This window comes from Asterias rubens, chromosome 22, assembly GCF_902459465.1.
Source record: "Asterias rubens chromosome 22, eAstRub1.3, whole genome shotgun sequence".
Classification (NCBI taxonomy): domain Eukaryota; kingdom Metazoa; phylum Echinodermata; class Asteroidea; order Forcipulatida; family Asteriidae; genus Asterias; species Asterias rubens.
The window spans coordinates 59971-180256 of NC_047083.1; the positions used below are offsets into that span (position 1 = coordinate 59971).

Here is a 120286-nt window from a genome sequence, read left to right on the forward strand (position 1 = left end):
GTCTAGACTTCTCATCTTTAGTCAAACCCATTTTCTGAATTCCAACTCTGTTACTCCCTGAATTCTCCCTTGATTATTTCCTTCTCAATATAACTCTTTCTATTATCCTCAATCCTCGTCTTATTAAGTTTCTTCAAATCTTCTCCCACCCTGACCTAATCTTTCTCTCCACCCCATCTTGGTTTTCAAAGCACGTAACTTGACCCGTGACATGTCCTATGGATGTTTCTAAGCGATCACTGTGCACTAATCACAAGAGTCCAAGACGTCCAGAAGGATCACCGATGAACCACCAGTATCTCCCGGGCGTTTCGTTCTTTTCAACCCCCTCGTCTCTACGCCTCGCACACGGTCTACATCATTTACCTCAGGGCTGTAAAACAAGCCACTGCCTCAGCCTCTCACGATGCACCCTGGCTGAATCAATCAAAACACGGCAGTAATATCCTAGATAACACGCTACTCGTTTCTCGGACTGCTCTTACCACGTCACCTGTTCATATCTTAATAACATCAGGTATCCTCTTGCAAGGCACACAATTGCCTCTTAGTAGCCCAGTCGGTACAGGTGTTCCTATGATTGCTTCAATTGCCCCGGTTTCTTGTCACTAAAGTCACTGATCGGACAAAAGCAGTCGCAGCTCGAGGATATGGTACAGGTTTGAATTTCGACTATTAACTGCCGATATTAAAAGTCGAAAGAATAACAAAAGTACGATCGATATTTCGGTCTAAGTCTAGAAATGAAGTTATTGTATTCTTACTCTGAAAGTGGGTAAATAATTAAAAAAACAAATTCAGAAAACAAGAGATTAAAATTGAGTTTATTATACAAAACAGAAAACCTTAAAGATCTACATCGTGAAGATGAAGACGATGTGAGACTTAACTTTTGAAATTGAATCTTGCACTAGGATTATCCACTCGTTTATACACCACAGACAGTGCGCCATCTTTAGTCTAGTTCCCTGAAGGCATGGCATACAGGTCAACCACCTTAAAGGTGACAATCTATTAAATTACCCATTCTGTGAATATCAACTTCTCCGCTTAAAACCACCACTTGACCTCATTGTCTCAACCTCAATGGGGATATTAAGTTCAGTTTTCAAAACTTTGATTATTTAATTTGACAAGACAATAGTGACATTATCAAATTATTCTGATTTAAAATAAAATGGTCCTGCGATTGTCACATCAACTGGTTTTCACTTTGACCACCAATGATCATTCATAGTATAGCAGTCTAATTGACAAGAGGAGTGTGCTGCTTACGTCTTAGCAGATTATTTAAGTTTTACCCCCACCCCCTCCTCTCCCCAAGACATTTCAGATATTACATTTTATTCTCTGGCAGACAATTCGACTCCCTCTGGAACTGAACAGTTTCATCTTCATCGGGAAAAGCTACCGATACGTTGAAGACGTAAGAAGTACCTGAGCCGAAGAAGTCAATTACTGCGTCATTAAATTAAACAAACCCTTTAACCACTACTTGTCAGGCAAACCCAAACCCTACATTTTCTTGACCAATAGACCACAGGATTTAAAGAGCACAAAATCAATTTATTCCCCTAGTTCTTGCTGAGAGTTCATTGTCGTACCTTAAAGCTACGTCCTCAATCTTAATATTAAACACAGACATGTGCGGTTCTCTCTGTGAGTACTAATTATAGTGAAATAATATGGGAGGTGTTAATCTAGTTAATGTGTACTTCGGAGTGCGTTGGTGATATGGGAGTGCTTGAGAGTAAAGAACGTGTTTGATTATGTGGTTTGTAGTGGCTTGTTAGCTCATTGCAGACATACGTCAAAGAAACTAGCCGGAGATACGCTGGAAACTCCTGCACGCTCTTACAGTTTGAAAGCTCAGAGTGGGTTACGGTTATGGTTAGGGTTAGGAAACTAGCCGGAAACACGGCGGGCAACCCGTCTAGAGTTTGAAAGCTTGGAGCGTGGTCTGTAATTCTCATTTCCGATGATCAACTACAAACCTTGTTTTGTGTACTACATGACTTCACTAATTAAAATTAAAATAAATTAGATGAAGAATAATTAGCAGAAAGCTAGTTCAAGTATAGAAACAAAGTAAGGTACCGTTAGGACAACTTCACTCCACCCCTTCTTCTCTAAAGTCTTTCTCGTACTGCATTGTAGTTAAACCCTCCTCCCTCCTACCATATTATATCACCATCTTTAGTTTCCTCTTCGAGGCCTTATATGTTGTGCAATTTTCACAGGTCGTTTTTTTTTTCCGATAGTTGTAACCAATTCGTAATGAAAGGTAAAAAGGAAACCATAAGGAAGACTACGCGGTGGAAAAAATAAGGCAAATAAAATAACAAAAAATGGAGAAAGAGGTTATAGTTGAAAAGCCTACTTTGAGAAAAGGGAAGGGAGAAAAGGAACACAATTGTTTTTAATTTACAACATTGGGAATTGTGAGGGGAAGGTACTCGCATTCGTTTTAACAAGATTCTCTCAATGGTACAAAAGGAACACAAATAGATGGAAAAGTTCGAAATTAGGTGAATCACAAGGAAGAAATCTCAAAATAAAAAGACACAAAGCATCAATATAGCAAACTGAGTCAAAGCGATTGGGTTACAAAAGTAAAATAGTGCATCTTTAATCATTTCTACAAATCATTCTTTTTTGACAATTAATTTCTGAATATTCGACCTTTTTACCGTGTGAAAAGTGTCCTTTCGAGACACAAGAAGACAATCTGTTACCATGAGATGACAAAACCTGAGGAGTCTGTGACCAGACATACACCCAATACTTTACACAGGACCATTCAACTGGGTTCCAGGAGCAGCTTTTGACAACGGCCCAGTGGCCGGGGGTACGTTACTACCCCTGACATCTCGCTGGAGTGACAACAAACTTCTCACAGTCGAAGCTTTTGATTCCAACTTGTCTAACTCAGGGTTCGTGTCATCCTGTATTCACCGGCTGTCAACATAAGGCTAGCAAGACGTCAACATCTGATTATAACAACTTCACGTCCCTTGATAATGCGGGGTTGACCAACACATGTTAGAATTCTCAGCCAACTACAAACATCCAACTTAAATGCAACGTGGGTTACATAGACAACCTCGCTCTCATGGGAATCATAGGGTCAATATAGACACGTCAATAACCTCGTAGTTCATTTAATGGGCTCGATTGGATGATAGTAATCTTCAATGACCCCTGGCTGTATGAACACCTTTAAACATCACAACTATAAGCTTCCCACCTTCAAACTTCCCATCTCTAAACTTCCCATCTCTAGACTTCCCACCTCTAAACTTCTCACCTCTAAACTTCCCATCTCTAAACTTTCCACCTATAAACTTCCCATCTCTAAACTTCCCACCTCTAATCTTCCCACCTCTACAATATCCCACCTCTAAACTTCCCATCTCTAAACTTTCCACCTCTAAACTTTCCATCTCTAAACTTCCATCTCTAAACTTCCAACCTCTAAACTTCCAATTTTTAAACTTCCTACCTATAAACTTCCCATCTCTAAACTTCCCACCTATAAACTTCCCACCTCTAAACTTCCCATCTCTAATTTTCCCATCTCTAAACTTCCCACCTCTAAACCTATTACCTCTAAACTTTCCACCTCTAAACTTCCCACCTCTAAACTTCCTACCTCTAAACTTCCCATCTCTAAACTTCCCATCTCTAAACTTCCAACCTCTAAACTTCCCATTTCTAAACTTCCTACCTATAAACTTCCCATCTCTAAACTTCCCACCTATAAACTTCCCACCTCTAAACTTCCCATCTCTAATTTTCCCATCTCTAAACTTCCCACCTCTAAACTTCCCATCTCTAAACTTCCCACCTTTAAACTTCCTACCTCTAAACTTTCCACCTCTAAACTTCCCACCTCTAAACTTCCCATCTCTAAACTTCCCACCTCTAAACTTCCCACCTCTAAACTTCCTACCTCTAAACTTCCCACCTCTAAACTTCCCACCTCTAAACTTCCCACCTCTAAACTTCCCATCTCTAAACTTCCAACCTCTAAACTTCCCATCTCTAGCCTTCCCACCTCTAAACTTCCCACCTCTAAACTTCCTACCTCTAAACTTCCCATCTCTAAACTTCCCAACTCTAAACTTCCCACCTCTAAACTTCCCATCTCTAAACTTCCAACCTCTAAACTTCCCATCTCTAGCCTTCCCACCTCTAGACTTCCCATCTCTTAACTTCCTACCTCTAAACTTCCCACCTCTAAACTTCCCAACTCTAAACTTCCCACCTCTAAACTTCCCATCTCTAAACTTCCAACCTCTAAACTTCCCATCTCTAGCCTTCCCACCTCTAGACTTCCCATCTCTTAACTTCCTACCTCTAAACTTCCTACCTCTAAACTTCCCACCTCTAAACTTCCCACCTCTAAACTTTCCACCTCTAAACTTCCCATCTCAAATTTCCCATCTCTAAACTTCCCACCTCTAAACTTCCCACATCTAAACTTCCCATCTCTTAACTTCCCACCTCTTAACTTCCCATCTCTTAACTTCCTACCTATAAACTTACAACAACAAAATGAGGGAGTAACATCAAGTTTATTTGACATCACTGCGTTACTATAGTTTAAAAAAAAGTGAGACTCAAAACAGTTTCAACCAATAAACAAGAAGTATTAGCCAAGATTCTGCGTCAAATTACGAAAAACTCCAAATTGACTAAACAACTTTCTCTCTCGAAATAAGTGTAATTCCACCATTTTTTTTTAGAAAGTCCGAAATTGTTTAATTTGTTATAAATGAAATTGAAAACTATCCAGCGTACTCAATTAAAATCCTTGTACGCTAAAATAATATCTGATAGTAATTGACACGAAACTATTCTTCTACTGATGTTGAATTGGTGCATTTAAGTTGATTTCCGTGAACATTGTTGGCAATTTGACGTAACGAAGACTGTACATAGGAGCCTTAACAGTGACATGTGGCCATTCCAATCCAACAACTTGTTTCCAAGACTAACAATGAAAGCTATGTCCATTCCCCATTGCCCTTAAAAGCCTTGCAATTATCTTTGATTATCTCCCCCACAAGTTTGATCGTCACTTTTAGAGGCGAGATAGTCAGCCATCTGACGTATTGAATATCATATCAACTCAATGAAATACAATAGTTATGAAATGAAGACCAACAACTAAAGTCGTCTGACTCACATCTACACCAATGACTTAGCGTGCCGTTCTGATAGCAGCAGATTGGTGGTGTATAACCCCATACAGTCCACGCTTATATCAAGAGAATTGAACTTGAAGCCAATGTACAGTGATTACATGATCTCTTTACTCTCTTACCCGTCGGTTGGCTCAGCAACCCCCCACCTGTCATCTTGATGGTGTTGGGCCTAGGAGTTGGGCGTGCTTTACCCCCAGCAACCTGCTACTAGTCCAAACTGCTCACTATAACCCAACCAGACTGCAGACTTTCCCGTCAAATTACAAATCAAGGCTATCAATTTTCAAAGAAGAAACGGTCGTTCGAACACTGGTGCAAAAAGCTTTGTGATTGTTGTTCAACTTGACTTGTTTTTAGTGATAAATCATAGAGCACTATTAGTGGGTGGTGACGTGGAAAACAAGTTGCCAGATTTAAACAGACATGAAATATTCTTTTGACTTAAATTTCAGTTAATAATTACGAGAATATAACTTTGAAATAAACCTCAATCAACCTCTTCCATCAATCGAAGGAGAAAAGTCCCCGTTTCGGAGGAGCCCAAAATCGCTAGTTATTTGAAAATAAGTGGCAGGAGTTGTTTACAATCCTGTTTGTAATATTTACCTTTATATTTTGTGTATAATGATATTATGGGGAAGCTTTGTATATCCGTAACGCACATTTTTAAATCATACCTAATCAAGTTTTCCAATTAACGATTTGTTGTATAAAAAGGGCATGTACTCCAAGTATTACAATACGAGTCACTAAACCGTCTTATTTCGTCTAAGTACGCTATCTACATTGTGCACCATTCCAGTCACGAGATTTACTCTCAAAGTAATTTCGCCGAATTTGGTTCATTATCAGCCAAACTCCTCTTTGTGACCATTAAATGAACACTTTTAAGCAGTTTGTTTTAACAAGAGCTCATGACACAAATTCGGAGTGACAATTTATATAAATATACGTAAATTGAGCGTGTTTTAAAACTTATTCAAACAAGTCAGCGTTATCTGTGCATTATAAATAATGCTAGCACAGATTAAAAGAAAAGTTATGCTCGACTTCTTTTTGCATTCCTGCATTTTGTACTCCTTTGGATTCAAAAAGCTGCAATTCAAAGTCGATCTGTTTTTATTCCGTGTGGGGTCTTCATCAATACTTGTTTCTTTGTTATTTATTGAACTTTGACCTTTGACCTCAGAATGACCTTTAACAGCTATGTTAAGCTATGTTCAACATATCGATGTCACTTCCTTTACGATATTAGAAACAAATCGATGAGATAAAATCCAAGAATCGAATTGTTGCCCTGGCTCGTTACTTATTTTGCGTTTTTTTATTCTCCGTCATTTGGGAAGAAAAATGCATCATTTGGGTAAACAATTGTGTAGTGACGTCATTTGTTCGTCAATTGTTCCTCATATGGCAAGGAGACGACTATTTAATGCCGTTATAAAAAAAAGCCGCGCATCGACTCTTAACAACGTAAAAACGAGAGGAAAAGACAAGTTGCTAAATCAAATGAGATTTCTTTTGCAAATTGCGCTGATAGGACATTGTGCCGGCATTGTGCCGAAAACAACCTATGTTCAGGCGAGGAGAAAGTGGGTCTTCTCATTTGCATATGACCTTTGACCTCATCATATACCATCATCAGAGTGTGGATGTGGTGCACTAATTACGCGTCGCTCATTGTGACTCATTTTATTGCTTATTTTCCCCAAAAGCCAACAATATTCATGAATTTCTTGAAATGCCTCATTGTGCCGGCATTGTGCCGACCATTTTGAGGTGATTTTGACATCGTCAGGAAATATCACGTGACCTCTTGACCTGGGACATTGAGAGGTCATTTAAAAGGCAACATTCAAGAGTACTGGGACTGCTCTTTGTAAAACGTTATTAAGGGATACTCTAAAAGCGAAATATCTTTCAAATTTCTGTCGTTTTTCGTCGCTCACTCGTGCCGGCTTTGTGACGAAAACTCCTAGAAATGGTCGGTGGGGTCATTTGCTTCGTCATTTGACCTCTGACCTTTTGTGAAGGGTCAACAAATTAGCATACGTCGAGGCAGGGGTGTGTAAAGTATGATACAACTGTGTGCTCTCGATCTGGTCATCATTTCGGTGATAAAATGCAAAAGTAAACAGTTTGAAAGAAATTTGTCCGAAAACACAAGTTGCAAGATTTTGATTCATAATGTACAATATTGGGAGCAATCAATAAACCGTGTACCCCCTACCCATAGGATTCAATTGTCCTTCTCTGCACGTGGCTGTCTTGATCACTGGCGATTTTAGATGGACACACCAACTGAACAAGTTCTTGGTCTTTCCTTACCCCCTGGCGTCTTCTTTTAGACTGGTGACTGTCGGCTCCTTAGCCAACCGTCTCCAAGACACTGCAGGGAAGCGTCTTAAGGGGCAGTAGCCGGGTGCCGTGTGGGACAAACGAGGGTAAGGACAAAGGGAGGCAACCGGGAGCCGTCGCCCGTCCAGGCGAGAGAGACCAGTTAGAGAAAAAACTTGGCGTGGGACGGGCAAAGAAAGCAAGCAATCTGCCCGGCGTTTGCTCGCTTCTCCGTGATCGAGTGCGGTTCCTCTCCAATCACTCCCCCGAAAACTACATTAGGCGACGGTAGACAATCGATGCACCTGCCACGTTCTCCAGTAATTGTCACCCGTACTGAATGGCCCCACTTCTTGCGCTCCCCCCTCCGACTATTTGCATATTCCACAAAGGGAAATCCGTTAGCATTACAATTTCCCGGGCAAAATGTAATTAAACGCAATTTAATGGATTGGCAGCGGTATAACTCGGAGGGTTGATCGCCAATCAGGGCCTGAATATCGGCAGACGGGATGACATTCATATTTAGATCGCTTGGCTAGGTTCTTGGGAGCGCGCGGGGCTACCTCGAGGTCTCTCAGCATTGTCGGCCCCCATCAGCTTTATTATTTATATGTTTTTAAATGCTCCCCATTTAGTGATGGCAGCTGTTTATGCTCATTTAGTAGGGGGAGACAAAGCGTGCATGGAAGCTCTGCTCAGTTAAAGCAGCACCGATCTCCAATCTCTGATGTTTGTCCGCCGATGATCAGTCGCCGTGTTTCTACCCCCGCCGCCAGCTGCAGTTCTGACCTATCGCGCTCGCTCTGGAAACCCTGCCAAAATAAAGCCTACTCGCCTGTAATATACCACTTTGTCTTTCTCATTGTGAAGATGAAAAGGTAAGGGCACGTGCGGTAAAGGAAGGCGTACGCTAGCTTGCTCTACTCGCTTCTGTGTGCACGTCCAATCCCAAGCCGAGTGCAGCGGCTCTTCTCTATTGCTTTCCAGTTTTCCCCTTAATAGCGAAGCACCGTCGGCCAGACAGCGTGTGCACGGTTTGAACCAGCCTGCCACTTTATTTCAAACGTATCACTCCTTGCATCACACAGCGCGCACCTTCTGTGTAACTTCAGCTCAACGCCAAACAAGAAAAACGCGCTCAAACTTCTCGCAACTTTTTCAGAAACTTCTAAAACCCATAGTAAACCCGGAAGAGACCTTTATAGATCTAAATAGAGTCATGTATGTCACATTTGGTATGACGCCTACCTAAAAGGACCTACCCTAGTATATATCCACAGGTTTTTACTCGTGACAGCTGGCCGGTTTTGTATTTCTTGTGCGATAAAGCGCGCCTGAACTCCTGTTCGCCAAAAGTTTGGCCACTTCAATTTTAGCGCCTCGCGAGTTCTGCGTTTGCGCAGTGGAAGCCACTTGTGTTTACAATGAATAATTAGGTTGTGCTGTTCTTTTGTTGGGCGTCGGTTGAGCGTATCCCAGCTATGTGTGCTTGTTACAGCACTGATTTCACACTGCCTCGTGAGGGACTCTTGGCTCAAAAACAACTCGTATTTTGTCTCACTTCTCTTGACTTGTGATGACAATTTTGGTATTTTTTGGTGTATTTTAAGGGCAGTATGAAGCAGTTTTTGTTGTGTTATGTGATTGCGGTCTACATTGCATATTATAGTTCTTTGTTTGATTCTGTAGTCCGCTTGACTCGTATACAACGCTCCTCGCCAAGCCGGCCCGAACGTGTCCAATCGTCACTTTCATGCACAACTCTTTCTAAAAAAGACCTTGAAATTATTTTTTTAAAGTAACTAATTTTATTTATAATGAGTCTTTATTATTATTTCTGTGTTTATTTATATGTTGCCATCAATCTGTGACCATTATGGGCTGTCTGTGAGGTTTAAAGTGACGGAATGAGACTAGTATCACGTCATGTTTCGACACGGCACAATGACTATTAGTTTTACCCTGTCAGCATTCGTCACTATTCACTCAGTTAAATTAACAACTGTTACAATTTATTATTTGTACTTAATTCCCGCTTCTTGGAAAACAAGTTCAACATAAGAATAATAATCAATCTTATTGCTGTGTTAATAAAAGGTGTTAGAGTAATTTCGTTCATTTCCGTATTGCTTGTAAATCGATAATATTTGCAATGGATAGGGTTCGCTTCGTTAAGTTGGAGCAGTGAATGCTATACACGCACGGCCACGTGGTAATGCATTTAACACAAAATATTAAAATATACAATGTAAAGTGGAACTGGCCGATCATAAGATTTCCTGAATCCAGGGGCAGGAAACTCCTTGAGTTTATTTCTCAAGAGGCATCTGAGAATGAGGTTTTAGATTTCACTCTATCGCCTTACCCTAACCAAGTGTCTGTTCTGTGTAATGAGTTTAGGTTTTGAAATTATTATTTTGTTTACTCTGTTTTGGAAATTATTTTTGTTTGTAAACTTGCATGCCTTTATTATATATGTTTTATCATCTATAAAATAATTAAAGAATAAGGAAGTTGTGTCATACTATTCAACACGTTGCACGTATAATACATGATGGTGTTCTTCCTATTCAAACTGACGGGCTCATAATTCCCAACACCGTCCTAAATCCTTTACCAATTTAACGAATGCTCATCTGTGTCTCTGTCAACCTTCACTGAACATCATTCTTGTCTCGTGTTAACAAGAATCATCGACCTGACATAAATAATCCAAAGATCCATAACTACACCTAATTATTTCATTGGGAACAATTAGTGATAAAAGTCAGGAATCTGTCATCTTAGATTTATGATTTATATTCACGCGTGAATCCTCACTATAATAAAACTGTGTGTATTGTTAATAGTTGTGTGGTAAGCCACGCCCAGTGTTAAACACTCGACTCACTGACCGGCTTGTAAACCGAACACGTTCATAGCGCTGCATTAACAAACACGGCTTATTTGAATACTTGGTTGTGAATCAAATGAACCTTCCATACAGTGAAGGCGAGAAGTGAGAAATGGTACTCGTGTGCTCACGTTGGTTAGGGTTTCTAAACCGACATGAGCATTATGGAGGAGTATCTACAGTGTTTGCTGGGGGTCAATTTGAAGAAAGTTGTCATTTCAGTCTGTGTAGCTCAAGGGTTAACAAAGATTTATCCAAGTTCGGGACTGAGCATATACTGGTTTAGCAATCTACGCGGAGTTCTGCCTCACTGATTAGAACATCTTCACAACTTCAGTTGTTGGGACAATAAAATGGATTAATACATGAAGTGATATAATACAAGTGCAAATTCCACACCCACTTGATTCTTGTTCATTCAAATTGGTTAGAGTTTTTAAATAGTAACATTTTCGATCCGTCTCTCCTTTCAATATCAAATGGGATCTAATTGTAAGACCATAAAAAAGTCAAGTTCTAAAACTCCACATATTGTTATCGGTCCAATAATATTCTAAACTTAGCTGAGAAGTCCATAATAAATCTGAGAGTGGAGCTAATGACTAATCAAAACAACAACAACTATGGTCGTCTGGGACCCAAGCTTTACATCTGCGTCAATCAATGCTACCCGACCCAAGTGGATTAACGGACACGTGCAGACTATCACAATAAGCTCTCCTCCACACACTAGCGAAATGTTCACAAGATGCAATCAACAGAAGTGGCAATAGAAGTGTTTTTATTAAGGATATTATGTTGAGTTATTAAGTTTCATTATTGGTTCCATAAGAGCATTAAGGATCCCATGTTCAATCTTTCTTTTGTTTAATTTATGTAAGTATTTTTACAATATTTTACTTTAACGAAATGCTGATCTAACCTAATATTGTAGTAGCTTGTGTCTTGTTTTTGTTTTGTTTTTATATTTTATAAAAACCACACAACTCGTTTTGGACTAGGTATTCCGTTATTTGAGAGCAAAATTGCATGAAGGCCTACTAACTGGACCCCTAGCGATTCATTAAACAGTCGTATGTTATCGGCTCGACCTGTGCTCATATTCACCAACAGAGGGCGCTTTAAAAGTTTTTGACCTTCCTTTCATGCCGTGAGTATTACTGATACACGTGAACGCCTTTCTATTGTTGTGTGGTAATATTTGCCTTGCCTGCAAGAAAGCACTTGGAAACTTTGCAGTACCTGAACATCTCTGGTAATTATGAAAGCCGGGCGTTTTGGGACTCTTTATTTCTTGTCTCGCTTTGTATATCGTATACGGTTTTAACCATAACTGAACTGGTACAAAACCAGTAGGCCCAAAAACGTATGAGATAAAAATCTATGAGCTATACTTAGAGTCGATTCACCCAAAAAGGGTGTTTCATGTACTTACAGGCTTTATGAAATTGGGGAATGTCCTGTCCTGTTGTGTTGCATTCTCTGTGTATTAATTTGTTACGGAACAATGACCTTCCATTAAGGTCAGCCGATGGATCATTGATGGATTGTCAAGTTATTCAATCACATGATCGATAAGTTGCTACTGCGCACTAAGTCAACCATGACGTGTCAATGATGTCATCTATTGGTACCTACTTCATCATTTCACTATAGACCAATGACCAGATATTATTCCACTGACTTGTGTACACAGATATTGTGTTTCAAAATAGATGAATCCAACTGCAAGACATAAAATATAAAGCTTCTTCATTTTTACTCGGTTAAAGTTACCTGTATCCATTGTTTGTAAGAAGCTTAAATATTTCCTTGAATTTATTTACTTTTTATCTTTAGTAAAACCATCTTAAGGAAATACTTATAATTCAACGTTTAATATTGAGCATATAAGGAGGACAAATAGTTTGTATTAACACATCAATTCTATCGCCAAACGAGTTTTGAAACGATTTCAGATGACGCTTTTAGGCTGTCAAAAAGGAAGCACTTGCAACGTATTAATTCATCTTATTTTCATGGTGAATTGGTCCGTGTCTACAGCAGGTCTTCACCAGGCGAGAGCACCACTACCTGCCGTAGAAACTATAATATTCTCCCGCGGGCATCTTGCAGCTGTCCCGCTAGCACTCGCCAAATTCTCGGTCGTCGTCAATAGTTAAATTTCATTATAACTTGGTTCATTCAGCAATTAGACTGATGGAGCGGCTGAACAAGAATCTGATGGCCACTCCATCAAAAATCTGAAAATTAATGGAACGAAAATCAAATTTCTTGTTCAAGACGCGATTCCTTAAATAACTGGAGGGTACATGAAGTACCAATTCTTTATCCATGTGGTTTTCACCACGGCACGTTAAAACCACATCTGAGCAAATTGGCCTCGGGTTATGTATTCTATACAAGACGATTGTTTTACTTTAAGAAGAAGTAAATCACCATTTGATTTGCTCAATTAGTTAATTTGACGTGATCAAATAAAGACAAAATGACCATTAACCAAACAGACCAAATCCCATTTGTCGTAACAAGAAATGCCCAGGGCTGCCTGGTTACAACAAAGGGTGTTCAAGATTATGACCAAAATTGGAATTCAATTTGTTTTCTAGAATTAACACAGCTTCCTACATAAATCCAGATGGACATACATGTACCCACATTGATAACAAAAGGCACTTCAATATTGGAATGGCACAAAGGTATTTTTGATAATTTTTCTCACTGAAATAATTCCCAAACTCATTGTCAATGTCATCCAGCTATTAATAGCTTAACTTTGAGTAATTATTGACTGGCTTGTTATTACACTCTGTATTATTGTTACGTTAAAATTACTATTGATTTCACAATTTTGCTTTGCGATTGCATTTTGTTGTGCTCTATACCACTGACACGATCCCACAGAAACCAACCAAACTCTAGCTGTTAATTGTTATGAATGTAAACAAGTCTTGAAGATGCCGAATTCTACCGACTGAATTTGTTTCGTTTCCATCCTGAAGGATAAGAATAGGGAGCCCCCATGTTGCCGTGGGCCCGGTCATTCTGGTATCGCAGCGGCCACTCAGTGAGTTAACAACAATTCGTGCCCAAGGCCAGTGGTTTATCCTAGCAGACCGTTAGAGAGGGTGGCCGTACACACGTCGCGTGCAACACACCCGTCAGCCACCCGCCCTGTCCTCATCGCACACCCTTTGTTCAACACCGTTGAGTAAATTACGTAGCGCCCTCTTGTGATAAGTTTGAGCCAAGCGAAAGTTTCTACGATGCCCTTGGTACTGTTATATCTTGTAGAAGTTTTACACCATGACTCGTCTCGGCAGCTGTACGAAGTTTTAAAATTACACTTTTGGCGTCACTGTGGATTGCCTTTTACTCAGAATTATAGCTCAGTGTTCAAATTGTTGACAGTCGTTTTGAGTCAGAAGAAAGTTTCAGATTTCTGTATTATTGTTTTTTGTTATCAAGACTTCGAGAGTATTATTCCTAGTATTGCACATAGTGGTGGCGTTTCTCTAGGTCGGGACGTAGAAGCATCACTGACTAAGCAAATTGTTTCCAATGTACCACCACGTCATTCAAACATTGTTTGGTTTAACTCCTTTATCTCTTGTGATCCTCTTTAATTCAAAAACAACTCCTTCGTTTATCGTTATACACAAACAACAATAATCAAGTATTGAGCTGTAAACCCTGAATCTGACAACGTAGTTATACAATAGCAACTTCCGATTGGTAAGAATGGTACATTGTGATGTCAGTGATTCCATGTAGATTGACAGTCTCAAGATGAGCTTCTGACTTGAAAGAGCAGTGGGGGTTGGCGCCGAGGTACACCCGCTATAAACACAGTCCATCTTCGTTCCATCTTCACCACCTGGCCTGCAATTACACGGAGTCCAAAATTGGCTTTTGTTGCATGGTCTTGGCCTTGGTTTCCCTCCACAAGTTTCCCATATACTTTAACATCCGATGGAAGTACAATTTGCCAAATGAAAGTGAAACTCCTGGCAAGCAGCACGATGTCAACGCGAAGTTTCCAATCAAAGAATGTGCAAAAGTTTAACAAAATGTACTCCTGTAAATGTGTTTTCTATTTGGTTGATAATGTGACATTATTGGTTGAATTGCTTATACCTATCCGTGGCTATTCATAAACAACTGGTTTGTTGGATTGACCAGAAATATTAAGAGGCAAAACTTTCTGTCGAAATATTATTTGTAACCAATTAGAATTGGTATAAATGAGATGGAATAGATAAGACTTCTCTTCTTCCTCCCAAAGCAGAGAATTACGTAATAGCTGCGTATTTTATTTATATTATGTTGTTGCACCGGGTGACCCCAACAGTTTAAACTGGATTGCATTTCGGGCCCTAACTACGTATATCACATGTACATCTTATCATTATTGCATTTACATGGTTGTATCAGCCAGAATTACTAGAAATTAATAACTTATTGAAAGAAACGTTTAATTTGTAAACGTGATTATGCTCGTTTGTTTTGTTTGATTTTTGTTATGAAATTCTCTGCATAATTGTACATAAGTATTTTTCTGTAGTTATTCTATCATTTTTCCACCATCTTGGTGCTGAGGAGTCTCTCGTCAAAAAGACTTTCTTTCATTTCCTTTAAAGACAGATCTTTAATCCATATTATATTCATCGTCTTCGTTTATCATACATCATTGTATGTTCAATCAACACGTCCCATCTATAACAAGTCAAGATCCCTGGCCACTGTACCCTATAGTGGTAAACAATAGCCAGGCGTCAACCTACTACTATTTCACCTGTCTATCTTAATTGATTGGCAGGTTGATTACATTGACCCTAGCTGAGGTGTTGTATACAACCCAACCCCCTTCCCGAGCTATCTATTCATAATTTAGTTTAATTGTATCTGTTGGGAGGAGGATCCAGCTTGGTTGTTAAACCTCAGGAACAATGCCCTATTGATCACGGGAACTAATCAGAATAATTTCAGATGTGGGAGATGTATGCTGAGGGGGGGGGGGGGGATAAAACAGATGTGAAATGCTAGCAAATTGTTTTCAAATAAACCATCCCAAAAGTTTTACCACAAAATTGCTAATATGAACGATAAAAACTTGGTGAGTTCATGTTGCTGTGGAAATTAGTTGGGGTGGCTTTTAAGAATTGGACACTAAATAACGATGTGTTTAAAGGGAATGTTTAACAATTTTATGTCGGCATATTTAAAGTCATAATTAGTGACTCCATCGACTTAAACACAATTTGTCAAATTAATTTTGGAGACTTTTTAAGATTTCATTCATATAGAGTCGTGAACTAATGGAGAACACTATAGCATTAAAATGGTTTGCTAGCCAATTAAAAACATCACAGGAAGTATCAGGTATTATCCTCACATCTTAAAACTATGACCTACTGGGTTATAGTTCGGTAAAAACGTTCATATTACGGCCCATTTTATATTTGCTCATGAAATCATTGTAAAACAAGGTATAGAGGTTTTCGTTTGTTTCCCTACTAAATATTTCTTAGATAATTCGAGCGTGGTCAGTTCTTCTTCTATGGTTTCACCAGCGTCTCCCTGGTGGCTATTCAAATTCCGGATGTTCTTAAGTCCCTCGTAGTAGGTGTCCACTTTTCTGACTGACCATAACACTTGACCAACATCTTTCCATCCTAGTAGGTGTCCTCTTCTGTTACTGACCACAACGGACAACCAACATCTACCACAACAATTATAGCAATCATCGTATGCTAAGATACTAAACAAAGATACAACCACCCATGACATTGCACGAAACATCAATTAGAACATCTTAAAGAAACAAGACAAGATAATGAGGTAGGAAGAGGGAGGAGTTGTTGTTTAGGAATTGAGAAGGTTTTAATCTGTCTGTTTCCTGTCGATTTATAGTTATTAGGCAAACTGTCATTTTTGGCAAATCGTCTAGCAACCAGAATACGGCAACAAAAAATCGAGGAAGACTATGCAAAGGTCGAATTTAAACGTCAAATGTTTTTTTAATTTATACCATAGGTCCTTTTGGTTGGTAAGCAGTTTGAAACAGCTTACTTTATTTTATCGTAATATTTGTTTAATAGTTATATTTTTTGTAATCCAAGATAAAATTGGGTAATCTCAAATTCGTGCAAGCCAGTTTTTCAAACTACAATGTGACGTATTATGAAATGAGACAGCACAACAAATGTAAATGGATTCTCATTCGAATGAGTAAAATATTTTTTAAATCGGTACATGCATGCAGTAAGGTATATTTTGCTCCCGATTTAAACTTTGACAGTTTTTGCAAGTAAAAGTCTGAGATTTTAATTAAATGCTGCACACCTAGAGCTGTAAATACTTCCGTTTTATCCCACCACTTTTCCATTCATTATGAAATAAAATAGTATCTAACTTACTCAAAATAACGAGAAATTCCTTTTGGTAAAAACTAGTTGAAAAGTGGAGGCAACTTACGGACATTATTTTTCGCCCAAAGCTGATAGAATTATTGTGACACAACTGACATGATCATTAACAACCTTGATTGACAGCTCACAATCAACCGCAAGACCATCTCCTAATGACCTGTTGACAGCACCCCATCTTCCTATTGTCATCTAACAATGGCTTTATTTAGCTGACTTGACCCTCGTCAATACCCATCAATAGACATTCAGTCATCCAACGCAAAGAATAATGATGTGGGTTGGACACCAACAAAATCTGAATCAACTGGCATTCTCAGAAATCGCCCATAATAGACTGTTGTTTCGATACACTCTACCGTGTAGCCACAACTTCTTAACTACTCCCCCATCCACTTAAGACATCATTAACATCTTGAAGGTCTAAACGACAACATCAGCAAATATGACGCTCTTCACCATCGAGAAAATTACCGAGAAGGCTCCCCATCGACCGGCCACTACGGCTTATCACCCCCAGCGATTCCAGCCATATCACCCGTACCCTACTCTCAGTAGTGATGCTAAGTTTCCTAGTTTTCACGGTGATTTAGCTCATCACCAAGTTCCTGGATTGATGGATGGGAGAGATGGCTTGAATTCAACGGGTGGAAGTCCATCTAGCCCTGATGGACTCAGCAATGTTAGTAGTTCACCTGAACCAGAACCAACGTCATCCCTCAAGTCTGAAGAGAAACAGAAAGCAAAATCAGGTAAATGTTTTGAAAGTATTCATTCTCAAATTACTTCAAATAATATCCCACCGCCACCTTTTCTTGTACTTTTTTATTGGTCTTATGTTACAAAAAAGTGAACAAGAAACTAGCAAATTCTAGTGCTAGAAACTAGTGCTTTTTCCCTGAAAGTAACCTTTTAAAATTGGCAATAATTCCCTAAGGTGGACATTTATCCTGCCATATGAATTTCATAAGAAGGGTCTGTGAGTTTGGTTATGACTCTGAATTAATGAAAAAATGACTTTGTAAAAAAATATTGCAGCTTTGCTTTTTGTAATGCATTTTAAAGAAACTTTTCAATTCCAATCTTTTTTAAAGCATTACTGGCAGTAAGCATTTCTGGCAACTCTGAATTGAGTATTCCAATTGCAGGTTATTCTTCTTATCTCAAAACGTAGTACACAGTTTTGAAATTAAATAAAAAATCAATATAAGATTGAAATGTTGATTGGGGCACACAAATAATTGTAACCCAAAAAAATAATGTCAAATGCTACAAAGGAATTGATAATTCGACGGCTTTTAGAATGCCTAGAAACGAATCTAAACAAGAACGATTTATTTTCAGGTTCTGTTTTCTCTCTAAAAGACTTACGGGTGTGCTCGTATTTGATTTTCTTATTTACTTGTCTACAAATCCCATAATAACTGTTGTCTTCTTATGTTTTTTTTTTTCAGATAAGGACAGTAAGCCTGCTCATTCCTACATCGCTTTGATTGCCATGGCAATCCTTGCATCCAAAGAGAAACGTCTTCTTCTTTGTGATATCTACCAATTCATCCAAGAGAACTTCCCCTACTACCGAAACAACGACCGCAGCTGGAGAAACAGCATCAGACATAACCTCTCTCTGAACGAGTGTTTCATCAAGTACGGACGCAGCGGTGACGGCAGAGGGAACTTCTGGGCGATTCACCCCGCAAATGTTGATGATTTCTCCCGTGGTGATTTTCATCGAAGACGCGCTCGTCGTCGAGTTCGTGCTAGTGACATTATGGCACATGGCTACTCTATGTATCATCCATACAGTACACCATCTTATCCTGTTGCTCCTCTTGGGTTTGTACCAATGACTGTAACCACACTACCATCCTACACACACCCAGGTGCACCCAGTATGTACCCAGCGAGTTCCTCATTATATCCATCTGTAGCACCAATGAGTTACCCAGTCTCGGCTCAACCGACACCCAGTAGTACACCAAGCAGAGCATCTACAAGCCCATTATCAGTTCACATTGACCGACCGTCTCCTCCTCAGCTCAGTGTCCTACCTCCTCGTGACCTTTCACCCACCTATGATGCAGTAAGACTCAGCCCACCCTCTTACCATCTATCATTACCTGGGTACCCATTCTCTCCGGTCCAGTATGGTCCTCCCACCTCTTCAGTAACCACGCCCCTATCTGGGTTTCCTCCAACTACCCTAGGACTCACTTACCCAGCAGGTTATTGTTATCCTACTATGACGTCAGCGGCTACAACATCGTTTGGTAGTTACCATAGTAACACATCTTCAATGAGATAACATTCCAACTAAACAAAGACACTGTCATCAATTAAACTTGCGTTTAGTATTGGTTTAACTAAGCATGGAACAAATTAATGAACAAAGAGTACTTTTACAAAACTTTCACTAAAGGTTATTTTCATTTTGTATATAATTTTCTATTTCAAAAATACTTGATGTGAGTTTTGTTAAACTAATAATTGTTGTATTTAATATGCTTTAAGAAAGCTACTCTTATACTGTTTCAACCAACACAAATTATTCGCGGACGGGTTTGACCTGATTCACATTATTAATACTCTATTTTTGCATTATGCACATAACAATTTTCTATTTCAAAAATACAGGATGTGTTTGCTTTCAAAATAATAGTATTGTTGTGTTTATTTTGCTTTAAGAAAGCTGGTCTTACTTTAAGAATTGTTCCGTTCATGGATGTTTTGCACAATATTAAAAGTAAATCACATTATTAATAAACTCTATTCGAAATTTGAAATAATATTGTTACAAAGTGGTGATTTTCAGAATTTGTGAATAAAATAATTATTACAAAGTACTATCGTTTTCTGTGAAATTTCTGTTCTGATTAATTGTTAATAATATTTGCAATATTTTGGGTTAGTACAGTGTGTTAAATAAGCACAAATCAGGCAACATGTCGTTTTAAGTCAAACTAGTAAGATTAGTTTGTCTAGACCATTTTAGCAATTTTTCACAGGATTTTTCATAGGTCTACTCTTAGAGCAAACGTTCGATTCGAAAGATAAAAATGTTGATTGTCAGTCGATCCACATCCACTTTAACTGTAGGTAGAAGACATTGTCTACTAATAAAAATGTTGATTGTCAGTCGATCCACATCCACTTTAACTGTAGGTAGAAGACATTGTCTACTAATAAAAATGTTGATTGTCAGTCGATCCACATCCACTTTAACTGTAGGTAGAAGACATTGTCTACTAATAAAAATGTTGATTGTCAGTCGATCCACATCCACTTTAACTGTAGGTAGAAGACATTGTCTACTAATAAAAATGTTGATTGTCAGTCGATCCACATCCACTTTAACTGTAGGTAGAAGACATTGTCTACTAATAAAAATGTTGATTGTCAGTCGATCCACATCCACTTTAACTGTAGGTAGAAGACATTGTCTACTAATAAAAATGTTGATTGTCAGTCGATCCACATCCACTTTAACTGTAGGTAGAAGACATTGTCTACTAATAAAAATGTTGATTGTCAGTCGATCCACATCCACTTTAACTGTAGGTAGAAGACATTGTCTACTAATAAAAATGTTGATTGTCAGTCGATCCACATCCACTTTAACTGTAGGTAGAAGACATTGTCTACTAATAAAAATGTTGATTGTCAGTCGATCCACATCCACTTTAACTGTAGGTAGAAGACATTGTCTACTAATAAAAATGTTGATTGTCAGTCGATCCACATCCACTTTAACTGTAGGTAGAAGACATGGTCTACTACTAAATTAATTTTAGTTTGTTACACTGTCACGAGAGGGCGACATTTTAACATATCGGTGATCACTTATTATTCTGAAGGCGGCGGGGGGGTTGGTCGACTATTTATTGACAAACGTGTTGCATCTAACATGATTGTCCATGGCATGCGAAATATTGTGATGATCTCAGTGTAATCTTTAACCATTCCTTCAGTAAAAAAGTTATAAAAACTGATCAAAATAATTTCCTTTCGTCGAAAATGAAGCCATACAACAACTGAAACTTCTCTATGAATGATAAACTAAAATTAGGTTTGATAAATTTCTTCCAACCCCAAGTTCCAACTTGACTTGATAATTGAATTCCCATTTTATGCAAATATTCAATAAAAAAATAATAGGCCTAGGCCCTGCCTGTAAGCTGTAGTATGGGAAATGTACGTGTGTGTGTGAATTCATGGAGGAATAAAAGTAAATTAATAATACTCTAGTTTTCGTGTTATCTTTTCATGAAGTTCAACTTATTGACTCATTCTTTTCTACAATAATCCGATCTCTAGATTATTTATTTAAACATTTCTTCTGTAATTAAATTAACCTCAGAGAGTGTCCCAAAATACTGTACTTTGAACCCACAAAACCAACCCATTATCTGAACGCCCAATTGGGCTTGTTATTATTCCCCATTCATGTACAGTTTGATGAGATCCTCCCGCGCCCAATACTCCATTGACCTAACAATGAACAAAATACAAACTGGGCTCTAATGTGTGGAGGTAAACTCCATAAAGCGCACACTGGGTACGCCATAGCGCGTACGTTTTACATTCAAACAGAGGGTGTACGCGAATGTACACAACATGGCCGAAAGACTTCGTCGAGATCCCCTTCCTCCTCAGTGGTCATTTGGGGTCAAATCTGATGGCAGAATCTTCTTTATTAAGTAAGTGCAAAGATAAACCCTTCAACGTTATGTATACCGAATATCACCACTTGTCTGTAAAGAAAAAGGGATATTTAACGGTTTTTATTTTGTGTGTTTTGCAGTGAAGAGACACGGACCACAACTTGGCTACACCCATTGACAGGTAAAGCAATGGCCACAGGACATAGCGATAGAGATGGTAAGCCAATTTACTGTTCAACAAGTGATGTCCAACAACTTCCGTCTCGGAAGTTATCATTTATTTCCATTAATATTATAGAGGGATTGTAAAACGTTGGTATGCTGATGTACAAATCTACGATAAAGATAACATTCAATCTATGAAAGTAAATGCCTGAACATGCTGAAAGATTTTACAAATGATTTAGAAACGAATCTGGGGACGGGTTGGTCAGTTGGTTGACTGTGTCACTCAGTGTGTAAACAAAATAGATAGGTCTGCCAGATAGTTTGTTTAACAAAAGAAGCGACCATGCATACTGTTGTTGTATTACTAAACAAATAACCTGGGCACCATTATTCAGATGACCCTGGGGTGACAGATATGAACTCTGTGTCAGGACGCTTTATACTCTAAACCATGAAACTAAAGTGACTGGGATACGCTCCCTAAAAAAACCATTGAACTGCCCACCGCCGCCGTGAAGAAGTTGGGCAAGGGGTCCATCAATACCAACTGATAGGCGAACACTTTTTTTTCCCTTATTATTTTACTCGCACCAATCAAAAATGCATCTGTATAAACAAATAACAATTAGTAATAATTTAATACTAATAGAAAACGCAAAATTAAAGCATAATGTATACATTGGTGTCCACTGTTGGAAGCAGTACCACACTGTTCCCTCATCTATAGATGCTGAATAGGCTTGAGAACTCCAGTAGATTTATCATGATTGTACATGGTCAGTGTAATTTGAAAACCAAAACATTTTGCTATTTAATTTAATTTAGTTTCAATATAAACCCCCTCTCATTGGGTTCGGGACACACAGATCAGGCAGGGCATCGAGGAATGTTATCATTATTTTATTTTAGAAAGGTGTAAAAGGTGATTTTTATTGTTTATTTTTTTCAATGAAACAATACAAAAAGTACAAGGCAAATCTAATAACTAGAAAACCAAAACATTGTTATAATATCATTGTATAGGATTTGAAACTTTGCATGGTGGAAGTATAATTTGTTGAGGTTTACTCTTAAGGGCATAAAAGGGTAGAAACAAGTTCTTAAACTGCTGTTTAAACCGGCAGGGTCTTGGTTGTGCGATAAAGGCCAAAGGTAAGGGCCGTTATTGCATGGCCACGACCCTGTCATAGTAGGCATGTAAATGTATCAGAAAACAACCGTTTATAAACAGCTCCAGCTGGTCATTATCAACCGCTTAATCACCCCCACGTGACGCACTCTCCACCAATAGGAATAGCGAAACTGTCTGAGGTATTTATGAATAATACAATAAAGCATACAGAGAAATCTCCTCAATACACCAATATCTTAAATGTTTTGTTGTGTTTTATTTTTTCAATGATGCAATGAACATTGCAGTCTTTTCCATTTTAAAATTCAAATATTTTGTAACTCGCATTACATGTAAAAGAAATGTGTACCGAATGCTTGATGAGCTGTCGAAGCAGGTTTGAAAAACAAATAACAAACTGCGATCTAAAAATAAGTGTGTCCCATCTTGCAGTGCACCCAAGGGCTTTTCAACACGTACACCTGTTTCCCATAATGTTAAGCATATATGGTCTCTAAGAGACTCTAAGGTCATGGGATTTGTTTGAAGCAACGAACCATAGAGCTCTAGAATTATCAAGAAGACTGTAGTAGAAGATCGCAAGTCACATAATGCCATGGGGTCAAATGCATTAAAGATGTCATTTGTCAGAAAAAAACAAAATATAATCATCTTTAATTGTCTTTCATTCTAGACGAGAAGGGGAATTTTTCTACTTTGTTTATTTACTGCAAATAATGAAAAAATTGTAATTTTTGCAACTTATTTGCTCCTTTGTAAAAGATTCATGTTCAAGAATTGAAATTAAGTGGTTCCTAAGTAAACAAAGTTTCTTCTCTGATAGGTGCTCAATTAAAAACGAAAGAAAATACATGTTGTACTTTCCAAACATTGCTCTATGACCAAACTAACTCAGTTTATCATTGTTTAAATAAATGATAAGGCAAAGTCCCTTTAATCATTTGACCCAAGCGCTCATCTACAAGTAACCCTTGACCTCAAAGCATCAGGAAATCACTCAAAACTGTTTCCAGCAGTCACAATAACGTCTACCAGTTAGACTCCACAGAATCACTCAAAACTGTTTCCAGCAGTCACAATAACGTCTACCAGTTAGACTCCACAGAATCAGGTGGCTCCAAGCGGAATAGATGTGGGGGTGTAGTTTCAGTCCAAAATAAAGTAAGAACTTGCTGCACAATCCGTACTGTGAGATTTCCTGTCTTCAAAACTGTGAGAGATTTAAAGGAACATCTTTGTATATTTTTGTTGTTTTCAGATCTGCCGCCAGGATGGCAGGAGGGAATAACGAGAGAAGGAGCAACCTACTACATGAAGTAAGTCACTCTTTGTATCAAGTTATTTTTTAAAGTGGATTGTGAATGTTTTAAAAACGATCATCAGTCGGAACAAAACTTTGTCTGTGTTTTTGAGGATTTTACAGATTTATTTGCATTGTTTAAAATACAGGCAACTGTTGGAAATTAGATTTAAGATAACTTGCTGAGAGGTTGTTGATAAATTGTAATGAATGTTTTGATAGTTATCACCTACATGATGTAACCCTGAAGCCCAACCCTGCTCAGACTAACCATATTGTGTTGCATTGTTTTCATAATACACCTGTACATAGTACAGGCATAGTCAATCAATGTGTCATTCTCCATGTTAGGACCTCAATCAATGTGTCATTCTCCATGTTAGGACCTTGTCACACCGTAAACCTTGCTCTATGGACACACAAGGCAACTTGAAGGCAACCTACTGCAGTGCATATTACCGGAGTTATATTTCAAACATTTTCTTACGTTCCAACAAAAATTGTGAATGGATTATCTTCATCGATTGTTGTAAACAAGTTGCCTATAAATTATCTTGTGTGACACAGCCTTAACAGCCTGCATCATGGTAGAATGTGTAACAACACAATCATCAGGTTCTTTAGGAAGTACTGAGAGTATTTCCCAGTAGTCCAATCAGTGTACAGATTTTCAGAGCTACACCCAATTGAAATGTGATGAATAATAATATACAGTATGGTCATCGTAAACAATAGTTATTTTATTATTTATTGATTGTTTATTGTATTATTTATTGATTGAATCTTCCTGGTATTGTGATCAGAGAGTCTGACTATCTGTCCTTGAAACCTATTTTATATGTTTGTATGTTGCCTTAAAGTTGGAAATGATGTCAGATTTTAAGTGTTCAACCATCCCCTGAGGAGACTGAGTATCTCAATTCCTTAAATCTATTAATAATCTGAGAAGCACAAACAAGAGAAAACAGGATTGCATGTTGTTTGATGTTAACACAATGAATTTCTGAATTGGTTGATTTTCTTTCCCGGATTGGTATTTACTTTTTCCTTGTATCAGAAAAAAATAGTCTCAGCAAGTTAAAGAAAACAAGTGAATAAAATTAATTAAGCATACTAAGTGGTTTGCCCTTGTACATGTACATGTACCCCCACGTTTTTAAAATAAACAATGTACGAACATAGTGTTTTCAACTCTAAGACAGCAATGGCCTTAGGCCTACTGTAAGGCCTTAATCCAAAGTAGCAGCTACATGGCTACGGCTCTGACTGTTGATAAGGGCTACTACTGTATACTTCAATGCATACGCTGCATGTAGCCGTAGTCATAGCTGGTGATTCAGGCATGGTGTAAGAGTGATCAGGCCTGGAATTTCATTTTTTTTGAGAGGGCAAGGCCATTTTCATTTTGCAAAGAACACTACCATTGGAAAGTCTGAAAGTCTATAGGAACTTGGCCTCTGTGTAACTACAGTCTTGAGTAATAACATGCTAGTCTTGACACAAGTCTCTGTTCCACCATGGTTCTACGAGATGTTCAAAGAGGACACGGCCTTCACATAATTCCAGGCTTGAGTAATAACCATGCTAGTCTTGACACAAGTCTCTGTTCCACCATGGTTCTACGAGATGTTCAAAGAGGACACGGCCTTCACATAATTCCAGGCTTGAGTAATAACCATGCTAGTCTTGACACAAGTCTTCGTTCCACCATGGTTCTACGAGATGTTCAAAGAGGACACAGCCTTCACATAAATCCAGGCTTGAGTAATAACCATGATAGTCTTGACACAATTTTTCATTCTAGGAGATGTTCAAGCTGGAGTAATGATGCATTTCTTTCCTTCAGTTTCTCCGCTCCATCATGTAAATAATGTTGGTCTGATCCCTTTTTAAACCTGATTAGTTTAGATTAACATATCCAAGGATTGTTATACCATGAAGGAAGAAAATAGAAGTTATTATACAGTACAGATTTATCCAATTCAACTTAATCCAAATCTCTCTAGTCTCTACATGGACTGTTATTGATTTCAAGAAGGTCCTTGCTCTACATACACGTTGCAGTGCGGACAAATTATTACTTACACTTTACTGGCTTTGATTCAATGTATTGTCCATTTACAATCAGGATTATGAATCTTGGCCAACTTCTGTGTTGGGAAGATTAACTCTGAAGCCTTTCTGTAATGTAGGGGCCTACAGCCGGGGGCGTGGGTTAATAGCAGCATTTACAGAATACAGCATGACACTTTAAGGAGCAATACATTAAACACATACGTGACAGTTCGTTAACCGTTATAGAGCAAGGCCAGAATGACCTACATGTAGTGCTTCAAGTTAGGAATGAGCTTTTCTGGAAAGTGTTGATAAATCATTGTTACACGAAACCTAGGAAAGTAGTTTTTTCATTCAACAATTTGGTGTAATTCTACATAGAAACACGCCCAATCCAATCATTTGGAACATGCAAACCCTGACAAATCTAACACAGCGTTTGAAAAGTTACTAAGTTCCTACTCCAGTTATAAATCTACATGTACCTTGTCATAACTTGACTCAGGAGACTGTAGGAATGTATAGAGTGGTTTGTCCCTGAACCTAACGCCTCTCGGCACTACATGCACATGTAGTAACCCTGGTCTGTATAGTTTCCCATACCTACTCAATCACACCACAACACTATTGTTATTGTATGCCATGTATTACTAGTTGGTTTGATTCCAATGTAATACCCTATTGTTATGTTTGCTAGCAGGAGGGACATGCAACTCAATCTGACAAACTGTTTAGAAATGAGTATGTCATAGTCATGCTAAGACTACATGTAGTGGTTTATTGAGTTTATTGAGTTATTGGAAGTAGTGCATTTCACTCCAGTTGAATCATGAATATGGACGGTTTTATCCAAACACATTATTCAGCAATGAGTATGATATGAGTTGGTCTATGAGAGTGGGTTATTATAGTCATGGAGGTTGTCCATTGTCATTTGTGATTTATTGATTTATTGGAAGGGTAGCCTAATGAATAGGATATACATGTATTGCAACTTGTCATGGTGGAAGTAATTAGGTGAGGGTGGCAGTAGCACCACTTGAAAATCTCTTTCTCCTGAAGCTGATCATAGCATACTGATCGAAATGTTGAGTTTAAACCATCCACCGATTCTTTTAAGAACCAACAGAGATGTTCACATGGTGTTACTACAAACCTCACCTATGTAATTAAAACGTAAAGCAAATAAGATAGGTGTGAAAGTAAAGAAGTTTTGGTCTGATAAGAATCAGAACTGAGAACGAGTCTCTAGCCTTCTCAGAATCAACACTTCTTGACGAGAGAGGGAGAGTTTGCTACTTGGTTGTCAGCTTGCACAATTATTTAAATTCTTCATGATACTTACTTGTACACCATGCAAACCTTCAAATCTTACTTACTATCCAGTTAAATCATAAATGAGGCAGTCAATTCAAATGAACTTGGGATGCTTTTCAACACTGAGTGTTTTGAATGACATTTGTGTTTCAACTGGCATTTAGCCTAGTGTGGACTACTGTTCAGAGGAAATGCTGTTTTTAAACAAGATTTTGATTTTATTCCAAATCCTGCATGAGCACTCTAGAAACAGCATTCTAGGTCTACTGTGTAGGATTTGAAATTTTGTACGGTAGTGATATTTGTTATATTTTTTTTTGTAATGTCATGAAATATATCTCACTATTGTTTCTGAAGTACTCTTGGCTCGTAGAAACAATGAAGTAAAAATGGACTTGAATCACCTGATGAGAAATTGAAATCCATATAAATCTTGTCATTGTAGAAAAGAGTAAAATATTGCCGCTGCCCGATGTCCATGGCTTGGTTGAAGTACATGGCTATTATATTCCCAAGGGCATTCAAGCTTTGTTGTTTTTATTACGCATACAAATTTACATTATTTGTACAGTGGTCATGTAATATCATTTATACTGCATATTAGCTACAGAGGTTTGTTGTATTATTATACAAAATATCAAAATTTAAAGCTGCGTTTAGGTAGAGCCTACCACCTACATACACGTACCTTGGGATGTCTAGCTGAGTGTTAATGCCTCAATGGTTTGGTCTTTCAGTTTTCTTTATTTTAAGACTGTCTGAGATGCTTGATGCAATTTGATACAATCCATAGATCATCAGATTGATGTTTTAGAAAATGTGTTGTTTATAGCATCTTTCAAGTCTCCTCGTTATTCTAGTAAGAAACTGCTACGATTGAAGCTAATTTGTTGACATTAACCTAAGCGGGATTTCAAACAGCTGGTTTATTGAGCTCTTATTTCTGAATGTTCAATACTTATTGGACGTTGCAAACCTCGCCTAACAATCGTACCTCAACACTTTCTCTATGGCTCACTCAACCAACATGACCAGACATACGGTCTGCTATCCAAATAAAATATGGATTCTTAACTAAATAAATTGAAGCGCATTGAGTAGATTGCCAGTCCCAAAGTATTTTTCTCTATCATCTTCTTAAATAAATCAGCACCTTACAATGTTGCTCCGTCTAGATGTTGATTATTGACTTAAGACGTACGCAATTATCCTTTTACATACTTGTACAGTTTACAATAATGAGGAATTTAAAAGAGAAGATCAAATGTGTGGAAAGTAGCATTCAGGGCTCTCAGAGCGAGACTAAAATCCTTGTTTTTGAAGTTATTTCTGCAGGCCTCCAATGTAACCCACGACACCCAAATTGGTTACCGTGGGTGCTTTTTCTGTGATGCCCTTTGCAAGGTTCCAATACAAATTTAGATGTTCCTCTTGAAATGCCCCTCAGAGGAAAATTGCTGCCCTTTCAAGAATGAAATTCAATTCTCTTAACGATACTGGTTTTTTTAACTCAATATTTTCCCTGCATACTCCAGACATTAGAGAATGTCTGGACGGAGAGCTCTTCAGGCTTACGTATGGTTTACGAGGTTGTTTAGATCCTATCCCCTAGAGTTCCCATTATCATTTCCTATCTTGTGTTTATTTAGTAATACCCAAACCTCTCAATCCATCCACTGACACACACGAACACATCCAAAGTCACACGTCGTCATGTTGATCTTTATACAGACTATTATTCCTCCGTTGACCTCTAAGGTGCTTGGTTACCGGTGTCGATGCAAGTTACCAGGCAACACTTGAATTTTGTACTGACTTTAAACGTGTGCTTTTCATGTAAGTGTGGAACATGCTGGATGCTGGATCTATTAGATCACATTCATTGAAGTCAACTTAAGTCAATTCTACAAAGATCAAGTACTTGCTTCTCCTGGGTTTGGCATTTTGTATAATGACAATTTTGTCATGACAACTGATCCAAGTTTAAAAAGGGTTTTCTGGACCCTGGACACAGTAATTTTAAAGTTTGTTTTTATGCCCCGCGGTTTGAGAAGCCATTGAAGGGGAATACTGTTTGCGACATGTCCTTCTGAGTGTGTGTTTTCTATAAATCAAATCTAGGCAACTATGTATTTTTTTTTTTTAAACGTGCCCTAAATACAAAGTGCGGGTCAAAGGTGTTGTGTTTGCACCATTACATTCAGGCTGAAATGCCCCTAAAATTTCCATATAAAGCAAACCTTTTTAAAAATAGATGTAAAGCTTGCATCAGGAGAAAGAGTATTATTAAGTTTTACCCTTACACTGGGGAGCAATGTATAAGCCTGGTATACTCAAGATTTTCCCAAGATCTGTTAAAAAAAAAAAAAAAGCAACTCGACTCCAACCTTTATGAGACAGAAATTAACTTGAATATTGATCATAAACGTGCTGGTATTCACAATAATACCATTCACTACCTCAGATCTTTGAAGAGTGGCCTAAAGCATGGCTAGACTAAAGTGCTGCATTATTTATTCCAACAAAATAATTAATCTTAAAGATTCTTTATCCAATATTGTTTGAAAACTTGACACATGATTGACATTCCTTAGCAACCAATATGACCTGACACAATAGGTAGACTAATGGGATCAATGAACACTGCACTTTTAACGAGTTACGCTTGAGTTTCAACTTAGAGTGCCCTTTTTGATAACAGGTTGATACCATTTTGTTGTTATTACCTGGATACATCAAGTTCATTCATTTGTTTGTTTGTGAGTGCATATCGTATGAAAATAGACTGCAATCTAAATTTTAACAAAAGTTCATTCATGAATGATGATTGATGTTGTTTTGAACCATGATGTTAGCAAGATGGGTGTCTGTGTGTCTTTTCCACACACCCTGTCTGTTTTATCTGTCATTTACCGTATGTAAATAGCAAAAGAACAGTTTAGACATCCCGGTTTTTAAAATTTCCTGCAATTTTTGACACCCTTTTCCCAAATCCTGACTAAAACAGACATTGTGACTGTTGTCTTCTGACACTGCTCCCACAAGATGGTCACCATGTAACCTCTCAAATTATACCAGTAAGATAAGCAGATTGACTGCAAGTTAGTCAGTTTTTCCTGTATTGGTTAATTTTGTATGGTTGCATCGGAAATAAAATGTAATAACCCTTCATCCAGTTGATATTAAGAATAAAGACCCATGGCCTCACGATGAACTGAACATCCAATTATCTGACCCCAAGCGGCATTAAACTCTCTTTCATCTCTCCTGTCAAATTAAACAGAACACCATCACTAGATTGGCTTCTGAGATTGGTGAAGGGATTTATTGAAAAAGTCAAGACCTGATACTTCACGGAGGCAATGAAGGCATTTGCCTCAACGCCCCCTGGTCAAGGGATTTATTGAGAAAGTCAAGACCTGATACATTACTTCATGGAGGCAATGAAGGCGATTGCCTCAACGCCCCCTGGTCATTGCATTGGCGCCCTTGGAATGCTCAGACGAGGTGCCCTTAGGGAGAAAATGCCTTGGTGCCCTAATTGCCCTAACAAAATGAAGCAAACAGAACTGAAAGTCTCATGGTCACATCATGTCTTGAGAGAATGAAACCATACCCAGTGATGCCCAGTATTTTCCAAGTGTCTAGATGCTGAGCAGTCCACTCAATGTCAATGTGAAATGTCCTGAAGCAGATTCTTGTATTCCCCTGATACCATTAACTGCTTGAACATGTTTATCTTGAAGGGTGCTTTTACAAGCAGTCTGTATGACCATAGATCTAGTGGAAATCTTCCCATATGACTTACTGTTCTGCTCCTCATTATGATAAGACTTTGAACCACATGACCAACATTACCTGCTGACATTTTGAAACTCAAGATTGAGCCTCTTAGCAGGTGTTCTTAACTCCTTTTGAATTTCTGGCTCAGCTCGATGCACTTTGCACAAAATAACATTGACCAACTGTCATTCACAATGGCCAATCACTGTTTCCATTAAAGATCACACGATCAAGCCAAACCTCTTAAAGTATGAAGTTGCGGATTGTAAGCATATAATCTAAATTTGATTTATTTGAATGACATAATGTACCAGCACAATGTAGGCCCAACATAATAAACCTGCATTTCAAATAGTCAAATGCCACTTTTTAATTCTATGTGCTGTAGTCAAATAGTTACAAAAACAACTGCAATTGGTAAAAGGACTAAAAGGCTATTTTAGTTTGTCTTTGCTCTATGGTTTATATTATATCCATAGAGGAAATAATGGGGTACTCAAATGTAGGGCCTATCTAGCCAGTTGCCCACCTACTTTCAATCCAATCTAAAATGACTCAGTCCTTTAACTGGAGCCTGTCTGCCTCATGAAGGTAGAATGGTCTGCCTTAGGCTTTACATGAAGGTTTACACCCACACAATAACTTTAATACTTTCAGTATGTATCAAACCACAGACATCAAGAAATCTCAGCCACATTCTAAGTTATGAAAAGCTTTGTCAATAGTCTGGAATGTTTGCATTCTAACAAAACACAGATTATGATCTTTAATTAGTCACACTGGTAGCCAGTCATTCTTTCATGCTGATAATGCACTTGAGTTTCACTGGTAAACAAAGGTTCCTTTAGAATAAAACACAGATTATGATCTTTAATTAGTCTCACTGGTAGCCAGTCATTCTTTCATGCTGACTATGCACTTGAGTTTCACTGGTAACCAGTGATTCCTTTAGAATAAAAAGAACTGTTTATCTGACAAGCCACTCCCGTTATTCCTTTGTGCCTCGATTTGTTATCTTTTAATTGTTGATTTGTAGAAAAAATTCACGAAAATTTGGACTTCTGAAGAATGTCATTTACCAACCTTGCTATTAACTCTGTTTTAAAAGCAATTTGAGATTGCTATGGTTTCTATTTGGTTTCAAAAAACAATATTTAAGGACTTACAATCCCCATAGTTATATTATGAAAATTTCTCCGTTTTTTTTGGTGTTTTTGTGAGAAGAAGAAAAAAATTCCCCAGGGCCTTGTTAATTTGAAATTGATTTTTCATCCCTGAAGCAAATCATAAAGTTGCACACAACACATTTTGTTGCTAGACTAGTAAGTCTTGAAAACACCTGTTCTGAACAAATTGTGGACCTTTGCGCAGGTATACAAACATAAGAGTTCTGTAAGCAGTAATTAAGCTCTGTATAGCAGAAGGTTGGCTTCCTGAATAATTGTATTATGAGGAACAGAAACGTGCATACAATCAGTCAATAACGTCCAAGTGAAAATACAACATGTGAAGAAATGTAAGTTTGCAAACCAATCCAGCTTGTTGACTGCAACTGGAAATTGTCCATCTCTCTGCCATTCCAAGGCAATTCGGCTTGATTTATGATGTTTATTTCTGCTTTAATGAGGTCATAGTAAGTGCAGTTATTTGATGTTTTATACAGGTATGTTGTAACTGTGAATAATGATAACAAGGTTTATATCACCATGCCATCTACAGTGTAGATCATGGCACTAAGCAGCAATATATTAGTAAATAATGACATTTGTTGAAGGACTTAAAATTGTTTTTCAATCCTTTTGGTATGACTGAGTTGCATTTTGAATAGTGCTCCTAGATTCAAACCAGGAATTAAGTTAGCTATTGGCCAAAAAGTTTTGTAGAACAACATGGAGGGCCCAATTTCATAAAGCTGATTCAGAAGCAGAAAATTCTACTCAGCAAATTTCTTAACTAAGCAAGAAAATATTATAAATAGGATACCAGTCACAGCAATAGTAATTGTATAGTATCCTATTTTTGCTGAGCAAGATTTGTTTGTGCTTAGCAAGTTGTTTGTGCTGATTGTTTCTATGAAACTGATCCCAGATAGTCCAGGTGTAGAGAAAGACAATGTATTCATCTCATATTGTTGTTTTCCTTGGAGGACTGTTCATGGAGGGCACATCGCTAAACTTCACCCCGTACCCAAACTTTCCGAAACTAAAGTCCCAGGTTTACCTTGACCTGAACCTACATGATGTTGTGGAGATAATTTTCATCTGGGTTGAATTCCCACAATGACTCTTTAATAAAAACATGACATACCATAAACTACCAGCTGGCATTCAATGCATGGACACCCTACCATGCATGCCAGGATATTTCTATAGTAAAATAATAGATCGTCAAGAAAGAGGGCATGAGTGTTGGACAGCACATACTTGAACACTATTCTGTTTGTACCATATATACATCCATCGTTTAAACATCCGAGGTTGTTGTGGATGCTCACAACAACCATATCATGGTTAGGACTCTATGATGATTCTAGGATGACTCTAGGATTATAAGAGTGCAGTTTGGATCTTATCGTCTTGAGTATGTCTTGGTTCTGCAAATCAGGAGAGGTTAGTTCTTGGAATGTTCAAATCATGAAACTCCTGTTTTATGAAAGCTTTTCTAGAAATTAGTTTTGGGAAATTGTCTACTGTGGTTAAATAACTTAAATCCTGGAAGTTTCATAAGATTCCTTTTAGTTAACTTACTCCTGGTCTTACGAGACTCGGGGGAAAACACTGGTTTTACACACATTGCTGTATTGGTAAAAGCATGCTAGTATGGTTTTTGTTATTAGATTCAACTGCATTGCATTCATTGTTCGTACAAGTAAATACATAATTTTGTGTATGAATCCTTCCAATAAGTAAACATGCACTTGAGCAAAATGTTTGCTGAGTTTTTATGTACGTAAGTTTGTTGACATTGTAATACAAAACTAGTATTATGATTCAGTCCTTGCTAAATGGTTCAGGTTACAACTTTGTCCACAATATCTACATGTTGTAAGCTTGTCATTGTATATTGCAAATACTTTTAAATGATGAATAAATTATCTGTACTAGAGTTCAGCTAAAGTTGACAAGCTCAGAGAAAGGACCATCTCTATGCTACATACGTGTACACACACACAGATCTTGAACAGATTGGAATACCTGTGTTATGATTACATATCGTAAATAGTCACTGTGAGTGCAGTTTGCTTCATTCAATTACTTCAATTTAACCCATCCCTACAAGAATAGCTGAAGAAATAATTACAGTGTGTGCATCGCTGGCCTTGCATGTAACATGCACTCATATAATTTATGCATAAATCTTGAACTGTACCTTTTTACATATTACCCCTATAAAGAACAGTTTCATCCAGCAATTTTGCGTAGTGCTGGCTCAACAAAATAAAGACAACTTATTTTTGTGCACACTGAATGCTAATTTTGAGTAGCAAATGGTGATTTTTGAATAGCAACTGATTGTGTATCATTTTGCTCTGCTATACAAGGAAAATTGCTCGCTGGCCATAGCAGTAGACTTACACAGTCCCAGCTTTAATCTCTCGCAATCTAAAAAAACGATAATACACAGTACAAGTAGTATGCAAAGATTGAATTTCTAGTCATTAGCCTTTGTTCATTGAAAATGCACTATAAAGTTGCAGCCGTGTTTGTATGGAGACCTTTCAAAGGTATCAACTACGTGGTGGAAAGAAGCAAAAGAAGACATATGATAGGGTTGACAGATTGCAAACAGAGTCTCAATGGCATGTGTTTTGTAAAGCAAGAATGCGCAGTTGATGTCACATTCTGTGGTACGCTTGTTAAATTTTTAAATATATATAAAGCATATTTTTCCAATGCTCCGAGAACATTTCTTCCTAAGAGGAATATGATAAAGAGCTTGAATCTTTTAGATGAATGTACCTACTGATTGTATTTGGGTCTTTAAAAGGGAAGCACTCCTAAAAATGAATGCCAATACAAACTTACTTGGGTAGAAGTACAACATCTTTTGTTATATAACACCCAAGCAGATCCTTGCCATTTGATTGGAGGATTGTCCGTCACGTGATAGCAAATAAAAGTACCATTGCACGCTGAGTCACTCACCGTGCTTTTTCGTTCCATCCGAAAAGTACCATTGCATGCTGGCAGCGTGCAATGGTACTTTTCGGATGGAACGAAAAAGCTGAGTAAAAACATCACTGCGTGCGCGTGTCTTTGGTAACGCAGCAGGTGTTACTGCAAGAAGGCATAGTAAAATTACTAGCATTCGGCTTCTACAGTTGAAATTGTTTGTTTTGAAAGTTGTATCTTTCAATCAAAATGACAAAGATCTACTTGGATGTTATATAAAACAAATAATGAATGTTTTTCATTCGTGCAATGGTGCGAATATGTTCATTCGTTGAAAGCTGGAATGTTCCATTCAACTCGGCTCCGCCTCGTTGAATAGAACATTCCATCTTTCAACTCATGAACATATTCGCACCATTGCACTCATAAACATTCATTATGTGTATAATAGTATAAAGCATTTTGAAAATCATGTCACTATGAAGTAATGTAATGTAAAAAGATATAAGTTTTATCTCCCAAAATATGAATCTGAGGAGCATTTCTTTCTGGCTGAACAAAGTTGCTCCGGATTGTTGGCAATGTCTCAAATGACCACCTTTTGAAATGAAACTTTCACTGGCTATTTTTATTGTTATTGAAATAAACATCAGATTTTAAAAACAATCAAATGATTTCAAAAATTCAAGGTATACTTTCCCTTTAAATTACTTTCTTTAGATATAAAGGATAATGTTTAGTGGAAGGGACCGGTTCAATCTGTTACAAATCCGATATCTGGAAATTTGGGCCCACAACAAATGACTCACCTTTACCTGTGTGACCTGTAATGAGACTTTATGTCTTATGTGGTCATAGGCAATTTATTAAAGGATATCATGTATCAAGTTTGTGAGAGGTTTGCAGTAGTACCACGTGTAAATCTCTCCCCTTGATTCTAAAAACCACTAGTGGTTTGACAAATTCTCCAATGAATTGATCTTCAATTCAGAGTGATCATAATTTCAAGAATCATGAGTTATTGCAAAGTAATTTTCTACTTTAAACTGTCTAACATTTCAGTTTCCTTCAGCCCATGTGCATTTTACAACACATTAGAGAATACTCTACTCCATAGTAACCAATGAACCTTGTAACATTATTGTGACATTAATTTCTTAAGTTACCGCAACAGCATGAATCATTCTTAGATTTTGGAGTTTGATTTCAATTTCCTTCATCATCAAATATCATGTTACATTTGCAATAAAATAAAAACCTTTTAAGGGTAAACTTTCAAACTTGTACACAATCAGTTTGAATGATGCAATTAAGTTGGTGTGGGATAAGTTATAATGGTTTTAAAAAAGTAAGCAAAAGGCAAAAAGTGGCTTCTAAATCACTCATCAGTGACGCTCAAGGTGTTTCAACATTCAGTATTGTTCTGCAAGGTGTTTTTGAGCTACGCGACCGATTTGCACCACAAGGTGCTGTGGTGCAAAGCAGCCAATCAGACCAGGAACACCAGGGCAAACCCCTTCTCTTTATGATAAGTGCACTGGGTTCTTTGACGTGCATTGCACAGCACAATGGGCCTATTGTTATTACGTTCCATCCCAAGGATGCAGCCTTACATGTTATGGTTAAAGTGTCTATCTTGAGGACACTTGAAAGTGTCATGACCGGGACTCGAACCCACACTTAACAGAAACACCAAAGCTTGAGTTTAGTGCCAACCTGTTGTCAGGATTTATCTGAATACATATTTTTGTTTATTTGACAGTCATCATACTGGGGATACCTCATTCCATCATCCCATCACTCACTATGCTGAAGCTGAAGAAGATTTTACACTCATTGAGAGGTATGTTAGTTCCATCAATTTATCATAAAGTTTTTTTAAGAGTTTGTTTTTAAAAGTGTGTTACTTGATTATTATTATTTATTCAATTTATTATGGCACCCAGAACAAAGATATTGACAAACTAGGGAGACTGCCAGTATTATCGGGCTAACTCAGTTGGTACATGTAGACAGTAGAGCGCCGGCATATTAATCCGGAGATCATTGGTTCAAATCCTGCTCTAGTAAATGTTGTCTTTGTTCAAAGCCAAACTAGTTATTTATAATTGACATCAAGTTCACAGTACAAAACAGCGAGTGTTTTTTTTTAGTGTTTTTAGTGAATATTTTGATACATGTGATTTTTTTATATTTCCCATCCAGGGCTCCGAATACACCCCCTTACCAACGCAGTCAACTAGCTCCCTTAGTGATGTCTGAACCTACTGGGAACTCCTCCTATGATGATCGTTCTTCCTACCCAACCTCTCCTTCCTCACCTAACACTCCAACAACACCCTCCTCATCAGAACGTCCTAGCTTCAGAAAGAAAGTTGTTTCTAAAGGATCCACTCCCTCCTTGAAACGACGGCGTGATGCTGCTATAACAATGGAAGGATGGTTGTATAAACAAGATAGTGGTGCCTTAAAGGTGTGGAGGAAAAGATGGTGTGTTCTTGCTGACTTTGGTCTTTTCTTCTACAAAGGTAAACGTCTTAATCATAATTAGCATCACACCTTTCCCTTCCTCTTGTTCCAGATTGTCAACAAATCTAATCATACACAACCCTTGAAATAACCAATGGCACACACATCAATTGCCGTGGTGCTGATGGTGCCCTCTGCAAGGTTCCGATACAAGCTTACACTTTCTGAATAGAAGTGCCCCTTACCAGAGGAATATTGCTGTGCCCCTTGAAGAACGAAGTTTGAGGCCTGCGTACAGTAATATTATTGCCATGTAGTTTTAAGCTTTTAGGATGATTGTTCGTTTTGATTAATACACATACATGATGTCAACATACCATCAGGTCAAGAGATAAACAAATCAAAGCAAACAGACTTGTTTTTCATTTTTAGTATTTTGGCTTATTTTCTGAAACTTGACTATGCATTGCCTCAAAATCAATTCAGAAGGTGAAGTATTTCTGGAGTTATATTTAAATGAAACATTTGTTGAACATCATGACTAGATGGCCACATTAATTGTCTAGACTCCAGACTCTAAAGAATTCCAGCCTTGACTCAGCTGTTAAGTTCATACTGATTAAAATGTCAAGTATATATTCAGATCACTAACAGACACGTGCCTGGGATGTACTATCATTACCTCACCTGAAGTCAATGCACCATCAAATCAAAAGATAAATAAATCTAAACAAACCAACTTTGTACTTGTAATTTATTCACATACAGCATTGTACAATCTGCAGGCATGATATTATTCCTTACTTCCTTCAGTAACGCTTCTCAGATTCAACTTTGTGGGCATAAAAACTGATATATTTTGTACATATCCACATGATTCCAAAGTGAAATGTTTCTCAAAGTGCTTTATTTTATCGAAAGCTACTGTAGGCTTGCCATTAACTGTAGGTATTGCAATTAACTTTAAGAGTGATTACCAAACAAGTACCTTCACTTTAAAGTGCCATGTAAAACAATAATGCTCCATGTGACTTATCTCATTGGTTATTCATCAGTCGTAAAACCCACACAGTCATCAAATCTATTTTCTGATGCTTTTCATCCAGGGTCGGACAAGTCCAAGAGTGAAACGGGTTCCATTTTGATTCCTAGCTACGTCGTTGGTCCGGTCGGACCTCAGGATAAAATTACCAGGAAATTTGCTTTTAAGGTAAGAGTTTTTGTTAATCTTTCCCTGATTTATTTGTGTCTGTCTTCTTCTTTGGTTAAAGAATGAAAGTCTGTGGACAAAATTAATCCACATAAAATATCAAATGGTTTTATGCAAGTACATGTATAATTTCAGCCTACATTGTTTATGAATAACACTCTCATTGATATAATTATCCAAAGTCAGATGTTTAATTAAACATTAAAGGGAGGGGATTTTTATTTTAAAAAACACAAATTATCTAAATTGAGGCACAAGCAGTGGTGTAGTTTTGTTGTGAAATTGTTTTCTCCAAATTCCAAATGCCACGCCTTTATTTTGGTATAATGTTGGTGCCTACCATATTGCATGTAAAGTCTTTACTCACAATTATCCCAAAGTGGTTCAACTAAATCATGATGGATTTTTGTTTACAAATAATTTATTGAAATTTTAATTATTAATTATTTTCCTGACTTAAATTTTCTCTGAATAATTAAAGTTATTATTTTTTTTCTCCAGTGTGAGTATAATGAGAACATAATCCCTAGCTTATTTATAAGAACTAAAAAGGTTATTTATTTCCCTAGTGTGAGCATGATAATATGAGAACATACTCCCTAGCTGTTGAGAATTAAAATAGTTATATTCCCCAGTCAAGCATGAGAACATACTCCATAGATGCTGAGAATTTAACTGATTCTTTTTCCCCTCGTGTGAGCATGAGATCGTACTCCCTAGCTACTTAGAATTTAACTGATTACTTTTCTTCTCAGTGTGAGCATGATATGAGAACATACTCCCTAGCTGCTGAGAATTTAACTGAATCAATTATTTTTTTCCCCAGTGTGAACATGATAATATGAGAACCTACTACCTAGCTGCTGAGAATCAGAGTGATATGAATCAGTGGATGAGAGCTTTAAATCTTGCTGCCAAGTTGCAGCTTGATGGGTGAGTAACAACGACTCTTTAAATCCTCTAGTTCTGGTTGCCTTATGCTTTCTTATTTGTCACCATAACATATTGTCATTAGCCTTTAAGAAAGACTCTGCTAGAGTTAAAACGTCGTCAGGCCATTAAATATTTTTTGTTTGCATTTATGTCCTCTTGATTGCTAAGCAGTTTGCAACATCTAATTCTATTGATTCATAACATAGTGTGCATAAACACGCAACAGCTTTCTTCTTTATAATCATTAAAGGGCTATAAATGAGAAATGAGAAGACTTTAGGGTTTACTATACTCCTGGTAGCAGAGGCTTCAATTATGGTTGGTGCTATTTTTTGATAAATTACAGGCAACATGAAAGGCCTCGATATGATGAGGATGATGCAGGCTTTAAAGATTATCAATCTCGCGCACTCAACAATTCAAAACGAGACGAGGACGACTGGTTATTCCGAAGCCCAAAGGACTTGAACGACACAATACCTGATGATTTTAATGACGACAGAACACCACAACAACAGGCCAATGGGTTTGATCCTAATGGTCGGTTACCAAGAGAACCAGATGAGCTTGAGAGGAAACATCCTAACAATGAGGAGGATTATAACAACGCTCCAGAGGGTTACTGGGAGGCAAGAGAGCGTTTCAACCAAGGAGGATGGCCGGAGGAGATGAAGAAAGGACGAGATGGAGATTCTAATCCCCCGGCTATCTACGATTATCCCCCTGATGAGGATATAGACGGATACTCATCTTTAGAAGAAGGAAAACAACATCTTAAGGATCGTTACTATGACGATGACCCTAGGTCAAAGTCTGATAGTGATGATCAACAGAAAGAAGTCATCAACCAACACCGACGTGACCAGAATGATAATTACAATAAGGGTAATGCCCGTAATGCCGGACAACCAGGTGAAGACAGACACGATGGATATAACTCACTCTCTGAAAGTGATCAAGATCGACAGATTGTGGCAGAGAAAGAAATAGTAGTCAATACCTCAGCTCCAGTTGAGAATTCTGAGTATGAGGAGAGACCAAGGAGTGCTCAGCCGAGACAGGGGTCAAGACCTACTGGTCAAGATGAGAACAGAAGACAGGGACAAAATAGACCCAGAACAAGGTAATATAGAAACAGCCAAAATGTATAACAAAATAGTCATTTTTGTGGTTTGCGGTATACCATTAATCTTAAGTAGAGCAATCAGAACCAACACTACTCAACAGAGATTTTTCACAAGCTGCTACCGCAAACCTCCCTTAGTTATACTGCAACCATGCAAAGTTTCAAATCTTACGTAGTCATTCTTGACAAAATACGTACTGACCACGTAAAGTATTAAAATTTTTGAATTTTGTTGACCTTTTTACCTTTACAGAGATTCAGAATCAAGTCGAGCTTCCCAGGACAGACACAGTGATAGACCCAGTGACAGACACGCTGACGGACATGGTGACAGACCCAGTGATATGCAAAGTGGAGATCAACGTCGTAGTTGGGATCGTGAGAGTGGGTCATTGTCCAGTGGAGGTAAAGCTCGATCAAGGTCCATGGGTCGAGAGCGGTCAGCTCCTCATTCTCCTGGTCAGTATCCGGACTCTTACAAAACACTTCCAAGACCGAGGTCCAAATCCAGAGAGAGACGAGACACAGGTAATAATTCTCTTTAAAAAAAAATTTAATAGATGGAAATTTGCATCCAGATTAAAGAAGTTTTGGGTTTGTATAAAACCAAAAATTTATATTGCAAAAACATTTCTAATAATTTGTCTGCTTAGCAGGAATGCAGAGTCACAAAATGTGAATGGTAGATTGGTTGGTAACCTTTATTTAAATTTTGTTGTACTAAGCTGCTGTTTGTGATTAAGTAGCTCTATGAAATTGGGCTCAGATAGTTATTTTTTTTCAAGATGAATTTCAAATAAGCATCAATTTGTCTTTATGATTTGAGAAGATGAATCTGCTTTTGTTTGTTTCATTTTCTTTAAACTTTCTTTTGGGGTTGTTTTTGATTTATTTAGACAATAGTCAATCTGGGCGTCCTGGTGACCATAGCAACAGAGGTAATTATGATTCCTCTACTACCGACTCTTTACCGAGTCCCTTCGGCAATCCAGTGATGTCTCCATGGGGTGACGGAAGAAGACCAGACCAACCTCAGAGAGGACAACGACCTCAAGATTATGATTCATGGTCTGAGTCAAATAGAAGTCAAGATCGAGATGATCGTAGACGTGATGCCACTAGGTCCTTAGATCGGAGCCAGAGGTCACCCTATCCATCATCTATGGAGAGCTCACCAAGAGGACCTCATCAAGCAGCAACCTTACCTCCTGATTATCGCAAACCTAGAGGCCAAGACAGATTGTCAACTCCAACAGGATCTACTCATGGATCAGTGGATGGGAGACAATCTCAACCAAGAAGTGACCCAAGACGAAGTGACCCCAGAGGGGACCCGAGACAAAATGGCCAAGGAGGTGACCCAAGAAGAAGTGACCCCAGAGGGGACCCTAGACGGAGTGACTCAAGACAAAGTAACCCAAGAAGTGACCCTAGACGAAGTGACCCCAGAGATGACCCAAGAAGAAATTACCCCAGAGGGGACCCCAGACACGGTGACCCAAGAGATGATCCCAGAAGAAGTGACTCTAGACGAAGTGACCCAAGACGGAGTGACCCAAGAGGTGACCCAAGAAGGAGTGTCCCAGGAGGTAACGGAAGAAGAGATGTTAGAAGTGACCCAAGAAGAAGAAGTGACCCCCAGAGGATTGATCCTAATAGAGTCGGTCCACATGATGATAAGAGAGTTGAAGTTGAATCAACTCAAGGAAGGCGTCCACCAGAGGCGCTACATTTCAAGATCCCCAAGAATGGAATTATGGTGAGATTGATTTTAAAATCAACGATGTCCAAAATATATTCGAAGCTTCTATGACCCTTTGGCCCTTTTTTGAAACCACGACTACAACTCTAGACTCGACTCATGCTAGCTTGGCCCCGCAGGTGCTTTAAGAATTGTGCTTTCTTTGCGTACGCGCTCAGGGATTCAGACAAGGAGCTTGAAGCAAAAGCCGTGGATTTGAAAAGGGCCTATGATTACATGCAACAATATTGACCAGGTTGAGTGAAGTTTGCCAACCATTGTGTTCAAATAGCGATATCTCGTTTTGTTGTTTTCTTCCAGGAACAAGATGGCGTTACTCCGGAACAAAGGTCAATTCTACAGAGTCCTCTAGTTCAGCCAAACCATGACCTCTTGACCCCTGAGCAGAGGTCAGACCTTAATAGTCCCATGGTTTATCAGAAGAACGAAACTGAATGGCCATCCAACGTACCAGAGTCATACTACAAGGCAAAAGACAAACAATCAGAAAGGTAGGAAAGTGTACCAAGTACCAAATCAATTCAAATTTATAATTAACAGGTGTCAAGGCACCTGTGATAGACCGTGTGAACCGGACCCAATTGGCTCTGTTTACTGCAAAATTCTGCACTAATGATCATCATTCTCTGCTGAATGTCTGTACTGGCTGTTTGAGCAAAGAATGCCTAGTATGAACGAGGTGTACGCAAGTGCACAAGCAATAATTACCTGTTTAAAGGCTTGCCTAAGCGCAAATTTCCTTGCTTCCGTAAGCGATGATGTGTGATTACATTATAGGAGCTCATTTTCAAACATCCTTTATACCCATAGTGGATCTTGACTCAATATTATTGTTTCTTTTGAAGAGGATCTGGACCCGACTTCATAGAGCTCCTTAAACACAAATAGTAGCTATTCAAGCACACCAACATTACTTGATTAATGTTATCATGTCACATTTTGTGAATTTGTGACTGGTATCCTGCTCATTTCTGCTAAGCAGGAAATTGCTAAGCACTATTGTCTAAGCCCTATGAAATTATTCCCTGATTGTATTTTCCCTTCCACAGTGAGAGACATACTCCAGTTCAGCGAAGCATAGACCCTCAATCTGACTACATACCACAACCAGTAGAAGCCGTCATACAACGCTCTACACCAACCAATCCAACATTCAACGCACCCTCTCCTAATCCAAACCAACAGAGGGCCTCCCATTATGACCATCCTCGTAGATATGCATCACCAATCACTGAGGAGGAAACCGGTAAGTAAACTGCAACTTAACACGGCCCAATTTCATAAGGTCTGTTAGCACAAAAAACTTGCGCTTAGCAAAAATAGGTTACCAGCCAGAAAAACATACAGTTTGGTACTCCGGTCATTTTTTGTTTAGCCAAGAAAATTTGCTAAGCAGATTTTTCTGGAAAGAGAAGGGGTTTGCCCCGTTGTTCCTTGATTTGATTAGCTGTAATTGCACAAGAGCTACGTGAATGAATTGCCATCATACTCTCAAAATGTAGCTCCGCAATACCTTTCAGAAAAAACACTTAATGTTGAAGCACCTTGAGCGTCACTGAGTGACGGATATAAGCGCTTTACACGTGTAAAAATTATTATTATTACTATTATTATTACTGTTATTATTATTATTATTATTATTATTTATAGAATGTTGAGTCATATATTTAAATGAGGCTTGTTTCTATTAATTCCAGGTGGTGGAGTCACGGAGGCAGATATGGCTCCAAGCCGACCCAAGAATGGCAGACCGAAGAGTCGATCAAACAGGAATACCTTAGAAAAGAATGAGTATAATGGAGGAGATATGTTAGCACCACTCACTGAGGGGAATGGACCTAGTAAAGGGGTGAGTCAAATCCTTTTGATCTTACTCACCAGAAGTCACCAAATATCCTGTGTATAAGGCGCTTGGCCTTCTAGGCGCAGAATCACTGAAACGGGAATCAAGACTCAAAGCAATTGGTATATTGTTGCTGATGTTGATTTTGTTTTCTTCACAATTTCAGCCAAGAGAGCCTACAAGTCGTTTCCGTAAGTGGCAGATGAAGACACAGCCTTATATTCTTCTGTCTACCGGTATTCGTCTTCGTCTTAGCATTGCTGCTGGAGATCTCCTTGGCAAATCGGTAAAAAGACTGCAAATCCTGTGTTTTAATAATCACTACCTTGTAAAGACCAAGAACAACACAGAAACAGGAAAAACAAACGGTCTCCCAAGAAGAGTTCTCGTTGTTCCATAAGGAAGTTTGTGTACAGAACATCAGAGATTGGGTTCAAGGATGAAGGAAGAAAAAAAAAGATGTCTCCACAGGGATGTGAAAAAGAGAATATGTATTTGTGTTTTATATTGTAATCTACTTCTAAACTTGATTTTACTTCGGTTTAAACATTTGCAAATAATTAGTTTTGATTGTTTTGGTTTTATTGTAGCATGAAGAGCTGGTGTTGTTATTGATTCAGCTTCGTCGAGATCAGTCCAACTTGGAACGATGGTTAGATATGATTGATCAAGAATTAGCTTTATTGATTGATCCAACAACGCCACCTGGAAGCCCAAGCAAGATCAGAGCAAGGTAATGTGTTACGGGTTGAAGGCACTGGACACATTTGGTAATATTGTCAAAGACCAGTATTCTCACTTGGTGTCTCAACAAATGCACAAAATGAAAGATGGTTTATTAAAAAACTTTCCTCGCAGCACAAAGGCTGAATTACAACAATTTTACATAAATTTGAAATTAAATAGAAGGCAAATTGGTAATAAAACAAATAAAAAATATGTGAAATAGTTAAACCACTTTTACACATTGAAAATTGCACATTGAAATTGAATTTCACTAAAAAATGGTGTGACAATACAACAAAACAACAGACAAGAATTGAAAATGTTATAATCAAGAAAAACAAGCAAAAAACGAATTAAAATCAATAATAACAAACCTGTGATTTTGACAGAAAATAATTAAAGAAAAAAACACCTTTCAGATGCATAAGAAAGGTTTGCGCGCACTTACCTCTTAAAAACTATGTTACTTCAGAGGGAGTTGGTTCTCACAATATTTATGGTAGGAGCTATATAATATAGGAATACAATATTTATTTGATTGACTTTAGACATGGTGATTCTTTACATCGTCGTTCCAATCCAAACCTGAATGAAGAGAGACAGTTTTATGAAGAGTTGGAAATAGAACAAGAGGAAGTTCAGCGAGAGCTTGAGATCAGTGGTCCGTTGGTTCATCTGGTGGATAATCTGGTCCGGATGGGAAGTTTATATGGAGGGGAGAATCATATGATAGCAAGGGAATTCTACAAGGTACGTTAAATTCATTCATTATTTGTAAATAAGGTACCTTTAGATTTTTAGACCAAAGAATGCTAACAAGGTTTATCCTATGAGGTAGGAAAAAAATGCATTCTGATTTTACCATTGTTTGAATAAATCAGGTTGGCTCAGTGGTTTCTTTCTTTCTTTGCCTTTCATCGATGTGGACCTCGGTTCGAATCCCATCTGATGGGGCCTAAAACTTGCATAGTTTTTACAAAATCATGTTTCATGGAAGTGAAATGTTGCTCAAAATGCTTTATACTATTTAAAGCTTCTGCTGTAGGCTTTTTACCAAGAGGAAGAATGATCTAAACTTTGAGCATGTCGAGTGGTTTATGTGGACATTAATTCCAGCATTTTGATGATTCTTTTCAGGACAAGGTACAGAAAGACTTGGATCATATTCAACCTAAGAAGTTGATTGAGTTCTCTCGACGTCTTGAAGAAGAGAAATTAAACCGAGACTTGAAAGGAGAATTACAACAAATACAGACGGCTGAAGATAAACTTCTAGAGGTAAGGGATCATTTCTGAAATATCACTATCCATTCAGTATAAGATTCATTTGGTATAAGATTATTGGAAATAAATAGTCCAGGGTTCTCCATATGTGGGTTTTCCGCTCTCCCAAATTTTAAGACCACCCTGCCAAAGAATTGGCCTCCCTGCCAAAATATTTGACAGCACTTCTTTTATTTTAATATTGTATCTTTTTTGTCTATTGTACTTGTTTATGCTCTTAGGGTTTTGGGGTGTTTTAACCTTGGAGAAAGACTCCAAAGGGTGAAATGTCAGACCCTAAACAAACTTTGCTAATTTTAAATTGTCATTTTTTGTAAGTTTTCCCACCACTTGAATCCAACAATCTTGCTTTTAGTTCTATCTTATATGTTTTCTTCATTCCTATTCCATCATTTTATCAGATTGTTTACTTCATTCAAGAGAAGGTAAAATAAAGATTTAATACCGGAAGATACCTTTTTTTATTTTCACCCCCATCCTCCACTCCTGCATCAACCTATTCCTGGCCTACATGTTCCAATGAATGTCAGAGATGTTATTGTCACCTAAATGTGATTTCTGGAACCAAAGTTGTATATTTTGACAAGTATTGTGATTGTCTTATTTTGTGACATTATAAATGTATGTCAGCAAATTGTTTTAAAGTGGCTGTTTAGTGCGTAATGTTGTCAAAGTCAAAGGATAAAAATGTTTTATTTTGAATCTACTTCCTTTGAATTTAAAAACACTCTGTTAGTATTTTCCCATAGATTGATTTAATGCTCATTGTCCGTAGATAATCCAAAATAATTTCTAGATACTTTATCTCTCCTCTTTTAGACCAAATTATGCTTCCCTTAAAGTCCATTTGTTTTAGTTATTAATAAGATGTCTATTTGTTTTGACAACAAACCTGTGTAACACTTCTCACGGTTCTTGTGTGTTTGTTGCATTGGTAAACCATTATTAATGCTTATAGATGGTGGAATAAAGTAAAAATTTACGAGAACGGGACCAACTCTCTACCAACTGAGCTTTAATGATGACAGTCTTCATATCATAAGGGGCTAGATCATAGAGTTATATATTAGAACTAGAGGGCCCACTGGTGATGCTTCTTGCACAAACGCGACGGGACCGCAAGGAGACACGCGCGCCATTCTGTACGCGCGTTGAATATGAAGAACACGTTGGAGGTTGTATTTATTGAACGCTGACGCGATGCTGTTTTGTCAACTTACAAAATGGCCGCACAAACACATGCTAAGCAATGCCTGTTTGTTCAACTTAGAAAATGTGCGCATGCCGAGAGCATTTATAGGCCAGTGCGCCCTCTAGTTCTTATATATAACTCTATGGGCTAGATAGATCAGTTGGTAAAGCGTTGACACGTTGATCTAAAGTCACATGTTCAAGTCCAACTCTACTAAATATTGTTTTGTTCAACCCAAAATGACACTTCCAATATTGTATTGTATTGTATTGTACAGTGATCACTTTGTAATGTTTATTTAATTTCTGTCTCCCAAACTGCCTGCTTGAATTCCTTTAATGGCTATCATTTCTTTTACTTCATCAAACTTTCAAAGTGAGAGGCTGAAGGTTTATTCCTAAATCCTTGTTGTATCTACACAGGAGAAGTTAAACCATCTCTACATTCTAGATAAGAAGTTACAGGAGATGTCTGCCCATGTCTCAATTCTTAAAGAAGACAAAGATCGTCTTGAGACGTCTTTAGAACGTCTTGGCCGTCAGATGGATAAATATTGGGATGAACCTGAAGCAGTCGCTGAGATGGGATATGAACAACATCGTCTGGAGAGAGATCTGGTCAAAGTTCGCACTCAACTTGCAGTTGGAACGAAGGTAGACATGTCATTGCTTAAGATATAAGGAATCATAAGGACATTGACAATGTTGGTGACAATGACAATGCTAATGATAGTACTGATTTCAATAATGTACAATTTAACACACTCCATTTGATTACGTATCAAAGCTCGGAATTCTGAGGAAAAAATCCACAATACCACCGTAGAAAAAAACAAGATGAGATAATTTTCCTATTTTGATGTATTTATTTAAAAGGAACTGGAAGAAGTTGCTGCTGAGAATGGAAAGATGGAATTGGAGGTGACTCTGCTGAGATCAAAACTAGAAGGACGTCATAATCGTAGTCCCAAAAACCTGGTAAGTCAATCTGTTTGTTGATCAGCTGGTCTACTATCAGTTACTGTGTTTCTATTTGTATGGCAATCTGAGTTCAATGTGACAATGCATACTCCTATAATTTCACGAATTTGGTGATGAGAAGCAATTATATAGTTTTGTGTCTTGCTCAAGTGTTGTGACTGAGATTCAAACCCTATGCACTAATGACATAGCCTCCAGATCTTAAGACCGGTGCACTAGACCACTCAGCCATGACAAGCCATAGTTGAAATGTAGTTTAAAGGTCAAAGGATTATTGATCACATGGTTTTGTTCTTCTTGTAGGATGGAATTAGCACTAAAGAGCGACTTCAGATGGAGACTGAAGTTACGAGAGTTCAATCCTTAATGGATAGTTTGGATAAACAAAGACACCTGCTTGTTAATCAGATGCAGAATCTCAAGTTTGGATCACCTGAAGGTAAGTACAATATCTCAGACTGCTACATAGTCTCTGCCCTTTATAGGCACTGGACTCGTTTGGTAATTACTCAAATAATATAGTAGCATACAAAAATGCTTGGTAATGAGCAGCGGAGAGCTTTTGATCTATAGTATAAAACATTGTGAGAAATGACGAGAGATGTAATTTATTTTGAATACAAGATCTGTAAAGAGTTTCTCAATATTTATATGTTGTTCGTTTGGTTTCTTTGTGACAAAAAGTGCACTCATGATTGTAGCTGAGCACCTACTTCTTAAATTAATTGCCCATTTTCATTTTGTCCACAGTGGTGTCCGAGAAGATTCCTCGTCACAGACATGAGCATTCGCCTCGAACTCCCAAACAGTATACAGTGACTGACCTAGACACTATGATGTCACATGACATCAACACATCCTCTGCTACCCTGGCAACACCGGGTGATAACAGCTCTAAACTAGCTCCACCAATCCGTAGAAGGGGTGACAGTTTCAATAAAGTCCAGGTGGGTTAGATTTGTTTAATAGATTGTTTATTGTAATCAGAAAGTCTAAATATATTGTAAAACGCCAAATTTGCCAGAACTTACCTGCTTAGTTTTTGACTAGTGGTCAGCGCCCTAAGCATGTCAATATAATTAAGACACTATATAAGTTTTGGTATTATTATTATTAAAACAATATATTTATGCTTATTTGTTTTTCCCCCAGCAAATAAAGGAACAACAAGTTCAGCAATCTCCTGTACTTGAATCAGCCATATCATCAACAAACCAATCGACTTATCATGCTTCCCCTCAAATACTCCACCCACAACCACGCTATCAACAACCCCCTCCACAACAAATGGAACTGTCTCCAAATAGAGATAATCAGTACTACTCGAGACCTTCCACTGAGTCTCCAAGGGGTGATCCATTGTCTCATGATAGAGGTAGGATTTTTTTATCAGTTCTTCAATTATCTTGTATTTAATATTCTGTACTCACCTTGTTTCAAAAGAGTTGGGTTTTGAACAAAGAACAAAATTGACTGGAGCAGGACTTGACCCACCAACCTCCAGATTAACAGACCAGTGCTCTACCAACTGTGTTATCTAGCCCAGTGTTGGCGGTCTCCCTAGTAGTCAATATCCATCTAGTCAATGTCCAGGGTGCCAGTCAGAAGACTGGTTTTAAATGAATAACAGGTGTGTGATCTGTTTTTATCATATTTATTAATAATCCATTCTCCTCCCTAGTGCGTAATGGATCAGCCCAACCACTTGGCAACCGATCTGATAAGAGAAACACAGTAGGAGGTCACGGGAAGCGACCCAAAAGCTCAAAAGACTCCAAATGTAAGATCTCATTTTCATAACATTTTCTTAGGAATTTAAGGTAACTGTAATGAAAGTAAATTTCCATTATCATCAGCTGTTTTCAGCAAAAAGCAGATTATCATCCGGTTTTGGTTAAATCAAAATCAAATAAAATCAATGATGATTATTTCAGATCACACAATCAGTCGTAGTGGTGAGGTCATAGTGGGGTCACCGATGCGTCGTAGTCGATCTGTTCCTGATCGTAAAGGATTAACACCCGACAACGATAACCAAAAACTCTCTGCAATGGTAAGTAAACTCAAGCATTTTATTTATTTAAGTAAACTTGCTGTTAAAAAAAAAAACTAATCAATTACACTCCAGTCACGGTGTACATATATTAATGAGTTTCTCGGAGAGTTAATAAATAAACATGGGAGGAGTTCTAGGCAAGCTTATTTTCATAACTAATAGTTTACATTTAATACTATGATGAATTGAATAAATGCATGTGGATTAGGGTAACTTAACATTTGAACTAAACTATATTCCTTTTTTTTAATCACAACTTTTAAGTTGAAAGATCTTGATCTAACTGGTTTAATGATAAGGAGGACTAATAGTAACAACAAATATCAACAGATTATTTCACAAATTGTATACAGACTTGAAGAAAGCACCAAGATATGTCCCAGTGTCCAGATTAAATGAGGAAACTTTTAACTCCTTTTACCTTATTGGCTTTGAAACACATATCAAGGTTTTGTTTTGTTATCAATAACTTTTTAAACTGTAAGTATAGATTTAGATTAAACAATAGCAAACACCTTTTCATAGGATCGGCTCATGCCAGGGTCACCCCGCAAGAACAGCAACAATGATTCCAATCATGGAGCATTCTCGGACACCGAGGCAGAACCCGTCCTCAAACCTAAGAAAAAAAGCTTAAGAGTGAGCGAGGGATCACAGGTATTGATCTGGTTGCTGTGTTGCTTAAAGATGCTCATTCATAGAATGCAAGATGTAGTATAGGTACAAGACCTCTTGTCAAAAAAATCTGTAAAATTGCGGATTTTTGCAGGGGCTGAAATGTTCATTGAAGAGAAAGATTTTAAGTGTTTTGAGAAATGTTTCTCAAACTATATCTTTACAAAAATTTGTGAAAAAATACAAATTTGAATCTTCGAATTGAAGATGCAATAAGTCCCTTGTTGTGTTGTCACAAGCCCAAAAAGGGCCCTCAATGAGGTCAAAGGAAGACTTTTTTTATAAAGTTTTTTTTTTTTTTTTTTTACTCTTGTGATTTTGAGCTATGCAAAGGGTTTATTTGTGATCAGTAGGCTATGCATCAGATTGAATACATTCAGCATTAGGTAAGGTTTGCAGTTACACCATGTGAAAATCTCTTTCACCTGAAGACGATCAGAGCATTTGAATCGAAACGTTGAGTTATCCACTACTGATTCTTTTCAGAACCAACACTCCTCAAAGGAGACATTCACATGGTGTTACCACAAACCTCACCTAATTGTACTCAACCATGCAAAGTTTCAAATCCTACACATACGGCATTGACAAGTGGTTTTCTAGGTAGAAGGCTTGATGTGCTTTTAACATTTGGTGGCAGTATTCTGCGCTTTAAACTAATACTCAATTCTAGTAGAAGCTTATGTGTTTTTACAGGTTGTATTTCTCTATAATACAATATCTAAAATTCTCTTCAAGCCTATACAATGTATCATTGCAATTCATTCTCAGCAAACATGTAGTGTCAAAAGAACTTATGACAGTACTACTATGCTTAATACACATCAGTGTAAGGATAAATACAAATCATGTTCTTTAAGATGCAAAACAAATACATAAAGAATTTACAAAAAAAAGATGTACAAAGAAAAGAGTAGTTCATGAGTGCTCAGACTTTTCAAAATAAAACAAAAAGTGCAACAAAAAACTTGCTTTCCCTTTTCAACAATTGAAATTAATTAAATTATCAACAACATTTGAAATGAAGTATCAAATAAGGTGTTGGCTCTGTTCGCTTTTAGTCGGGAAGAAAGGTAGATTGCTAGCTATGACGATTTCATAACTTTGCTTCAAAATGTCGACAATCTCAGGATTCCAGCTGATAGGGTTTAGTGGCTTTGAATATCATTCCATTTATTTATTCCTGAATCCTTTCCATGCAGCATGATTCACCTCATTTCCATTTGGAGTTTATTATTTATTGTTCATGTTCTGTAACACACAGCTATAGAGTGTTGTTTGTTGTATATTCACCATCATTTGCTGTTGCAATTTTTTATTTTGCTCACCTACCTTTTATGCTTTATTGTTGATTTGTTGTCTGCACATTGAGCTTTTTCCATAAACAAATTCTGACAAAATTAAGCTGTGCACAATTGAATAGTGACATTTTATTTACTCTCTTTCTTAGTTTTGCATGATGAAGATAAAAATGTGATATTCTTAAGTTTGTTATTTCTCTCCATTCATTATGGGTATCGACATGAATTTAAATGTTTGGCTTCAATGTTGGTATTATATGTTCTTTTATTTTGATCTAGTTCTGTTAATTTCATTAACATTATTTTTTTCCCCCCTTTTTATTTGTTTTTCCTTCCCATGCTTTGCTCGATACCCTTTTATCCTCAGCCCAAAACACGGAGCCCTTCCCTTCGCCATATCCGCTCTGCACGATCCCAGACCTTGCCTGGCCGCTTCACTAACCAGTCACCACAAACTCTTCCAGTTCGACCTCGATTGACCTCTGACCTGACTAACAGTGGTAACCGTGGCACTAACAGTAAACAACAACAGCAGCAGCGGGCTAGGAGGCATACCTTCAGTGGGAACCCACTAGGCCCACAAACTGGACCATTTAAGGCACGGACATTGCATGCTAGTAACTCATTAACCATTGATCCCTCTCAAATGCACAACTAATGCTATCAACCCTATGTTGCAATGGTATCTTCCATTATAAACTTTGTCAATTATGGGGGAAAAGTAAACTTATGTTTGTTGGACTTTTGGGTTCTGAACACTTTTTTCAAACTTGTGATATTTATTAGTTTATGTTTATAGGCAGTCTATTTTTGTAAAAGAACAACAACGAATGGAAGATACCAGCAACATTTATTTATTATTTTAATTTTAAAAATAATTCTAAAATTCTAATTTCATACTAAACTTTGAAATATCTTTGCTATTAACATGAAACTAAAACCCAAACATAAAATCCTTACAATACACAGCATCAATCTAGATGTTCAATATAGCAAACAGGTGTGTTGAAGCTTACCTGTCGACACATTTAGAAGTTTGTATCAATTCAAATGTATCATACGTTCCTTCCAAAGTGTTTTTTTCTGTTGTTGTTTTTTGAAAGTATCGAAAGTAACAAGAAGAAACACATCATTAACCAAATAATGCATTTGACTTAAAATACAAGTTCTAAGAAAACTACATAAAGCAGTCCCAAGTCATATTATTTTGCTCCATGATAAGTCTTACATGAGTCAAGGAAACTTGTTTATGGTCTGGAATAGGTCTTGGCTTGGTTTGGATTAATCAGTTCATCAGAATCAAACACAACATTTCTTAGTTAAATTTTACTTTTAGCTTATAACCAAGGTCATGAGTCTGTTGGTTTCCATTAAGTCAATCTTGCCGCTAGTTATTCTTGAAAGTTTCAACTTATGGTTTCCCCAAAGGTCATAAATCTGTGGGTTCTTCTTATTAATATTAGCCAGTAGGAAAGATACTGCATTGATAGTTCTCAGATTATTAAGAGAAAAAATACTTTATAAAAGCGTGTTACATGTAGGTTTTTTGTATCAACTTCCTGTGAAGAAAATTCTTTCTTATGTGATTGTGGATGTCTAGAATGACCATTTGAATCACAAACAAAACTTTACAAGTAATTTGATTACATTTGACTCGCACAACTGTATCAGATTCAAAGCAGTTTAGGCCACTATCAATATGGGTTGACCTTCACCGCATGATTCTACCACAATCAATGTCAAGCACAGAGGAACAGATTAAATTAACAACGTGGTTAATTGTCCAAACAACAAATATTGACTGAAGAAGATAAAGGCAGATAATTTATCAATCTTGAGTGATAGACAAATCTTCCTCTTTTAGATTGTAATGTTTATCTCTTGCTGTCAAGCTATTTCTAATTTCGATTTTGAAACAGTTTAACTTCCTACTTAGTGCGTAGGAGCAATAACAAAGCAAGTAATCTAAGCTCGTGTGTGTTTTTAAACTGAAGCTGGGCTGCAGCGCTAATGGTGGGGATTTCAAAGCATGCATCTCTAATATCCTTTTTACCAGCTGCAAAGTCTTGATCGAAATTTCCTTTCAAAGACAACTTTTCTGTAGTGAAAATCTGAAGTCTTTTTGCAGCGCAGTTTTCAAAAAAGAAGCATTTTTTTAGGTTAGATTAGGTTCAAGCACTGTTAAATTATGCGCAAACAAAGTTGGGAATGTTGGATGCAATTGGTTGCCTTTGTAGTTATATTAACCAATCAGGATAACGCATTCTGCTAAAATATGAATATTCATGAGGTCTGAGGAAGATGCTGTATACAAGGGAAGATTAGGCTGTGACCTTTGACCCAGGTAGGCAATAAAAATACACTATGAGAACATACATAACAGACATACAAAAAGCATGTCATAGAAATAATGATAAGTTCATTTATTTTGTTAGGGATGTTTGCGCAAGAGATGAAATTGTATTTTATTTTTTAGATAAAGAAGTGAACCTTAATAATCTGAAACTCAATAGTAATCAGAACCATAATGAACGCCTTGACAAAGCTGTGATTTGTTTGGTTAGGTTTTGTATTTTTTTTTTTTTTTAAATCATTGTTCATTTAAAAACAACTTTAGAAACTGTTTGATGAAAAGGTCAAGAAAGTTGTGAAGTTGTTAAGTCAATAAAGTCATCGCGTCAATTTGGTCTCAGTGGTGAGGTTTCAAGTTATAAGCTTTGAACTTGTTCAGTCTCATTGTGTCATTTAAGATCAACCCAACTCATGGTGTGTTGTTGTAAATTTGGTCTCAGTGGTGAGGTTTCAAGTTATAAGCTTTGAACTTGTTCAGTCTCATTGTGTCATTTAAGATCAACCCAACTCATGGTGTGTTTTTGTAAATTTGGTCTCAGTGGTGAGGTTTCAAGTTATAAGCTTTGAACTTGTTCAGTCTCATTGTGTCATTTAAGATCAACCCAACTCATGGTGTGTTGTTGTAAATTTGGTCTCAGTGGTGAGGTTTCAAGTTATAAGCTTTGAACTTGTTCAGTCTCATTGTGTCATTTAAGATCAACCCAACTCATGGTGTGTTGTTGTGAATTTGGTCTCAGTGGTGAGGTTTCAAGTTATAAGCTTTGAACTTGTTCAGTCTCATTGTGTCATTTAAGATCAACCCAACTCATGGTGTGTTGTTGTAAATTTGGTCTCAGTGGTGAGGTTTCAAGTTATAAGCTTTGAACTTGTTCAGTCTCATTGTGTCATTTAAGATCAACCCAACTCATGGTGTGTTGTTGTAAATTTGGTCTCAGTGGTGAGGTTTCAAGTTATAAGCTTTGAACTTGTTCAGTCTCATTGTGTCATTTAAGATCAACCCAACTCATGGTGTGTTGTTGTAAATTTGGTCTCAGTGGTGAGGTTTCAAGTTATAAGCTTTGAACTTGTTCAGTCTCATTGTGTCATTTAAGATCAACCCAACTCATGGTGTGTTGTTGTAAATTTGGTCTCAGTGGTGAGGTTTCAAGTTATAAGCTTTGAACTTGTTCAGTCTCATTGTGTCATTTAAGATCAACCCAACTCATGGTGTGTTGTTGTAAATTTGGTCTCAGTGGTGAGGTTTCAAGTTATAAGCTTTGAACTTGTTCAGTCTCATTGTGTCATTTAAGATCAACCCAACTCATGGTGTGTTGTTGTAAATTTGGTCTCAGTGGTGAGGTTTCAAGTTATAAGCTTTGAACTTGTTCAGTCTCATTGTGTCATTTAAGATCAACCCAACTCATGGTGTGTTGTTGTAAATTTGGTCTCAGTGGTGAGGTTTCAAGTTATAAGCTTTGAACTTGTTCAGTCTCATTGTGTCATTTAAGATCAACCCAACTCATGGTGTGTTGTTGTAAATTTGGTCTCAGTGGTGAGGTTTCAAGTTATAAGCTTTGAACTTGTTCAGTCTCATTGTGTCATTTAAGATCAACCCAACTCATGGTGTGTTGTTGTAAATTTGGTCTCAGTGGTGAGGTTTCAAGTTATAAGCTTTGAACTTGTTCAGTCTCATTGTGTCATTTAGGATCAACCCAACTCATGGTGTGTTGTTGTAAATTTGGTCTCAGTGGTGAGGTTTCAAGTTATAAGCTTTGAACTTGTTCAGTCTCATTGTGTCATTTAGGATCAACCCAACTCATGGTGTGTTGTTGTAAATTTGGTCTCAGTGGTGAGGTTTCAAGTTATAAGCTTTGAACTTGTTCAGTCTCATTGTGTCATTTAGGATCAACCCAACTCATGGTGTGTTGTTGTAAATTTGGTCTCAGTGGTGAGGTTTCAAGTTATAAGCTTTGAACTTGTTCAGTCTCATTGTGTCATTTAAGATCAACCCAACTCATGGTGTGTTGTTGTAAATTTGGTCTCAGTGGTGAGGTTTCAAGTTATAAGCTTTGAACTTGTTCAGTCTCATTGTGTCATTTAAGATCAACCCAACTCATGGTGTGTTGTTGTAAATTTGGTCTCAGTGGTGAGGTTTCAAGTTATAAGCTTTGAACTTGTTCAGTCTCATTGTGTCATTTAAGATCAACCCAACTCATGGTGTGTTGTTGTAAATTTGGTCTCAGTGGTGAGGTTTCAAGTTATAAGCTTTGAACTTGTTCAGTCTCATTGTGTCATTTAAGATCAACCCAACTCATGGTGTGTTGTTGTAAATTTGGTCTCAGTGGTGAGGTTTCAAGTTATAAGCTTTGAACTTGTTCAGTCTCATTGTGTCATTTAAGATCAACCCAACTCATGGTGTGTTGTTGTAAATTTGGTCTCAGTGGTGAGGTTTCAAGTTATAAGCTTTGAACTTGTTCAGTCTCATTGTGTCATTTAAGATCAACCCAACTCATGGTGTGTTGTTGTAAATTTGGTCTCAGTGGTGAGGTTTCAAGTTATAAGCTTTGAACTTGTTCAGTCTCATTGTGTCATTTAAGATCAACCCAACTCATGGTGTGTTGTTGTAAATTTGGTCTCAGTGGTGAGGTTTCAAGTTATAAGCTTTGAACTTGTTCAGTCTCATTGTGTCATTTAAGATCAACCCAACTCATGGTGTGTTGTTGTAAATTTGGTCTCAGTGGTGAGGTTTCAAGTTATAAGCTTTGAACTTGTTCAGTCTCATTGTGTCATTTAAGATCAACCCAACTCATGGTGTGTTGTTGTAAATTTGGTCTCAGTGGTGAGGTTTCAAGTTATAAGCTTTGAACTTGTTCAGTCTCATTGTGTCATTTAAGATCAACCCAACTCATGGTGTGTTGTTGTAAATTTGGTCTCAGTGGTGAGGTTTCAAGTTATAAGCTTTGAACTTGTTCAGTCTCATTGTGTCATTTAAGATCAACCCAACTCATGGTGTGTTGTTGTAAATTTGGTCTCAGTGGTGAGGTTTCAAGTTATAAGCTTTGAACTTGTTCAGTCTCATTGTGTCATTTAAGATCAACCCAACTCATGGTGTGTTGTTGTAAATTTGGTCTCAGTGGTGAGGTTTCAAGTTATAAGCTTTGAACTTGTTCAGTCTCATTGTGTCATTTAAGATCAACCCAACTCATGGTGTGTTGTTGTAATAAAAGAATCAATCCTTAGTTGGCCTGAAAGAGAATCAAACCCAAAATGTATCAATTTTATAAAAGATGTCTAGAATTTTCCTAAATATTCCTTTGATATTTATTTTCTGCAGGGTGTACAAGATGATATAGCTATACATGAATTTGAGGCAGCTATGACAGTAACTGAAAATGAATATGAAGACTACGCTCGGACTGAACCATCTCAACCAGTAACATCGGATGTAGTACGAGGTGATTACAAATCAGTAGAGGTGGATGAATCAACTGGAGGAGGATTGGTAAGTTCAAATAAATCATTGCAAACTTTCATTTTGATACTGGCCATAAACTGAATAATTGGTGCTAAACGTGAGGAATGTTTGTAAGAGACTTTCTTGTTCATGCAAAAAATAGTTTGTAAAGTTTTATGATATGGGTTTAAAGATGATCGAGAGTATGATCAAAAATGGTACTCATCAGTTGTTACTATGGTAATGCATCACTCATTACTATGGTATTGCAATTATCAGTCATTACTACGGTAACCACAAACTGTGATTCTTACATCTCTCATATCTTCTTTCATCTTTCATGTTCCTTCTCCATCAAACCTTGCCTATCAAATGTCTCACAATCGCCCCTCCCCTTCTACCCCCAAACTCGATCCTTTCTCATCACTACCTTTCATTCCTCTGATCCTCATCTTATCTTTATTTTCTCATCTTTGTATCATCCCTCCTCCTCTTCTTCTTCTACCCACCTCTCTTCTCCTCAGTCGTACGAGGTTCTTGCCAATGTACCTCTGACTTATTATCAGACCAAGAGGAAGTTACTCAGAGAGTGGTTCTTTGCGTCGTCTGAACCTTCACAACAACAGGTTCATTCCTGAATCTACTCCCATTGATCTCAATCATGATTTAGCCAACTGGTTTGGTTTCCATCCAGTCACATGTCAAACCAAAATTAGTCTGCTCTCTGTACTTGTATTATCATAGATACTTATTACTATAAAAAGGGAACCAATCCAAGATGGCTACATCAGGATTTGGATCTTACCCGTAGCATACTAGACAGTGTTTCCTTTCATTTCAAAATGTTTTAAAACGTAGTAAATCAAAGTGGATATTTAAGGAAACACTGCTCTAGTCAGTATACCTCAGTTTTAATAAACATATATTTAACTAACCAAATTGTTATTTCCTCCTCATGCTGCACATTAATTACTACATGAATGTTACGGACCGTTTAGATTGTAAGAAAACCTCTTCATTCAAGGAATGTTTCAATTGAATGTTGTTTCTTCAGCTGATTGAAGCTGTTGCTGAGTCATGTTTGAACAAGTTTTGATTTGTGGCCTTGTTGTCCAACATGAAATGCACCATGTCTTCTTTAATTACATAGATACAAGGACTAGAAACATAATGTTCTTGTTTGTTTTACCCCTTGATTTGAGAAATGAATGATTTCAAAAAAATTGACAAATTTTCAGAGGGCTTAATTTTCTGAATGACCCAATATGTTTCTGCCTGAGTTCTTGAACTTAACTGTGGGATTATTTGATAACTTTGTTTAAAAGGTTGTGTTTTATCTGATCAGTGTTTGATGAAACAGTTCTGTGATAACGGTTTGTTCCAGTGTTACCTTTCTTGTTCTGGCTGCCAACTTGTGCATCTCACTGGTTGTTCTTCTTTTAGAATGATATTCCCCTTCCTACAAAAGCATGAACAAGTAGTTTGGCTTTTAGTTGTGCTTCTTGCCTCTTGAAATACTTAGTTTGCAGTAAATGGTTTTACATTTTTTATTGGAATTTTGATTTATGCTGGTAATATTCAGAACCATTTGTAATGTGAAAAAGTTGATTGATCCTTAATCACTACAAGAAGCCGTTGATAGAACTAAGAAAAATGTAAGAAGTTGTGTTTTGAAGAAGCCAAACATTTATGTAACCCTTGCATGATGTTGTTTACCTTAGCCTGATTTCCATTTTTGTGCTTCCCTTGGGAAAATCAGATGAAGGATTTTTTTTTTTTTTTAACCTTATGCAGTAAATCCTTATACTCAATGAAATATTCCTACTGTTTTTCCAAGGAATATTTACCCTGCCTGATATAACTTCCTAATGACTTCTGACTTATAATTTTTTTTTAGCTTGGTATGCCAGCCAAGATTTTAATCCCAGAGCGTTACATCTCAGAAGAAGATGAAGAAGAATTGACGTTATCACCTGAAGAGAAAGAAAGACAAGAGAAACGAGTCGATCGAATTACTAAGATGTTATCAGCTCACAGGTTGGTTTTTAGGTTTCTTATATAACTGTAGGTCTGTGTTGGGATGAATGTATTGGGGTAGTGTTATGGACAGTTTAGGATGATGTGTGTGAGGGTGTATGTTTAACTAAGAGGTTCGCGGTAGCACCATGTGAATATCTCTTTTGAGTAGTGTTGGTTCTGAAAAGAACTGGTGATTAACAACTCAAGGTTTGGATCAGTATGCTCTAATTGTCTTCAGGAGAAATGGAGGGCATATGTTTGGATGTTTTAAGGTGTGTTTCAGGGATTGTTAGGGCATGTGTAGTTAAATGGATGACAGGTATTTCAGTAAAGGGAATGTTATTTTTGTCCATGACGTCATCGGAGTGTAACTCTGTCTCTGTGGGATTATTTTTGTAACATTTTGTATCCATCATTAGTCTCAGTTTTGTTGTGTGTTTTGTTAACGATTCTTTGCCTTGAAAGAATTGTTGCTTATTATTTCTTTTTCTTCTTTCTCTTGGGGTTAATTGTTCATGATTCCACCACTAGTCTGATCGTGGGGGTGTTTGATAAAATAACTGCCTCCCGTTTCCAATCATAGTACATGTATTTGCGTTTCTTTGGTCGTCTGTGTTCTAATGCATTTTATCAATGCTTTATCTTTATACTCTATCCGAACTTGACCAAAACCAAAACCTTGGACCTCTTTAAACCCATCCCCAAAGACTGTCCGATACTGAAGCACCCAATGATAGCGGCAATCAGAGGTGGGTACTAGGAATCTGCTGATTGTTCCTTGCTTGAACGGCTCCCAATCATCTCTCATAGGAAGCATGATGTCCACTCAGGGTTCATACACACACAGCTTGGGAAAGCCAGGAAAATGTGGGAATTGTAACCAATAGATGTGTTTATATCATGGAAAAACAGGAAAATATTGGAGTTTAACCACAAGATGTAAATTTTTCCATAACATGGAAAACCAGGAAATTTTGGAATAGATTGTACAAGGTGTTGGTTTTATTTCAATGCATGACAGAAAAATATGAAATTTTTTGTCGTGATTCTATTAAAATGCTTCAGCTGTTGTGGATGGAGCAGTGACTTTTAAGATTCATAAAAGGGGGCCGGGGCGAGGGAGTAAGCAAAGGGAGTAATTTTGCTGAATACATGAACATTGGATTAGGAATCTATAATTTTATTTTATTTGTTTTTATTCTGGAGGAAAGACATGTGTATGAACCCTGCCCTTACAAAATGCATGTGCCCTGCACTGTTTGTACTGCTGTGTCAAAGGTCATAAAGCGATGTCAGAGTTCATCCATGCATGGTACAGCGCCCTCACACTGTTTATTTCCTTCGTGCTGAGAAAAGTGGAAAATGCTAAGTGGGAAGAATTTCTGTTCAGTGGCCTTCGTCTATCGCTATACGCAATCTGTCGCTTCCTATGAATGAAAAGCTGTTCTTTAATTATTTTTGCTTGCAGATTTGCTTTAAGAGAAGTGGAATTAGTATTTTCTTTGGTTCACCTTCTTTTTGCAATAGTCTGATTTGTTTCTTTTTTGTTTTGTTTTGAGATTTATTTTTTTTTTGGGGGGGGGTTGGGGATTCCTTCTAAAAATGATATTTAGTGTATATCTGATCAATTTATTTAGTAAGCCTGTCTCTGGGACAAGATCAAGGACAAATATTATTTTAGGGATTTAAAAAGTTGTTTTCCTTTGTTTCCTGCACACTTGAAACCCCTGTGATTTTATTGTTTTGTTTGGTTTTGTTTGTTGTTTGGTTTGGTTTGGTTTGGATGTGATGGGCCTTTGATATAAGAGTGAAGGTGGGTTTGTTTATTGTTGTTTGGTTTCTGCACTGTTGGTTTGTTTGTTTGTTGTGCACCTGTTATTGAGAACCTATTTCACCTGTTTGAAAGTTCCTGTTCAAATAGAAGATTTACTTCAACCAGTATTTTAGGAAACCTAAACCAGTCATGGGTTTGCTCAGGGTTGTTCCTGGTTTCAGGATTCTCTGAAATGTTTCTTTACATTCTTGAAAGAACCAAAGCAGTGTGACTGAGTTCAGCAAGACATTTGCATACATGTAGATGTTCTGTAGTTCATAGCAAATTAGAATCCATATCCTAAACTAAATATTAAGTTTCATGCTAAGCTAGCCTCATGCTTGGTGTTCATACAAGTCAATCGGTTGCGATCTCCCACAATTCCAATCATTCAAATTCATGTTGCATTGTGGGAAGCTAATAAAAGCATTCCAGAACCTGTCACTGTTTGATTTGTATTGCAATGTAAGATGCATTTATCTTTAGAAACAAATATCATCGCTGAGTTGAAATCAATTCATTATCGCTAGAATGCAGGAACCTGTTGGTTTTCATTAATAGAGATTTTGTTTTGTCATGAGGGAATAAGATCAAAGTGTGGGTCATGAGAAGGGCACAAGGGGCAGGGTCAGGAAGGGGGGTGGGGGAGGTAAGTAAACTTCTGAGTTATCATTTACCCCATGCTGCGAGAGGAATTAAAAAAAAACCACAAGTACATTTGTCTTTAGAGTGAAGACAGCAGGATATGCTGATTGGTTGATGGTGTTGCACTAACGTTAAATTAACACACAATGGAGTAACACCAAGCAAAGTTACATGTACTATTAACGAATTGAATCAATTCACTGATGCACATGACGTACTTGATCCGACATTGGTTTAGTCCAGCAAGTGTTCATACTACGTTGCAGAATGTTACATTTCACAAGACATTTCTCGTAATGCAGTGATGGATCCAGGCTGATATGTAGGTGGTGGCACTTGATCAAACAACACAATGACCAAATTCATACAGCAATTATACAATGTCATGATAACTAATAAAATTGCCCTAGTACCCAATCTCTCACCCTAATACCCAAACTTATACCCTAGTACCCAAACTCATACCCTACCCTAGTACCCAAATACATGCCCTAGAACCCAAACTCGTACCCTACATGTACCCTACCACTCAAAGTCTTACCCTACATGTACTCTAGTACCCAAACCCATACCCTAGTACCCAAACCCTTACCCTAGTACCCAAACCCTTACCCTAGTACCCAAACCCATACCCTAGTACCCAAACCCTTACCCTTCCCTAGAACACTCTTACCCTACCCTAGTACCCAAATACATGCCTTACTACCAAACCCATACTCTAGTACCCAAACCCATACCCTAGTACCCAAACCCTTACCCTTCCCTAGAACACTCTTACCCTACCCTAGTACCCAAATACATACCTTACTACCAAACCCATACCCTAGTACCCAAACCCTTACCCTTCCCTAGAACACTCTTACCCTACCCTAGTACCCAAATACATACCTTACTACCAAACCCATACCCTAGTACCCAAACCCTTACCCTTCCCTAGAACACTCTTACCCTACCCTAGTACCCAAACCCTTACCCTTCCCTAGAACACTCTTACCCTACCCTAGTACCCAAATACATACCTTACTACCAAACCCATACCCTAGTACCCAAACCCTTACCCTTCCCTAGAACACTCTTACCCTACCCTAGTACCCAAACCCTTACCCTTCCCTAGAACACTCTTACCCTACCCTAGTACCCAAATACATACCTTACTACCAAACCCATACCCTAGTACCCAAACCCTTACCCTTCCCTAGAACACTCTTACCCTACCCTAGTACCCAAACCCTTACCCTTCCCTAGAACACTCTTACCCTACCCTAGTACCCAAATACATACCTTACTACCAAACCCATACCCTAGTACCCAAACCCTTACCCTTCCCTAGAACACTCTTACCCTACCCTAGTACCCAAACCCTTACCCTTCCCTAGAACACTCTTACCCTACCCTAGTACCCAAACCCTTACCCTTCCCTAGAACACTCTTACCCATACCCTAGTACCCAAACCCATACCCTAGTACCCAAATACATACCTTACTACCAAACTCATACCATAGTACCCAAACTGTGACCCTACCCTTGTCCCCAAATTCTACCCAACATTGTTACCCATCCTGACTCTCCTAAATGACTCCTCCCCCATGAACCCTTCCTTCCACACCTCCTTTTCTCTTGCCTCAGTTCTTCCTACAGTATGTTACACTTTGCTGCTGTATTCCATTGATATTCATTGTGCTCTTCACTCCCTCCGTGTCATTCCTTACTCCTCCTTTAGACGTCAAGTAACCCTTCTCCGTTTCTTCAAGTTACACCCATCACTCCAAACTCATTACATCCTTTTCCTCTGTACCCAAAGTTATTTCCTTAACCACTTTAAGCGAGACCTTTTTTGTTGCAATTCATTACATGCCACCCCCAAATGAGCCCCTACCCCTCCCCCTTAGCCCCTAATGTCCCCCACCTTGCCATCCTGGATCAAAAACATCTCCTCCCCTTGCCCACTCATGCACCCCTAAATGAGCCCCCCCCCCCACCCAAACGAGCCCCTAATGTCCCCCCTACCATACCACCCTGGATCAAGAACTGACCTCCCCTCGCCCACTCATGCACCCCAGACAAGTGGCCACCCAAACCCCCCACCTTACCACCCTGGATCAATAACTGACCTCACGGTGTGTTTGAAGCTGATCATGATTGCTGTGTTTCCTCTTTCTCTCTTGCTCTTTTATCCTTCTCACTTCTACCAACTCCCGATTCGTCGGAGTAGTTTACAAGATTGGCGTCCAAGTGAAATGTAAGTTTCTACTGACACTCTCTTTCCCACTGGGTCCAATTTCATAGCACTGCTTAGTGATAAACATTCTCCTGCTTACTATAGCAGAAAAATTTGCTAAGCATAAGCGTATTTCACAGGTTAGCTTTAAACTAAGGCGGCCATCTTGTGCGTTCACCATTGATTTGTGTTGTTACGCCAATACGCCTTAGCACTGTAATACCTTTCTTTACGCTACGCTTAGCAGCGCTTTAAAATAGAACCTTGCGCAGTAAGCACATAATTGGCTGTTAAGCGGCTCTATGAAATTGGACCCTGGTCTTAATTATACAAAAGCTGGATATAGCATTGATCATCAAAAGATGAACCCCAAAGGTTTCCATCGTATTACTCCTCTCAAAGACATTGACTAAAGCAAAGTTCATACTTCATGTGAATGCAAAGTGAATTTTGACGTCGCAAGGCTGTGTTTGCTGCAAATGTCTCCGCAGAAGTTGAGCACACCTTTCGTCTTCTGTATTGTTTTGGGGGGAATTTGCGGCGTCACAATTTGTATCGCATTAGCAGGAAGTACCTCATGGGCTTTAAGCAAACTAGTGAGTGTAAAAAACAGGAGTATAAACATGGCACCTTATTGGCTTCATAGATGCAGTATCCAGTTTGTATCATATAGATCAGTGTTTTTACCCCCTTGGTCATTTTGGTTTGTGGTGGGCTAATTCATTTATAACTGTTCTAGAAACCTCACAGTCACTGTAATTTCAGACTTAAGTGATAAGGATTTGTGTTATTCATCCTTTTCTTTTAGCAAATGAAAGAGAAGATTTTATACCCAGTCATTTCATCGCTATACTGTGGTATGCCTCAACTGTATAGATTACATTTAGTACTGCAGCTGCAAATTGGTAGTTTGGACATCCAGTAAGAACCAAGATAAGCTGCAATGGCTGCAAAATTGCAGCCTATACATTCCGATTGATCTCTGTTGCATACATACGCTCATTGGCAATACAGGGATCTGTTATAGTATATCATGTGTGGCTAGATCAAGTTGTAGATAGAGTTTGGAAGCTAAGACAATTTTGAGTTCTTGAGATTGGTCAGAAATATTGTTACAAAAGGAACACAAGTGACAACAAGGTTTGTTGTTTGTTTGTATATGTAGACATTAAAAAAAGGAAGAACGAGTAAGGAATGACTGATATCAAAAACATGTTTTTTTTTTGGGGGGGGAGGAAGACCATCGGATACTTGACAGGAAGATTGGATTAGAATCACAATTACAGTCAAATGTGACAAGGAGGTTTTTAGTTTGTTTGTTTTTGTTTGTAGGTTAGAGGACACACACAATGTAGAAGCCTGGATCGGAGGATCTTGTCTGTTATTTCTGCAGTAAGAGGTTACAAAGAAGAAATACACAAAGAAAACCCCTTCCCTCAACGAATGCTTTGATTACAAGTGCAACAATTTGAAGATAAAATCCAATTTTCAACTTTCTCATTATCTTCAGCTTGTCTGACTGGGATCAGTCCCAAGGACATCATGAGTCAACTGAACTTAGGTCCAAACTTGAAGAAGAAAGACAAGCAAGAAAAGAGGTCCTGGCAATGAGACGAGCTTTAGCACAAGAGGTCAAAGAACAAAGCAAGGTCATGGCAGGTCAGTTGGGTTAAAGGTCCAAGTAATATATTTTTACTGTTCTGTGTCTGTGGGATATTGTTGGTGTTTTATTGATTCTGTGCAAGTTCTCAATATACATGAACACATTGTTAAAGACCTACCAATATTTCTGTGTTGAGCCATCTGGCCTTTGACAGCCTGTGCTAGGTGTTAAGGTTCCAATACCCCTCCCTGCCAATCAAACCTTCTGGCATACTGGGGTGCCAGTAACTAGTAGACCCTTTCTGCACTTTTGTTATTCTTGGGGTTGCTCAGTTCTGTGGTTCCCTGATTTAAAGATCAAATATTGAATAATCTTGACAGCTCGTAGCATGAAGATCAGTACTGGAACTCCTCCTCAACAAGTATCACTAGCAAGATGACAACCTCACCATGACAACATCACCATGGCAACATCAACATGACAACATCACCATGACTTGAGACTATAAGCTGTGGTTAGCGTCGATTGTCTGCAACTGTCTAAGCTCGTATGACTGCGGTGATTCTTATACTGGCTGAAAGTTTCTGATTCATCGAAGCTGACTCGACAGTTCATGTCATGGTAAGCGAATTACCATGCGTTACCATGGAAATAGATTTAACAGATATTCAATATAATAACATGTAATAGAGATGAAGCTGGTAACCATAGAGTGGATACCAGCATTCTTAGGATGATCATACCTCTTATGCCTGCACCGTTTGAAAAAAATGAAGTAACTTTTTATATTAAGTTCCGTGTTGTGAGGTTTTTTTATCATCAATTACATTACTGATGAAATTTTAGTTTTATATCACAAGCTATATGAAGATTTAATGGTGTTCATAGAATATTGATACCTTCTTTCTTTTTTTTCTTTTTTAGATGAATTTACACTTTTGATTTTTAACCTATTAATAACCTTTGCTAATCTGAAATTTAATTTCTATAAAATTGTATAGTTTGTTATCACACTAATAATGTTTGCATTATTTTAAGTTTAATGTAATTTTTAGTTGTGTGCATATAATCCTTTGTAAAGGAAGGTGTATTTAGCAGAGTTTTATTTTTACATTTTTCAGATGTAAATTCTTAATGTTTCAGAAGTTACAAAAGGCCAGAAATTACAAATACAGAAATTGTTCACTTGTTGGGAAATACTCAAACAACAAAAACACATTGCTTCCAAAGACAAATCCTCGGCCCAAATCAAATGCAATCAAATGTTTTAGGAGTCGTTTTATTTTTGTGAATTTTAAATTGGTAACGAGGATGCAGTTTGAAAGTGGCCGGCCAGGTTTGATTATTTTGGAGTCAGGTCGGTTATTGACTCGACCTGAACTTTACAACAAATTATAACTTGCCTTTAAATTGTTTGATGCTTGCTGTGAATATTTAGTAATGAACAGAAATGCAAATTAGCTGAGATTTAGGTTAACCAACATTTATAATTTAGTTTTTGTATTTTTCTCTGTTGGTAAAAAGGAGAAAATTATTCACTGCAAAGTTTGTATTCAGTTTATTGATATCAGTCTGATAGTCAGAAGTTTTAGAAAACATGAGGCAAATAATTGCCCCATCTCAAAAAGATCCTTGATTGATTTTTTTTTTTTACATAGGTTTCTTTTTGGATTGTTTCAGTTTGATTTTAAAGATGTTGTTTGAGCTGAGTTTCATTCATTTCAGAAATTTCACCAACTTGAGAATAAGCTTCAAATGAATGGGTTTTTATTGAGGTCTGTTAAGATGTACCCATATTATTTTACTTGAAATAGTTAGTAAAAGCCTAGCTTTTATGAAGGCAAATAGGAAACTGCCATCTTTATTTTAAAACTTAAAAATAACAAAAATTTAATTTGTTTTTGACCTTTCACATTTGACACTGGACAGATTTTGTAGCCACTGATTGTATATAAGATGTAAACACACTAGTTGCTTCCATGCTTCCATGCAAATGTATTTTGATAAATAGAGCAGATGGATTAAAATGCTGTGGTTATTTTAGAGAAAACGCCTTTAGCTCTTTTTACTTCCGCATAATTGTTTTGAAAAGTTAATTTGAATTTAATGAAGTACACTAAGTACACAAGGCATTACCATGTGCATTTTAGGTTTAGCCTTATGTACTTATCATTTTTTTTGGCTTTTTGCTTAAAATAATTTCAAGGCCTTTTGTGCTTAGCAATTTGTGAAAAGTATACAAGTGTAGTACCTTGTGTACTTTCTTGAGCGAAAAGTTCTCAAGGCTATAGCCTTGTACACTTTTTCGAGCGAAAAGTTCACAAGGCTATAATAGCCTTGTACACTTTTACGAGCGAAAAGTTCACAAGGCTATAGCCTTGTACATTTTTTCGAGCGAAAAGTTCACAAGGCTATATAGCCTTGTACATTTTTTGAAGTGAAAAGTTCACACTTTTTCGAGCGAAAAGTTCACATTTTTCGACAGAAAAGTTCACAAGCCTTGTACACTTTTTTGAGCGAAAAGTTCACACTTTTTCGAGCAAAAAATTCACAAGGCTATAGCCTTGTACACTTTTACAAGCGAAAAGTTCACAAGGTTATAGCCTTGTACATTTTTTCGAGCGAAAAGTTCACAAGGCTATAGCCTTGTACACTTTTTCGAGCGAAAAGTTCACACTTTTTCGAGCGAAAAGTTCACACTTTTTCGAGCGAAAAGTTCACAAGGCTATAGCCTTGTACACTTTTACGAGCGAAAAGTTCACAAGGTTATAGCCTTGTACATTTTTTCGATCGAAAAGTTCACAAGGCTATAGCCTTGTACACTTTTACGAGCGAAAAGTTCACAAGGTTATAGCCTTGTACATTTTTTCGAGCGAAAAGTTCACACTTTTTCGAGCGAAAAGTTCACAAGGCTATAGCCTTGTCAATTTTCAAGCGAAAAGTTCACAAGGTTATAGCCTTGTACATTTTTTCGAGCGAATAGTTCACAAGGCTATAGCCTTGTACATTTTTTCGAGCGAAAAGTTCACACTTTTTCGAGCGAAAAGTTCACATTTTTCGAGCGAAAAGTTCACAAGGCTATAGCCTTGTACACTTTTTCGAGCGAAAAGTTCACAAGGCCTATAGCCTTGTACATTTTTTTGAGCGAAAAGTTCACAAGGCTATAGCCTTGTACATTTTTTTAAGCAAAAAGTTCACACTTTTTCGAGCGAAAAGTTAACATTTTTCGAGCGAAAAGTTCACAAGGCTATATATAGCCTTGTACATTTTTTCGAGCGAAAAGTTCACAAGGCTATAGCCTTGTACATTTTTTCGAGCGAAAAGTTCACAAGGCTATATATAGCCTTGTACATTTTTTCGAGCGAAAAGTTCACACTTTTACGAGCGAAAAGTTCACAAGGCCTTGTACACTTTTTCGAGGTAAAAGTTCACAAGGCTATAGCCTTGTACACTTTTTCGAGCGAAAAGTTCACACTTTTTCGAGCGAAATGTTCACAAGGCTATAGCCTTGTACACTTTTTCGAGCGAAAAGTTCACACTTTTTCGAGCGAAAAGTTCACATTTTTCGAGCGAAAAGTTCACAAGGCTATAGCCTTGTACATTTTTTCGATCGAAAAGTTCACAAGGCTATAGCTTGTACACTTTTTCGAGGTAAAAGTTCACAAGGCTATAGCCTTGTACACTTTTTCGAGCGAAAAGTTCACAAGGCTATAGCCTTGTACACTTTTTCGAGCGAAAAGGTCACTTTTTCGAGCGAAAAGTTCACAAGGCTATAGCCTTGTACATTTTTTCGATCGAAAAGTTCACGAGGCTATAGCCTTGTACACTTTTTCGAGCGAAAAGTTCACAAGGCTATAGCCTTGTACACTTTTACGAGCGAAAAGTTCATAAGGCTATAGCCTTGTACATTTTTTCGAGCGAAAAGTTCACAAGGCTATAGCCTTGTACATTTTTTTAAGCGAAAAGTTCACACTTTTTTCGAGCGAAAAGTTCACATTTTTCGAGCGAAAAGTTCACAAGCCTTGTACATTTTTTCGAGCGAAAAGTTCACAAGGCTATAGCCTTGTACATTTTTTCGAGGGAAAAGTTCACACTTTTACGAGCGAAAAGTTCACAAGGCTATAGCCTTGTACACTTTTTCGAGGTAAAAGTTCACAAGGCTATAGCCTTGTACACTTTTTCGAGCGAAAAGTTCACACTTTTTCGAGCGAAAAGTTCACAAGGCTATAGCCTTGTACACTTTTTCGAGCGAAAAGTTCACATTTTTCGAGCGAAAAGTTCACAAGGCTATAGCCTTGTACATTTTTTCGAGCGAAAAGTTCACAAGGCTATAGCCTTGTACATTTTTTCGAGCGAAAAGTTCACAAGGCTATATATAGCCTTGTACATTTTTTCGAGCGAAAAGTTCACAAGGCTATAGCCTTGTACACTTTTTCGAGGTAAAAGTTCACAAGGCTATAGCCTTGTACACTTTTTCGAGCAAAAAGATCACAAGGCTATAGCCTTGTACACTTTTTCGAGCGAAAAGTTCACACTTTTTCGAGCGAAAAGTTCACAAGGCTATAGCCTTGTACACTTTTTCGAGCGAAAAGTTCACATTTTTCGAGCGAAAAGTTCACAAGGCTATAGCCTTGTACATTTTTTCGAGCGAAAAGTTCACACTTTTACGAGCGAAAAGTTCACAAGGCTATAGCCTTGTACATTTTTTCGAGCGAAAAGTTCACAAGGCTATAGCCTTGTACATTTTTTCGAGCGAAAAGTTCACAAGGCTATATATAGCCTTGTACATTTTTTCGAGCGAAAAGTTCACAAGGCTTATAGCCTTGTACACTTTTTCGAGGTAAAAGTTCACAAGGCTATAGCCTTGTACACTTTTTCGAGCGAAAAGATCACAAGGCTATAGCCTTGTACACTTTTTCGAGCGAAAAGTTCACACTTTTTCGAGCGAAAAGTTCACAAGGCTATAAGCCTTGTACACTTTTTCGAGCGAAAAGTTCACATTTTTCGAGCGAAAAGTTCACAAGGCTATAGCCTTGTACATTTTTTCGAGCGAAAAGTTCACACTTTTACGAGCGAAAAGTTCACAAGGCTATAGCCTTGTACACTTTTTCGAGCGAAAAGTTCACACTTTTTCGAGCGAAAAGTTCACATTTTTCGAGCAAAAAGTTCACAAGGCTATAGCCTTGTACATTTTTTCAAGCGAAAAGTTCACAAGGCTATAGCCTTGTACACTTTTTCGAGCGAAAAGTTCACACTTTTTTGAGCGAAAAGTTCACAAGGCTATATACTTTTACGAGTGAAAAGTTCATACTTTTTCGAGCGAAAAGTTTACATTTTTCAAGCGAAAAGTTCACAAGGCTATAGCCTTGTACATTTTTTCGAGCGAAAAGTTCACACTTTTACGAGCGAAAAGTTCACAAGGCTATAGCCTTGTACACTTTTTCGAGCAAAAAGTTCACATGTTTTCAAGCAAAAAGTTCACAAGGCTATATAAGCCTTGTACACTTTTTCGAGCGAAAATTTCAGAAGGCTTGATAGCCTTGTACACTTTTTCGAGCGAAAAGTTCACAAGGCTATAGGATTTACCCTAAAACATAGTCCTCAGCAAATGCTTCTTTACAAAATTGATCTCAGTTTTATATAAAATATCAGAAAAATTCACTGCAACATATATACAGAAAATAAACATGCAAACGTTTTATACATACAAAAATATAAAATAGGAATATTTACAAAAGATATGGCCAAAACAAAAAAACGCATTAACTTCCAAGCTTACAACTAAATTAATTAAGATTATTAACAAAAAGTAAAATCACAGACGGCATCTTAAGATACTCCTAAGGTCCATCATCATCTTATAACTCACCTCGCTTAGGGCCATGTAACACAAAGCAATTTACTGGCAACCAGTTAATACAGGCAATCTCCAAGAACACAAGGCCTTCAAATTTGTATGTTCAAACTGTTCTTCTTTGGATTGTATGACATTGTTTGAAGAATGACTCATTAGCTACCAAAGTAGTCCTGTAGCATGCGTTGATGGGCATGATACTTTCATCACATTCATTGCTTACATGCCTTGGTGTTCTTGAAAGTCTCCAACAGAAGTTTACAGTTGACTCATAGGGTGCCCTTTACCAAGGAGAAAATGCCTTGTTCTCCTTGTCCTTTCCACAACGAAGCATACAGGCCCGCACTGAAGTTGGTTGCCTCAAAGTTACCTGTAAAAGTTGCTCGTGTGACAAGGTCCTTACAGTCAATGTTCAGCAGGTGTCTTTAAGGTGGTTTTGGGCGGGGCAATGGATGCGATGAGAAAACGTGCTTCATATTGTAAGGAATCCTCTTGGTCTTAAAGGAGGAAGACTTGCTCTATTTCCCTTCATTATCTGTGTGCTTGGACTGTTAGTCAGCTTTACGTTGTTTCATTGACGCCGAGATCGCTGGGTTCCTTTAAAGAGAATGGTGTCATATCGTAAGGAATCCTCTTGGTCTCAAAAGAGGAAGACTTGCTCTATTTCCCTTCATCATCTGTGTGCTTGGACTGTTATTCAGCTTACGTTGTTTCATTGACGCTGAGATCGCTGAGTTCCTTCAAAGAGAATGGTGTCATATCGTAAGGAATCCTCTTGGTCTTAAAGGAGGAAGACTTGCTCTATTTCCCTTCATCATCTGTGTGCTTGGACTGTTATTCAGCTTTATGTTGTTTCATTGAAGCTGTGATCGCTGAGTTCCTTTAAAGAGAATGGTGTCATATCGTAAGGAATCCTCTAGGTCTTAAAGGAGGTAGACTTGCTCCATTTCCCTTCATCATCTGTGTGCTTGGACTGTTATTCAGCTTACGTTGTTTCATTGACGCCGATATCGCTGGGTTTCTCTGCGGTGAACTCAGAGAAAGTGCAGACACTTGAGCATATAGACCTTTCCCGTGGTAACCTTTGACCTTTTGTGTGATGGCACGGACGAGGTCACGAGCGTGCTTCAAACTGTAAGCTGTAGAAATCAAAGAAACATAAAAACAACGTTAGAGAACGAACAAGCTGTTGAGAAAACGGTTTCAATTGATTTGATTTGCAACTAACTTCAAAGCTCTACATCCAGCTAAATATGATTAGAAGCGTTGCATGATGTAGGAATTTACACCTTGCATGACCTTTAACACACTTTTTACACCAGGCAGAGTGCCAAAGGACCAAATATTATGCCTGTCCTGTCATGGGAGTAAAACAGACACAAAGGATTTTAGTCCTTTTTACTGTGATTAAAGGCCCGGTCACACAGGCCCCAATAACGAGAACGAGAACGATAAAAATTTAGGCCCTCGATTGGTTGAATAAGCGCGAGTGTATTCTGCATGAAGCAATTCAAGCAATTGAGGGCATGCATTTTTATCGTTCTTGTTTTCGTTCTCGTTATCGGCCTGTGGGACCGGGCCTTTAAACCATTTGATGGTCCTCACCTTTTAGTCTTGCTTTAATCTCATCAGTGAAGAAGCCACACTCCAACCATTCATCAAAATCAATGATGCAATCAAACGATGTCAGCCCTTGAAGATTCTTATGTCTTACATTAGCTCCTGAATTAATCAAAATTAGAACATTCATCAAAATCAATGATGAAATCAATCGATATCAGCCCTTGAAGGTTCTTATAAAGAGTACATTCTGAAGTCCTGAATCTCATTTCTGCTTTGTGTTTTTTTGTTTTTGCTGTCCTTATATAACAACATTCCTGATATAAAGAGGGCAGTTTGGCCAGTCCCAGGGACCTTGTTGTAACGAGAGGTGACTATCTAGTAAACTTGCAGGTACATGTACAACCACGTGTTAACCTTGCTAAGCAAGTTTTTGTGCTAACTTGGTTGTGAAATTGGGCCCAGGATCTAAGTTTCAAACTCTTTAAATGAACTGACCTGCTTGTAGTAAGACGCTTGCTCCATAGTAATTATTTGCTTGAGTTGCAAAGAACAGCGGAGAGCAGATATCTTCATTAACAGCGTCTACATCAGCTCCATATTCAATCAAACACTCTAGGATATCTGTAGGTCCAGTCATACCAGCAGCGTAGTGTAGTGGTCTAAGGAGAATAATTATCAACAAAATAGTCAATGGCCTGACGTTTCGACCCTAGCAGAGTCTTTCTAAAGGGCTAAAATGACAACACAACAAACATGAACAGGTACAGTAAGTATAGCGTAAGCAGTGAGGTGGAAAGAGAGTCCAAAAGACACACACAAAAAAGCAAGCGGTATGATAAGAAGAACGTTAAGGGGGGGGGGAACAGAAAACCAGAAAGCACAAGTTAGAACAATTAAAATAAAAAAACATCATTTTAAACAAATTTAGAAATCTGATTTGAAGTAGAGTGTACATGTACATACGTGTTTCCCCCAGAGTATCTCTGATCCAAGTCTGCTCCATGTTGGAAGAGAAATCTCATCATCTCAAGTCTCTTCTTACTAAAAACAAGAAAACAAAGAACAGTCTTTACTTTTATGCATACGTTTGGTATTGATTCTGAAAATTAACGGCAATAAAAACTTACTAGGTAAGAAGTACAGCAGCTTTAGATAGTATAATGGATAAATAGAGAAACTTCTCACTTCAAAGTACTGCGGTATGCAAAAAGATATTTTAATCTGAGAAGAGTTACTGACAGTAGCGTTTCTCAGATTGTGTATTCCAAAATGCAGATTATTCTTCATAATCGCTCCGGATCTGAAGCCAGAGCTACTGTTTTGAAACTATAACCCAACTCAAAACTTTTCATCTACAAGTCCTCCGTCATCCTACAGTACACTATTAACCCCTTCAAACCAGTAATCAACTATTATCAAACTGTGAGCAAATTATCTAACTAACTATCAAGCGGGATTAGTTACCTTTTAACCTGTTCAGTTAATATCCGATGAACTAGTATATCTTGTTCATGTTCCTTGAAGTTGAATCCTTGTTCCAGCAACCAAACAGCACAATCCAAGAAGTCATTGGCCAGAGCTAAATGAAGTAAACTTGGTGGGGATTTCGGATCTTCATTCTGTAAAGATTGTCTTATATTTCCATCAGGGTCGGAGTCTAGAAGTAGTTGGATTGCATCGATGCGTCCTTGCATGGCACAGCAGTGGATTGCTAGTAACTCTTTATTGTTACGATGAATCAGGTTAATACTCTCAGCAAGCTGCAAAGTAAACACAAAAAATAAGAATACAAATATTTATAAAGCAAAAAAAAACATATCCACCAAAGGGTGCTCAGGGCACTTGTAAGAAAATAACTTTTAAAAATAGCATGTCACAAGATGTGATTTTAGTTTGGTCTTGAAATTTTCGACAGTATCATGTCTCCACTGAGTTAGGGAGTTTGTTCCACAAGCGAGGAGCGGCAGAAGCAATTACTCAATCACCCCATGATCTTTTTCGATTTGGGGGACAACTAGAGATAGATTACTAGAAGACCAGAGTGACATGGCTTGTGGATGTTGATTAACAGAAGCGATGTACTGGGAGAACTTTTATGACATCAATCTTCAAACAGACTAAACACACAATGTGAAAAACCACTGATCTTACCAGTTCCTTGAGGCAATCAATAGAGGTAGCTTTACCCGCCTCTCCGTAACACTTCACATGAAGTGGAGTATTCCCTTCTGAATCTATAGCATTCAACTCGGCTCCATTCTCAAGTAACAGCTAAGACAATAAAAAATTGACAAAGTTACAATTATACAATTCTTCTTACTGTTAAGATGTTTTAAGATCCTCACCGCTACTAACCAATCCCTGGCCTAGCACCCACCCATCCACCCTCCACTGCCTCCAGTAAAAACTCTTAAGTATTTTCAAGGACAAAAAGCCAAAAACCAAGAACAGAGTAGCTAAAAAACAAGACCTTGTTACCCTGCTACAGGACAGTGCGTAAATTTTGTTCTAGTGATGCTCACTTCTTAAGTCTCCTGCTAGACTCGATGCTTATGGCCTTGTCACACATAGCAATTTTTACAGGCAACTTGGAGGCAACCAACTGCACAGAATGCAACAGGAACTGCAGAGGGAGCCGTTTCTGTGAATGTTTTAAAATATCAACAGCTCTCCATTGCCTGTTACCAAGTAAGTTTGTTTATGCTAATAATTATTTTGAGTAATTACCAAAAGTTTCCAGTGCCTTAAACACAAACAAAATGTTATTTTTTGAGACACACATCTAGTGAGTGACTGACCCTGATAGTGTCTTTGTCTCTTGCTCTATGAAGCGGTGTCGCTCCTTTGTAGTCCAGAAGATTAGCGTCAACTCTCTCATTAAGAAGTTCTTTAATTACAGGAATGGACCCAAAGTAAGCAGCAGTGTGTAGTAACGTACTTCCATTAATGCATCTACAAACACAAATAAAAGAAGTAGGATTTGAAACTTTGCATGGTGGATGTGTAACTAGGTTAGGTTTGCGGTCACATCGTGTGAAATCTCTTCCGAGTTGTGGTGGTTCTGAAAACAACTGATGGTTGACAACTTATAGGTCAAATTACATCCAAAAATTCTTTTTAGAACCAACACTACTCAATAGAGATGTTAACATGGTGTTACTGCAAACCTAAACTAATAAATAAAATACAAAATTCACTCAAAAATAATAAGCGCGTTGGGCCCTATTGACTGTTGTATGATGTGAAACACACCCCACACAATGGATGTCTACCATTTCCACCATTTTGGGAGTCAATTCCTTTGCATATATTTTGACTCTCAAATTGTCAGACAGGATAGGAAAATAAATATGCACTGCTTGGAGTTTAAATGGGTCCTTAAAGGGCTTGGGTATTGTTGTCATCACTTGAGTTTTTTGTAAACATTGACAAAAAGAATATCTTAGCAACGTGAAAGTCATACACCTTTGCTATTTTGCACACTTTTTGTACCGTATTTGTCTGTTTCTAACTTTGACTTTAAGACTAAATGGTTCTCATACCTGCTTCTAAGACTTGCAAATCCCTTAACTCCAGTCACGTGATCTTCAACGAGCTTCTTAAGTAACTGAGTGTCTCCTCTCATTAGCTTAGGGATGCAGGATTGAAGATGGTCATAATATTCTAGAAAACAAGACAATAAGACAGACCATTAGGATCTTGAAGATGGTTGTTGTATTTCAATTCTCAGATAATTAACAAGAGAACTAAATCAGGAAATCTGTTGACCATGAGCATGGGCAACGACTCATGGATTTATAAATTTAACGATTGATTGATTGATTGATTGATTAACTAACGACTCCTGAAAGATAACCAACTCTACTACAAAAGAATCAAAGTACGACAGAAGGATAACTTACCAACTATCATGTTTTTCTGTTCATCGCTGCGAACTACATCAAACGCTGTCCTGCTCTGCTTATTCTTGATGTAAATATTAGTTCCCCATTCGACTAAAAGCTGTGAAAAACATAAATTGCATATCAACTTGTTAGAATAACGTCAAATGAGCCGGTCAACAATTTTAATCACTAACCCAAACATCTCTCCTGGATAAGTTTTCTATTTTCCATCTTCAAATTTTCATCTTTAAATCTTCAAAATTCAATTGTTCACAATTTAATAACTTTGATCTTTATGAAAGACTCACCTCTGCAGCGTTGTTATGGTGACCCTAAACAGCAGAAAAAAAGAACAAAAAGTAAAAGTTTAGTCAATAAAGTTTGTGAGATCATATGCATGGGGTATAAAAACAGAGTACAGTCAGGTCTGAATTGGTGGCTGCGGCTATGGCTAGATTGCTGCTTTATCATGTGTTGAAGTATAAGACATCCTTAACAACACCCTTAGCAACTGTCATAGCTGAAGTCGTAGCAGCCGATGCAGATAAGACCTTATTAAAACACCATCACATCGACAATTTGAGGGTTAGTTCAAACAATCACAACCACACAGCATTAACAAAACTTTCAATACACTCTTTCTTTAATTCAATGAGGGCGCTATTTAAGCTTAGTGTAACATCACAAGCAGGGTGTTAGTATGAGGTATTGAAACCAGCAAAATAAGGTTAATACAAACAATAACAACCACACAACAATAACATAAAAAAGTGTTAGTTAGAAGAAAAGTTCATTTGGTAACAAGTTTTAACATACAAACAAACTGTTAACATAGAATCAATAGACAGTTTAGAAATGCCATCTGTGATCACCATCTTTGATTAAAAACAATGAAAACATACATGCGTTTATGCGCTGTGCACACCCTCGGCCAATGAGATAACCCTTCACGCATGCGCATTTCATCAACGATTGCAGCCATTGCAAGGGGTCTAGAGTCAATAGCCAGAAACCTGTAAACACTTGGCAGGGGAACTTCACTGCTGCATCGGATCCGTTTCAATGTTTTGACTAGCCTGCTCTCTAATCACACTCCGCACACCCTCGGCCAATGAGATAACCTTTCATGCATGCGCGTTTCATCAACGATTGCGGCCAATGCAAGGGTCTAGAGTCATTAGCCAGAAACCTGTAAACACTTGGCAGGGGAACTTCACTGCTGCATCGGATCCGTTTCAATGTTTTGACTAGCCTGCTCTCTAATCACCCTCAAAAAATAGCGAATTCTAAAGAATAATTTACACAGCAAAGTAGATAGATACACATGGTGTTACAACAAACAAAGTATACATCATTAACCCAGTATGCAATGATTTCTAACCTCATTCCAGTCTCGTCTCTATTAATGAGTTAGCAAAGATTTCTATCTGGATTAGTAAACATAATGTAGAAGTTTTGTTAGTATACAAACACAACATGGTTAGTTTTAAAGATGGTTAGTTTAAGACTGTTAGTATTTGATGCTTAAGCGAGTGTACCATACACACACAACATGGTTAGTGTTTGGTGCTTAGCAAGTATACCATGCTGTTAGCGTAGACGGCATTTCCAGAAACATCAGCAACTCTGTATAGCTGTGGGTGGGGCAATCAATATTAGCCAATCAGCAACCAGCATTTTCTTTCATGTCAATACTGGCAAACAAAATAGTTTGTAAAAAAATACAATTTAAAAAAACTTTTGCCTTAAACTCCTTAAAACCTATTATCATTTTCAAGATTAAAAAATTGCTTAAAAAAAAAAAAAAACCATCTACCTAGCAGGTTCACATTATAAACCAAGAGTTCTAGTTTGACAATCCATTTAAAATGTGAAATTGTAGCAGCTAAGTAAATTATTCATTTTCAGCAAAACAAATGTGTTTGTTTTTCTTAAAAACATTCAAAATAAATGAATGCGAGCAGAAGGTTTCAAAAAGTTGATAAGCTTTCTAAATATTTAGTAAAGTACGGATAAAAGGGGCTGTTGATTTAATACTTAATTCAAAAACAAATTCGTAAAAAATTTGAAGAGAATATTTTGCAAATAAAATATGATTCTTCGGTTATAAATTCAAATCAAGTCATCAATGCCCGAGTTTAAATAAAAATCCTAAAAAGAGATAAATCAAAGAGAAATTTTTGAGATATGTCACTGACCTGACTGATTCCTCGATGTAGACCTTCTACTGCGTTGAAGAAAGCTGTCGATAAGTTAGCATTACGAGCGTCAATATTAGATCCATTCTCAAGAAGGAAAAGAAGAATATCCTAAGACATTAAACAAACAAGAAAACAATAGTTACGAGCATGGTATAACACTCTCTTTTTTCGGCTATATAATTCTTTCTAAATTCTGCTAAGAAGGATTGTTCTGTGCTTAGCCGTTTTGTGTGGTTTAGCAACTTCATGAGATTGGCATTTAGAATCAAGAGCAAGAATTGAACCTACGACCTCTGAAAAAGTGCTGGCATGTTCATGTTCTTGTTTTCCTTCTGCACCACGTTGTACTTTGATGTTTGAGCAATAAAGGTAGGTAATAAACTAAACTATACTAAAAATAGTAAAGTTAGGAGAGGTTAAAATGATAGATGATCTTACATAGTGACCATTCCTAGCAGCCATATGGAGAGCCGTGTTCCCAGTTTTCTTCTCCTTAGCATTGATAAACCCTGGCCTCTTATCTCGGAAGAACACCACCATCTTCTCTACAATGTCGATCTCTCCAAGTTTACATGCCTTGAAGAAAAGACTCTCCCATTGAGAGAAGTTACCAGGAAAGACTTGATACAAGAACCTGAGGTACAAGAAAATACCAAAAATAGTTAATGGTCTGACGTTCCGACCCTAGCAGAGTCTTTCTCGAAGGCTAAAATGGCAACACAATCAAGAAAACATGAAGATATTAAAGGTAGGGTCATAGATAAGTAGCTACTCCAAAAATGAATGACCATAACAACTTGATTGGTGAAAAGCACTTCAGCATTTGATGTATAAACTATTTTGAGAAGGTATTCTCTTCAAAGTAATATGGATACAAAAAATGTTCACCCCAAAAAAATTTAATCTGAGAAAAAAAGTGCATGAGTGAATCATTTTCTGATTTTTTATAAGATTGGTGTCCGATAGTGAATACAGCCAGAGTACGTCTGGTACCTGCTGTCACCTCTCACTAATTGATGATGGATTTGACTTTCTCATGGAAATATCACAAAAGCTTTTCTTGTTTTCTCAACAAGCAGACACCATATTCATCTGAAACTTTCACAGGTGAATTATTATTGTTTCTGTCACGACATTTCTTGCCCTACGTTGACAGAATGCAATCTATGACCCATTCTTTAAGTAAAAATTAAGAGATTGGATGAGGAAAGGGTGGAAGTATTACTGATGTAGAATTTAAAAAAAAAGAATTAAAAAAATACTTCACAACTTACACTGCTCCAGTTTTAAGAAGCTTGTTCTTTGAAGGACTTTCAAGAAAAACCTGAAGAGGAATAATGTTTGAGAAAAGGAAAAAGGAGATGAGCTTTTGCAAACTGCTTACCAGCTAAAATGACTTGGTATAAACGGAAAACACAAAATACATAATTACACAAAGGAAAAAAAACAGTTACAAATCATAACATGTGTGATTGCATGACACTAGAATTAGTTTACTTTCTTCCAGGGCCTTTTCCAACATAGCACCAAGACTCTGGAATTCACTTCCTGAAGACCTCAGACGATTGCACAACATCACTCTCTTCCAGCAGAAACTTAAAACACACTTGTTCATGCTTGCTTTCCCAACAATTTGACTGTACTATAACTTAACCTTACAATTGATGTGTTACTATTAGTATTATACACAATGTATTTAATAGTAAAACTTGAAAGTTAAACAATAGAAAGAAAAAGGTGACTGAAACTAAATTAAAACACAATTCCTAGAAAGCAAACAGCAAAGCAAAGTGAGATTAAAACTTACCTCAAACTGTGGATGATCATTGGAATTAATTTCAGCAACCTCATATGAAGACACACTCAGCGTTTTCCTGATGTTCACTAAAACAACAATAAACAGAAGGTATTTCTTTGACTATGGGTTTAGAAGGGCGATATAACTACAACACATTTAAGAGCATATCTCTTTTTGTTGACTGTTTTCACAAGCTGTTAATGCCACAGATTCCAACATAAATTCATGATTTATCTAACTGAGAAAAAAGAATTAGCTGCTGCAATCTTTTCAAGAGGAGAGTCAACTGCATTTTCCATTACTTACATTTACTGAGTCCTTTACCGTGAGTGAAATCATCCAGGAATTCTCCGGTACTAAGATCTCTCAAGACAATACGACGTTCAGGCGTCACGATCTCTTTGCCTCTAAGAAGGTAGAATCCTGATCCATTGGTCAGAGTCAGATTCACAACGAGGGATAAACAAAGGTCATTGATGGTCACTCCTCTGTCAATAGAAAATAACAAATAAGGAACAAATCAGACTAGGATAAATTTGTCATTAGTTTAGAAAAGTTATCAATTGGGACCAAAATAGCTCGATCAATAAGCACAGAAAAAATAACTTGAAGGTTAAAGCACTGAACACTATTGGTAATTACTCAAAATATACTAGCATGAAAACTTGCTTGGTAACGAGCAACAGGGAGCTGTTGATAGTATAAAACAGTGTGAGAAACAGCTCCCTCTGAAGTAATGTAGTTTTTGAGAAAGAAGTAATTTCTCAGTAAATTATTTGAATCTGAAAAAACTTAAGACCTAAGCCTTTTTCTAAAGCATCTGAAAGCACCTTTGAGTATTTTTTCTTTCATTTTGTTGGCAACTTCGATGACCAAATGAGCCAAAATTTTCACATATGCATATGTTGGGATACACCAATTGGTCTTTGACATTACCAATTAAAAAATAATAATAATAAACAAATGATGGGAAAGGTTTGTTTATCAAATCAAGAATATAATTGAAGGAGTGTCTTAGACTGACCTTGGTATTGTTAGTGTGTCAAACCGATCCTTCATCTTCTTAGAAACAATCTCTCGAGTCTATTTAGAAACAAAACAAATCAAACAATTCTCAACAAAATTATCTTGGAACACACAGAAATCAACAAAACTTGCTACAAGAATCACAACCTTCTCTAGAAAGGTCCCCTTTTTTCCTTTTGGGGTTTGACAAAATGCTTACAAGAAGTATCACAATAAATGTTCTTTAATTGATTATTGAAGAAATATTGCTTCATGTCTGACTGTTTGAGCATTTTACCATCACAGCATTCCAGACTAAAACAAGAACTTTTTACTAGATACTAGTTGGCATAATCACCTCTATCTGGATTTGAACCACATGTTTCCTCCAATCTTCACAAGCCTTGACGTCGAACTTACTCTTAATCTTCAGCACCTCTGCAGAAAAAACAAAAACCATTTACCAGGACTTCAAAATAAAACTCAGCGAACGGTTAAATTTAGAAGATTTTGGGAGACTTCTCAGTTCTGTAAAGAACTGTCCTGTTTATAACCACTCACTGTGCGGAAGACAGAAAGTCAGCAGGGACTACTTCTTTCGCTTAGTGGATCAAGGGGTCTTCTCATTATTAACTACACTACCACGGAGCCAGTTCTTTAACGGTCTCAACAATTGGACTAGCTTGCTCTAGTCATCAGAACTCTTCTCACCTTGTTCATAACTGAGTAGATTATCGTTTAGTTTCTTGCGTTTCTGGATCATATCCAAATTGTTGAGAATCTCAGGTAAGGCATCCAGTTCATGTCTCGCTGATCTTAATAAATGTTCCAACTCTTTCTGCAAGAAATAAGCAAATTAATAACATTGTAAAGAGAGAAAACAGAAAAAGCTGTTGCAAACTACTTACCAACCAGTTGGCCTCTAGTATGAATGCAAACAATTTTGTTATGCTTATTGGTCGAGCCTAGCCGGGCTTTCTCAAAAGAATCTGCTAAAACGGTTCGAAACGAGGCAATTAACTATTTTTGCAATTCTATAATTTAGCATTTCTCCTTAATTGTTGCTTTATTTATACAACATTTCTTACCATCCTGCCAAGAACAGCTTTAGATTGACGCAGCTTAAAACCACACATAAAGAAAACAATCATGTAGGTTGATATAGCCATGCTGTCAGCCTGAAGACAAAACACAAAGATTCATTCATTAATTGAGTTGAGAGGAACAGACAGAGAGAAACAATCAAACTTTTAGTTGAATTGAAGGAACAACAAAGGAGACTGTTTACATAAGACACCTTAAAGCTCACCTGTTCCAGCAGGCTTACTAAACATTCAACCGTGCATCAAGATTATGTTGAAGTAACAAGGGAAAGAAAAGTTTAGATAATAAGTTTGAGGAATGTAGAAGATACAGTTCATGTCCCTCACCTCTACAAGGTCCTGTGAGTCCACAGGTGTATTTATTCGGACCATTTTATCAAATGTCCTTAGAGCCAGGTTTATCGTCCAACGATCATTCAACATAACTTCAGTCGTAAACGTTCCAGGTGCGAAGGCATTGACTAGAGCACATAGCACTCGACTATCTACCATGTCATCCAAACTCTGTAGAGAACAAAAAAAGTAGTATAAGGGCTTCTTAAAGAGCACTCAAATCTGTCACTTCAAATTTCTTATGTCTTATGATGCTAGTGGCCTGGCTCCAACATAACTACCACTGAGCCATTTATTTCATTTCTTATCTCAGCTCCCTGGAGAGTATACAGCCTGTGCTGCCAAATAAGTAGTGCACCAAGATAAATCAATCACAAGAACCATCTCTGCCCTCACAGGTACCCATTTACCCCTGGGTGAAGAGAAGTGTCTTGCTTTCGGACACAAGAGTCATGATTGGGATTTGAACCCACATCCTGATGACTTAGCCACCACAAGTTAAAAAAAACCAGAAATGATTAACCAAAAAAGTTTTTTACCTCCACATTTAACTTCTTCCCCTCTCGTGTAGTCTGCAAAAAAATAAACCAATCATACTTGTATTAAGTCATCACTCTCATGTTGAATGCAATAAACTCACAAAGAAACCAAGACTTACTTGGGGGGAACTCAGCTGAAATTCTAATAAAGCTCAAACATTCTAAGCTTAAATACACTATTCATAATATCCCAGTTGGTTTAGGCAGTCCGATTGGTTGAAGAGTGAACATGATGACAAGTTTCAAACAGCTGATGAAGACGTAACTGGAGCTGTGAATGAGCATTCTGCGCTCAAAGTCATTTAACTCTGGCGGACTGGCTTGTGCGGGCGCAAACTTGGGTGTAAAGCAATAAATACATAAATAAACCCAAGTTAAATCTTAGAGACATTACATATGTCAAAGTTTAACAATTTTGTTCATAAACCTTTTTCCTCCTAAACCAACTTTGTTGTCTCCGTGTTTTTGTAATTTTAAAATTTTGAAATTTTAAATTCGGTTTCTCTGTTTATAATTTCACCCTTGGACACCATGGGAAATTTAATCTTAAAGAATAAACCATTAATGAAAAGAAAAGTGTACTAACATTCAACAGTGTGTTGACCATTTCTACAATGCAATCCGATGGGCTCGGTACTGGCCAAGATTTTTTGTTGGGTTTAAACTTTTTGCAGAAGTCTTCTCCAGGATACTTGATGTAAAGTGGATCTTTAACAGGTGCAACAGGTTCAGCAGGTTCCTGTAATAATAATAATGATAACAAAAATATTGAAAATTTTATAAAGCGAACAAGTCCAAAAAAGTGCTCATGGCACTTTGAATATAAACAATTACATATGCATAAATCATGTACAATAATAAAAATGGTAACATATAAGCCTAAGTTAGGAAGAAATCCAGAATACAATACATGTGATAAAGAAATACAAATTAAAATAAATTTAGAAAATACAGGCAAAGTCAAACCATTTACTCAATCACTTAAATGAAAGTAGAGCCTTTCGGTTTGCAAGCGTATAAGAAAGATCGGTCTCCCCTTAGGAGTTGATTCATTTCTCCTGAAGACTAAGAGAGTAAAGACCACTTGCAGATGCGAGAACACTTTTGCCCAAAAGAGCAACCCAACGCATCCCCCACCCTAACCCTAGTCTTAGTGTCAAGTCCATGATGTTTGCACGTACACACAACCGACATTCAGATCTATGTACTGGCAAATAAATGTATGCTTGTAATGTACAAACACAGAGGGCGCTGTGACTATTTCTACCACTGTGTCATCCACAGGGGAACAGAATAACAAAGCGGCTTATTCATTACAAACATGTACAGTGTACAGGATACAAAGATCCGAATGATGGTTGTGTGCAAGCAAGAACAAAACAGAACCTAGATTACCCCCACCCTGGCCCTGTGACTCACTGGAGATGAAGGTATAACCTCAGCAACTAACGATGCTCCTCCAAACCCAGATAAGAAAGATTTATTGTACTTGACTCGCTTCTTCTTCTTCTTCTCAGGAGGTGGTCTTGGAGTCCACTGAAAAACAAAAAGTTGTTTCAAGTTTGACTTTAGTTTGGTTTGAACAAAGAAAAATTTACTGGAGGGGGACTTGAACCATAAGCAGAAACATGACACTGCAGAGGAGGGGTCCATTTTAGAAGCAGAGCTTGTAGGCAATGGTCTCTTAGGACATGCATTTGCGTTAAAGGCACTGGAGACTTATGTGAGTTACTCAAAATAATTGTTAGCATAAAACCTTACTTGGTAACAAGCAATGGAGAGCTGTTGATAGCATTGTGAGTAACGGCTATGAACCTCTGATGTAAAGTCTTTTTGAGAAAGAGGTAATTTCATACTCAAATATTTAAAGACTTCACGCCTGAAGCCTTGTATTAGGCATCTAAGAGCACACAAATTTTAGCAACAAAGGTGTTTTTTTCTTTCGTTATTTTCTTGCAACTTTGATAACCAATTGAGCCCACATTTTCACAGGTTTGTTAACATATGCATTGTTGGGACACATCAAGTGAGAATACTGGTCTTTCACAATAACCAAATGTGTCCATTGTATTTAAAACTGAGTATAAAAATGAAGTGAACCAACTCACCTCAAATGGTATTTCACACAGAATCTTGTCGTTATGATGCATTAAGTACTCCAACCGTTCCCATGTAAACCAAATATCATGAGTTGACAGTCTCCATAGTAACTCAAACACCTTGCAAATACAAAAATGAAGCGACATCAGGCTAAAATCGAAGAACAATCAATCAGTAAAGTCTCTAAAGAATAATTAAACATTTTGGCAAACACCATTTTGTTTCTTAGATTCCAGATATTTGTTACTCACATGATCAGCATGTCTCATAGCAAAGAGTCTGCAGTCTACGTACACATCACCTGGTATCACCTCACTGTGTACACAACAACAAGATTTAAGTTACAGATTTCTTATTCATTTTCCTTTCTCACAGAAATAATTCATTTTGGGTTGCAGAAAAATTTACTGGAGCCAGATTTGAACCGATGACCTATGAATTAACACACTGGTGCACTACCAACTAAACTATCTAGCCCTACAATGTTGGCAGTCTCCCTATTTTGTCAATATCTTTGTTTGGGTGTGCCAGTTAGAAGCCATACAGCTATACTGCCGTGTAGCCAGGAATCACACCCTAGTTTACGATACAACATGGGACACATCAGCAGAGGGATCACCTTAAGGGGATGTGACCTTTTACTTCAGATATCAAATAATAAACCACAAGAAAAACTGACTGGGTAAATGTTTCAAACAGAGTATCATTACATATTAAAAAACTCTTACGTGTCCTTTAATTCCTTTACAATCCACTCAACTCTGGTTGTTTTTTGCTGCTGAGTCATGCCATCAAAGTTCTGCAATTTCTTATTATCAATTCCAGTCATGCCTGAAAAAAAATAAAATAAAATAAAATAAAAAATAGCATTTTATCTAAGCTCGACAAACTGTTCTTTAGTTTTAAAAGTAGGCAGAGCTATAGAGACCTTAACATTGTGACCATAAGGAGCACTGGGGATCTGTTGATATAAAAAAAGATTGTTAGAAACGCCCCACTTGAAATTTATGTAGTTTTAGAGAAAAAATGCAGTTTTTCGCAAAAAAAATATAATCTGAAAAACCAGGTATCTGAAAGCACACAATTCTATCAGCAAGGGTGGTTTCTTTCATTATTTTCTTTAAAAAGATGATTTTTAATTTTATGTTTCTATAAATTTTTTCTTAAATTTTGGCGATCAATTGAAAACAAACTTTCACAGGTTTGTTGTTGTTACTTTATGCCCATGCTGGGGCACACCAAATGAGGATACTGTCGTCGATTTCACCAAACTCTTCCTAACTTATTAGAATTAGTCTTAGGACTTAGGAGGGGTTAAGTTCCGTATCCGAAGACGTAGGACGCATTGAACCCATCCTAAGTTAGGACTGGTTACTCGTCCTAAATCAAGAAAGGATTAATCCTAGCGTTTCGAGAAATCTGCTTCTGGTTTTCGACAATTACTGCTTCCAACACACATCAGTGCATGGGTGAATAAAAAACAAACAATAGCTTCCCTACAATTTCTTTACAGTTTGTATTTCACTTACTCTGTAGGAGCATCTTAAGGTTAGTTCCTTTCAGTAGATCCATGATGACATTATTCATTAACATCTCGTACGGTTTCAGCCGAAGGTTCACCCACGACGTAAAGCCGTTTATTTTGGTCCTCAGCGACATTGTTCTGGCTTGCTAAACTAACTCCTCAGTAAAAAAAAAAATTGTCTCGATGTCATCAAAAAGTCACATCAGATTTCCTTGGCCTCGGTAAACAGTACGAGAATCCTAGGGAGAATCCAGCTTCTAAAGGGGTGTTCCTCATTGGTAGATGATGATGATGAACTCACTCCAATTTGTTACCAGGGAAAGAGGAAGACTCGGCGGTCTAACTCATAAATGTCAGCAATACATCAAGTTTGTTTATAAAGTCTTGGAACAATTTAGAAGACAAATCCTCAGAGTTAAAAAAATGAAGCGATTCCTTGCATTAGCCACTGTACTTCATGGAGTTAAAATAAGAAATATTCTTGAAGAATTAGTCAAGTTATCATCTTGTCGTTTAAACTAAATTGAGGTTTGCTTGATGACATCACTAGTCTGGAGAGAGGTTGTAGGAAGACATCATTCCAACTTAGATTTATGATGATAAACGTCAGTCACTTAGATTGGTTCTTCTTCTACTTTATTCACTTCAAAGAAGCTTTGCCTTGATTGATCCTAAACGGTTGGTCTATCCTTATTCAGCCAAGATATCTGTTTTTAGAGATAAATAATTCAATTTTAAAAATTATAAAAAGAAATGATGTTTTAAAATACTCTGTGAGAAGGGTCAACTTTATTCTGAAACCTCACGACAACTTATAACTTAGGACAAGTCTAACTATATAGTCAAAAACTCATGTTAACAACGACACAGACACAAGGACAAAACTCTTCAAATCAAGAAACACGTTTTCAGTTTCAATTTCACTTTATAATTATTTATTGGCTAGTAGGGACTAGTACCTAGTTATAATTCTATTTTTAAATACAGGTAGGAAGTAAATGTATCCGATGTAAAGGTCACCTAATGTAAAACTAGGAAAAAGAAAATGTTTGTAAAAGTAGTAGGCCTACTGGATCGAGTGACACTTCTTTACCCTCCCCACCCCACCCCACCCCACCCCGCCCCCTCCTCAAAAGTTGAGTCATGCAACAAGTGCAGTGGACGTGTGGTTGTGATAAAGGTTGTTTGGGTTGTCATTTGGTGATGAAGTTGTGGCAGGTCACGGACACTTTTCCCAGAAAGTTAGTGTAGTATTACAATAATGATTTTCCAAAAACACAAACATTAACTTTGTATTTTCTCGGCCTATTTTCTCACCATGTTTCGAAGAGCGTCCGTCGTCGCCTGGCAAATTGATGTGCGCATGCGTCTTGTTTACTTTATTCGATGATTATAATTAAATTTGTAACATAGTAATATTTAATCAATAAAATGTTTATCAAAATTCAAATTTAAATATTTAAGTTCTCCGTTATTTATTAGATGTTTAATTTATTAATATTTGTATTAAAAATCTTGATATATAAAGCTACAAGAAAACTATTGTTTGAACGAGGACACAAGATGGCGACGCCCATGACACATTCCTAGATACCTTCCTAGATGATCGTTTTACTGTGTTGACATGAAACATTGTCGTTACGCTTTAGCGATTTTAGCAATAACAATAACATCAGCGGCCGACGAGCTGTCAAAATAGTGACACTGACCACTTACATACACTGACAGACAGGTAATGTGTTTTCCTCCATTCCTGGTCTTTCATTATCAAGCAGTTGCCGAAAACTCGAGTTTTCGAATGAACAAATAAAGTAAAAAAATGAAACTTGGCAACACCAACAGCACTCAACAGAATAAAAATAGTGATACGAATAATATTGTGACAAGTTTCTGTAAATTTCAACATTTTTTGTCTTCTTTTTTTTTTGTCTGCTTGTGATGTTCCATTGAAACTTTCAAGAAGGAGAAATTTGTGTCGACCGACTAGTGTTTTATTTATGTGTTCATTCAAATTCAGAAAACTGTTGGTGTTAGGTCAGTTGAGTTAGTTAGTAAAGAAGTTTTGCGATAATCACATAGGTCTATTAAGGTTGGTTTACTTTTAAAAACAAGTGGTGGATTACCAAGATTAGATTAGAATACGCAATGACTTCTTTAAACACCACAGACAAAATAATGATACCAGCAGCACCAATGGCATTGCCACTATTAAACTGTAGTCTGCAGTTTTGGGGGGATGAAACTTGTTTGCGTATTCTAATCTGGTCTTGCTAATCCACCACTCTTACTGAAACTCATTGTATCATTTGCTGTTTTATTTTAGGTATTGCATCTTGGGTGACAAACCAACAATGGCAGCTGGCAATCATGACCAAGAAAATGAAACCAACACATTGATTGAACATCACATGGAGACTGCCATAGAAACTGTTCTTAGCAACCAAGAACAAAGCTATGAGGATTTTATGGGATGTTTTGTTTCTCTTAAGAAAGGTTAGATTCCTGGATCTACCTTCTGGTCTTCTGCTCTTTTATTTTATATTTTTTACAAATAAATTTCGGACAGATTTGATCACTCAATGTTGTTTTTTTAATACTCAATGTTGCTTTTTCATCTGTGGAAACATTTTGTTTGTATGTGTTTTTAATGCCAATAAATAATAACAACAAATTTCTAAAAAGTACAAAAAGCCGACAGAATACAGTTACAAACAATGGCTGGTATCATTCATTCGACACTCGTCATAATTTGACTAACAATACAATAGCTAGTCTCTGTCCAGTCAATAATATGTAATAATTTTTGTTTTATATTCGACAGAAGATGTTGCAGCGCACCAAGCCCAAATGATGCAAAAAATGTTACAACGAAGCGACAAAAAAGCAACAACAGAGATTCAACGTTCAGAGACAGAAGCCTCTAAGGAAGATGACCAAAGAACACATGTCAACATTGAGGAAGAAATTGAAATAGAAGCAAGTTTAACTTCCTTACTTTTTAGGGGCGATACAGAATAGATAGTCAATGTTTATTTTTTTAACAATTTTTTGTTTCCTTTTTTATTCTTAGGAACTCGATGACGGATATTTTGCTCCAGCACGGAGCTCAATGGATCCGGTTTCCGGACACAAATTTGTTCAGGTACATAATCTTATAAACTATACATCTTTTTGAACAAAACAAAAGTTTAATGACCTGATGCTTTGACCCTAGCAGAGTCTTTCTGAAGTACCTTCTTTTTTGTTATTGCTTCTTAGTTATTGTTGCTTCTTATTCAATATTGACTCTTAATTGTGGTTTTGGGTGTGTAACAAAAAATAAATAAATAAGTCTAATAATATGCCAGAAATGGTAATCCACTTTTTGAGTGGCCCCAAATTGCAAATTATTGGTTTGTTTTATCTTAAAATGGCAGGTGGATAACTTTGTAGATGATGCAGAACTTAGTGAAGATGACTTACAAAATACGAATAGTGCTGATGAAGAACTGGAAGCATCTCCTTACGAGTCTTCATTTTTCCTCAATGAAGATTCATCTAAGATACCATTGAAACTTTCCAAAGACATTGTAAGAGAAGTAGAAGAAGATGCTGAAGGGGAATCCCCAGTGATGCATCTTGAGCTTCAAGAAGGTCATGATATGAGGACCCTCCCAGGTGAAGCTGAGGATGAGAAAGATGGAAGACTCTCCTCCTTATCAGATGATGCAATTCATGAAACTCGGCTCAAGATGTCAACAAAGATGAACCAAGATGTGGATAATTTAGAGCAGTCTAAAGTCAATCTTGAGGTACTAGCTAGTTTAAAAGATGTTACTTAATTTTGTTCATATTGCGCATCATTATTAATTGTCATATAAATGTAATTAATTATACTTGTTAAATTTTAAACAACACATGTTTGGTTTGGAGATCTTACTCAACAGTTTTACATCATTAAAAATTGTCATTTAAATGTAATTGTTGATACTTTTTCAATTTTAAACAATATTATTTGTTTGCTTATCAATTTTCTTCTTCAGATTTCTACAGATGAAGTACAGCCTTTCTCGATGGATAAAGATTTTGATTATGATAATGTAGTCTTGACGCCTAAATGGGACTCGAACCATACACCCCCTGGCTGGAAGCCAAGTTGCTAAATTTTAAAATTGAAAACTGACTTAAGTGTTTTACATGTATGTATATATATAATTGAATGAGCATTGTATACTCGGTGCTTCCTCAAGTATTTCAGAAAAGTTATGGGGTTCTTTTTGTAACAGTCACCAATAGAGGGCGCAACATCAACTGTTTTGGAGGCTGACTGTCAGGGGTGCACCACACTACATACTCATAGAAAACAATACTAATGGTTAAATATTTTTAAAAAACTCAATATTTTGCTTCAAGTCCCTCCTCTTGAAAAGCTATCAAACATGTTTTCAGACCACTAAACTTCAGATTTCTTTTCAATATTTAGCAGGTCAGCCATTTGGAGTTTTTGTTTATTACCCGAGAAAAAAACACCACCGAAAAAGCGGTTTTCTATAACTGTGTTTTCTAAAAACTGACTTGCTGCACATCTTCATGAGGCACTCCCCCAATTCCAAAGCTAAATAGGACCACATTTATCATGGGGAAACACAAACCCCCATGTTGTGATAAATTCTCATTACACAATCTGTTAACTACATGACCCCCAAAACACGTTATTACTCAAAAAAAGTATTTATAGTGTATATACTCTTTTTAGAGCCAACACTCCCTCAAAAGAGATATTATTACACATTGTTCTGCAAGGTTACTATTCACTTGAGTGTTTATATTATTTCACACCATACAAGGCTTCAAACACCATTTCAAATTATGATGGCTGCTGATGTTTCACTGTATGTGAACCTATAATGAATTCTTTACAGGAATTTAGGGTGTGGTATGGTACTCGTTCCTGAACAAGATGAATTATTGTGGGGAGGATGGTCACGCGCAACATGCCACATAATCTGGAATGGACTGAGCAGGTATAACAACTTTGTAAAATGGTTAGAATGTCATAGGATTACCTGAATTCATCTGTTGTAGTGGCGTCCAAACACTGATAAGGGAATAAATATTCAGTTATTTAGGAGAGCCCGAATTGTTTCTTTTAGCTTTGCCAGTCTTTATTTAAACATGTATTTATTATAACAAGCCTGTAGTGTGGTGAAGTTCTTTGAGGGGGAAATACATTTATGAGAAACAACATTCGGTTTCATGTTTTGTTCCACTTATTTATGTTCTTATCTTGTCATGGGGTTGTCTCTACTGATAAGAGAGTGTCACGTTGTATGAAATGGAATAGTCCTACCTGGGCTAGTCTTTCCCCGTGTCCGATCCGCTAACATTCTCAATGCAACGGCTTGGACTCTATTGACAAAAAAATCTACATAGGGGAGCTGTTTCGCTATTACATGTACCCCAGCCCTGTCCACAAGTCTTGGCTCTTCGGAGAGAATTCCTGTAGTTGTTTCGTCAAACCATGGAATCCATCCCTGGTCAAACATGGTCAAACGCGACCCCATGCACAAAAAAACAAAAAACAAAAAATTACAATCCCATATCAATCTAATTATCTAAAACATACACTTTGCTAAACAAGTTGTAAAGTCAATAATGGTTTGTTTATTTGCTAATGATCCAAAGTTCGATTCAAACACCAGTTGAAACCAGATCAGCATGTTGTTATTGTAACTTGGAAGGGGTTGACCAAACTTTATCTTTGGGTTTATTCCGTTTGAGGGAACAACTTGGCCACTTTGGTTCAACACTCCATTGCCGAGTGACTTATAGGTGTTGGATTGGAGTCATCACAGCTTTTGCAAAAGAACGTAAGTACCCAAAGTTACACCATCGGAGGATGATAGTCACGCTCAGTCCCTAACACAAAAAACTATAACAATTTAATACGAATCAAAGAAGTTTTTTCGATAAGGGATAACAATGTCAACTGACACAAGTGGTCAATTACATTAAAACATACCTTGTTTTGATTTATAGCTCATAATGATTCTTAAAAATGTGTACACAATTTTGAGATATAAAAATGCCGTGTGACGAATGTGCTAATTCTTAAAGATGGCTTGCGGGTTCCAGGATCCCCGTTGTTCAAGAGCCTCTCACATAATTATGTTACTGATGAGGTTTACAGAAACACGAAACTATTGGACACAATGAAGACTTCGTGATTCTTTCAAGAAATTTGCATGGTTCAAGGAAGGAAGTTATAAGAAAAATTCTGAAAAATTGGAAACTGATAAATCGCATGACAGAATAAAGCGCTCATTTTTTGTTCTCTTAATTTTCTTTACCACCGAATTTTAAGAGTTTTAAGCGAGTATGTTAGTTAGGGTGTGTGTTTATTAAAAACTGCAAGATGCCAATTCTAACACAACTGTCCCTTTCAAAATCTACGAATAAATAAGCCAATGTTTTGGGGTTTGTTTTCCAGATAAATCAAGTTCGATCGTGTTCTAGAAGCCACCAGGAGAGAAAACATGGCGACACAAGTACCGGTGGCAGAGAACCTGGACGCAGCTATGCACATACTTCACGCTACTGCCTTGAATAAAGACTTTCAAGACGATATTCATAAATTTTACGACGGTTGGGCGAAGGACTATGACAAGGTATTGAAGTTTGGCATTCTAGGGCTAATAATAGTAAATGATAATGTCTTCGGGGATTATTTACGGTAATGACTTATTAATTATTTAATGCCAGTATTATTTTATCTAACATTTTCTTGAACAAAAATGGACTTTGAAACTTTTTAATAATTATTATTCATACTGAAGCATCTGGACAACGCTAATTACAACGGCCCCGCACTCACCGCAGAAGCTCTAAATAAAGTGCTGTCAGATAAAAGCGCCCTCATCTTGGACCTTTGTGCAGGAACTGGAAGAGTGGGACAAGAGGTATGGACCTTTATTAATAAAAATGTGCATTAATATTGAGCATACAAACAATAAAACTCTCAGTGTTGAGTGTGAGCACTAACACGTTACTCTATTCAATTGATGCTGAGATTATTTACAGTTCTTATTCACTTTTTCCCCCAACTCCTACGTCACTCAGCTAGCTAAACTTGGTTTCAAGCGGATCGATGGCGTAGACTTTTCACAGCAATGTTTGGACATCAGCGCCTCGAAAGGAGTCTACGAAAGGCTCATTTGTGATCGTCTCGGCAAAAACAAGATTAAAGGAGTTGATGACGGTACTCCGGTTTTCTTGACATAATGACACCATACATGACTATTACGATAAATTTTCTTAAGAAGTTTATTAAATTATTGTTACATGAAAAAATGACCACTCATAATAGGGAAAACATGCAGGCCTATACTTGTTGAACTGGGGGGGGGGGGGGGGGGGGTTCTGGACATCTTGATACGATAAATAATTTATGACTTTAACAAAGAAACGCATTTTTGTTCGAACCGATGCCATTGCACAAAACCGTTCCTTCATTCATAATTATTTTGAGATCCGCACCATGCCGCATTTTTTAATGTATGTTTTTTTCCCCTTCCGTTTTTCTAGATTATTATAGTGCGCTGACCTGCGTTGGAGCGTTATCGATCGGTCACCTGAAAGCAGACGTATTCGATGAATGGAACAGAATTCTCAAAAAAGGTATAAGACACCACTTATTTTATTTCTTTTAAAAGGCGAATTTACATAATTTGACCATTGGGTTCAGTGTCAGAACTTTTTGTCGGGTTTTGGCGAGACCCGGTTTGTGACGTCCTTTGCTATGTTTGAGGAGGTACCGTAATCTATGAGTGAACTTTTCCCAAAATGGCCACAAAAGTGGGTAATAACACAGGAAACGCATTCAATCAAACAATAATTATTTATGCTCAAATTTGTTCTACACAACATGATCAAGAGAGAAAATTGAACATTCTCATTAATAATGCGTGTTGCGATCAGCTGCGAGGATCAGAAGTCGGCGGCCACCGTTACGTACCATCAAAGCACAAAATAGCGTGCAATCAACCCATTGACAGACCTTGCACAATGCAGATCCTTTTTTGCAGATTGGCCTAATTCTCGGAAACTGTATCTACAATATTATCAGTCTGCATTAATATGACGTACCCCTACTTATGATCGTGCCGCGCCACAAACGACGAACTGACATCTGATGCCACTACTGCGTTCCCGAAAGTATCGAAAGGCTGGTTAAACAAAATTCCATAAAGTTTACATTGTTGCAACTGGTGCCGCCTGTGCAGTTTTTTTCTGCTATTAATGAAAGTGGGCCATAGACGATAACATAAGTTGAAAAGCTTTTTCTTTTTACTGATGTGTACAGGTGGTTTTATGGTTTTTACTCTGAGCTGGGCCATGATGGACGGCGACCCACAGGAACACATCGACACTATGACTGAGATGAAACAAGTGATTGAGGGTTTCATTCAAGATGGTACATGGGAGTTGGTCGACAAGGTCGACATTTCCCTTATTCGAAAAGTTGGACGAGCTGACATGTACACCATTCGCCTAGTATAATTGAATAATAGATGATGATTCAGTCAGTTCGGATGTTGATGGAGTATTTTCAGGACAATGAGGGCGCTGTGTCCTCCAGACGGGTGTGTATGTATACATGTACCATAAACGCACAAAATTCATGCACATAATTCATGCACAAAACTGGTTATCATGAAGCTTAAGATAACGATTAAGTTGATTAAAACGTAATTTGTCATGCAACTACTATAGGCGAGGCATAGATTGGTAATCATGACAAACCACAAAGGGATTATGTGTTTCAACTTTAGAGGAGATTGTTTTAGATAAAGGCTTTTCAGATAATTGGCTTAGAATTGGAGGAGATACAATAATATCTATTGTAAATTTGATTTTTTATTTATTTATTTATTTATTTTTTTTTTTTTTTTGGGGGGGCACAACAGAACCTCCAGGGGAGGGGGCAGTTCTAACTAAAATGAAGAAATTAATACCATTGGGTCTATAGTGGCAGGAACTGGCATAGAATAAAACAAAGAAATATTAACACAAAATTGGATGGATAGGCCAATATTTCGACTAAACGCACTTACTATGGCCGATAAACGGTGTGTTTTCTTTTATGTGTTTTGCCCTCTAAAGCCGATGGTCCGAAAAAGGGCAATTTAAAAGGTAAACGTAATTGTACGACCTAGCCCACCTTGTTGAGCTGTTGATGGCTCCGCTTATAAACATCGGTCTCATCACTGTCAACTGACAGTGATGAGACCGATGTTAAAAGCGGAGCCATTAACAGCTCAACAAGGTGGGCTATTGTACGACCATGTCAACATAACAAATTCAGCTACGCACACCTTTGTTCAGCTACGCACAACATTATTTTTTGTGTACAAAAATGTTTTGATTACTAATTTTGTTTATCTAAAGTGAGCACATTATTAATATTATTATATTGTCCGCTCAAAATAAACATCTAACTATTACGCACAAGAAGAGAGAACCGTGTTTGTTAAATTATTTGCTGCAGACGATTTCACAAAGTTTAGCCTATGAACGTATGCAAATCTTCTCGCGTTTTCACGGAACTTGATTGGCTATCTGTAATAATTGCCCGAAGCTAATTGGTCAATAATTTGACCTTCGCGTGACCTTATAGTTCAACGCGCGAAACTGCATTGTATAAAAGTGAGTAGATTTTTGTGTGAAAATTATTCTTGGTGGTGGACGCGTCTACTCGTTGAACTACATTTTGTAGCTGTTTCAGTAAAAAAAAAACGTAGGCCTACTTCAGCTTTAACAAGTTCAGAGGTTTTGACCTAAAATCGGGACTCATCATCCACTCAGTCTCTAATCTAACTCAATAAAACTCAGTGCAGCAAGTGTGTACGCAGTGTAGGGAGTGTGTGTTGTACAGACAGTCGCCGAGTCAGTGAATGTGATCGAACCAAAAGAAAATACAAAATCCTCGACAACTCTGCCATTTGCATTTTGATCTGCGGTATTTCCAGTCCCACATTTGACTTCTATTCTATAACAGTGACAGACACCACAGGCAAAAATGGCAAAAAAGACACGTGCAACATCAAGGTAGGTTATTTCCATTTCCATTTCATAAAACCATCATGCTTAATAAAACTATTGCTAAATAATGTCATGACCGTGTCTCATGAGCAATGATCATATGATGAGCAATTGAATTTGGCCAGTTTATAAAACTTGGAAAGGACCCCTTCCTTTGCTGATTAAAATATCATGGATGACTTAAGTTCAGGCTTTAAATCAGTTTGCTTTAAATAAAAATAATGACAATAAAATGTCAACATGCTGGTTATAAATAGTGTCATGACTGTTCACTGTCTGTAGACTTCACTTGTGTAGTGCAACATGTGGAAGTCAGAGTTTCACTTTGGTATGAGTATGACATTGAAATTGAACATGTTGAACAACATGACATGGTCATGATGATCATGAGTCCAACATACATCCTACAAACAACTGTACAAGTTCAACCAACCATCCATGAAAACCACATCTTTTGTAACGACCTTGACATGCTTGATGCACCACTACTACTACGTACTAGAGTAGTAGTACTTACTAGGCCCGGGCTCGAGTTTATTTTTATTTAGTGATATTTATTTTTACTTAGGCCTACACACACACAGCCACAGACAGGGAAGAGTCCTCTTACTTGTTACCATTCTATTCTGAAATTTGCGTTGTTGTGTGGTCTTAAATTTTCAATATCAAACACAACTCTACTTTCTGAAGAGGTTTTAAGTTTGAATTGAAGTTAAAACCTACACAAATGTGTAGCGATGGCGGTTCTTGAAACTTGATGAAGAGTAAAAAGGCATGCTAACAACTAGCCTACCTAGGCTCAGACAATTAAACTGCATCCATATCAGATTGTAATAAATAAATTCATCCATGTCCTCAGGGCTGCGTCATTGGATCCCACATCCATCGTAGAACCACCAATCGGTGATCTCCCAGACACTGCAAGCAACAATACCACAGAGCCCAACATGCCGGAGGCAGCCAAGGAAATCCCTAGCTCATCAGATGCAGCTACCATGGCAACACCAAAATCAGAGAGCAAAGTTACAGGTAGGCAAGGTCAAAGTTCAGAACTCGAGCAAACTTATTTTTGCCATTGTCCCAAATCCATCTCATGCAATACATCGTTTAAAACCAGGCATTGAACTTCCCTCTTTAAGTTGAAGGGGCACAACTGTTTTCCTTTGCTAAGGCCTAAGGGGCACTTCTACGAGTAAAAGCACAGTGCAGGGCACCACAACATTTGCTGTGCGTGCCGTGGATCAATTCGAGGCATTAAGTACCAGATGAAGAAAAGTACAGTTATAGCCTGTGGCTAATTTTACCAGAAACTTCTGATACAACACAGAACAAAGGTGTGTTGGTTTGGTGTTTGTCTCAGTTATATTTTCATGGCGAGAGCAAAATAATGATTTTTTTCCCTTCTTATTGTCTGTCTATCTTAGAAGCAGCCCAGAATGATGATGATGCAGAAGTTCCTGACCTCAACTCTCCTGCAGACGAATCTGAATCACCCGAGGCACCCCTGGACCACGACACTCAAGAGCTTGACGATGAGCTACTTGAAGATGCTCTTCATGTCGAAGAAGTCAAGACACAAGAAGATGAGGTTGTAGATGAGCAACCCAGCAGTTTGGAAGATAACGAGACTGAGAATCGTAAGAGACCTTTAGAGACGATTCAACCTGATGAGGTCATACCGGCTAAGAAGATGATGTCAGAGGTCAACCAGGATGGGTCGGCCAATACAATCCAATGCGAGGAATAAACCCCAAACAAATTATGAGTCCATTAATGACCACGTAAAAGAACAATACTGGTGGTCCTAGAAAAACATCAATTTAAAAACTCAAAACCATCACCCCACCCCCCTAACAAAAGTTATTAAATTTTTACAGAAGTTGAACACTTTATAATTGGCCCAATATATGGGTAGTTGAACACATTTTATCGCTTGAATTTCTAGTTCGTAATTATTTATCATCAGACATTTCAAGTTACTCTTCATAACGTTTTTGAAACAGAATGTTTCATTGTTATCAGCGTTTGACACAGTTTAAGCCACAATTTGAGTATTTTACATGCCATTTCTTATTTATATTAGAGTAAAAATCATTAATTTTGATTTCACGTCATTGATTCTGTCTCTTAATTTGAGTTTATCTATAAATTATGATACAAAAGACAAAACATTTTTAAATGTACATTCGGAGTCTACCAAGAAAATAATTGTTCTAAATGCACTGCTTTATTTAGATCTTGCTTCTTAAGTACAATGGATTATAAAATTAAGCTTTGGTTTTAGTACAAAACAATACAAAACTACAAAAATATTTATGAAAATATAAGAAATGTAATTAATGAAGCTTTAAAATCAGCAACATGCCTTAAACTTTTGAGACAACTATGTCCCAAGGAATTTCCCAAGGATTTTTGGAAATGGTCCAAATATGGCTTGTTCAAAGACTTTAATTTCAGGAATGCAGGTTTTAATAAGTTATATTTCTAGAAAGTTTAAACACAAGTAAAGTTGGATTTGTGAAATTATAGAGTTGATTTATCAAATAAAAAGTCAAGAGTTACTAAAGATCAAGTCTCGTCCACATCTTTTTAGCCAAATGCAGGGGAATAGAATATACATATGAAATATATTTTTCCATTATAAAAAAATGGAATGTTTTCACAAACTTTCATCTTTCAATAACATAGATAGCTTGTTGGTAGAGCACCGTGAATTCAAATCTAGTCTAGTAAATTTGTCTTTGTTCAACCCCAAATCTTTCAATAATTTCAAGAAAACTGCAAGATTTATGTTTTTTGCAAAACTACCTAGCTCTCTAAAAAATAAAAACAACTTTGGTCCATTCTCAGCCGTTAAATCTATAAAGATTATAAGAAAAATATAGAGTTACATCAGGAACTAGAAAAATATTAGTTATCTCATAAGTGAGCATGCATTCCAGCAGATTTGCTCTGCTCACATCATACCAAATTAATTTCCAAGCAAATTTGATGCGTAGATTCCAAAATGCAAACCCACATCACATCAGCCATGTAAAATAGGTTAATATCTCACTCTGTTGCTATGGACCCACCAATCAGAATCAAGGATTCAAGTTTGCTGGCAGATAATATTGACTTTAGTACTTGATACTTCAAGTATGAGAAAAAGTATTTAAAAATCTAAAGTACATGATGCAGAGTAAATATCTAATAGTTCAAAGTCAAAGATCTCCGATTAAATATTTTGCATAAATCCAACAAATGACCAAAGACTCCTGGTAAAATAAGTTCAACTGATCAGCACAAATGCAAAACCTAGTGTTTAGTACCAGTAACTTAGTAAGATGATCTATTACAGTCACAGACTTCCTAACCAGACGCCTGTTCATTCTAAACCAATCAATTATGGCCGAGCAGAAACACCTTGTTGCAAGCTCTCTCGTTCCACTTTACGCTGATGTTGCTTGCAGTAAACCTTGCCATTAAACAAGGCATAGTTGGACAAACTGATGGAGAAAAATAAAGTAAAAAATGTTAAATCATACACCTCAGATTTAGTACCCTTAAAAGATTTTAAACGATTTAACCCAAGACTATTATATAACTCTTAAACAGGATGTTGACATTGGTGTGGCAGAATAAGTTACTTAAACAATCAGAGATTTTTTGTTCCCCAACCATTTTTGAACAAATTATAATATAAAAAAAGCTCTAAATTCTCCCCTATTCTAGGCCATCAAAAAGTTGACTCAACAACTGTACCTTGTAACCTTCTTGCAGTGTTCACATTTGAAGCATTGCTTGTGGTATAACTTCTTAGCTACTTCAAGACGTTCCAGAGTGTACACATTCTTGTTACAGATGATGCACTTATCATAAGCCGGTGCTTTCCAGGATGACTTTCCAGAAGACTGAGAAGAATCAAATTAAGACATAAGAAACTTGATTAATCTCCAAAAAGAAGAAATACATTGCTCACACAAGTTTAAAAAGCACCACAACTATCAAAAATTACAAAAGGCAGAAAAAATTAATAAAAACCATACACACCCAGACAGACCAGGTATATATAATTTTTAACTTTGATCAACATTTTTAAAATACACAATTATTAATGTTGTGGTTGTGACACAAAACCACAGCCCAAGAGATGCTGGCGGCAGAAGACATAACGATATTTTTTTTGAGACTCAGAGCGTGAGCCGGATGCTCAGTATTGCACGCATTGGTCTTAGCACACGCACAACTGGCGAGAACTGTGAAAACGGACCGCCCAAACGTCTCCAACTCTTCTGTAATAATTTAACGACCCTCACTCACCCTTTTGATGTCAGTCTGGTCCTCTCCATGTCCAATCTTTGTCTGGAACATATTTAGACGACCTTGAACTCCTCCGCTTGCTGCTATACCCTCATTACGCTCTTGTAAGAAAGACTTCTTCGCAGGCTAGAAACAAAAAACATTGAAAAACCATGTTAATCTTGAGAAAATCATAACACCAAATTTTAATTTTTACAAAAGACTCCCTCACTGGCCGCCACTGTCGAGGTCAATCAATGGAAACGTACCATGTGTGTACAACTCTCAGCTAATGACAGGTGTTCCTTTGACCTTTGTGAGACACTATTTGGGTTTGTGACATTACAATAATAAGAAGAAAAAGAAGAAGAAGAATACTTATAATGTCTAATAAATGTCAAACCTTGAGGCTCATGGCACGGAAAGAAACACAGACTTTAAAATAATAATAAAGCAATAATCCAAACAGCATAACAACTTTCAATACCAAAACAATATATAAAACTAAGCCAAACTACTCTTCTGGAAGAGATGGGTTTGGAGAGAAAGTTTATATGCAAGGAAGGAGTCTAATCCCAAAAATACCTTTTTGTCTTCAACAAAGAATCCTTTCTCCTTGATCTTGCTCACATGTCTACAAAGAAAACGAAAGCAAACATGAATTATTGGCACGATTATTTCAAATAATGTGACTACCAAATAACCAAGATCTACAAGTTAACTGTAAAATCGTAAAAATCTCAACATTACACTGTTTCTACTCACCCAGTATCTATGGTGATCACAATAGGCTTCTTGGGAGTACTGCAAAAAGATTAACAACAAACGTTTCAGGGTCTTAATTTTGGTGTAGTATAACCAGCTTTAATATTGTTTTCTTTACTGTGAGATCGCCTAACATCAAATGGCCAGATGGCCCTTTCAAGGTGAGAGCTTCATGTTACTGATTTGGGCTATATACCCAAATCAAACTTATGAGGCACACTTTATATACGTTTTATACACTTAATTTACAAATAAAATTGTTTCAACTGTTATTTTATTCATCTTCTAGTTTTCTCAGTCATTAACTATACTTACGCCACTTTACTCAAGTCGGCTATGCGTTGCTGCAACTCGACCAACTAAAAACAAATTAAGAAAATTATCCTCATTAATATAAGACAGTTTGAGCCTAATTCCTCATAAATATTATCCAAGAGAAGTTGGAATTAGTGTCAAGCATTCATCATCTCAGTCCCTTGAAAATTTTAGTTCAAATCAACAACATTTATTTCTATTTTACATTATATCTCATGTGCCGATATCATACAAAATAATGGTATATAATAGTAGGAATAAGGCAGAGTTAGTGAAATGGAGACAAGCTTCGGTAATATACTCACATCATAATCTTGACGTTTTCTACGTTTCATCAAGTCAAACTTTACTTCATATACTTCAACCAGCTTGGCCTAGAGAGAGGATAAATGCCAATACAGTATTAAATCAGTTCTTCATTATCATTCGCAACTTAAACTTCAAAAATGGATTTACTTCAAGGGAAGGAAATGGAAACAAGTTTATTATTTATAGTTAATTCCTATCATATTAACCACACCAGGCAAAGCTTTAAACACTACTTAATATACAGAGTGTTCCACGGTTGCCTTTACCTGAAGATTTAAGGCAAGTTCCTTGAGGCGTTCCATACTGGTATGAGAAGAGACGCTGAGGGGAGGGACACGTTCATCAAGAATCGTCTCCTTATGATAAGCAAGCTCCTCAGGTGTCATGTCTCGTTCCTTCTCAGCTTGGAAAATACTGTCCTGAAATATTCAACAATTAAACATAGATTAAGAAATCCACCTCAGCTCAAACAAACCCTAAACTGTAAATAATTAGTTGAGGCCTGACGACAATTCAACTCTAACAGAGTCATGTTGTTGTTAAGCTTTCGAGAGAGACTCTGCTAGGGTCAAAACATCAGGCCATTAACTATTGTTGCATTTATACCATCTGGCTTTTTGTTGTATGTTGTTTGCAACAGCTAATTCTATTTTCTGTAAATAAATAATCATTTTAAAAGTAAATTTAGCTGAATGTTTGGAATTGAACAAAGTGTTTGTCCTTACCGAGATGCTGTACATGGGTTGAACATACTCCAAGGAATTCTGGATATTTCGACGTTTCTCCTCGGCTTCTTGACGACGTTTTTGAATCTCTTCACGAAGCTTCTTAGCATCCTCCTTTAGTCAGAAATATAAAGTAAATCTTGATCAAGTCCAGATTCAAAGGAAAGAGTTCACCATGAGAATTAACAATAATATTAACTCAAGAAACAAATAAGCACATCAACAGATAATTTAGACAGAGAAAGTTTTCTTATCTCACCGCTTCGCGAGCAAGTCTTTCTTCCTCCTCCTGTTTCTGACGCTGCTCGTCTTCTTCGTGTTTACGTCGACGACGCTCCTGAAAGAAAAACACACAGAAATCTTGTCTTAACTCTCAGACTTTACTCTTGTAACATTACAATTACAGGTAACATCAGGGAGAACATTGATCAAGAAAATATAGTAGCAATCAGTATAAAAACAATAATTTTGAAACACATGATTGTTTTTATAAACTAAGAGTAAAAGATGAAAATCAAATGTTTATAAAAATAGCAACGCACCCTCCTTTCCTCAAGCTCTTGCCGTTCCAGTTCACCCTGCTGTCTACTCAAGCGAATTTCCTCCCTCTGTTCTCTGTAACGCTCTTCTTGTTCATGCTCACGTTTCAGACGAAGCTCCTGAAACATCGACAGTAAATCTCATCGATTTAAACTTAAATTTGAACATCAATTCAAATTTGGTGATAAGTTTGACCTCCTGAAAATGAGTGTTTCAGTTTAGTTTTTTAAATAGTTTTTTACACAAAATTTGAGATAGTAATCCACTTTTTTAAATTGTCATATTCACCTCAGCTTTTCTTTCTGCTTCATTGATATCAGATTTATCATCTGACCTCTCAAGGGTGATCCTGAAGGAAAAAAAACAGAAAATCATCAACTTGAATTTAATTGAAAAACAAACTTATTTACTATTAAACTCTGAATAATATCTTTCATTCTCACTAATGACTATTATTTATGTAACCAAGATATTCCAACGAAAAAAACATTTCTGAAAGTAAAAGTAAAACTTACTCTGTCGTCCTTTTCTGGAATAAGAGAAGAAAGAAACAGAAACAAATTGTTAATTTCAAAACCTTTCAAAATGAAACAAAGAAGAGAGTAAATTTCTGTTTAAAACAAAATGTTTCATTCGTGTTGTTCAAAGCACATTTTCAGTTTCAAACACACAGCTAATTTCGGCTATTGTAAAAGACCAGTGTTCACGCACTCATTGGGACCTTACATACAAAAACAACTTCTTTTTTTATTTGCAAATTTGATAAGTCATCAGATTCAAAAGTAAATTGTGGAAAACCCCTGCTCACCACTGCTTTTGAAGGCTAATTCTTTCAATCTTTTCTCAAAATCTGACACATTTCGGGGCAAAGATTTTTCAACTAATTTTCACTATGATTATCTGAAAATTGCCTAATAACTGTGCACAAGATCAAAACTTATCAATGTTATGCATACCCTATAAAATTTATTTCAAAGACATTTAAAGCAGCCTGCTTTCAAAGAAACAAGAGTTTATTTCTATTTTAAGGATGGGATGGGATAATTGATTGAACTGATAACAAATGATTTCAAATGTACAACTATTACTATCTAAGACTCCTCTAACACCACAAAACACTGCAAGAAATGCAAAATGTATAGATCTATAAACAACAACATTAAAAGCATCGGTAACTTCAACCAAAACATTTTTTGAAAAAGTGAATGGGAAAGACATCACAGTACTTAACCAGCTACACACGAAATATATTATGCATAAAAGAAAATGTGTGGAGTTTGTTAATAATGTTTGAGATGCACAAAAACGCGTCACTTTGAAAGAAATGTTTACAAGAAAACAATGTATTCCCAATGAAAATGTCTTGAAATGCCACAATATTCAACTAAACACTCACTGTATGTGTTAGTATTAGTAATAAAAATGTTCGTGCAAAGTCTGAACTTTGACCTACAAGTTGACCCGAGTTTACACTTCCAACTGAATTTTCTTCCTCCTCACTTGATTGGTCGCTATTCTGCTGACAAAGTAATGAACATTCATGATTTATAACTGGTTACATGTACATTATGAGGGATATCAGAAACCTAACATTTTAAACTTCCAGTACATAAGCAGGCTTAAAAAAAGTGTTAACACTTCTTTGCCAACAATTTAACAACTAAGAAAAAAACAAATTCTCCAAACTTACCAACTTCACTTCCATTTCGGATCCATTTTGACGGGAACTATGATAAGAAGTTTTTATCACAGTCACATTCTCCTTTGAGGCAGCTCTTGAAAATTAAAAAAGGATTTTTTTTCTTCTTTTAAAAAAACACATTTGGATTTGTAACTTAACATTGAATTAATAACAAATCTGAAAAAGAATTAATCATCACCATGGTAACCAATACTTACAATTCTCTATCGTCTTGTTCTTTTTCTTCCTGTCTCCGACGACGACGCTCCTCACGACGACGAGCACGTTCATCATCAGCCATCATAATGTTTATTAACTAACGACCTGTTCAAATTATTAGAGGTAGAGTCATTCTTTGGATTTTGTCAAGACTAATTTGTAAACAACATTATCATAAAGAATTTAATAACAGTCACCTGTGTGAGTTTCAGTTCAACACATCAACTCTTGTCTAGGCCTACTTGTTGAGAAAACAGCCAAAAATTGTATACAGAAAATTCCATGAAGCATGAAAACCAATATAAAGAATATATACAGTCAGACATCAATTATTGGGAGGGGGAGCAAGATACCTCCCTTAGTTACATAAATAAGGACAGTTAAGATCCTCGCAATTAACACCCTTTGCTTTGCTATTAATATTAAACATACAGATGAAATGACAGGCAACAGCTTATGTCAACAATCCTTTCAACATCAATATGATAATCTGAAACACAGATATAATAATTAATAGTACATTAAATTATTAATAGGCCGATTTTAAATGTTATACTTTACATTTATGATAAAACGGAGTTCCAAATGCGCATAATATTTCTGTCGTTAACTTTCAAAATCAAATAAAAATTTTAACAATCCCATATTATACAAAGTTTAAAAACTATTAATTAATTATTAAAACGTATTTAATTTTAAACACTGTAGTGTAAAAATACTGAATAATTATCGATATATTGTTAAAAGAAACAGCCGTACCAACAATATGGAGCGGAAGCTTCACTTCTCAATCAATTTTAAATGCCTTTTGGGGGACAATTGAACCATTTCCGCACCACCCCAGACCTAGCCAGCTCGAATCTAATATAATAAGTCCGAGCTTTCAGCCTTGTTTACAGTCCAACTTGCCCGCCGTGACGCGACGCCCACACACCGCGCACACCACCTGCCAGAAAGGGGTGCACTACGTCAAAAATACTCGTCAAAGGAAAGTGTTGGCATCAAAAGTTTCAGATTAACAATACCACAAATCATCCTAAATTTACAATACATCAACCAACTCACAACATATACCATTAAAACATGATGCATATTTACCTTAAAAGCTGTTTTCTGGGTTCAAATAAACTCGGAACTTTGCGAATCCACAAGTAGTCGCGAACTGTTTTCACACAAATCTGGGTACTTCACACAATCACTGGTTCCATATCGATCGTGGAGTAATTCCCTTTGATTGGCGGACACCAGCTAGGATTCGTTTTATTGACATTTCGTGTGTTGACCTCAAACAAACAAATACTTAGTGAACTTTACATTCCAGCTTTGTAAGGGACCGTATCAAAAGTTGCGTTCGTCTGTTTACTTATTGTGCTTATTGTAGGTCCAAAATTGTCACAAAAAGTAGTCACATTATTCAGTATCTCTGAAAAGAAAACTTGCTCGTTAGAATACACCAAATGAAATAATGATGTACATAGCTATATATATGGTACAACCATACCGGGTGTCGTATGCAATTATGTCCTCTATGCAATAATGTCTGCCGGACGGTTTTGCATATGCAATCGTGTCCGCCCGGACGCTGCTGCATAATGCAATTGTGTCCGCCCGGACACAGTTGCATATGCAGTTGTGTCCGCCCCGTGCAAAACCGACCTTGCAGTAGTAAACGTCCTTGGTCGACGGAACACCTTCGCAATTTTTTTAATGGACATTCGCTGCAATCATAAAATACTTGAATATTCATGCTGCATATTAATACGTAGGTCAAGTGCATGCACGCCCGTTTACGCGCGTACAGTCATGTCCACACAGGACGGTTTTTGCATAGCCCCGGACACGATTGCATATGCAAAAGTGTCCGGAGCGGACAGTATTGCATGGCGGACACAGTTGCATCTGGCACCACAAAAGGCACTTCACTTGCCTTTTTTAACCAGTAGAGGGCAGCATATAATAATATAACCAGTATCAGCCCGTTTGGCCAATTATGACGTAGTTGTAAGGAATGACAAGTATGTCTAAGATGATGATAACAAGGTCCCTCCGTGAAGATCAAGAAAGAAGAGGAAAGTGAAGATCGTTTCATCTCGTCTTGCTGCTGGTCTGCCAAGGATACGGGTTGAAGTTCAAGAAGAGTTATTCCGCTCCAGAAGAAAGGTAAAAACTAAAACTTTTCCAATTTAATTAAGACAAGTTCAGGCATTTAATGTTAATTATTGAGGAGAGTTAATGATGACTATGGTAACACCGTATAGGAGGGCCTCCATAATAATACCATGGTTTTACTATGGGCAAAAATTATGAGAGACAAATCAAAAAACTTGTTCAACAAGACGAGCCAATATTTTCATAATGGAGAAAATTATTAATTTGAGCCTTTATTTTATTGTATAGAGAAAACATTGAAAACGTCTTCATACAATAAAACCTCCTCATCAATTTTACTTTTAGATTGCTGTTTCAAAAAACAATATTAAAATTTTAAATCTTAAAAACAGTCACGCATTTATTTTTGTACAATTAATTTTTTAGTAATTCATTATGTATACAGGCATGAAGATTTACAAAGTAACATAGCCTATTTTGTTCTTAATAGAAAACATAAAAATAGACTTATTCTCTTTAATTTATATTATTTCGTCCTGGCAACAACTGACGCCAAAAGCTCCACAAGGCCATGCCATTGCCCCTCTGGTAACTCAACAGCGAATACTATTCATCTCTGTAATTTCAACAGCACATGTAACCGTACACATTTTGAAGCCCAAATAAGGGGCTTAGTTATGCCATAGAGCAAGGACCCGCTCTTGCTGCTATAATGGTTAAGCCAACCTTAAAGGGGTTCAACTGTGTTTATATACTCGTGTTGAACGTTGTCAAAGTCGCCAACACTTTCTTTAAAAAATTTGACATTAATTTATGATGGGTTTATATTATGTGCTTTTATTAAGACTATGTACACAAAGTTGGGCTGGATTTTACAATAAATTTTGATTAGAACCTCCCCAAAATACATCGTCGATCAGTGTAGGAAACCTCTGAATTGGGTCTTTTCTTAAAATTGTACTATTATTTTGTAACCACAGTTTTACGGGAAGATAATAAAACAACCTCAAGATGGCAGCACCAGAAAGGTAAAAATAATAAAATAATTTGTATGAATATTTAAACAAAATTAATTATATTATTATGGTATTCAGGATTGGTACATGGATTTAACATAAAAATAATAGACAACATGTGATAATATATTTATGGGCTTCAACCGTCGACGTGTTATTCTAACGTCTAATAATAATTCTGAACTATTTCTTTTGATCCTATTAGTGAAGAGTCTGAAACCATGGCAGTAATTAAGGTAAGAACAAAAAGGACCTTGAATCTTTAATAACATTCACAATAAATATCATCGGAATCAAACGCTTTGCAAAATTTATTTACATCTAAATCATGCTAGGCCTACATCACGATACTTTATCTAAGACGAACAGTTCCAAGAAGCGCTGGATATCACCTCTGAGAAATAAAGCTTTTGGACAAGAAGTTTTCTGAAAACTTCAAGAAATGAAGTGTGCTTGTTCACAATAAGGAATAGTTGTGATAACGTTATAACCCTCCTCTATGGTATCGCAACTAAATAAGGAACACTTTTTCGTGATAACAAAGAATAGGACTATATTTTGTTTATACCGATGTGTATAAGCTCTGTATAACTGTTCATTGCTATTACATAATGTCTCGTGTAGGGTTAAAACTAGTTTATATCATTTGTCCCCGATGCAAAAATAGATCCGAGAATAACATGACAATATCAACATAATTGTGAACCTTTTGGTGTTACCGCAAACCTTTCTATATCGTATTTCCACCATGCAAAGTTTCAAACCCTACTAAACATTTTGTTTGTTTCTTTTTAATGTTAGGAAAGAGAAGAGAAAAGGAAAGAGGAGCTCAAGATGGAATTAATTGAAGCTCGAGATGAGATTCGTAGAAAGAGTGAAGAAAAGGCGAAAGAACTTCAAGAACTTCGCGCTAAAAGGGTAAAGTTTAAATTACTCAAATCAAAGGAAGTGGATGACATAATGTAGTGGTGGATAGAACTGTCCACTGTTGATCAAGAAACCGCGCATGGTTGGCAAGAACCGCCGAATGTTATTTTAAACACTCGAAGTTTTAACAAAATTCAAGTATCTTCTGCAACATTTCAATTAAATAATACCCCCCCCCCCCCCATGATTGGCTGCTTTTGTTTCCAATAAAATTCAACACAACGTTTGAATATTATTGCGTAACATTGTTAGAAACAGTGCCTATTGCAGTTTATGGCTTTCCGTGTACAGATTTTGTCCAACCTCGCTTAGCAAAACCTCGCCATGAATGCAATAGAAAGGACATCCATATGGACCGTAAAGGGGGTAACCCTGTTTCAGCCCCAGGAGAAGGTGGCAAAGACCCCTGGACAAAATTGTAGCCCACACCTAAGAGTGGCCTTCAGGCCTTCTGTCTGGCGACTTGCATACAAAAAACTCAGCGTAATGCCTATACAAATTATTTTAAATTGGTGCTTAATTTTCAAACTGTTATTTTTCTTGTCAGGATGCACGTCGTGCTCAGCAAGCTGAGGAACAAAAACTACGGGAACAATATGAAGCAGAGAGACGAGAAAAGGAGAAAGTAGAGAAACAAAAACGGAAGGAGATGTTAGAAATGAAGAAGAAGGAGAGAGAAGCTAGCCTCAAGGCAATGCACAATCCGGATGCTTATCATGCCATCATTGTTGAGGCAAGTGCTATTTCATTGTTTCATCTGCATTTTTTAACGACACAAAAGGGGATCAGATTAAGATCACCAAATAGGATAGCCTCATTGTCTAAATGTGTGCTCATACTATAAGAGTCAACGTGTCAATAAGTAACATTCAATATGATACAAATCTCACATTGGAACCCATTTTAATTTAAAACGAAGTTGACTTTGTTGTTGACTTTGTTGTAAACAAAAAGAGGGTATTTTTTAACTTTCTGTAGAAGGAAGAGCCGAAGAAAAAACCCAAGAAGTCCCAGGAAGAACTTGAGAAAGAGAAAGAGGCAGCGATGAGGGAACGGATCCAACCTCTATCAATCGGTAAATAAGAAACATGTTTTATTTTCACAACCAGTCAAAATTTGATTTAAGAAAATACAAGTTGTGTGAACAATCTTTAAAATGTAAAAAATCACCGTAAAACCCCCTCCCTATTACACCTTGTTCTTAAAAACCAAAATCTGAGATCTACAAGAAAGTAAAACTTCGGGGACAATTTGGTTTTACTCTTACACCGATGTGTGTAAGCATTGTATCCTTAGTATAGGCCGACCTTCCAATTTCTGTGAACTAAAACCACAGGCATTTACTCGGAGGAATTCGAACACACGACCTTCTTTATTGGCCGATTCTTAATCCCTGGGGCATTGTGCAAATTAAACAATCATCTATTAAATTCGTCGACAATGATAACTGAATCTTAAACCATTTTTGAAAACCTTTATTCAGTTCAACCGACCTAAACCCGATTACTATAACCATTTATGCTATTTAGGAGGAAGCACTGCTGAAGAGAAGATTCGTGAGATAGCACGCAACCTTCTTCAGAGACTGAGTAACATCTATGCTGATATCTTTGATATGAAATGTCGCAAGAAACGCCAGGTGTATGATGTAAGATATAAGTTTTAATAATTTAGCGTCAAAATCCGCCTTCAAAAAAAAAAACGCTCAAGGCGCTATAACAGATTAAAATAAGAAAATCAAGGAAGGCAATAAACATATACCGAAGATATAAAACAATTACATCTAGTATTAATTATAAATGTTATGGACGTTTGGATTTGGATTTCATTTACTAGAACAACATATATTGGTCAATTGACATCATCACCTCAATACATCTTGGTTGCTCCATTTTGGGCGTCAATTATTATATCCCCCGTGTAGGCCTATATGTTTTATATTCAGTGCTAATTTTAAGGTGACGCACTCGCGTTCACAGGCTCTTCATAATACTTGCAACATTTGACTCTCAAAATGGCATGCAAACCATGCATGCAGACAGTATAAACGCGCATGTGACGTCATACGAGGGGATCAAACGGATTTATTTCAAAAATAAATGACAAAATCAATCAATGGATATCATTGAGTAATTTGAGGTTTTTTTAATTTTATTTTCAGCATACTGAACTGCTTCAACGCATCGCAGATTTAACCAAGGTCAAAGAGTAAGTAGTACTAGCTTGTATTTATTTCCATAAAATGTCGTTTTCCTCAATAATTTGTGGCATATTTCGTTCATTACAATTAAATGTTCTTATCGTTTTTGTTGTTGTTTTTATTCCTCCGCAGGCCACATTCTGCTGAGGCTGCTGGAACGTGAGTACACTAAGTGACAGTCGGTGACAACGACAATGACATTTTGTTGACAACACGACAAGAAAACAAGTACCAAAAAAATGACAACACTTAAAGATTAATAAATAAATAAGAAATCATAATAGTCACGTGACATGGCGAAAGAATGACAGGGACACAAAGAAATATCAATGTATACGTTCTTGTTGACGTTCATATATTTTCACATCGTTTTTCAGTGTACACAAGTTCAAAGATGGAGGCGTATTCAAACCTCAGGTAAGAAACCATTCATGAATATTCACGACCCTTTCGCTACATGAAAACTGAAACTGGAAGTACAGCTTCTTAAAACTAAAAACGACAGAGTCCTATCTTGACTTCCATTTTGTTTTGTTGGATTCTTAAATCCAGGAGCACGACCATAAGACGAAGATGCAGATGGACGCAGAAGCCGGTTCTATAATGTCTTCCGGTGGGGTCAAAGGTCGATCTGGGATGTTTGGGGGAGGCTCTGAGAAGAAAACCCCGGTAAGTCACGTGTTGTGTGATGAATAAAAACCAGCAAGAATCTAAGAATGAATGAAGTCTCGAAATGATACCAAACTCTAAAAACTCCCAGGTCAGAATTGACTATGATTCCGGGTCCCATGGGGTCTGACCCATTTAAGGGTCAGTGTGACCCACAATCTGTGCCAATGAAACGTAGAAATGGGTCAAACTGATGCACAATCCAAGTTAACATCCCATTATTATTGTTAAATCGGTTTGGGTCAATCTGACCCAGAAATATTTCACGAGACCCTGACTCCAAGTCAATTCTGACCCGAGAGGTTTTTAGGGAGCTCAAAATGGCTGTGATTTTGATATTATGTAGGATCAAAGCAAATTGAATCGTGCTCAACCAATAACTGTCAGATTTAATTGGAAGAAAAACTAGTTTTGTATGACTAATGTGCTGACGTCACAGGCATGACACCCGGCCCCGTTAATAGAAAGATCTCAAGACTAAAACATACTCTTCATTAATACCTATACCTGAGTGATATTATGAAGTATTAGATCAATGCAGAAGGTGTTAACAATTTAGCCAAATAATATTACGTTTATGGCAAACTGACATTAAACGCAACTCAAATAACTGTCCCGAGTCCGACTTGACCCCAGCAAGACAGACACGTACAAGACGAATGCGTTTCCCCCTTTTATGCTAACACTGTTAATGAAAAAAGGTTGAATAAAGAGGCATAAAAATGGCTCGAACACACAACAATTAGAACTAAACAAGTAAAACCCTGCCATAACACGCGCTTAACAAGCATGTCAAATATTACCCATTCTTTATTTATACAGGAGGATGACGAAGGCTAACATTAACGGAGATTCTGAAAGAACTTGAGCATCAAATGAGGTTTTGGCGCCAAATTAAGTTTGCTTTCCCGCCATCTTGCCTATTGAATATCTGCTGCATGATCGAATAAACCTCAACAGCAGAACGTTTAAATTAATTTGTAACCAATGTAGATTAGAACCGTGTGTTCAGCCTTTTGGTTGTAATGCTTTAAAAATAAAACCAGAGGGCCTTTTTCATTGTTAAACACACCTTTTGATAAGTGTTATTTCGGGGAGGAAACTTAATATTAGAAGTCTTCACTGTTGCAGTAATACAGATACAACTTGTATTTATAAAAAATGTTTGTTTGGGTTGCTATTTTTAAACAACTTTCTGCAAACTTCCATCTTACTACAAAGAACCATTGATCGTATTTTCAAAACTTGGCAACAAATTTACCAGATTGTGTTAGGATTTTAGAACGCTTGACAATTAAAAGATATGAAACTTTCACAAAATAGTTTGCATTATATTGTCTGGTATCTAAGCTTCAATTGTTAATATTGTGCATTCCTTCGTTTCATCTCCCTCTCCGCAGGGTTTGGATCGGGCTCAGACTATTGATCTGACCAAGTGATTGGCTCAGTAGCAACCAAAGGGGTGCTTTGCAGTGTATCACGTGGTATATTGTTTAAGTTTTACTTTCGAAATTGTGTCGACCAACATGAAACCAAAACTACTGGATAGAAGAAGTTTTCCTGGAACACAATCAAAGCGTCACTGGACGCCAATTTGCGAATCTTCCGCAACATTTGAAGTAAAATTCCATTATTACGCAAACGGCAATAAAAGTTTTCAAAATGCAGTCTTGATCTCACTAGACGACAAACAATCTTAACATAAACTCTCTACTTGTTTAACCCAAAACCTTCATCTGTATTGTTAATGTTATTACTGTATTCTAATTTCAGGGCCTCTTCTAACAAGTCAGTAAAAATTCAACAACTGTTCAAGACGACTTGAAATGTTCACTCTGTTGTAATTTCCTTGTGATAAAGATGTGAAACAGAAAGGAAACTCGGAATAACTTAAAGAGGACCGTGGGTTCACATTCTACCTGGTCCTCGACCGACCATCATTATGTCAGAATACCATACGGAGCTTTAGAAGTACCATCAGACTTGTCTAGATTCTGATATAGTCCGGATTAAGATATCAGAACTCAATTTCACAACAACTTGCTTAGCACAGAAAGTATTTCTAAAAAGAAATAGGCTACGAGCATAAATCACAATAAGTTTACATGATTGTTTTGACTGGTTCCCCACTCATCATTTCTTGCCTAGCAAAGGAGTTCGTCAAGCAGGGCTGAGTTTTTGAACAGCTTTATGAAATTGCCCACTGACAGGTTCCACACAAAGTACCGACTTCTAACAAGAAAAATCTCAATAATATTTTCAGAATCTTGACAGGTCGGATGGAATTTCATAAGCTTCGCTTCCAAAACTTTTATTCCCATAACCATTTGAGTCCATGGTGTGTTCGGATTGGTAGCTTGGTACATAAACATTTTGACATTTTCCCTTGTGGTTTATTACTTGATTTTGACAAAATTTTCTGTAGACTCATGAACAATAATTGGCCTATCAATGTCTTTTGTGTCTGTGTTGGTATATAAACATTTTTTAAATGGGGATGTTTGACTACACAATAGGACAATCGGATTGAAATGAACATTAAAATTGTTACGGTTCAAGGTCGTGTGGTAACTTTTACCCAATAAAAATATTTCAACTTACAAAATGTTTCAAGAGTGCTTCTTTGTTTCTTTGGTAAATTAACACTGTTAATAGCTCTCAACTATTGAAAGCAAAGCGAATCTAGAAATCAACACCCAAACTGTGTTATGTATACGTCGTGAATTAACAAGGCACGCCAATTAGTTATGTGGATTCAAAATTATTTATTTGACTCCACAAAATGGCTGACCGTGTTTAGTTTGCAAAGTAAAAGGAAAACAACGCAATTTCGAGGCATATAAAGGCTCTATACACTATCGGTAAAATCACTTAAAATAATTGTTAGCATAAAAACTAACTTGGAGAGCTGTTGATAGTATTAAAGCATTGTGCAAAACGGCTCCCTCTGAAGTAACGTGTTGGTTTTTTTTAGAAAGAAGTAATTTCTCACTAAAAATATTTCGAGATCTCAGAATTAGATTTTGTCGAAATCAAGCATCTGAAAGCACACAATTTGTGCGACAAGGGTGTTTTTTTTCTTCCATTAGTCTCTCGCAACTTCGACGACCAATTGAGCTCAAATTTCCACAGGTTTGTTATTTAATGCATATGTTGAGATACACCAAGTCTGATGACTGGTCTTTGCCAATTACTAATAGTGTCCTGTGTCTTAAAAACCACATTTCTAAACCATATTTAAACCGCGCTTTTCATAGACCAACTCGCCTGATCCATGCAACGTGCCCCTTCAAAGTACACTTCATTATGTTATAAAGTTCATCAATTCCTAGAATATACAAGAATCGAGTCGCGTCGTACACCAAGTGTTTGGTTATCACTCTGTGATAAATAAGTTGGGGTAGGGGCGTTGGGGTAGGGGCGTTGGGGTAGGGGCGTGGGGTAATGTTTGGACGTATCCTTCAAAATAACAGAGACGTAACTAATTCTTGATAGAGTATAAGCTTACTGTTTAATGACCTATTGCTCCATAACGTAAGAACATTACACTATAACATCATTGTGTGTACACATCAATATCTAGCACTAACAAAACCTTGTTAATAATTCGATTCTCTGTCACTCGGAACATTCCAAACTAGTCCACTCCCTTCGTGATAAACTGTCATCTAAATAACGATTTCGGTTCTCACACAATTGTTTTAAAATGTTACAAATAAAAACTTTAAAATAAATAATGACGTCAGAAAGGTTTATAATATTATGCAAGGCTGAACCCACCAATCAGAGGGTAGGAGTTAACCACTGCAGCTATCAACCAATAAAGAGAACTTAATAATGATTTATTCAACATAATTGTCCAATCGGGTGTTATTTAGTAATGAATATTCATATTGCATGTTGCCATGAAAGGCGCGTTTGCTGGGGGGGGGGACTTTTGGTTTGTTTCTTTATTTCATTTGTTTCGAAGCGAAACAGAGGAAGGGACTGCCTTGTATTATTGTTTCATGTTGTAGTTTACAAGAGGCCTTTCCCTCCCCCTACACAAACAAGCAAGGTAAACATTTTCCCCTGCCTCATCCAAAGATGTTGTCTGGGTGTTTAACTTCTCACAGGCGCATGACTAAATAAAACAATCTGGAGGTTTTCTTATGAAGTGAAAAAATAGGATAACTGATGATCCAACCTTACAGGTAAAATGTCTGCATTTCCTGTAGGTTATTATATTAATATTATACTAGCACATAAATTAGTAGAGAATCTCATATTTTCATCATTTTTTGGATTAACTTTTAAAAATGAACACAGCAAGTCTGTGTTGTCATGGATTTTCACATCTTGGTACACTAGTAAAAATATATGCCATACAACTAAACACCTTAGTTTTAAAAACTGTTTTTCCCAGATGATCTTTTTTTTTTTTTTTGGGGGGGGGGATTAGAAAAGAATGTAGTAAAATGAGTAACATTAAACTGTTACTGCAGTCTTCAGTCCATGAAGTTGCAATATTCAGTGGGTGTGGCTTACAGTACAACTTTCCACCAATCAGAACACTCCAAATGTCATGCATATTCATTATATACATGAATAAAACATAACATGCCCACCATTACAAGTCCAATCTTCGGACTAATATTGCCTACAATTAATTGGGAAGGAAAAAAAATCCTATATCTGATAGATGTTCAGTGCATTGAATAACAATTTCTGCCATGATTTGGGGATTCAATTACTTGATCTGAACAGACATAGTTCCCTATGACCACAATTAAAAATACCATGCATTAAATCATTTTGTAAAAGGCACCAGCCCAAAATGAAACCATGGTTGTTAAACGACCAATAGCCTTGTTTATAACAAATTATAACTGCTGTACAATAAGCCGTTCCCATCAAGTATGTGAACTACATTCATGCATGCATTCAGACACTATTGGTTTGCAAACTCTGTAGAGGTGTCCAGACACAAACAAATGTATATAATGCCCCATGCAATCAGTCCCAAACAAAAAGGCGAGATATTCCCACCACTACTAGTACTAGTAGTGTTTTATAACGCTACATTCACATTCCAAGTGTGGACTTCGGAACAAAAGAGTCCACATCATGTAGGTGCTTGAAACACTATGTGGACCTACCCTCATCCACACAGTGTTATTTACAGTGATGAGGAATAGGATTTCCCTTTAGTGTATAGTACATGTACAAAGGAGTATCCACAGAGTGCATGCAACACAGAGTGCATGCATGCACAATGCGCAATTAACATACCATGGGAAAAGACTATTAATGCCTGAATTTAAAAAGAAATAGATTATACACGTATTATTCTATTGAACGTAAAACCATTCAATGGAATTTGCAAAATTATAAATTCACAAAAAATTAGATGAAAGAATAATATTTGAAACAAAGGCTGCAGTAAACAGAAAATATGACCACAAATGAAAGCATTGGTTACTGTTTTGCTAGCCTACACAACTACCCTTTAAATGTTTATGTATA

General features: G+C 37.2%; 8 protein-coding genes across 18 annotated transcripts; 6 read left to right on the top strand and 2 right to left on the bottom strand.

Annotated features, from left to right (window-relative positions):
• Window positions 1-17316: 17316 nt before the first annotated feature.
• LOC117305381 (forkhead box protein B1-like) lies at window positions 17317-19176 on the top strand. The gene is made up of 2 exons (XM_033790251.1): window positions 17317-17623; window positions 18326-19176. The coding sequence occupies exons 1-2, from the start codon at window positions 17317-17319 to the stop codon at window positions 19174-19176; spliced, it is 1158 nt and encodes a 385-aa protein (XP_033646142.1).
• A 2299-nt stretch (window positions 19177-21475) lies between these two features.
• On the top strand, window positions 21476-69090 carry LOC117305192. Of its 9 annotated transcripts, none has more exons than XM_033790000.1 (34): window positions 21476-21568; window positions 21673-21749; window positions 24091-24148; window positions 37162-37242; window positions 37605-37927; window positions 38975-39078; window positions 39905-40011; window positions 40358-41134; window positions 41391-41665; window positions 42034-42896; window positions 43200-43390; window positions 43949-44145; window positions 44597-44748; window positions 44909-45028; window positions 45333-45475; window positions 46017-46218; window positions 46606-46746; window positions 47154-47177; window positions 48367-48597; window positions 48820-48921; window positions 49228-49363; window positions 49675-49871; window positions 50077-50299; window positions 50606-50704; window positions 50859-50977; window positions 51506-51637; window positions 53324-53554; window positions 58622-58789; window positions 59266-59367; window positions 60639-60778; window positions 61468-61509; window positions 65432-65458; window positions 66948-67096; window positions 67421-69090. In XM_033790000.1, exons 1-34 carry the CDS (start codon window positions 21486-21488, stop codon window positions 67477-67479), a joined length of 6075 nt encoding a protein of 2024 aa, XP_033645891.1. In that variant the 5' UTR covers window positions 21476-21485; the 3' UTR covers window positions 67480-69090. The 9 variants fall into 9 exon arrangements, with proteins under 9 accessions (XP_033645891.1, XP_033645895.1, XP_033645893.1 ...); XM_033790004.1 differs by lacking the exon at window positions 59266-59367 and adding an exon at window positions 59740-59742; XM_033790002.1 differs by lacking the exon at window positions 61468-61509.
• A 3543-nt stretch (window positions 69091-72633) lies between these two features.
• Window positions 72634-90303, bottom strand: LOC117305302. 2 transcript variants are annotated; one of them, XM_033790150.1, is made up of 29 exons: window positions 90263-90303; window positions 88950-89652; window positions 88149-88251; window positions 87672-87735; window positions 87429-87539; window positions 86740-86856; window positions 85907-86059; window positions 85321-85353; window positions 84776-84952; window positions 84434-84523; window positions 84057-84183; window positions 83704-83783; window positions 83365-83423; window positions 82647-82828; window positions 82350-82426; window positions 81817-81866; window positions 80981-81176; window positions 80540-80650; window positions 79925-79975; window positions 78650-78673; window positions 78360-78459; window positions 78000-78120; window positions 77256-77409; window positions 76609-76728; window positions 75922-76217; window positions 75421-75498; window positions 74953-75116; window positions 74500-74616; window positions 72634-74033 (listed from the first exon to the last, which is right to left on the bottom strand). In XM_033790150.1, exons 2-29 carry the CDS (start codon window positions 89077-89079, stop codon window positions 73792-73794), a joined length of 3327 nt encoding a protein of 1108 aa, XP_033646041.1. In that variant the 5' UTR covers window positions 89080-89652; window positions 90263-90303; the 3' UTR covers window positions 72634-73791. The 2 variants fall into 2 exon arrangements, with proteins under 2 accessions (XP_033646041.1, XP_033646042.1); XM_033790151.1 differs by lacking the exon at window positions 79925-79975.
• Window positions 90304-90526: 223 nt separating this feature from the next.
• LOC117305208 (protein C11orf74 homolog) lies at window positions 90527-93543 on the top strand. The gene is made up of 6 exons (XM_033790026.1): window positions 90527-90677; window positions 91269-91438; window positions 91767-91921; window positions 92016-92087; window positions 92362-92736; window positions 92968-93543. Exons 2-6 carry the CDS (start codon window positions 91297-91299, stop codon window positions 93085-93087), a joined length of 864 nt encoding a protein of 287 aa, XP_033645917.1. The 5' UTR covers window positions 90527-90677; window positions 91269-91296; the 3' UTR covers window positions 93088-93543.
• A 1167-nt stretch (window positions 93544-94710) lies between these two features.
• On the top strand, window positions 94711-97815 carry LOC117304927 (methyltransferase-like protein 27). The gene is made up of 6 exons (XM_033789565.1): window positions 94711-94794; window positions 95415-95592; window positions 95761-95883; window positions 96044-96182; window positions 96509-96601; window positions 97287-97815. The coding sequence occupies exons 2-6, from the start codon at window positions 95461-95463 to the stop codon at window positions 97481-97483; spliced, it is 684 nt and encodes a 227-aa protein (XP_033645456.1). The 5' UTR covers window positions 94711-94794; window positions 95415-95460; the 3' UTR covers window positions 97484-97815.
• An 856-nt stretch (window positions 97816-98671) lies between these two features.
• Window positions 98672-101448, top strand: LOC117305200. Its single transcript, XM_033790015.1, has 3 exons — window positions 98672-99031; window positions 99885-100054; window positions 100450-101448. The coding sequence occupies exons 1-3, from the start codon at window positions 99003-99005 to the stop codon at window positions 100770-100772; spliced, it is 522 nt and encodes a 173-aa protein (XP_033645906.1). The 5' UTR covers window positions 98672-99002; the 3' UTR covers window positions 100773-101448.
• An 888-nt stretch (window positions 101449-102336) lies between these two features.
• On the bottom strand, window positions 102337-109077 carry LOC117305199 (trichohyalin-like). The gene is made up of 16 exons (XM_033790014.1): window positions 108959-109077; window positions 107860-107965; window positions 107651-107735; window positions 106476-106489; window positions 106249-106309; window positions 105963-106079; window positions 105680-105757; window positions 105421-105534; window positions 104962-105114; window positions 104692-104760; window positions 104387-104430; window positions 104072-104110; window positions 103892-103940; window positions 103328-103453; window positions 102770-102918; window positions 102337-102513 (listed from the first exon to the last, which is right to left on the bottom strand). The coding sequence occupies exons 2-16, from the start codon at window positions 107943-107945 to the stop codon at window positions 102411-102413; spliced, it is 1287 nt and encodes a 428-aa protein (XP_033645905.1). The 5' UTR covers window positions 107946-107965; window positions 108959-109077; the 3' UTR covers window positions 102337-102410.
• An 810-nt stretch (window positions 109078-109887) lies between these two features.
• LOC117305307 (troponin T, cardiac muscle isoforms-like) lies at window positions 109888-116354 on the top strand. 2 transcript variants are annotated; one of them, XM_033790163.1, is made up of 12 exons: window positions 109888-110020; window positions 110950-110997; window positions 111191-111221; window positions 111787-111903; window positions 112460-112645; window positions 112891-112987; window positions 113442-113560; window positions 114074-114120; window positions 114245-114271; window positions 114490-114529; window positions 114665-114781; window positions 115604-116354. In XM_033790163.1, the coding sequence occupies exons 2-12, from the start codon at window positions 110981-110983 to the stop codon at window positions 115619-115621; spliced, it is 816 nt and encodes a 271-aa protein (XP_033646054.1). In that variant the 5' UTR covers window positions 109888-110020; window positions 110950-110980; the 3' UTR covers window positions 115622-116354. The 2 variants fall into 2 exon arrangements, with proteins under 2 accessions (XP_033646054.1, XP_033646053.1); XM_033790162.1 differs by having other exon boundaries at window positions 116182-116354.
• Window positions 116355-120286: the final 3932 nt, after the last annotated feature.

Coding starts and splice junctions, on each gene's coding strand:
- LOC117305192 (XM_033790000.1), top strand. CDS start 21,486: ATGGCCGAAAGACTTCGTCGAGATCCCCTTCCTCCTCAGTGGTCATTT. Junction 48,922..49,227: donor ATCGTAGTCCCAAAAACCTG/GTAAGTCAATCT, acceptor TTCTTCTTGTAG/GATGGAATTAGCACTAAAGA. Junction 67,097..67,420: donor ACAAAGCAAGGTCATGGCAG/GTCAGTTGGGTT, acceptor TAATCTTGACAG/CTCGTAGCATGAAGATCAGT.
- LOC117305307 (XM_033790162.1), top strand. Junction 112,646..112,890: donor ATCATGCCATCATTGTTGAG/GCAAGTGCTATT, acceptor AACTTTCTGTAG/AAGGAAGAGCCGAAGAAAAA. Junction 112,988..113,441: donor GATCCAACCTCTATCAATCG/GTAAATAAGAAA, acceptor TATGCTATTTAG/GAGGAAGCACTGCTGAAGAG.
- LOC117305302 (XM_033790150.1), bottom strand. CDS start 89,079: ATGTCGCTGAGGACCAAAATAAACGGCTTTACGTCGTGGGTGAACCTT. Junction 87,736..88,148: donor GTAAAGGAATTAAAGGACAC/GTAAGAGTTTTT, acceptor TTGTGTACACAG/TGAGGTGATACCAGGTGATG. Junction 75,117..75,420: donor AGATACTCTGGGGGAAACAC/GTATGTACATGT, acceptor TATTCTCCTTAG/ACCACTACACTACGCTGCTG.
- LOC117304927 (XM_033789565.1), top strand. CDS start 95,461: ATGGCGACACAAGTACCGGTGGCAGAGAACCTGGACGCAGCTATGCAC. Junction 95,593..95,760: donor GGGCGAAGGACTATGACAAG/GTATTGAAGTTT, acceptor TTCATACTGAAG/CATCTGGACAACGCTAATTA. Junction 96,602..97,286: donor GAACAGAATTCTCAAAAAAG/GTATAAGACACC, acceptor TGATGTGTACAG/GTGGTTTTATGGTTTTTACT.
- LOC117305381 (XM_033790251.1), top strand. CDS start 17,317: ATGACGCTCTTCACCATCGAGAAAATTACCGAGAAGGCTCCCCATCGA. Junction 17,624..18,325: donor GAAACAGAAAGCAAAATCAG/GTAAATGTTTTG, acceptor TTTTTTTTTCAG/ATAAGGACAGTAAGCCTGCT.
- LOC117305199 (XM_033790014.1), bottom strand. CDS start 107,945: ATGATGGCTGATGATGAACGTGCTCGTCGTCGTGAGGAGCGTCGTCGT. Junction 107,736..107,859: donor GAACAAGACGATAGAGAATT/GTAAGTATTGGT, acceptor TTAATTTTCAAG/AGCTGCCTCAAAGGAGAATG. Junction 104,431..104,691: donor GAAAACGTCAAGATTATGAT/GTGAGTATATTA, acceptor ATTTGTTTTTAG/TTGGTCGAGTTGCAGCAACG.
- LOC117305200 (XM_033790015.1), top strand. CDS start 99,003: ATGGCAAAAAAGACACGTGCAACATCAAG. Junction 99,032..99,884: donor AAGACACGTGCAACATCAAG/GTAGGTTATTTC, acceptor CCATGTCCTCAG/GGCTGCGTCATTGGATCCCA. Junction 100,055..100,449: donor ATCAGAGAGCAAAGTTACAG/GTAGGCAAGGTC, acceptor TGTCTATCTTAG/AAGCAGCCCAGAATGATGAT.
- LOC117305208 (XM_033790026.1), top strand. CDS start 91,297: ATGGCAGCTGGCAATCATGACCAAGAAAATGAAACCAACACATTGATT. Junction 91,922..92,015: donor AGGAAGAAATTGAAATAGAA/GCAAGTTTAACT, acceptor TTTTATTCTTAG/GAACTCGATGACGGATATTT. Junction 92,737..92,967: donor AGTCTAAAGTCAATCTTGAG/GTACTAGCTAGT, acceptor TTTCTTCTTCAG/ATTTCTACAGATGAAGTACA.